Below are 143,660 nucleotides of genomic sequence, written 5' to 3'. Positions count from 1 at the left end.
TCCGGTGCTGAAAACCAAATCCTAGAACAGCTTTTCTTGACTGTACTGACAATTACACAAGTTAAGTGGTTGTGCCTTTTGGGACAGCGTGTTCACGTCCTTGTGGCAGGTCTATATTTGTTTTATTTAGGTGCTATGTCAAGCCAGGGCTTATGTGATAACCACTCAGGCAGACAAATTAGCTGTTTCTGTTCTAATTAATCTCAAGTAACTTTTATTGGACGTCTTCAGGAATATTACTAATGAACATATTCAAGATAGATTACTTATAAACAAATACTTATGTCTTTATCCCTAAACCATCATTTAAGTCTGAAAATATTGTCACACGATTTCAGAAAGTTGTGCTCTATCCAGTGTAAATGTAATGATTACATTACCATCACATTCACAAGCTGTCAGCTGTCAGATTTTACTGGTAAATATATTGAAGTAAATAGAGAAGCAGCATTGCAATTTCTTATGTTAATCGGGTTCTGTAGCTATTAAAACAGTCTAAATACATAATAAATAAATAAAACTCAACTTTGTGTGAAATGCTGACATGAGGCATGGTCTGTTTGCCTCTCCAGCAGTTTGTGGCTCTTATGGAAGCATTAGCTTGGGACACCCCACCAGTGGGTCTGAGATTGATCCTCCCCTCGTGTGTTAACACTGGCAGGGCCTCTGCCAGCTCAGGGGAGTCTGCTGGCTCTCAGAACTTCAGAATATTTTGGGTGCAATTTGCCTTTGCTGACCTCTTGGAGGGGGTGGGTTTCTCTCTTGCCGAGTTCCTTGGGGTGGATGGAAAAGCTTGCATTGCAGAAATAAGCAGGAGAAAAGGCAGTTTTGTGTTTTTCTGGTGCAGTGGAGGGGAACGTGGGGCTGGCAAGGTGCTGGGATGAGCATAACTCTGGGTTCTCTTTCTCAGCTTGTAAGGAAAATGACCCATCCTTCCCTCCAGGTGGCTCTTTCCTTGCTGCAGGGCTGGGAATAACACTGAAGTGAACAGTAAAATATAAAGTGCCCCATCTTACAGTGTGTCATATCATTTTTCCCTGACATCTCATAACTTACCCTTTTCTACATCTTTTTGTTCTGAGCCAAATGTCACAACTTAACGCATGAATAAATGAGGATGGCTCTCACCACTTTCATGATATGTTGCAAAATATACACAGGTGGTGCTTTAAAAGCTGCCATTTGCCTCAATAACTAAATGCCATTTGCATTTTACTGGCTTCTCTGTGTGTCAGATCCCACACCTGTTCCAGACTGAGTTCAGCAGGCATTATACCAGAGCCTATATTTTACTTCTCTCCAGTGGTAAATAAGTCAGTATTTCAAGACAGAAATCTATTAGAGGGAAAGTAAGTGTTCTGTCTGAGAGGAAATATGGCCTGTATGAAGTTAAATTAAAAATAAATTGGGTAATAATCAGTCAAAAATTATAGAAGTGCTGGAGAAATCAGTCCAAACAGGAGAAGTAAAAAAAAAAAAAAAATGCAAAGAAACCCCAACCTCGAACTCTCATGTATCAAATTCCTTTTTCCATAAAACCTGTAAGTATGTGCTTAACTCAGATATATGACTTGCCCAGCTGTAATCAAAACACATATGCTTGAAGTTATAGGTGTTGTTATGTACCTTGCTGATCTGTAGCTGAAGGGGTCAAGCTTAGTAAGTATCTCTGGAAAACATAGCTCTGATTACATGCAAAAAATTCCACTTATGTTCATAATATTTGTTCCAGTGAATATCCCTTAAAATACAGTGAGTTTGACCATGATTAGAGGCATTGTGACAGTGGATGTTGTGAGTGTAAATGAACAATAGCAACAATTGTTTAAGGGTTGTTCTGAATGCATACGTGATGCAAAGGATAGTGGCTTTGGGGAGAGGTGATTTTTAATATTCCTGTCAGCACCAGGGGCTGCTCTAAGAAAAACTCTCTCCTTTCAAGGCATTATAACCTGTCTGGAGGGATTGCTGGTGCTTTTCAGCTTGCTGCACTCCAGTAAGGTGCTAGGAGTGGTTCCAGTGCAATGTGAGCATTGCCTGCCTGAAGCCATCCATCAGCATTCCCAGGCATTTCATCTTGTGCCTCTTGTGCCCAGCTAAGGGCTCAGAATCAGCCTGAATGAGAGTGTTCATGATGTTTACAGTTTACATTAAGCAGCTTTTAGGAAGGAAGAAAAGCTTTTACTTCACAAATTAATCGCTCTGTATATATTATTAGGATGTACTAATAGGGGCTAGTGTACACAAGAAAGCAGAATAAAAACACATCAGCTCTCTTTGTCAGGCAAATCAGAGTTTTTAAGAGTTGCATATACACAAATTAAGTTAAGAAATTTATAATGCTATTAGGTGGCCTTTACAGGCTTTAAATTTATAGAGCAGGGTTTAGGCTTTCCCATATCCAGTTGTCAGTGGTATGTGTGCACACTGAGGGCTGTAATGAAGAGAATTAGAGACCAAGAGCAGAATCCAGCACACAACTAGAAAAATGAACTACCAGCAAAACCCTGGGGTAGAGTCAGGTGCTTTGTACAAACTGTGCTGTCCTGAGGCAGCTTGTACAGTATTTGCTAAGGAAATCTTATTGTGGCATGCCTGTATGTTGTGATGTTGAGAGGGTTTCTAGGATGAGGTGAGAGATGAGAATTTGACTTTAAATTTTTAGAAGGCTGATTTATTATTTTATGATATGATATATGAGAGATATGAGAGAGATTATATGAGAGATATATATTATATGAAATTATATACTAAAACTATACTAAAGAAAAAGAAAGGATGCATCAGAAGGTTAGACAATAATGAATAATAAAAACCTGTGACTGACCAGAGCCCTGACACAGCTGGACTGGGACTGGTTATTAAGTTAAAACAATTTACCTGGAACCAATCAAAGATGCACCTGTTGGTAGGGAAATTTTAGCTCACATTCTAAGCAATCAGATAATTATTGTTTACATTTCTTTTCTGAGGCTTCTCAGGAGAAAAATCCTGGTGAAGGGATTTTTCAAAAAATATCATGGTGACACCTGTACTCCTGCCACAAGGTGCAGGTTTCCCCAGAACAAGCTCTTGGAGTGGATGTTTGTATCACCAGAGACCCTTTAAATCAGTGTCAGAATAGAACAGAAAGGGATTGGTGACATGGTGACCACAGAAAAATACTGAAAACCTTGGAACAGAGCTGGAGTGCTGTGAACCAGTCCTTCAGCACCACCAAGAGATTTATAACAGATGTCCAGAAGGATCCTTGGGAACATCAGAGCCACAGCACTCCATCCTTCATAGCTTTCCTCAAGGCATAGTAAACCAGTATATTTGTTCATGAAAAAGTAGAAACAATGTGACTTTCACTCAGATGTCTGTTTGTTCTTCAGCACTAAAAAAAGTATGTTTCAGAAATGTGCAGCATTTTCTGCAGGAAGTTGAGTGTCAATTAAAATAACAGTATTTTTAAAGAAAAGGTAATGAGAGTGCTCTCACAGTATAACATTTTGACTTTCCTTCCTCAGCCATTATGAGGAATCCAAATATTCATCTGGGACCATTGAAAAATACCATTTATAGAAATAAAATTACTCCATCTCAGTTGGCTGAACCAACACCTTAAGTGCTGAAGTACATTTATGCCTACTACACGAGGAAGGGTGTTTTATAGCCTAAAAAAACACCTTCAAAATTACCACTGTAGAGTTAAACTAAATTTTCCCCCATTTTGCTGTAGTAGGAGGCAGCACACAACTGTGCTGCCTCAATGCAGACCTGAGAGGTGCCTGGTGCTGGAGGGAAATGTGAAAATTGTGGCCATTTTCATCACCCAGGGGCAGTGGTGTTTTCACAGGTGGGCTCCTGCTGCTGGTTGCTACTGGATGCTGTTGATGGCAGGTGGAGTTTCCCTGTGCTCTGTCAGCCCCCTTGGATTCCCTGTGAGTGACCCTTTGCTGCTGAGCTGTGCAGAAAGGTCCCAGCCCTCCCTTTCTTGCTGGCACTGGTGCCTCTGGCCACAGCACAGCCCTCACCATCACCTCCTTGGCACGATAAATCAAGGAAGGAAAGCAGCTACACAAATAAAATCTCTGTGGTGCTGAGCTGTTATTCCTGAATGAATCATGTGCCAGCCCCAGCCCAATCTGGGCACAGGTCTGAGGGTGCTGAGCTTTGCAGTGGGGCTGGGAAAGCTGTGCAGCTCCCCTGGCTGCTGGGGGAAGCTGCAGCGGGGCTGTGCCAGTCCCTGCTCCAAAGAGCTCCCTCAGAACCATCACAGAGCGAGGCACAAAGCACACAGAGCTCACATCAATCCAGCTGCACCCTGCCTGGCTGCCTGCTGCTCCTCTCACAGCTGCACTGTCTCTCAGAAGGGTTCTGCTCTTACCTGTGGAGGAGAGTTCCAGCCTGTCTCACACACCATGTGCATCTCTCTTGGCACTGAGGCTTCCTGAGGAGACATGGAGAGAGATTTTTGAGAGTGGAAAGGAATTCTCTGCTTTCCCAGAGTGCTTTGGGTTGGGGAAAGTGCTTCTCTGTGCACAGAGAAATTCCAGGTAACCTCACTGTGCATGGGCCATGCTGCTGTGCAAGGTGCATTGCCAATTCTGCCATTGAGAACCCACCCTGCCATGCTGCTCCTGGCTCTGTGATGTCTCTGGAAGAGACCTCTTGGCAAAGGCAGGATGTGCTGTGCTCTGATTCAGCCAATTTGCCTCCCTGCATGCGCCCCTCAGGCCATCCCTGGGGAGCCAGTGTGTGCAAGTCACTGCTCCAGCAGGAGCATTTCCTAATCCATATTTAACAGGCTTTTTGGCAAGTAGGCTCACCTGTGACTTCTGTTGGCTTTGAAGGGATGAATTCATGATGTTCCTTAAAGTTGGATGAGTCTTTGATTCTTTTGGCCAGCATTTTAAGCTCAATATTTTAAAACATTTCTCATGTCGTATCATGACCATATTGTAGGAAAACTATGGGGTGAAAGCTGAATCATGGACTTCCAGCCATGTATTGCTTTATTCAGGAATGTTCCTTAGCCTGTGCATAACTGTCCAGCCTTCCAAAAGAGCAAATTTTGTAAGTATGCTTAAAAAAAGAAGCTAAAACTAATGTGTGTTTTCCTTTGCAAGTTTGGATTTTAGTGACCTCCATTTTCCAGATGAAGTCCTTTCTGAACCTTCCACCTGCAGATTATGGTGTACATTTTCCATGAGTGTAACATTTGTTTGGGGTGCTGCTTGTGTGTAGTGATCATTTGTTGTTGGTGTCATCACATGTGCCAAACATCAGTATCTTCAGATTCTTATCACCTGTTCTCACAAATGCTCTCAGAATCTGGAGGTGCCAAAATCCTTTTGAGTGTTTACCTGTTCTTACATTTATGAGGCTTTCCAAGAAACACCCAACATTCCTGATGTGTTTGTTTGCTTTGAACAGGTACCTATTTTCTAAACACTGGCTGTTACACCATGAAGGATTGGCATGGTTCTCATAGCAATTAAATCATGTTTTTTCCAGCTGAGATTAATTGTCTGCATTTCTGCATCAGAGTGGAAAGCTATATAAAGATAAGCCCTTTTAGAGTGGCTGTTGCAGAGTCAGAATAGTGGAATGTGGAGGGTGTTCAGCCCTGGAGCTGAGATTTCTGCAGAACCCCAGTGGCACTCAGAGCCTGCCCAGCTCTGTGGTCTCTGCTCTAATGTGCTCCCCTGCCCCAGCCAAGGATTTGGCCTTGGGATTTGTGTTTGTTTGAGTTGTGTGCTAAGGGAACGTGCAGGGATGTGGGCATTGTTCTGTTGGCATGGAAGTTACCCAGACTTATGTATATTTACTTTACTGAACCAATGGGATGAAGCACTTGAAACTGTTAATTTATAATGAGACATAAATTAGCTAACATGGTAAAGGACTTACTGCAGAATGATGGACAACTTGTATTAGAATTCCCCTACTAATGCAGTGCAACACTCATTTATTATTATTATATGTCCAAAAGTGCTTTTGGCACAGCTTTGACACACTTTGCTAACAGACATCCAGTCCAAATTTATTGCCAAAGATAGATCCCCAAAGGAATGGCAAACTATCCACACTGTTCCTGTACTGTCAGATACCAGGCTCTGCCAGCTATCCAAACAACTGCAGGCAGGGGGCCAGGGAAAACATATTATAACATATTATAAAACTCTATTTTGACTTGCACCTTTGTTAAAAAAACAGAAGGCTGGATTTTAAAGTAATAATAATAGAAGAAATGCTTTTGAATTGGAGACCTAGTAATCTGAAGGTAATTCAGTGACCCATCAGACTAATCACATATAAAATTCTGCAGTCAGTGCAAGGATGTGAAATGCAAACTCCTACATCTCACCATTAATTTATCCTTTCCTTTATGATTTAATATTGAGCAATGATGAAATATGTCATCCATAACGGGAGAATTGGATGAAGTGATTTTCCAGTAATTAAAAAAATGTATGGAATCTGGGTCAGTTTTCCAACAAAATAGCCAACATAAATTGATTCAGAGAGAGCCTAATCCATGAAACATATGATTTCAGTTCATTATCTGATTTCTGCAAAGCTGTAGTACCTGAGGATCTTGTTTTCATTATCTAGGCAGGTGGAAAGTGATCCAGATTTATTTTAAAAGGAGAGGGGTGCGTTGCAGTCTCCCCGTGATGGAAACCATGCTGGGCATGATTGAAGAGAGCGTCAAAACTTCAGGAAGTCCAGTGTGCAGGGAGGGGAGAAGCATGTTAAATCTCTTCTTCTGGCCCTTCCCTGGAAGGAATTTTCTGAGTTGCTGTGGTGCTCCCTGCCCCTCTCTAGCAGTGATAGGCCGAGTTCTGGCCATGCACTTGCTTTGCTTGAAGCCAACAGAAATATTTTTCTAAGTAACAAGAGTGGTCTCTAGCTGCACTAATTGCACTCTTTTTTTTTTTTTTTCTCTATTCATCCAAAAGGCTGCCCTCTGATTTCAGTGAGCATTAGATGTAGATTTTACAGCTTATTTCTTTTTTTACTATAGTAAATTCCTCCTGGTTTCTGAGATGCTTTTCTGGCAGAAAGTCTGCAAGATCATCCAGACTGCAAGTAACTCCCTGGTAGGATATTTAAAATTTGGTGTTTGTTTGTTTTGGGTTTTGAGGTGTTTGGGTTTTTTGTTTTTTTTCTTCTTTGTGGTAACAAGAGCTATAATCTTATTTGAAGCCAGACAGTTCCCCTGTCAGCAATTTCAGCAAAGTAGATTGTGAGATTTTGTTTTTTAAAATTAGGATCTCTTTATTCCTATTTCATTAGAAGAATTACAGATTTGTAATAAAGGATTTGAAATCACCCTAATTTAATGGAAGCTCTTTCTAATATGAATGATAGAACCAGTACATGACTAATCAAATATATTAGTGCACAGAAGGGAGATTGCACAGGCTCATTTGTCTTTTTGTCCATGTTTTATACTGGCTATATTACACTATTTTTTCCCATTTTCCCTTTACCTTTTTACTGAGCTTCAACTGAACAAATTCACTTTGGGTTCATTATAAGATGGTCCAGGAGTAGATTACACAGTGCTTAATGGATTGTATTTCTGCAAGACCATTTAAAATGCATTTATTAGGGAGGTTAAGTTTGTAGAAAATTAATACAAATATCAAAAGATTTGTAGCATTACATATGATTCTGGGGTCTATAATTTTAACAGTTTTGTGTGGAGGTCCACCATCTTTGCAGAGCATGCAAGTGATATGTAAGTGAAACAATTGCTGCTTTCTATAGAGCTTTCATGTTGTACTGTTTGCTCAAGATATTTTAAAAATCAAGAAGTTTTATAAAAGTTAATTAGGTCTTTAAAAAAGTGAAGTGTAATCAAAGAGTTTTCATGGCTGGATTTCAGTGCTAGACTACTGCATGATTAAGAGTCACTCCTCTAATTTAGCTATTAGACAATCATTAGCCTGACTACCACGTATTGACTGCTGCACTTAGCTCTGCCATCATACTACAGGAGGGGAAAAAAAATATAACAGCAGCAAGGAATAATTTACTGATGACAGCTCTGCTTAACAGTTCTCAGAGCTGTTTTGGTTTTTAAATCATTTTCCCTTTCACGGTAAAGGCTCACCTTGGCATTTGGGGATGTAAAGGCCTGTGGGTTGTTAGAGCAGACTGTGTGACTGGGGCTGGGTTTCATGCTCTGGATGAGGCCAAATGCTCCCTTTGTATCTCAGGCTCTGAAGTCACTCCAAAGCCAGGCTGTATTTTTATAGAAGAAGGTAGAGTTTTATTCTGCTTCTGAGACCCAGAAAGCTTGAAAGCCATACTTCAGAAACATTTCCCAGCTCCTATTGAAACCCCTGTATGTAACAGCTTCCTACCTGGAAAGCAGGGCTGATGTTAATGGGGTCTGTCTGGTCCTGCAAGGCTGCAAACCCTGGCAGAGGCTGTCTGCAACCTCAGGGTTGGGCAGTGCCTGGCATGGGGGGACCTGATTCCAGCTGGAGCCTCTGAGGACAGCAGCAGTAATATAAAGTAAAAGGTAATATGAAGGCAAATATGCAGGCAAAAAGGAATTTTTGACTTTTTCAAAGGCAAGGGGAAAATCTGTGACCTTCAGGTTTGCTTTCAGCAGCAGTGTGGTGGCACAGCCAGCCTGCTCTCCCGAGCTATGGATGCAGGGAGCAGTTTCCCTCCTGCCCTCCCTTCTCAGGGACCCTCATCTGTCTGAGCTTTCCAAACATCTCCTCCCATCCCATGCACCCCCCTGCACTGGGCAGGAGTGTGCTGACAGAGAGGAGGCAGAAATCCTTCATCTCCCTCTCTCCCAAGGCTGCTCTGAGCCCATCAAAGCCCCCCTTGCCTGGACACCAAGGCACAGGCATGGGCTGGCAGGGGAAGCCTGGGCTCCTCCTGGAGCCAGGGCAGTCCTGGGCAGAGCTCTGCTGCCTTTGCATCTCTTGTAACATTTGTGCAAATGAACTGGGCCAGTGATGGACAGCCCAAACCCTGCCTCTTGTCAGTGCAAGAAATGGGTTCCAGTGAAATCTAATCAATGCCTTAATTGAATTTGGGGCAAATTTCTCCCTTCTGAGTTTGTTTTGTCCTGATCAGGCTGTTGGAAGATGAAGTCCTGGGAACAACGAGTGCTCTGTATCACCTGTGTCAGGGCTGATAGCTGCTGCTAACAGCCAACACTTCCATTCTTCCTCAGCCTGGCCCCGTGACCACTCTTTGTGTCAGGCTGTTTGTGCTGAAATGGAGCTCATCATACCTAGCATGAGCACTGAAAGCTTTATCATCCACTGCTTCTCTGAGGCTTGTTCTGTGGCTGCACTCAGCAGCACAGTGAATATCATCCATAGTAAGTAGCTAATTTAGCATCTCCTTTCTGAAAATGTGGTAGTGATGAATAATCAGCAAAGATTTAAATGATCAGGAACTTAGATACTTTTTTGAAAGGCTGAAAGATGAAACTGAGATCTTCTATTACAATATTCTGTATATACTATATAATGCTAAGTGCCTATACAGTAACTTATGTTAAAAGATTACATGAACATTGCTGCAACTTAACCCCATATAATGCATTTTTATTCTCTCTGCAACTAATCTTGAATTATTTTCCTTGTCAGTATGATTGACTGATCCTGATTGAAGAATCTTTTATCATTAGAGAATACCTTTTTGTTTTATAATTTCCTAATTAGCTCTAAATCCTGCTACTCCTCTCTGTAAAGAACTGATGTCTGCCAGACCTAACTGCCCACATAAATGCAGACCCCTCTGAATATTGCCTCACAAAACTTTCTTTTCCATATCAAGAGACATATGTGCCACACAATAAAGCTAAATGGCTTCAGCTAGGAAAATTATAAGCATAGAAACACTTGTCTCAGATAAAATACCAACCTGCCCAAGCCTCCCTGGCATACTCATGCCAGCCTGGGCTGCTGCTGTTGAATGTGTTCTGCTGGGTTTTGGGGATGATTTACAGCTGTAGGGATCCTTGTGAGCAGCATCCCCCCTCCGTGGTTTTCAGTCCTGAGCCTCAGGCTGTGGGTGAGAGCTGCTGGCTGCTACTGGTGCCTATTTTACATCTCAATCCCAAAGTATCTCAGTTCTCTCCTACTTCTACTTCCCTTCAGGTTCCTTCCTCGCTCCAGGGGCTTTTCCCCTTTGGTGGGCAGTTTGCAGCTCAGGACGGCTGCAGAAAGCAGAAATGGTCACTGTTTAGAGGCCATGCCATGGGCAGAGGGGCTGGTGCCCCAGAGCCCTGATGGGGATGGGGGCAGCTGAGCCCCCCTCTCCCCCAGCACAGCTCGGGGCTCCTCTGGCCATGCCACCAATTGGGGCTGCTCCTGGAACGGGGACCTGACCTGCATGAGACTGGAAAATAGCACCAGTCGTGGTTTTCTGAGGCTTTCAGATCCATAAAGGGTTTAGATCAGCTTTGGACAAGTTTCTGAGCTGAAGCTTTTGTGGGGCATGAATCTTTTTTCTGCTCACGTCAATGGGTTTTGGATCAGGCCCCTGGTTGGGATAGGCTGACGCCTTTGATATATTAGCCTGTTGCTGATTAAATGTATATTTCACTTTTTAATTTTCACTTTTTGGGGTAGCCGTCACTCTAATGGAGACCCATTTAGTCATTGCTATAGATCAAACACCAAGCTTGCTCTGTGCTGCTATGGATTTTCCATGGAGCTACCCATAAGAGCCTTGTAGTTATTAAATCCTTTGTTTTGCTGTCAATTAAAGATGGGTAAACATCAGTCAAGGAAGGGTGGGTTGTGGTTTTTTTGGCTTGTTAATTAATCAGCGAGCCCCTTATCTCTTTCCTCTATGCTTTCCCTCTCCTTTCTGTGCTTTATTTTATATCTGTCCTGGATTCTTTCTAACAGTAGCAGGCAGCTGTACATTGTGGACTTCAGTGCTTTAGCAGCAGCACTGTGTGCCTGATCAGTCACAGCCTCAGCAATTATAACAGCCCCTGTATGCATGTCCAAGCAGGAAAGAGAACAGCCCCTATTTAATTTTATTTTATTTTGCAGTACTGCTTTGCACACAGCACACACAATGTCCTTTCACATTAAGAAATGAGTTATGTTTCCTTGATGACTCACCTTCTTATTAGGTTACATTTGGTATAACTGTTTAGGGCTACTTCTAATTATTCATATAATATTGTCTTATGTATGAGGATGGCCCATTTCCCACTAATTTCTCAACCCTGTTTTTCTTTCTCTAATGGCATATGACCAGCTCCTAACGTAAAAAAGAAAGAAAGGAGGGTGAATAAAAGGATAGGGAAAGAAAAAGAACTCTGCTGTACAACTGAAACGGGTAATTATGCTCCTCTAAGCACATCACTAGAGCCCAGCTGGCACAATTAAAGAAATAGCTGATCAGTTCCAGTTATTGATTCTGCTAACATGTTTGTTCACGGCTGCTTCTTGTCTAATTAGTTTTTTCTGCTTTCTTAGTCTGAAAGCATACCTTTTCAGTCAAATCTGTTTTCAGGCATCAGATAGCAATGCTTTATTTAGACCACTTGCTAGCCATTTATTTTAATGCAACAGTACTTCTGTTCACTTTTTCTTTAACCCTCTGTGGGGCTGGTTCTTTGGGACGGTGTTGAATTTCCTGGAGCATTTTGAGATAGTCTAAAATTTAAGATCAGGCTTCATAATGGTGCAATGAACAGATCTGAAAGCAGGGGTTAGGGGATCTCTTGGCAGCACCTAAAAACATTTAGATACCTCTTGCAGGTTGTCAGAAGTTAGTGGCTGTACTTGGCAATTAGGGAAGAATGAATGCTAAGGCCCCGTGCTCACATTCTAACTGCATGGATTGGCAATTTTAACTGCCCAGAGACTCTTCTGTTTACCTGAATTCGTCGTTTTTTTCTCTCTTTTGAAAAAACAGATCCTATGTAGAAAACAGTACTTTGGCAAAACGGCCCTTCTTCACAAAATGGGGACTGGACAAAGCAAAGGCAGCAGGAACTTGGTGAGAACCAGGTTTTGCCATTTCTGAAGTGCAAATATATAGCTATAAAATGCTTTTTATTTAAAATATGAGTTTTACATAAAAGTGAAGAGAATTGATATAGCAAACAAATAATAATTTCCCTCCTGTAAACCTGGATGAAGTGAAAACATTTAGAAATACAGCTTTTTGCCCTTACTCAAACAGCAACAACAAAAAAGAAGAAATCTTGGGCTGTTTTGGAGGACATCAAACCTATTTTCTAACCAGCTCTAGTTCTGGTGTTCCATTGTGCTGCTGAGCAGCTCTCACGCTGCACCTCAATCACAAACGCATTTCAGTGCTGGATAAAGCTTTATATATTTCAATGAACAGTAAATAGATCATTGCAGTCTGAATAATTTTTATTTTTAAAAACACCAAACAGAGAAGAATATCCTGCAGTCTCCATGACACAATGTGTGTGTCTGCACACATGAATGAACACAATAGTCTAAAATGGATAGTGGTAGTCTGACAGATTTAAAGGTGCAGAACATAGGAAAGATGTCATAATTCTCTAACTTAAAAGTGTTCAGGCAGGGATTCCTTCATAAGAGAGAATTGCTTACTGCTTTAATTTGAAGAATTGCAAAAATCTGAATTGAGAGAAAAAAAATCCTTTTATGTCTGTTTGAATCATGCTGTTCTTAAGATTTCTTTTTGTGTTATTGCGACTGTATAAATACAGGTTGATTTTAACTGCTTTCAGCACCCAGAGATATATACATATTTTAGATATTGCAGTAGTCCTTGTCTCTGTGATTGACATTATTCATTCCTGATTTCCCATTTCCCACTAAGTGGGGAAGCCAAAAAGTATTTAAGCAGTCAGGAGATGAAACCTGCACCCTACCAATCTGTTTCTCATTCCAGGAGCACACACCACAAATATCCAAAAGTTTTTGACACCTCTTGGCTCTATCACTTCTTTCCTGGCTGAAATATTCTGTGCAGCTTAATCCAGCTCTTGTGCCAGCCTCGCTCCCTCTGCTCCCTGGGATGCTGTGCCTTTCCTGATACCTGAGGGCACCTTGCAGGTCCCTTCCTGCAGCATCATGGCCATCCAAATGTAGAGGGGAAGGGAAGGGAGGGAGGGAAGAGGTGTTGAATGTATCTGGGCTAGGTGCTGGAAGGGCCTGGGGATGTGCTGCTGAGGGACCTGGGGGATGTGGGATCTGCAGAGGGTGGCTGAGCTGGGGACAGGGTGTGGGACAGCTTTATCTACCCCTGGGGACTTGTGATGTCTGGTCTGCCCAGGGTGCAGGTGACTCACTTTGCCACAGAGACGGGTTTGCTCAATAATAGCTGCTCATGAGTAGCTCACTTGGGTTTCAGGATGGCAAACTTAAATTCATTTTGCTTGGTTTTTCTTGCTAGACCATGATGCAAAAGGTACAAGGGCCAATCTTTGCTGTTTATAGCTTAGTTTTCATCTTTCCCTTACGGTACGTAGTCTCTGTCACGCCAATGGTGTCTTTTCTATCGCCTATACTGGGACTAGTAAATGCTTTAGTTGGGTGTGGGGAGTAGCTTTGTTATTCCAGGTCATGTTGATTGGGAAGGGCCAGCAGAGAGACCAGGAACAGCCCCCCAGTTAAAGAAGGGATTTGGGAAGCTGAGGTTCAGCTCCAGCCCTGTCACAGGGGACCTCGAGCAGGTAACCTGATTTCACTGTGCCTTGGTTTGCTGTCTGTAACATACAGAAAATAGAGCAAATGTGCTTTGCACTGCCTGGGGATGTTGTGGGGATGGGAGCTTTGGGGTGCAGGGATGAGAGGGGCAGGATGGCCTGGGGAGCCAGGGAAGAGGGGCTGCCTTTGGCAGGGGGCTCTGGTAGGGCTGGGCTGTGGCTGTGCACGGTGCTCAGCCAGACGTGGGGCTGTCTGACCTGCCTTTATTGAGCCTGCAGCTCATTGTGGTGAAGCTTTCTCTTCTGCCTACCATAAAAAAGAGATGTAAATTGGAAGGGTACAGCACTTCTCATAAAAACTCTGTGCATTTATATTTAAACGCTGAAGTCACACCACTCCCTATTGAAAAGCCCTCGGCTCCATTGTTGCACATGACTAGCCCAGAAAGAGGCCATTATACTCAGCAAAAATGTATTTTCCTTGCTCATTTTCCTGGAAACAAAACCCTCCTGAGCTCTGGTGGCACAAGCCTCACCAAATGGTATTGATAGAGGGAGAGATTGCACATGGCACCGAGTCACCGGCTCCGTCTGAGAGGGAAGGAGAAAAGCTCTGAAATATGGCAGCAGATGCCTGGGAGATTGCCTTTGTGGCAGAGCAGAGCAGTTTACCAATAAAGCTCTCTCTGGCTGTTATAGTTGTGTTCAATAGCAATGACAGCTGTCAAGGAGCTCAGGGACTTGCTGGGATGCCTTCAACATTTTAATCACTCCAGCAAAGGCACGGAAAAACTGTTTGTGTTTGGAGCACTGCTATTGTCATATGATGCTTAAAAAGAATTGGTAATTATTATTTACCTGAAAACGAGAAGGAGCTTTTAATTGTTGCAATACAGCTCTTGTTTCTGTAAACAGAAAGGACAGGTCCTCTCTCATTTTAATTCTGAGCAGTTAATTGGTTAAATACGTAGCCCCTTTTACTATCACACTCTGTATCTTCAGATGATGAACTATTTTTCCCTGTGAAGCTCAACTGACAGATTTTAATATTCCATTAACTTTACAGTTTTACTATAACATCGCATCTTGAGACACTGGGGCACTTTGATTCAAACTGCAGGAAATTAATTTTCTCTCTTTTATTATACCACCAGTAACTACCTTAAAAAAAGAAACTTTAAAACTCCTGGTGACATGAGTATAATACGTAAAAATGACAGGAAGAATTATGAATTTTATTTCCATAAGAGAAGGAAAAGGGGGGGGGGTGTAATTATAGTGCTGAACCATTGTATTCAATCTGAAATTAAGATACTTTTCTAAGACATGAAATTCACATAGTCAAGAAATGATCATGATGGAAATCTTTGTAGTTGAAAGGTATTAACAGTTGTTAACCCCTTTCCTTGCAGCCAAAATGTTTTGACTGAATATCTCTGCAAAAGAGGGGAACAAAAAAATCACAAAATTTGGTATTGGGAGGACTGAACCTTTAGGTCTTATCTAAAATGACCACAATTCTTCCTGGGAAGGAAAAAAAAATATATCTGCTTGACTTGAATTTTAACTCCCATCTGATTGAGAGTTCAGTTTCTTGGTGATATTCTATTGTGGCAAAAGTTTGAAAATATGTTGAAACATTGGTAGTTCTGGCTGGGTCTTAGCTTTTATTTTATAGGCAAATATAGAATATATTTATGAATATAAAATATTGCTTCATCTATATTAAGCAGGAATATATATTTTAATGAAAGAGTATTTATATATTCCCTGAACACAGGCAAAAAATGGTTAAAATTAAAATACTTTCAACTGGAATAGCGCATTGTTCTTCACATATCAAAAAAAAAGTAACAAAAAGAATTAAAATTAAAATGTGCTTTATGCAATTTCCCCAGGCAGCAGAAATGCTGTGAAGTCAAGAGGCTGCCTGGCAGCTTTCCACACTGCTGGCCTCACTTATCTCTGCTGCCACACTCCAATCTCTGTCCCCTGCCAAGCCACCCCCCTCCCCTGTCCCATGCTGGGAATTCCAATGGCAATGCCCAGGCACGGCTGCAGTGGGTGCTGCCCCCACAGCTGGACACACAATTTATTTCTAACAATTCAGTGATTAAAATGGCACAAGATGTTTGGGTTTAGGGAAACCAGTCTGGCCCTAAGCAATGGATGAGAAAAGGAAAGTTTCTGAAATGCAGTAGTGTAACCCATATTGCTGGGATCATGGAAAAACATGAATGGGAGGATTCAAAATGCCTTGGTTCTGTTTGCTTTTTAATTTCAGCTCAAATGGGGATTTCCAGGCTCCCATGCCACAGAATTATTTTTCAAATGGGATTACGCACGTGAAGGTTTCATTCGATTTACCTTAAATTTACACAGAAAGGACTTTCCCATGGAGTGTTGGGTTGGGTTGCACAAGGCTGGGATGTCTGCACATCATCAAACGCAGCAAGTGCCATAATTGCTGCACAATTTGTGGCTCAGGTTGAGAAGGCATTTCAATTGCAGGGGGAGGGCTCCTGCCAGCAGAGAGGTTTTGGTTGCAGAGTGTTCACTGGTTCTGCTTTAAAATGAGAGTAGCTTGGGGAAGCTTTATTATTCCACAATAAGGAAGTGAGATTTCTGCTATGTTTTTAGAAGGCAGGAGAAAATATGAGCATAGCTTCTGAGGAGATTCCAAATAAACACTGTCTCTGTCTTGTTGGAATTAAGGCAAATGGAGACTAAATAATTTGAAGGTTCTCTCTTCTCTTTCTCAAAATAGTAATATCCTAATAATATTGTGTCCTTTTAGCTCTATCCTAATGAAAAGATTGCTCACCATCTTAATTGTTTAATTAATGTTTACACATAGTTTAAAAAACTGAAGAACATATTTTGCTCATACTTTTTGTGACACCTAATCCATTGCATTAGGGATGACCTGGGAGTTGTAGCTCCTGTCTGCTATTTTCACACAGCTTTTAGCAACCAATCCCTGCACCTTTATATCCATGGGTGAAGGATTAGTCATGTAGAGAGGAACCTGTGCAAAGTAAGCAATGTGACACTAATATTCCCTGCTGAGATAACAGCTCCACTTTCACAACAGGATGAGTGGAGAGGTAATTGAGATCTCAGAGAAATTAGTTCCATGCACATTGCAGGCAGTGACTCTGGCTCTGGTAGCTCTATGTTACCATAACATGAGAGCTTTAGCATAACTTCTATGTGTTTCATAGGAAGGAAAACAGGGATTTACTGCAGTGCTACAACATGGCAGGATCATACTGGCTGCTTGAGAATTCCACTGAGGTCTGACAGATAAGCATTAGCATTTAGAAACAGCTTGCCCAATGAAGTCTCCTGCCCCTAATCTACATGCTTCCCATAGCTTGAGAAATTCTAGTTTGAAAGTGTTGATTAATCTATATAAAGTCTCAGATAAAAACTGTCATTCACCTTTAACCAGTCCAGTAGCCTCTGTGATGGCTCTGTATTTATTACTGGTCTGAAATGTTGTCTGTGAGGAGATAAGGGAGAGGAGCAGAGAATTCTTCCATGGCTGTGCCACAACACAGATCTGCTGTCAGGTCTCTGCTGTTCCAGCCAAGCCAGCACAGTGGAAGTGAATTATAAATGCAACTGTTCCACAGTAAAGAGTTGGTTGTAAATTTGGGCTGAATTTGGGGGTTGAGACAGTTTTTTTAAGTAGCTCTGACCTATCCATGCATTTTCTTTCATAGTTGGAGATTGAGCTACTCTTTCAGCTTAATCCCCATGAAATGCTGCAGTAAATTCAGGTCATCTTACTATGGTAATTCAGAGCCCTGGAAATGTTACTCCTCTGCTCTGCTTTGATAACTAGTGAAGAACCATCTTTAGCTCTTCACTAGTTATCAAAGTAAATAGTTTTAGTGCTTCAAAGTTATCATGCATTTTACACATGCCTGTGTGCCCAGCGATGAGTTCCTTGCTCAGCACCAGAGCCACCACTGTGCAGGATGCTGACAGGACAGATATTTCACTATTTTAGTATTAACAGTAGAAGCACTGGAAAAGATACACAAGTATTTATTGCTTCCTTTGATATATTTGTAAGTGCCTGTTGTGAGTCCAGTCTGCTGCAGAGGTGCTTTGGGGCACCACAGCTGCAGAGCCTGGCCAGGGCAGTGGGGCTGTGGGACAGCATGTCCCTGCTCCTCCTGGGGCTCCTGCCAGCCTGTCCCCTGCCACGCTGTCCCCTGTCACTTGCCTGTTGCCATGGAGAGCAGATTTGGTCCTGCACACTCATGACTCCCGTGTGGCTCCTCTCTGCCAGGGTAATCTGCTGTCACTGTGGTCATCACAATAACTAGCTTTGCTTTTTTTTAAATATACTTTTCTCTGTACCACAGCTTGTTTTTCAGCTGCCTAGATACACTCTTGGTGTCAGCAGCATGATGTGATGCTGCTCATTTAAACTGGGAGACAAAACCCTGATGTGATGCTGCTCACAACATTGCTCAGTGCTCCCGTATATTCTGCAAGGTTACTTAGGATACACACAGCACTGCTTCACCTTTTGTCTTTAAAGTGATGTAGGATGAATATCTTTCAAATGGAAAGACAGGCAACTGGAAAAAAAGGGGGGAAAAACAAGTAACAAGATCAAAGACATAAATAGAACAAAATATGCACAAGAGATCTCATCTGAGATCAAAGATGTGAACGTAATTACCATGAATAAGACGTGCAGAGCTCACCAGAACAGAATGGTTTGTGCCTGGAGAATTCTGCAGAAATAAACCATTCTGTGGGAAATTGAGTGCTCCACAGAGTGACAAAAGGACATTTATTCTGCACTGGAGGGGGAATAGCAGAAACCCACCAGTACAGCAGGGTTGCTCATTGCTGCCTGACCCTGTGTGGGGCTGCAGCCATCGAAGTAGCTCAAAAGAAATCTCTGAACCTTTTATGTTAAAAGATTCTGATCTGGGGCAAAAAAAACCCCAAATTCCAGCTCTTTAACCCTGGGAGGTGTGTTGTTCTTGGGCAGACATTTTCAAGGGCAAATGAAGAGATTGTGTTACAAGTGCAGTTGGAAGAAAAACAATTGCTTCAGTTAAGCTTAACACATAGAGCGATTTTGCAGAGCATAAATCATTTCTTTTCACTAACCCTGTTTGGTCAGGGATTGTGATTGTATTTTTGATTTTTATGGCTGTTATGTACACGTGTCCACAGGCCCTAACAGAAAATCCTTAGAAATGCAATAAATAAATAAGAGAAGTCGAGAAGAGGGTGTAAGGAAAGTTACAGTGACTGAGCTGAAATTGCAAACTGCTGATTCTTCTTTATGAGCTATATGCTGGTCATAGATACAAGAACATAGTTCGATTTTTAGTGGAGTTACTAAATAAATGCCACTAAAAATAGAAAAGAAAAAAATAAATCTTTATTTTTCTTTTTCTGATAATGCAGATCTGGACACTGATCAGTCCTTCCTGTGTTTCCAGATAAGATGTGCTTTTGCCATGAATATCTGAAACCTGATGAGAACATTAAAAGTCAGAAAGTTTTAGGAGTGAATTTTGGTTTGGTTTTATTTTACCTCTCTCTTTCTGTTGACTTGAAACAGAAATTCAGACACAGGTCTACATATCAGGCTTATTTTCACTGGGGAGAGAGGTCAAAAAGGAAATCCTGGATGCTGAGCCTACTGTCAAGGCTTATTTTCACAGAAACTTTGTTAGAACTGTGTTTAGCATATAGATGATTTCGTCAGCAGCCTAGTCCATCTTTGCACAGAAATATCTCCTGTAGGGAACCTGGAAAGCATGTGCAGCCACTAGAAATGAGCATTTCTGGCTGCTTTGTTTCTGGGAAGAGCCCACTGCTGCCCATGTGTTCTGCTGCCTGTGACTGAGTCAAACAGTGGGAGTAGAACCATTGTCTGTATCAGATCTCACGTGGATCTGTGAGCTGCACAGCCTGGGATGGAGATCCTGCTTTTCCATGGAAATGGAATTCCTGTCTCCATTGCAAAATCCTCATCAGCAGCCATGGTGTGGTGCTGTGCCAGCTGATGCCTTCAAAGGGTCATTTCTGCACAAGGCACATTTCCTCTTCCCATGACAAAAACGATAAATGTAAAATTGTATAGTTTTCATCAGGCAAAAAAATCAGTTTTCTTAGTAAAGAATGTCCAGCTTCTCCTATTTTTTTTGGAAGAAGAGGCCAAATTCTGCCTTCAGTTGTATCCCCAAGTTCTTTGTGAAACAGAGGTATCGATATTGAATTGAGAGAATGCTGTGTCCTTTTGCAGGGGATGTTACTTCACAAAAACTGCTCTTTCTGTCTTTAGGCCAAAATGATGTATGATGTATTATCTTAAGATCATCAGTTACTGTCAGATTGGAGACTGAGGAGAGTTTATTTTGTGATGTTCATAACTGTTTCTGTTCTCCTGCAAGTCTTTGCTTTGACTTCAGTTCTCTCAGGAATCTGTAAACTTACTCATAATGTGAAATCTATTTTTTTTTTTTTTTTTTGCTTGGAGGTGTTTCTAGCATTCACATACTTTCAAAATAACAAGTATGGCCATGGTTGTGGGAAGCCTGTGGTAGGTGACCCTCCTTGAGAAAGGGGATGGATAAAATTCTCTCCACAAGTCCCTGCCGGTCTCAGTCAGGCTGTGGCTCTCTGTTTGTGACTCCTCAGTCTCTTCATTGGGATTCAGGTGATAGAGCAATAGAAACCTCTGTCCTGTTTTATTCTATAAATGTTATCCATTCTACAAAATGGACTTCCCACAGCAATGGCACTCACAAAATTTGTAAGTGTTTTAGTCCAGTATATACAGTTTTTTCTTTAGTTAATACTATGGATTTTGGCTCAACTTAGTGCTTAAATGCCAAAGGCAGGCACACAAATAATCTTGAGGAAGTCAAGAGAGGTGCTTTTATACTCAATACTTAAGCTTAAGTGCTTCGCTGCATAAAAGCCATCCTGATTTTCACTGAAACAGTACTGAGAAAAGCACATAGTTTGTGCAGCAGAGAGATGGGTGCATGTCATCTCTACCCTTTACACAGCCTTTGAAAGCCTGATGCTTAACTGATTGATGCACAGCTATCTCTCAAAACACAATTTACTGCTTAACAATGAAGTAAACTGGATTTTGGACAAACACCATCTTGCCCAATGACCAAATAGTTATTTCAGTTTTTCAGTTTTCTTTTCTTTTTTCTTTTTTTTTTTTTTGACTGAGCTGTCTAACCTATTTTCTGGGCCAATATAGACAGAAGACAAGCTCTCCTCCCCATCACCTTACCCTGCTCTGCAAGTATTCTGTCAGTTCAAATAATTTATTCTTACCTGAGAGCTGCTGTAGCTCATGGACTGTGGGCAGCCATCAGGGGATCACAAAGCAGCTTAAAGCAGTATGGCAAAAGAAAGCCATAGATACCCTCTCAAATCTCTAAATGTGTATACCTTTTTATTTATTTTTTTTACTCATTACATCCAGGTTGCATTGAATATATCTAAATTGTAAGATTAAGATTACCCCAAAGCAGTAAAAAGTAAAAGTTATGGGACAGTGTGAGCTCGTCCCACCCTTACAAAGGAAACCAGGACAGGGATCACTCACCATTGTCAGGGCACGTGGGCTCATCTGCCCTCTTTCAAAAATATTAACTGTGTTTTCTTGCATCTAAAAAGTTCTACACATCCACAGCATTTGGGTAAATGAAACCAATGAGAGCTGGGTTCCAGGACAGGATCAATACAGGTCAGGCCCTTGTGGGTGTCTCTGCTGCACGGGGCCTCCTGTCTGAAATGGCACTGTCACAATATTCTGATCTGCCCTCTCCCAAAAATCAAACCCTTCCTTGCAGTTTCAGCACTGACAACAGTTTTACAGTGGGTGTTAAGATGATGCAAACCTGAGTTTAAATGAGACTCAGACCTGGAGTGAGTGTATTGAAGACTATTTGAATTACATTCAGCACTGTTCATGGGTTCTCAGGAGCTGCAGAGCCTGTTGGAAATGAAATGAAGCTTATGGAAAGGGGCTTATGTTTTCTACTGTGCTGAAAAAGAAATGAACAGGAAAACATATTTGTGCCTGTTCAAAGGCTGCCCAAGGACAGCTTTCATTCTTTGTGACCCAGTTACATTAAATGCTTTCACAGGAACTCCTCAGATACTTATTTAAAAAAAAAAAAAAAAGAAAGAAAAAAGGAAAACACAGATCAGTGCTTCTGATCTTCACTCTGAGGACACATCCAGGCTTGGAGCCATTGACAGCTATCTTGCATCCCTTGTTACCTGTGCAAAAATTAAACAAAGCAAGAGATGAGCAGCACTGGAGGAGAAATTAACCGTGCCCATGGAACTATTAAAGCCATAATTTAAGATTGTTTTGTTTTTAAGAAAAAGTGCAATCAGTCATGACTTTGGCCAGAACAAGATTATTTATTGCTCTTACCCTCATTCTCTGGTATTCTCCCCCCTTTTTGGCACAATGTGAATCCTTTGAGAATTTTGTCTGGTATGACCAGAGCTCCCCAGTCCAGCTGAAAGTTTTCACTGGCTTTTGACAGAAGGTAGGAAATTCTGCATTGTATATACAGTGACAGTCAGCCAGGAGCCCAATTCCTTCTGAAACTGATGGGCCTCAGTGTACCCTGTGGCTTGACTCCTGACCAGGTGTATACAGGAACTGATCCCTCTACAGATATTGTTGATAAATGAAGTGTGTTATAGGCTGTGTTACATCCTACCTAAACCCCAAATTAGCCTGTGCTTTGAGGGACAAAAAGCAAAGCTCTTTCTGCTACTTCTTGGTATTGCATCTGCTTAATGGTGTTTGCTGCTATTTGAGGAACTTTAAGCTGGAAGGATTTTTTGGGAGTTGTGGTATATCCCTTTCTATGTGCCAGGGCTTCCAGAAGTGAGAGTACACAGAGCTCCAGAGAGCACTGGGCAGGAGTACTGCAGGTACACAAGTGACAGAAAAAGCCTTCTGTGGACTTGGAGTTCCTTTGGCTACCTTCTTGTCAGTGACTGAAGTAGTTGCAAATATTTTCTATTTAGTGGTGTTGTTTTCTAATGAAGGAGAAAATACAAATTAATTAAGTCTATTGTAATTGCTTGCTGTGATTTGAAGAAGTTGAGATATTTACCATCCACTATACTATTTCCCCTGACACTGTGCCCTATTAGATTTGCCAAAATCAAAAAAAAATTTAAAAATTCAATGTTTTCTCAAAACACTGGATTCTTGTGTTTTTCTGTCATATGAATATTGAGTCATTGATATTTTGTGTGTCACACAGAATGGTTGAGATATCAGAGAAAACTAATGATTTGCATAAGCATCCCAGAGGCATTTTTGGCTTCCCGGCATGCAGAAGCTTTAGCCTGTTGTCTTTACACAGACTCCGCTGTAATGCTGCACGCCAGGGATGATAATTCACTTTGTGAAACATGATCAGAAGAACCTTTATGGAGGTGTGACAGATGCAGCTGTAGCCATCACTTGAAGCTCTTTTCCATAACCTTAAAAATGCGTCTCCTTCTGATTTTCATTCTTGATGACTTTTTTAGGTATTGTTGAGTTTCAGCTGTCATGGGAAATGAAATTCCTAAGAGAGCAAGGAAATAAAAAGGTTAAAGTGCTCCCAGTCACAGTTTCAGGACTTAATTGGACACTAGCAACTCGGTTATGAGCATTCCCCCAAAGAATGGCGGAGTTCTTGCAGGCTTTAAACAATGGAGATGCGTGGGTTGATGCCATCTGCAGCCTAGGGCTGGTGGAACAAAAAGATGTTTGAAGAAGAGGGAAATTCTCAGAGATATGGTAGAATGGGACTGATGTGAAAGTAATCAATCATTAGGGTGACATAAATCACAACGCACAAGAGCCCAGAGCCAGGAGATGTCAAGCACCGCCCGCGGCGCATCAGTCTCTCTGGCATCATCACTTTTGTGCTGTGCCACTGGTCTTTTGTGGCCCATCCATTTTGTGGGGCGCTGACACCCAGGAATGCCGGGCTGCCCCTGGCTGGCTAACACAGCTTTATGCTTGCGCACCCTGACGTGCACCCGGGGCGCGCTCGCGCCCTGACCCGAGCCAGCGATCGATTGTGAGCCGGGTGCCAAAGCCGCCAGATGTGGCTTGATCTCATAATTACGTTAGCTCTGTCGCTCCAGTGCAGCAGCATCAAAACAATACCAGCCAATCTGGGGCACAAAGAGAGGCTGCAGCTCTCATGTGGTCATCCGGGCCACGCTTGACATTTTTTGCCTAAAGTCCTCAGATGTTAAACTTAATTTCTCTTCCTTGATTATAAGCAAAATGATCTGTGCGCATATACTAAAAAAACATTTATCAGCTGGAAAACAGTAAAAGGCATGGCATAAACTCATATAAATGTTAATGAAAGGCAGACAAAATTGAGCAATAGTATTGTATTCTTTAGGCTTTTATACACTTAAGAGAATCTGGGGGAGGAGGTCAGGACAGGATTGAAGGATAAGCACAGAAAATATTGGTTTGAAATGTACACCAACTCTTCTTATTGTTTAAAACCCTGGTCTGGAAGTCCTGTTAAATGGGACAAGTATAATCCTCGTTTAACTTATTCTGATATTGATCATCAGATCAATGTAAATCATAAATCCCTTTATTTCAATAGAAAGGCTCCATCTTTCTACTGTTGCCCATAAAAAAACCCATGAATTTTTGGCTGCCTAGCTCCTTTTAAGAAACTGTCCAAAGTGGTAAAACAAAGACTGTGGCGGTTGTCTAATTAGGTCTATTCCTCTGAGTTAGGGTGATGCTATTTGGATGGTCTACAGGGCAGCTTGAGCACTGGCCTCCAGGTCCCAGTACAAAAATACTTGAGTGCATAGGACTCAAATTATCCTTCCCTTTGTCACATTGATCTTTAATTTGCTAATGTAGAGCTGAAATACAGCAAGGGTGTTTTCATCCCATTTTTGTCAGCCCTCAGCCCCCCAATTGCTCACCAATTGCTCCTTTCCTTCCCCTGCTTTCCAGCCCACAGAGCTCCAAGACCTGTGCTTGAGTTGTTCAGCAGTGCTGCTGTACGTGGGGGCAGTAGGACTCTGCACAGTCCATTGTAATTTTCTGCTTTTTCAAATAAATGTAGTGAGTTCTCATCAGCAGCAACTCTTAAATTAAAGCATTTTCCTTCCTCTCAACTCTGAGCTGCAACACACATCTCACACTAGGCACAAGGAAAATTGTAGTACAGGACAGGGACTATCACCTAAAAAGATATTCTAAACAATGCAAGTTGGCCTCAGAGTGCCCCACTAATATTCTCCATCTTGCAGTATTTTCATTTCAACTAAGAATACGAAATCATGCCACATATAAGAGAAATTTTATTTCCTGTACTACTGCAGTTTTTAGCATAATGGCCCATGTAGATCACTGGGCAAATATTACATCCTAAAGTTTCAAATAATTGCCATCTTTATGTTTCATATCTGATCTTTAATAAACATTATTTTACACAGTGCAATTAGACTTCAGGATGTAAAACGCAGAGTAATCCAGAACCTTGTCACAGAGCTGGGTATTTTCAGGGTGCACTGACATCTAGATTCTGATCTAACTAATGGCACAAATCTGAAGCAATTTCCTAGAAATCAGTGCAATTACATCAGCACAATCCCCATAAAACTAGGATGGGAGTCAGACCTTTATTTCTTTTCCAGCCTGCTCCAGAGATACAGTATTTTCCATTTAGTCAACTGAAGAGAACTGTAAAGGTATAGAAAGAAATGATAGAACTAAGTTTTACTATTTAACATATGGGAAAGTTGGTTATTATTTTACCATAAGCTTATGTAGGAAAAAGACTGTGCTGCAGTAAAATGGAAAAAATCCACCTCAGGTGCTGTATCATGAAATCCAAGGAAGTGACATCAAAGATTAAACCTGTCCCATTTACTTTTAATCTGTTTTGTTTAAGTATCAGATTTTATGTCTGGAGATTTTCTCTACTCTGTGAATTTTATTCCTTTTTGTAAGCATAAAACTGAATGAGGACCAAAAAGAATTTATTTTGTCGTCTCAATGCCAACATCAGACCCTTGTGTTGGCCCCTGAAATTCTTCAGACAGTTTTGGGTGTTGGGTACAGAGCAGCTGCACCCTGGGGTCAGTGTGCACAGCAATTTTGGTGTGGGGTGGTTTTAGCCAAGCAGGAGACATTTCTGTATCCATGGGGAGCCCTGGCTCTCCTACTGCCAGAGTGTCACCATCATATCTTCTGAAAAATTCTCTTTGCCCGGGATTTCTCTCCTGGGAAGCCGAGAAACCTCAGAGAAAAAGGAAAACAATAATATCTCATTTGCTTCTCCTGTGTTTTGCTCCTTTGGAATGTGGTTGGAGATTCTTTATCCAACATGTGAATTATTTTTGCTTATTGGCCAATTACGGCCAAGTTGTGTCGGACTCTGAAGAGAGAGTCACGAGTTTTTGAGTATTATCTTTTAGCCTTCTGTCTGTATCTTTTCTCTATTCTTTAGTGTAGTTTAGTATAGTATTCTTTAATATCATATCATATCATATCATAAAACAATAAATTAGCCTTCTAAGAATATGGAGTCATCTCCATATTCTCCAGATTCATCTTTCCTTCCTGCCACGGGGGACCCAGAAAATACCACACCAGAGCAGCTTCTTTGTTCCAAGGACAATTGTCTGCACTACCTGGTCACACAGAGACAGTGTACGATAATTCTGTGTGGGATAACGTTGTCTCCTGGTCATTGCTCTGTCTGGAGAGAAGTGGGAGTGCCGGGGCTGTCTGGGCAGGCAGAGGTGCCGTCCTGTCTCCTCACACCGCATGGAGCCACAGCCTGTTCCCAGCTCTGCTGCCTTCCTGGGCTCAGAATGGTTTCCTTTAATTCATTTCACTGGCTCAGAAGAGTGACAGAAGATGCTCGGGAAACTACAGGAAAACTTCCAGACTCGTATGGGAGAAAGATCTAAAGGGACACAAAAGGCTTTGTTTTGGATAATGGGAGCCAATGGGGAGAGCACATCAGGGATGGGTGATGTGGGGACAGTGGGAGAGCTGGCTCTGGGCCGACCCATTGCCTGCAGGCAGGAGGGTACATGGAGGTCTCTCTGCCATGGGCCAGCCCTCACCCTGTCCTGGTGCTCTCTGGAGCATTTACCTGGACTTTCAGGAGCTGGAGAACTTCAGAGCAGTGTGGCAAGTTTGGTACAAATAAGATGTATCTGTCATATGAAATTTTGTTCCCAGTCCAAAACTGAAAACTTTTTTTTTGTAGGAAGAAGTTAACTGGAACTGATGAAGTTTCTTTTCATGGATTATTTAAGCGGTACAAGATGTTGTTAATTCTGAGTTTCTTCCATGTTATTTGGGAAAGTATGTCTGATTATGTAAATTAAAAGTTACTGCTTAAAAATATTTTGCTTGAGAGATTGCAAAGGCAACACAGTAAATGAATTAAGATCAGAGTCTTGCTCAAGTGAGAAGATTGCATAAGTAACCACATGTGGTATTGAAAAATACATACTGTTTACAATGTATTCTTGCAAGATCCTTAAATATTTCACTTTGAGGTTTGCTTGATATAAAATATTGCATTTGTTCAAGCTGTCTCACAGGCTGGGACCTAAGCCGATTTGCAGCTACATGCAGATTAAAACCACTCTGCTGTCCCACTGCAATTTTGGATTTAATTTGGTTAGTTTCCGTCTTTTTAAGAGAAACAAGAGAGTTTTCAAACCAACAGGCATTGACTGCTTACCTAATTAAAAATGTATCCATCTGCTGGTGGCTGACTTGTTATTCAAAGCATGCAGATCTAAGTAGGTTGATTTATTTATGAAGACCTTATGACACTGAGAGATATGCACTCAAAAACATGCAAAAATAAATGTGGTTGCAGATGGGTAGACACACACAGATCTTTACGGAGTTCTAAATAACAGATAGAGAGAATTTGGAAAATGTGCTCTAAAGGGAAGATCCTTTTATGTTGCTTTCACGTGTTTAACATTTAGAGCTCAAATAACAGAGCAGCCAGAGAACATGTTGTGAGATAACTCTAGTCTAAATATCCTATAGTGCCTTTTAAGTTGCGACAATTTTTTTTCTGAAAGCTTAGTGTGAGTGATAGACTCTGAAGCAGATGCATTTTAGGCAATGTTTTATTTAGAGAACACTTTAAAGGGAATTTTAATTAAAGGAGAAAAAAAAATCATTAGCACTTACAAACACCATGCATTGAAATCAGGCTAAATGCTGTCTTATATTTGATTTCATTGGTGCATTGGTAAACGTCTCCCAAATTAGGTTTCTATGCCCAAGCTTTGGAAACTTTAAGTTCCAATGTATTAATTCTCAATGCTATAAATATTGTTGCCATCCTCAGGTAAATTTTATTCATCAGTTTATGAGCTCCAGGAGCTTCCCAGTGTGACGAAGCCATCAGGTATTTCCAGGTGGGGTGTGGAGCTGCTGCCGTCACACTTCACGTCACCCCTGGTGCAATTCCACTGCCCTGGGACTTGTGATCTGACACAGAGGGAGTGGTGCCCCAGCTTGCTCAGAGCTCTCTCCATGAGGCTCTACATGTAGGTTTGCATTTGCCACCTGAGAAGTTTGAGGAGAATGGAGAATGCCATGTCTGGGACAGCTCTGGAGTGGCTTTATGGCCTCTGGTTCTGTTCACAGCACTGTTTCTACTGGGCCCTTTTGGTTTTTCATTCCATCCACATGCTTGGCAGTGTGTTTATTCAGGTTTTGCACATTTGCATGCCTGTTTGTGTTCATTGGTAAAAAAATGTATCAAAAATAGACTGAAAATATTTCTTTACAGACTGCCTTATCATGCTGCTGTACCCTTAAATTGAAACTGTTTTCCACTAGATGATAAAGTTGCTTTCAGAAGAAATGTGTTTCTTACCAAACCATGCATTGACAATTGTGCTCAGCTTCTCAAAAAGATAATTCTCTAATCCCAAGGTCAGTTTAAGCTGATTCCCCTATATATACATTTTCAGATTCCCTTTGAATTGCTTTTATTTCCATGTCAAGACAAGCATGTGGTTTTTCTAGTGCCAACAAATATAGAGACATGCTTTGTATGTAGATTAGCTAAGGAGGATATTAGACTGAGTTGCCTTTTGGTAGGAAGCCATCCTGGCATTTCTTTGAAAAACTCTAGAGATGTTTAAATAATCCTTATACTAACAGATGTCACCACTGGGAATCTGTTTTACTTTTACAGTTCTTTGTTTGAGTATCTTGCTGGCATTTTTTGATATTTTGGAATGGGGTGTGGGTGTGTGTGAAACACAAACAAATCTATATTTTCTTTTACTTGATTTCTCCAAATATATATTTTGATTAAAGTTTCAGATTGTAAGCAAGGGAAGAAAACCCATAAATTTTGCTCTGGGTGTTCCTTTTGTGCAGAAGGGAGAGGACAAAAAAATGACCAAGAATCCTTTCCTTTAGTTTTCAACACACTGCAAATGACTGCTGCTTTCCTGGTCCTGTGCAAGCCCTGGAAATGGGGGACAAGGGATCACAATGGGTCAAGGCAAATAGTTAGTCACACTCTCTCTTAGAATTGAACCCATTGTTCAAGCAAGGCAAGCAAGTTTTCCACTACTAATTTTGCATTGGAAACTGTGGCCAGTGTGGTTGTGTGAATAAGGATTAGTAATGGTGGGTGAGCACGGGAGGTAGCTGAAGGGGTGGCATTTTTGTGCCTGTAAAAGCTGTAGTGGTTGCACATTTCTCCCCAAACCTAATATTTTTGCTATTTACCTCAGAATACTGCAAGGTGACTTCATTGGGAAAAAAATATCACTGGAAATATCAATTGCATACATGACAGGAAAGTCTTACAATTGACTGTCTCAGTAAAACACCAATGAGTAATTTCTAATGGAAACCTGGCCTTAAGGTAGAATTCAGGGAGATGTGTCCCTTCTCTTTATTGTTGTTACTGATCTGTTTACAAGAAAATATGCTCAGGGTTTGGGTCTGACTTTCATTAAGGGAATGAGATAGTTACTGCTGAAGGGAAACTCTGAGGGAAATGGGACACACAAAGAGTGTTTGCAGCTGGAGAAAAATTGTTTGTGGTGCCTTTGGTGCAGGAAATAGTAGGAACTGATTTACATGTCAGAAATGTAAAAATACTTAAAATGAGGTTGATGTCTATGAAAGGTGTAATGCAGTTATAAGACCTGTGAACACGTTTTGTTCTAAAGTAGCAGTGATGTTCAGCTCCTTGAGAGTGGATTTGAGGTCTGGTTGTGCTAAAAGCTGTACAAGAATATCTCAGTGCAGGACAAGGCCCAGCAGATGGGCATAAATAAAAAGAGAACAAGGAAATACTCTGGCAGCATTGCCCAGCACAACAAACTACTTTATTCTCTGAACTCCTCCAGTATCAGTGACAGCACTGAGAAAAATAATGGCTGCCACTTTTCTAATATAAAAGCAAGGGATGGTTTTGTTTTGTTTTTTTTTTCAATTGTCCTTGCAGTTTTTCATCTCTGTGCCTACTATTTTGCTTTCATGAAGTTAATCCAGAATTTGCAGTATTCTCCTACAAAATCAGTGCAAACAGTGAACTAGAGCACACGCATGTACATATACTCACTTCTTCCAGCTAGTGGCTCCCTAAAATAGGACAAGTAGTTCCTTAGCTAATAAACAACCATTCTTCTCTACCTATACATAATCTGAAAACAGGACAGCGAAACACAGGAATGCTTCAGATCCTCAATGAGCTCACCATTACTTAAAAGCTGGCCAACCTCTAGACCACAAGTTCCACACTTCCTTACAGATGTTACCACAAGGAATTCCACATCTCCAATTTTTGGCAATGATGGCACAACAGGCTCTGGATCCCTACAGATCTCTCTGACTTTATGTTAATTTAGCATCACAGTTTTAATGGGGCAATCACATACATTCAGCTTCAAAAGTGGCTATTTCAGGAGGTCTGTACAGAACTTGGAGTAGAGTGCTTCTCCCAGAGGTAAATTCACAAAATTCATCTTTCTCCTGTCCGGTGAATGTATCAGTCATGCCTGCATGCATAGAAAAAAGTTTCCACTTTGTGGAACAAAAAGCAATGATTTTTTTATTTAATTGTAAAGAAGGACAAAGAGTCTGTCCTCCTATTAAAAACAGCACACATTAAAAAAGAAGGAGGAGTTGATATTTTTTCTTACTTTACAGAGTTTTTTCCTATATGGTTGCCAATATTTTATTCATAATAATGGGTGGACCATCTCAGATAGGATGGTTTAATCTGAGTTAATTAGAATTTACACTCTATTAGAAGTGCCAGAAAGCTTCAGTGCTCTGTAGGGAACCTGTCTCTGATGCAGTTTGATTGGTACCATCATTGCATAAATAATCTCTGAAAAGATTGCTGTCTCTGAACACAGAATAAAAATGAATTAGTGCTCTGACACTCTATTCTTTTGACAGTTTTACATAAAAGACAATTCAAAGATTTTTGCACAAAAATTATCTTTGTTTATACTGAACTTTTACTGGTGCAATTAAAGTAATGCTTTATTTTTTTTTAATAATACCTGTAGTAAATTATGGCAGGAAACCTAAAACTCCAGTATGAAAAAAATCTGGGAAACACTTTGTTTTAATTTATATTAATTTTAGATTTATTCTGTTTTCACATGAAAGGCCCAATTCTACCTATATATTAAAGCATAGTAGCTAAGCTGCTGGTAAAATTCAACTTCAGAACAGGCTGGTGCAGAATCTTAAACTGCGACCCTATTCTTGACAGACAAAACCCAAGCCTGCCTGACTGATTGTTTTTCCCGGTGCAGAAAAATGTGTGGGTGCTTTTAAGGCAGTCTGGATGCAGTTTGCAGTTTCAGCTTTACCTTTCCAAGCAGCCAGGGCTCCTGTGGAGCTGCTGCGGGCGATTCCCGGCGCGCTCTGGCACGGGCTCTCGGGCTGGCCTTTGTTGCGTTATTAATGGCACACGGAGCCCTTGGGAGGAGGCTGTCCCTGCCTGTCCCCTCTGGGTGGTGGCCCTGGCCCTGCCAGAGCTCTCCTGCCTCTGGCACCGCTCCTGTGCCAGGCTGACATCACCATCCCGCCAATTTTTCATTTCTGGAAGCGGAGCCACTCCCAAACGCTCCTGAGTAAGGAGCGCAGCTGCTGAGGACAGGCAGCACAGAAAGGGAGATATTCGAAAGCAGTTTGTAATAATTAAGGTGTCTGTTAACCTCCACAGCTTTAAATAACCTTTCAGGGAAACGTGGGCAGGCACATTCCTCTGCAGGTTGCCAAGCATCTGTGCACTGCAAACAGCCTTACACAGTTATTTGCTCTGGTTTATTGGTCACACTTTCACAGGGAAAACCTGCAGGTCTCTGCTTGCCCCCGGCCTTGCTGAGGGTGAGAGCTGTGGTGAGCTAAGCCGACACCTCTGCTGCAGAGTGGGAGCTTGCACTGCTTACATTTGATCTGCCCATTCAGTGAAAAGCAGTAATACCTGTTCTGACATTTTGCTGCATTTATTTGTCTGCTTCATCCATACTGATTTTATCTTTTGCCAGTACCCTTTTGGGTTTATTTATTTTAGGAAACATAATCTGCATTGTAAACACTCCTGGATTTGTAAATAGCTTTGCTGATAGGATTTCTTTTCACCGACCTGGTAATGGCATATTATAAATTTTAGACTAACTATGAGATTTGAGTTGTTTTGCCAGGACCAATGTAATAAAAGATACTCCTTCAATTGTCATTAAAATCCTGTTACATTTCACTTACGCTTCTCTAGTTTCCCTTAGCACTGCTGCTTAGAAAAGGCAAAAAATCTATGCATCTGTCTGTCTGTATATTGTCAAGTCACGCCGTGTGCCTCCTCTGAATAAAGACACTGTCACAGGTCCTGTAATCAGCATCAAGGCAGTAATGAATAGGAAAATCTTGTGATGATGATCACGATTAACAAAAGGAAATGTAAATAATCTACAGTGCCTAAAGCTCACTTTTTTTTGCAGAGTGGATTTGCAAGTGAGCTATAAACCTGATCCTTTTCTTATTGAGGTCAGCAGCAAAACTCCTGCTAATCCCAGCTGAAACAAAATCATTCTGCCAGCTTGATGTTTATAGAAATGCATATTACCTTCATGGAGATGTTCTCCCGCTACAGCTTTTTGTATTACAGCCTGCAACTTCATCTAAAGCAAACATGACCTGAGGAATGAAATCTTACACATATCAAATAAAAAGCTGTTATTCTGAAATAGCTAGCAATAAATTTTGTCAAGTAATCTACTGGAAATGTTTAATACTCACAGATCCAAAAGAATCAGTGAATCCAGGGAGGGGAAGGCTGGGCACCTCTGAGCACTTGTACTGGGAAGGAGCCGGCGGTGACTGGCTGGTGCCAAGCCTGATAAAGGTGCACCTTTGGGGCATTATTTCCTTTGACAATGAGACTCTGTGTGTGACTCTTACACTTCCTGGGGTTATTTTACCCTCTTTTGCAAATACCCAAGTAGTGTGGAAGTCGTGTGGGAGTGGAGTAAATAGGATTGAATTTTTGTAGGAAAAGGCTTTTCAGAGGTGAATTTTTCCTTCAGGCTGTGGAATTGCATACTAAAGGAAGAGCTGCTTCCTTCCCCCTCCCCGCTTTCTTATTTTTCCTTTTTTTTTTCCTTTCCCCCTTCTAAATGTAGTGCTGGGCCTCAGGAGGCCCATGAACACACAGAGCTTCCTACTGAGGTTGTCACTTGACTGACAGCAAAAAGCTTCTGGGGAGATGGACGAGCATGAGTAGGTGGACATAGAAAAATGGAGAATGAAAAGATAAAATAAAAATAGAACCAAATGTTCATCCAAAATCACAGCCCTTTCAGGGGCTTAATGTAACTTACAAATGTTATGTTTGTGATTGGAAAAAGCATAAAACAACTCTGTATGTATAAGCATACATGTGTGTGAGACATTTGATATCCATTCAGTGTTCTGCTAGAAATTATATTAACTACAGGGATACATCCAAGACAACGCCCTTGTGTCAGTGCCCAATTATTTATACACTAATATATTCCCTCAGTGCTTTAAAATATGAGGAGAACAAATTGTGAGTGAGTAGGAAATGCAGCAATATTTCAGTCCTTACATTTCAAGATGATTTACAGTTTCTCAGAGGGTCTGTGTTTGTGTGTCCAGGCCTGTTTGTCTGTACCACTCGAGTCCTGATCTCTGAATAATTCAGCTGAGCTTGAGCTCTCTGAAGCAGACAGGATCAAACATTTAACACACTGTCATAATTATTGCAATGTCTGCTGCAAGTGAATACAATCTCACCGTGGAACTGAGACAAATACAAGCTCTGAGACAAATACCAGAGATGCTGGCTGTGCTTTATTGAGCTGCATTAAATTGACCATTTAAATGGTGTAAACTTGATGATGGTGCAAACATGATTAGTTCCCATCAAAGCCAAATCACTCCTGATAGTGAGTTACAATAACATAAGTTGTCAGGTTGGCAGCAGAGCAGGCTGCTCAGGTAATAGGCGTTTAAGAGAAATGTAACAGCTCCAACAGCTGTAACAAAATTTTAAGGAATAAATTTTGATGTCAGATACTTTGTTGAAGGGTGGAGTTATTGGCTGAAACTGAGAACAGGATTTAGTCCAAGTATCAATGACATCTGTTAAAACCAAGCTGGGCTTTTAGGATTCGTTGAAATGACACAAAGAAAGGAAATTGTGATTATTTTGGCAAGACTTCTTAAAAAAAGCCCCACATACTGGAGGCAAAATATAGTAGTTTTGGTAGGATTGCAAACATTTTATTTGATGACATTTGCAGGCCTTTTTTACATCGTCTGTGTTTATTTTATGTGACTTTTTTAACAAATTAAAGTTGCATTAAATTACAGAAAAATTTTTAAGATTTCAAAGCATTTTATATATATTTAATGACGACTGACTTTTCTGGCATTGCCACAAAAATAACTTTAATTAAAAAAAGAAGACGTTTTGATGCTTTACCATTCCCATAAAGTTTATCCTGACTAGTAGTAGATCTGTCAGAGGCATCAAAGATGTGAAAAGAACATTCAGATAGTTTTAATTGAGGACTGCCTATATTTCTGTGTAAATAATAAAAAAGGCACTAAACCTTTTCTTCCTCTCATTAGGCCAAGAATTCTTGCAGATAATTAAAGTCAGGAAGTACAAGTTTTAACAGTTGCATTCACTGTGCTACACTGTTTTCTAACTTCCATTATCCAAGCAGCCGCCTTAAAGATTTATTTTCTACGGAAAGAGAAAAACACACCAGCTATCTTTGCAGGGTTATCTTGAAAGTTCTGCCAGTGGGAGCTCCAAAAGAAATGTTCAAGGCTAAGGAAAACAATCTGAGCCTCAGAAATAGGAACCTCATTGTAAATACTGTGTTATCAAACCTTCTTAACAGCAGTTTTAAGAGCCAAAAAAAAGTGTCCTCCCAAGATCTTCGCCTGAAATTAAACCAGGTGAAAGATACTCTATGTTTTAAGCAAAAAGTGTCAGTAAGGGCGTGTTTGTAAGTATTATGTTTCAGAGATACTTGGATTTGGGGAAAAGTAGAGCGATTTAAAGAGAAAACAGCGGATTCTGAGCAGGCGTGTTTCCCGATGCACAGAATTGTTAGTCAGACTTTAAGCCGCATTCAAAATATTTTTCTAGCTAATCGGGCCTGTAAAGGGCTTCTGTGCGGAAGCTACAGCTAACTCTGGCAAGGATTCGTTTGAGCCCAGACGGAGGAAAAACTCCTCGGAGCGCCTGGGTGCGATTCCCCGAGTGCGGGGCGCTGGGACGGAGCCGGGGAAGGAGCCGGGTCCCGCAGGAGCGAGGGCAGCGCCGGGCGGGCCGAGAGGGCGCCGCAGGACAAGGGGGCTGCTGCTACCGCCTCCGAGCCTCGGGAAACTGAGGCAGTGCCGCGGGACAAGGGGCTGCCCCACGGGATAAGGGGAGCTGCTGCTACCGCCTCCGAGCCTCGGGAAACTGAGGCAGCGCCGCGGGACAAGGGGGTTGCCCCACGGGATAAGGGGAGCTGCTGCTACCGCCTCCGAGCCACGGGAAACTGAGGCAGCGCCGCCGCCGGGAGCCGCGGGCGGGAGCCTTTTCCCTTTCGAAGAGGGACGCGCTGTGGGAACCGCCGGCTGTGGAGCATCCCGAGGCTCAGGCAGCGGTACCGATAGCGGCGGAGGGACGGAGCATCACAGGGAGGACAGCAGGGGAGCTGCTCGGTTTACCCCGGTCCCGCAGCGCTGTCTCGGCAGGCGGCTGGGGCGGCCGGGCAGACAGACAGACAGGTCCGGGGGCTGCTCTGTGAGTGCGGACTGTTCAAGGAGGTGCTCAGGACACTGACGCTGCCTGACCCACCCAAGGCTTAGCGGGCTTCTAAACTACGCTCTTATTGTCAAGGCGCGTTTAGAGAGCATTATTGAAGAAGTCAGGTGTTCGGAACGTCCAAAGCAAAGCGCGGCTGTGGCTGCTCAGCGCAGGAGCCCGGGGACAGCCTGAGGGCACCAGCCAGCGCCAGTGTCCCCGGCACGGCTCGGGGGACGCGTCCCGTGTACGAGAGGGATGTGCACACCGCGAGCTTGTGCGTCCCGATGGATCTTGGCGTTCACAAGGAACCGCTCCGAGCCCGGCTTTCCCTCCAGCCCGCCTCGCCCAGCCGCTGCCCCGGTGCACAAAAGCGTGAACTATTGGCACCTTCGCGGTGAGCGCCGGGCCCGGCCTCTGCCGCTCACAAGGGAAGCGCTGCTGACGGTGGCCGCCGGCACTGCCTGCCCCCGCACATCTCTGTCCACCCCGGTCCGTCCCTGCCCGGCCACGGGGAGCCGCTGCCGCAGGAGCCGCTGCTCCCGCCAGGTGGCGCTGTTGCTCAACGGTGGCGCCGGGCCGGGCCGGGCGGGGCGGCGGCAGCTCCTGGGACGCTCCCGGGACGCTCCCGGGACGCGGGGCCGAGGCGGGCTCGGCGCGGGGCAGGTCCGTCTGCGCGCCGCGGCCGCGGCTCCCCCGCTGCTCTGCCTCTCCTAACTTTGTCTTTCCGCCTTTTCTATCATCTTTCGGAGTTTGGGGACTGTTGAGGTCGCAGAGCCCCGCGGAGGGCTCACCGGCCGCGGCCGCTCGCTGCCGCCGCCCGTCCGGGGCAGCGCTCCCCTCACGGCCGGCCCCGCCGGAGCGCCCCGCAGCGCCCGGCCCGGCTCCCCGCGGGACGGGGCGGGGCGCGCGGCGCGGAGCGGGCGGCGATTGGCGGCGGCGCCTGACGGACGGGCCGGCCCCGCCCCCTTGGCAATGTCTAGCGCGCGCCGCGCGCCCCATGTAGGCAGTTATTCCGCTGGGATAGCGCGGCCGGAGTGCGGCGGCGGCGGCATGGCCGGGGTCCCGATCTGCGCCCTCCTCCCGCTCCTCGTCGGCGTCTGCGGCGCCGTCACCGGCTCTCGGGTCTATCCCGCCAACGAAGGTGAGCCTTGCCGGCGGCCGGGCTGCGCGTTCTCCCGGCGCGGCGCCGGGGGCGAAGTTCGGTGTCCCCGGGCGGGCAGCGGTGCTGTCCCGTCCCCCTCCCCGCCGCTCCGCTCGCCGTCCGGACGGCGCTGGCCCCGCGCTGCCCTGGCCGCTCGCTGCCCGTCCGGCGGGCGCGGACCCGTCCGAGCGGCGCTGCCGGGGCTGCCCGCGGTGCCGGCACAGGTGTCGCGGAGCGGAGCGGCCGCCGCCTGCCCCGCGCGTCCCCCGCGCCGCCGCTGCCCCGGCCCGGCCGCCCGGGCTGAGCGCTCCCGCCAGCCGCGCCGGGGCGGCCCCGGATCGGAGGGCGGCTCATGGAACCGGTTCTCCCGGGAGCGCTCGGTGGCTCCGCGCCGTTCCCCGGGGCCCCGGTTCAGCCCGTTCTGCGGGACGCTCCGGCGGCGGCTCCGCGGGAGAAGCCCGCGGCCGTCCCGCGCTGTGGGCGTGCGGCGCCGGTCCCTCGGGAGCCCCTGCCCGGTGTCTCGGTGCCCCGCCGTGCTCCCGGGGTGTCTCGGGATGTACCCGCTGTGAGCCCATCGCTGCTGCGGGCGCTGTCCTGGCGGCGGGAGGCGCGGTGCCCGGCGGCGGGGAGCGCTCCGAGCGGCGCTCCGGTGTCTCCCGCAGGTGTGCTGGGACTCCACCGCTCCCCTCCGCGCCCCTGAGCGGCTCCAGTTCGCCGGGAAACCAACACGCGGTTCCTCAGTGAGAGTTTCGGAGTGTTTTTGATATTGACGCGTTCGGAAATAACATTTCGTTTCAAGTGGAGGGTGGATGCGATGTGCTCCGCACATATGGAAACGTTCAGGTAAACCATTTATTTTAGTATTGCCTTTTGGCAGCTGGAATTTAATCTCTTTTATTTGTACCTTTCTGCAGTTACCTTGCTGGATTCCAGATCGGTTCAGGGCGAACTGGGGTGGATAGCAAGTCCCCTGGAAGGAGGGGTAAGTTTTAAACCGCTATCTGATCAAAAGGGTAAAGGGGGTGATTAGTAACTTTCAGAGAGTCCTAATGGCTCGATTATTGTTGATTGTGGTGAGGAGGTCAGATTTCTTCCCTGGCTTACCAAGTGAATTACTCTTTGTTGGAGAAACTCTATACTCCCTTTGGATAGCTCTGTCATGGAATAAGTGGAAACCAAAAGGGCAGAAAAGAGGTTTCAGAATTAAGAGATTGGTTGAGGCATGGGCTTAGATGCCTATTTAAAACTGAAATGCCAACAAGAAATGTGATCTGCGGACTGAATTGGCATTCTTGACTGCTATTATTTTATCTGTGGACTGTCTTGGCTGGGAGATGTTCAGGGCAATTGCTATTCTATTTCTGGATGAAGGAGTAGGGATCAATATACACGATGGACCTTTTGTTGTGATGGGACAGTTGTCCTGTTCCAGGGTGTAAACATCGTGTGTTTTGGTTTCTGAGCAGATAAACTGAAGCACCCAGTGCTTGACTGTGATTCCTTGGAGTTTCTTTTTATGTTCTTTTACCATTATCTTATTGAACAGAAGGCTGCTCGAATGCACTGCCCAGTGCTGATGTGATGACGTTAAGAGGTTCATTGCTGGGCTTAGAGTCCCTTTGCTAAGAGAGCTTTAATTTTTGGTGTAGCTTTATATTATTGGATGCTCCTTGCTGTTCCCTCATTTGTGCCCTGACTTACATGGTGCCCAGTGCCTCTCTGGGAAACTCCTTGGAATGTTGGACTCTGGAATTGCTGGGATCTTGGGATCTGGAGGAGACTGTACTTCATGGGACTTGCTTTTAATAAGCAATTAGAAAGCCTTTTTCTTTCTTCATGTGAACAATTTAAGCAAAAATGCCAGCAATGCGCACTAAACACTAATGTAAAAAAAAAAAAATCCCAAATCCTTTTAATATTAAAGGAGTAAAAGCAGCTTGGAATCCTTAAGCAGAAGTAACTAAGTCAAAGTGTTTGAAAAAAGGAAAATGCTGAAAGATCAGGACCTGTGCACAACAAAGCACTGGATTCTTCAGGAACCTACAAATTTACTTTTTTTGTGTGAGTGCGTTCCCGCTCGTAATTAAAAGAAGCAGAGCTAAGGAAACAGCAGTGAGCGGAAGGAATCCGAGGCTGCGTTGGCTGCTGATGCATTATGCATAAGCTCTGAATAACCATAACACGGGAGAATGGGGGATTGTTTTGCTCCCCCATTGTCGTTCTGGGTGAACTTGACTACAGTCCTGGCTTGTGCTGCGCCTGAGCGCGCTGTGCTGTCCCTGAAACTCGCTTTTTCAGAGAGTGGGGATGTGATTGGCAGGCCCCTGGCAGCGCCCACGGCGCACATTCAGCGCTGATTGCAGGCAATTGCCCTCGTCTTTTGACAGCGTGGAAAGGTACAGCTCTATCTCGGGCAGGGTCGGGCTTCCCTGCTCATCCCACAGCCTGGAACGAGACGGGGTCTTTCGGACGCCTCTCCAAGGGATATCTACGCTGTGTATTCAAACAGAACCTAAAATACAAGTTTTAATAAGTCAGCAGTGGAATCAATGATCAGAGGACAGCTGTGTATTATTAATGGCTGTTGGATTCCCCCCTTTCTCCACATGCTTTTTCTGAAAGCGCCGTGCAAGCTTGAGAAGGAGAAATGCGTGCTCTTATTGTGGACGTGACTCGTTTCACTAAACCTACATATGTGTGTTCTATTTTTAAGCCTGTAGTGAAAAATTTAAGAGTACATGGTCTGTTTCTGAGATACAGTGCTTGGAAAGCATTTACTTTACTTCATATGCTGCAGATTTATTTCAAGCAGCAGAAACAAACTCCTTTTTCTTCCTGGGAAGAATTTGTCCTTCAGTGTTTTTCTTGAACTGTGTATACTTTATTGTCTATTAAAAAAAGCCGTTTTTCTAGATCTGAACCACACTGTTCTTGGGGTGTGAGGGTTGTGTAGACAAGAAGGGCTGGAGATAAAGATTTAGACATTTAGCAGTGACTAGCTATATAGTAGCCCCAGGGGAATTAATGAATTGCATTATAAATGTAATTAATGATTTACCCTTGCAATTCACAGTTGAAAAGCAGGTTTTGTGCCCAGAATGTTTTAATCTGCATCATTAAACTGTGGGAAGAGCTGAATTATAAAATTTAATTTCATCTTGAAAGCAAAAAGTTACAGCTTTGACCACATATTTGGAGTCACAAGTCATTTACATTTTGGGCTGGACATTTTGGGCTGTCGTTATTTTCAGCTCTGTCAGGAAGATGCACTTGGGTTTGTTTCGTATTTGTGTAAATGGAATAAGAAGCCCAGCTCTGCATTTGTGTGTTGGTCAGCAGATGGGTGTGTTGAGAACAGGATCCAAAACTTGCTGAATTCAGTTGCCGTGTCTGTGACCTCAGCGGGCTCGCTATTGAATCCTCCAGCAGCATCCTCCATTGTGTAAATGCACTAAAGGAAATCCCATCAACAAGTATTATTTCCCTCTGCTTCTTCCTTTCTCTTGTACCACACACAATATTGGTAGCATAGGCAATCTGAAGATAAGCAGAATGGAAAGTGATGGATCATAAAGACAACATTGTTACAGTGCACTAGCTCTGTGGTGCTCTAAATTAAACAAGTCTGTCTTCTTACTAACAACATGTTACACTTTACATTGATAGATGGCTTTTTTAAGATTTATTTCTTCCCTTTCTCTGGAAAGGAGTGACATGCTGAGTATTGATTTCCCCCCTCCTTCATTTTAATTTGCAGTTATCTCTAGGCAGCAAATAAAATATTATTCTTTCTGCTCCTAGTGACTCATGGTGCTAACTGCTGTCATTCTATAAACGGATTCAGCTAAGCTGGAAGCTTTTTAAGTAAAAATCACTTGCATAAGAGCAATCCTTGTGAGAAGAATGCAGGATATTATACAAGAAGCCCCTTCATCTTAAGAAGGCTTCTGTTTATCAAAGCTATGGCTTCAGTAGTTTTGAAAAGCACTTCTGAGAAGTCTCTTTAAAGTTATTACTGTTTTCTAAGGATAATTTTATATGCTTCATTGTATTGCTTGCAAACCTAGTCAGCATATCATTATCTAATATTGTTATAGGGAAGGATAAATTGAATGATATGAATTGAAGTGCTATGGTTCTGCTGGTTTTATTTCCTGGAGAGATTTCTTTTCCTAGTGCCCCTACTTTCCCTTCTCTCCCTGCCAGTAGAGCACTCTGATAAAGTTTCTTCTGTCCATGATAATACTTTGACCAATTTTTTTCAGAGCTGTTGAGTATGTGCTTTCCTTTTCTGAATTCATTATGCTGAACTCCTGCATCTCCTCCTTCCATACCCACCTTGGATTACACATGTTGTTGTTGTTTCATAATCATGTTGCCTGGTTGGCACTTCTGAAGATGCCTGAACTTGATCTGAGGGGTGTAACAATTCTGAGGAATGCTGCTATCCTGATCTTTCAGCACTTTCCCTCTCTGCTAACCCTTTTGGGATTTTGATAGCATGAACTTAGATGTTCCTCCAGAAAAAATTTCCTCCAGAAAATACGTAGTATTTCCTATTTTTTTACCTTCCCGCTAGTAAGAAACTCTGTTTGGATAACAAAGTTATGGTGATGTTGCTGGTGGACTGATGATATTGTCTTTTTACGTGTTTTTCCTTTCTAAGAGCTACCCAAGTTCTTTGTAGACAGCTATTTCTGCCCAGCTCCAAAGCAGAACTTACTGAGTCTCTCTGGGACATTGGTAGCCCAGGAAAGCAGTTGGCAGCTTAGAGAAGTAATAAGAGATGGCTTGAGAGTTTTGAAAATAAGTGGTAGTGATGCCTGAAATGTGGATTCACCCTCTCTGTGTGGCTAAGTTGCACTGTGTCACCTGCTGGCTATTCCCAGGTGTGAGGCAGGGTCCATGAGATATCTGCTGCAGAGAAAACACTGCAGGGCAGTGCTGCTCTGTGGGTCTGTGAAGTTCTGTGTGTAGCCCTGCTCCAGGCAGTGGTCTGTAGACTGAACTGTACTGAAATAAACCCAGTCAGTCGAGGTAGTGTTCTTGGATTCGTTCAGAGGGCCCTTAAAGCACATGCTTGCTCCTCAAGGCATGAGGGATTTGGAATTTTTTTCTCCTGAACAGATGCTCCCCGTAATGTCCAAGTAGTTGAAGTCCTGGCTATGGCTTGGTCTGCTGGGTTGTTTTTTGGTCTGTTTGTTTGTTTCCCCGTAATGGAACAAGTGCATGTTTGTTGTGAAGCTCTGTTGTTCCTTTTAGCACTGATGTGTTTTTCTGTCCCTTTTCCTCCCTGCAGTGGGAGGAGGTGAGCATCATGGATGAGAAGAACACTCCTATCCGCACCTACCAAGTCTGCAACGTGATGGAGCCCAGTCAGAATAACTGGTTACGAACTGATTGGATTCCCCGAGAGGGGGCTCAGAGGGTTTATATTGAAATCAAGTTCACGCTCAGAGACTGCAACAGCCTGCCAGGTGTCATGGGAACTTGCAAGGAGACTTTCAACCTTTATTACTACGAATCAAACAACGATAAAGAGCGCTTTATTCGCGAGAGCCAGTTTGCCAAGATCGACACCATTGCTGCCGATGAGAGCTTCACCCAGGTGGACATTGGTGACAGGATCATGAAGCTGAACACGGAGATCAGGGATGTGGGACCGCTCAGCAAGAAGGGGTTTTATTTGGCTTTCCAGGACGTCGGTGCCTGCATTGCTTTGGTCTCTGTCCGCGTGTTCTACAAGAAGTGCCCGCTGACGGTTCGGAACCTGGCGCAGTTTCCAGACACCATTACTGGGGCTGACACCTCCTCTCTGGTGGAGGTTCGTGGCTCCTGTGTCAACAACTCGGAAGAGAAGGATGTGCCAAAAATGTACTGTGGGGCAGATGGCGAATGGCTGGTGCCCATTGGCAACTGCTTGTGCAATGCTGGCTATGAGGAGCGCAACGGAGAATGCCAAGGTAGGATGAGCCATATTGTACTGTTCATTAGGGCTCAGTGGAATGCATAATTGAATCAGAGATGAGAGTAAATGGACTAAAGCCAGGGATTAGCAGCCCTCTGGGATGTGGTGGGACAGAGGGGTTTAATGAAGAAGTCCAACAGCTCCAGGTGGCAAGGCTAAGAATTATATAATGCAAAACAAATGATACTGCTGTAATAGGCAGAAGGTGAAACACATTTTCTAGCAGACGCCTAAATTTGATTTGGCTCGAGATAGTCACCAAAATGTGGATGACTGCAAAGCAGTGCAGTTGAGCTACCATTGTTTGAAGAGAGAAATCTTTCAAGGGAACTCTGTTAAACACGGGAAATTCTGGCAAAGTTGACATTGGATAATGCAGTAGGTTAAGAACCAGTCTGGGAGGCAGGACAGGAGTTTTAGCTGGATTACTTTCCCACTTTGGGAAGTGGAAATCTTTGGTGTTTTACTTGTCGCAAATTTTTAGCATTAAATACCCTTTGATATTTGACACTGCTGCCTTTGTTAAATATTTTCATTTCTCAGAGAGTCTCTATTGTCAGTTAAATAATAGAGGTGCTAGGATAGTCTTAGAAATGCTAAAAGTCTCCACCCCACCCTCCCACACACACACACACTATCCTGTGTGCTGCAGAATTAGGGATTAAAGTTTGTATAAAAGAGAGATTCGCCTAAAAGAAAAACCTTCAATAGCGATATTCTCTTCGCCTTCCTTTTCTGGATAAAGAAGCTGTAGAAGGTTAGGGAAGGAGAGAAGATAGTTTATAAATAAAATATCTTTAGCCTCTGCTTTGAAAGTCTTGCTCATGTAAGCATAAATTAAGATCAAACTTAAATGGTTTTTTGCACAGGTCAGTGAGCTTAATTTTGCTGGGTGCTGAATTGAAGGTGCTTAGCTCCTTCAGGGATTTGGAGTCATGTTTTTAGAGAATGTTCTTTGGAGTCAGTTGCCACATCTTCTTGTTGTTTTTTACTAGAGCATTTTTATCATCTTGAGACTGAGAACGAGTTAGCAAAGCAAGTAACTGGCTGGTTTTGTGATGGATTCTTGAGAGAATGGTGTCTTTTGAATGTCCTACTTGATTTATTTTAAGTAGTAATTTACAGTCGATATCAAGTTCATTATTATGCATTGAAATTATATTTTAGTAGGAAAGAACTGCTATGTGTGAACTTCAGCCTTTATTTCCTGAGTTTTTGCTCTATGACAGAAGCCTAATGTGGCATAGTGGCAGCAAAACTGCCATGGGCTGAATTTACAGAGGACTGAAAGATGAGCTGCACAATGACAGGCCATCCTGTCTGGGGTAAAATGCTGTTTTTTCTTGTTGGTTTTTCCATCCTGTGAGATGGAAACTCAAAAGCCTGTTTGTCACCCAGTGTGTGAACCTGTGGCTGTGGCACTGCCTGGGTGCTGGTGGGGGAGCCATTGGTGGCTGGGGAGATGCTGTTAATCTCTCACAGCTCAATAACCTCTGATCAAAGCTTCCTGACACCTTACCAGCCTGGGCTGTGAGGGGAGGAAGTGAAGTGGGGAAGCATTTATTGGTTTATTGCACGGAGATGATTCCACCTTTTCCCAAAGCCTATTAGGTCAGTACTGGGTTGTTCTGACTGACACAGATCATCCATTTCTCAGTGTCAGTGGCCCAGATGTGGTGAGCTAATTGTCCAACGAATCTTGTGTTGTTTGGGGAAATCTCTTGAGGTTTTGCTGATGGCCAGTGGTTATACTGGCATGCTTTTTAAGTTCATTTTTGCACTGTTGGACCAGAACTTGGGGATGACTGCCAGCTTACCTAAAGGCTCTCAGCTGCATCTGGGGATGTTTGGGCTCAGGAAACCCAATTCTCCATTTCCCAATTAAAAGGGAGATCAGGTGATGCCATATTGACAAAGGTGTTAGAAATGTTCTGTCTCTTGGGCTCTCCAGAGTGAAGTTGGCCGGTGCTCGTCATTTTGAGAGCGTTCCAGCCAGCACATAATTGAAAGTGCTAAACTCATTTCATCAGCCGTTACTTGTGGTTTCCTTTTCTCACACTTGCCATTCTCCAGCCAGAACAGTTAACTGGGAAGCTCCTCCTGATGAATTCATGCTCACCAGAACTGTGCAGCTTCTCTCCAGTTTCCAGTGAAGCTGTTAAAGCAGTTTGGCCTTTGACACTACTGAATGAGGTTTCCCCTTTTCTTTCCACTCTTAAGTTAATCGTTGAGCTAATGTTCTGCTCTGACAGGTTTTTGGAGGGGAGGAGGAGGATGAAGTGAGTAGGATTCCTGTGGTTTTGATGCAGAGGTCTGGGGGCAGGGGAAGAGACTTTGAGTTTGGGAAAGGCTGTGAAAGGGCGCTGGTCTGGGACAGGAGCTGTGAGCAGGTTCCACCCCAATTGTTTTTCAATAGGTTGACTGTGGCAGGACAAATACAAGGAAAGGTCAGAGGTTGTCCGTTTCCTCATCCATCTTCCCCTGTGATCCTAGGGTCAGAGTGAGGATTGATTAAGATCTTAAATGTTTAACAAAAGCTCAGTGGGCAGGAATAGTTTGGGCCAGTGGGCTGGGGCTTTGCACTTGTTGGGAGATGCCCAGTCTGTGCTGGAGCTCCTGGTCCTCCCCTGGGACCTGCTCCCTGCCCACAGGGCTGGGACAGACCAGCTGGCCCTTGGGTTGCCCTGCAAGCTCCTTCAAGTTCACTCGCCCTCCCAATTTTTAAAATAATCCATTTTCCTTGAGATTCTTTTGCCTAATTTCTGATGTGTGTGTGGGAAGCATAAAGGAAAGCCTTTTCACATCTAAAGTTCTTGTAGTGGGAGTTAATGACTTTCTGACCTCAAATGGGATTTTTTAAAAATTGTGTTGGTGGTATGGAGGTGTTTGATTTTGATGACAAAAAGCTGTCCTTTCTCTGACTGCTTTTTTATCCCAGTTAATTTTATTGATGATGATATTCTTATTGAACATCCATAAGTGTGTGTTTATATATGCAAAAACCTGGAACAGGAAGGAAAAGGAGCTAAGTATTAAATCCATATTTATTTGGGAAGCTTCACAGGTGTGTCATGGCAGTAGTTCTGCAAAATTGGTCCTGATGTGTAAAAGTTGTAGGTGAGTTCTGATTCTTTGCTTGCAAATGAACTTGTAGCTGGGAATTAGATGCCAAAACAAATTCCAATTTGCTGTTTCTACTACTGTTTATTCTCCCTCAAATGTTCTGTGTTAGGGGCTGTCCATTTAGGAGAATATGAATGTGGAATATTGTTGATGGAAGATGACTATCCCAAATAGTGGAATAGACATCTCAAGACTAAAGCAATTAGTGCTTTAGGGCAAAGCTGAGACATAATTTTAAACTTCACTTGTAGACATCATTGTTATGTAAATTGTTTTGTTACACATTAATAAAATGTGGTTTGGATTTAGTTACGATTTCCTTATGATAAAACACATATCTTTCTAACTCAGAGGAGGGGGGAAAACAAGCAGGAAGAGAGAAAAGACAGATTAAAGAAGCAATAGACTGTAGCCATCTGTGATGATTTTGATGCTGTGAAATTACAAATCTCAATTTTAGACCTGCCATTTAGTATAAATATGTGAGACAGTTGAGATTTTTACTGTGATATTGTAAAGGTTATGAGAGCCAACAGCTTTGTCTTCATCTACACTTGCTTTTTCTGAGTTGTAAATTGGCCAATTGGCAGAAAATCCAGTGTCATTTAAAATATGGCTCAGTCCTGGTTTCATATCACTGCTGTTTTTAGAATTTTCCTTCGAACTTTGATAAGAGCATCCCTAAGAAGTAATAATTTGAATGATAAGATTCTTTTAATCTTGGAGGCTTTGAAGAGTGTCTGTGATCATTGAAAGCAGCAGTTCAGTTTGCATCAGAAGTGTACAGTCTAATTATATGTTTTTCTGTGATAAGATTCTTGGATGGTGGGTTTTTTATGGGTGGGGAAGCAATGTAATTTGTGTGTGCTTTCCCATTTTAGTCATAGATAACTCTTTTTGTCAAAATAGCACTGATGTACAGTCTGTCTGCACAAAAGGGTGATCAGAAGGGTGACTAAGAAAGACTGCACATTTGAGATTTCAGGAGGATTTCTTTTTCAGGTTGATTATTTTTGGCAGGGGAGAAAATGCACAGACTCAACATGTTAGGTTTTAAAAGGAGCCGAGAAGACGGAAGCTCCAGGCGGGGCCTGGGAGCGATACTGAAACACAGTCTGTCTGAACCAAATTTAGTTGGTTCTCTGCTCTGCTGATTTGGTTATGGTATGTTCTCATGTAGCTCAATAGATCTTCCAAGGGTTACTCCCTCTGTGAGTTTCTTGTACCACCTGGTGCATTTCAAAATCAGCATTTAAATGTTACTGCAGGAGCTGTGCTGCTTTTCTCCTGCCTGGCCTCCTCCGAAGTCAAGTTACAGTTGTCAAACAATTGTCCCTTCATGTATTGCTTGGAAAAAAGGAAGCAATCACAGCCTTTGAATTTCTGACAAGATTTCTTCTAGTATTGCACAGGGGAGCAATATCTGGTCCTTATTCTGTGTGTTACTGGTGAAAAGCTCAATCCTCACAACCAAAGCCAGATGGGCTTTGTGGTGGTAATGAATTTCATGGTAGGTCTGGGTAGTCTTTTGTGGGACTTCCAGCCCATCTTCTGGTTTGTGTGTTCTTTTAGGATAAAAAAAAAAGGCAACCCAAAACTTTCCAGACAACTCATCCAGTGTGTGTGATGAGTTCAGTATTTAGATCTTGGCTGGGTGAGGGTTATTATCTGTCTAATAATATGCTCCACTGAGCTTGGTCTTTATTGTGCCTGTGAGTAGTGATTAAAGAAATGCTCAGCAGTACTCTAAGGTCTTTTGAGACTGCATCAAAAAGCCCCCCAAACTTGTGAGATAAATATCTTATCTGGTTTCCTCCCATTATGTGACATCCTTTTCATATGTTGCAGGGAGCAGGTGAGGTCACAGAGTTTTGTGAATCAGAGACAATTAACACTCCCATGACTAAACGGCCATTTTATGAATATTCAGAGCCTGCTTCACCTCCCTGGGAAGCAAACATGTTGGTTCCCTTCTCCTTCCTCCTGCTGGAGACTAGGGAAGCTCTCCCTGTGAATGGGGATTGGCAGCTGTCGGCCCCTTTGCCTTTTGCATGCAGCAAATTCCTCATTTCCATCATTTGTATACACCCTCATGCAAAGCAGCACACCCACTTCCCCATTTCACAAAGGAGATAAGAGCTTCCTTTGGAAACGCCAGCCAGAATCTTCTTCTGTTTATGCAGAGCTCAAAAGATTTGGATTTTATGCAAATGAATTCTGGTTTGATTTTTTTTTTTTTAATCTCTTTGTTTAAGAGACAGTGTGGTATTTGCTCAGTGTGCTCCTCATGTCTTGCCCATGGCTGGCTGTCCCTCTCACCCCTGTGCAGCTCCCTTGCAGCTGGTGTGTGTGACAGTGCACCCTGGCCACCTCCAAAGCCATGGCTGGGTGTGCAAGAGCCTCTCCCCATGCCTGGAGGGGCTGCAGGCCCTTGGGTGTCCTCTCTGTGCTCCAGATGTTCACCAGTGGTCACCAAGCCCTCCTGGAGCTGCAGCCTCAGCTGGGGGGTGATGAGGTTCAGGAGGTGGGATCCCCTCTGGGCTGCAAGTGAGCACTTAGGGCATGAAAAAGCAATATTATATTTGACATTTCCTATGCTTTGGGCCAAGTACCTGCTCAGGCCTGGGCTAGTGCTCTTCCCTTTGCTGGGCTGGCCTTGGCCCATGGTTATACCGTGGTGAAAAGGAGCTCCCAGCACAAGGGTAAGTAAACATGCACAAATGCTCTGCTGTCTTTATTTATTGAATGAAAATAATCTGTGAGAAAAGTTCTGCTTTCTTAAGCCTCATGATTATACGAGAACCCATATTTTATTTTATTTTTGGTTTTAGTGGCTTTCTTTTCTTTTTAACTTTTCTTTATTTCAACTTTACTTAAAATTGCCTTTGGCTTGAAATAAAGCTGAGGCTCATTAAATGCTCCCAAAACACAGGCTTGTTCAGAATGGATTTGTTGAAAGGTTTATTGATATAAGTTAGAACACATGCTGCATGAATGTACAGTACTTCTTTAAAGGACTGGTTTTCATTTTGTGTCTTTATAAATCAGTGGTATGAAATTGGGACCCCGATCGTGTTGGAGCTACATCCTATAAGAAACCAGAAGGAAAAACATGGTTGTGGGGGGCTTTCATTTTTGTTGGATGTCCAATTAGTGTTTAACTTGAAGGTAATTTCACAGGGGTAGTAAACTGCTCAGTGTGAAACCTGGTGGCATAATTAAATGGAGGAAAGGCTCTTTAAAACAACAAAGGAACGTGCAAAAACTTTACTTTTGTCCTAACAGTCACCCAGAAGGGGAGGTCATGCTGTTCAAAGTACAATATAGATGGGCTATTAAGGTTTGGAGGGGGAAAAAAAGCAAAAAAAGCGCTGTACTATACAGTTGGTATTTGCTTTGGCTCATTTAATCATGGATGCCTAGAAAAAAACCCATTTGCTGGTCTGCTTTTTATACTTCCCTTAGATGGGTGTGTGTAAACCTCACTAAGATTGAGTTGATCTGTAGCCAGTGAAAGAGGTGTGCTGGAAGCAGGCTTTGTATTCACTGGGGGCCAGCTCAGGCTGGGACAGGCAGCAGTTTGAGCAGCCTGGGCAAAGGCAGGTCCTGGGCAGGAGCAGGAGGAGGAGGATGAAGGATGCTCCCATGCTGCAGCAGCCAGAGGATGGAGGGATGAAGCCTGGGTAACTTTCCCAGAGGCACACAGGATGTCTGTGACTGAGATAAGACCCCAGTGAAGGCTGAATGTAGATGAATGTGCAGATAGCTTCTGCCCCTCCTCACTTGTCAGAAGTTTTTGCTCACCTTTTCCTAATGAGGGACCCATCTTACACATCCTTAAAACATCATTTGAGCTAAGGCAATCAATACCTATTGCTTTGCTTGTATATGTGAAAGCTTTGTACAGCCACACTACAAAGCTGCAGTACAGTGTCTTAATTACCCAGATAATCCTGTTTGCTTGTATTTTTAAACTATGGAGCGCTGGGTAATTATTCAATTCTTAATAGAAGGCAAATGGCAATGTAAACAATAATTAGGATGTTAGACTAATGTGCTTCAAAGCAAATTGGATTTTTTTTTTTCATACTGTTCAGCATGAAGTCCCATAAAGCTGACAATTTAGTGGCAAGGAAGCAAGTTCCATTTTGCTTGTATTTTCTGGTGTTATCTCCTCGTGCCTTGTTTCTGTGAATGAGTGTGCTGTGATGCTGCTGCCTGCTCCAGAGCAAAGGCCAGGCTGATAGTCAGTTCTCCCCATTTGCCTGTTCTCTCTGCAGCTTTTTGTCTCCTGCAGCCGGGGGTTAGGGGTCAGCAGCATCCCAAATTCCCTCCTTTGCCAGGGCGTGTGAGGGTGGAGGGGCACAGCTGGTGCTGCTGGTGTAGCTGGCACTGGGCTCAGTGTGTTGGGACTGTCCTGGGCAGGGTCCAGAGGAGAGGGAGCACGCTGAGCTCGGTGACTGAAGCTCTTCCTGCATTTGGAAATTAAGATGTATTTCAAGGGAAAATCAAGTTTTTGGCTCTTAAATCTTTGCAAACAGAGTAATATACTGTGTGTCAGAACTACAGCTCGTTATCTCCCTTAGCTTGGAGAGCACTCCTGGTTTTCATAGCTCATATCAGGTTTTCCTAGGAGCATGATGCAAGCCACAAACACTTTGCAGATGCAAAGCACTGAATTGATTTCTGTTCTGCCTGCAAAACTTGTGCAATGTAACATATTTCAGTACTTGCCCAGATCTTTAATTAAACCCTGCTATTTTATCCATTCCTCACTTTGTATTTAGCCTGTGATTGAAAGGCCAGTGTTGGTAGCAAAGGCGTCAGTCAATAACGCTGCTGCTTCCCGAAATACTTCAATAATGGCTCTGGCACACCGAGGGTTTTGTCTGGCCTTCCCTGTGTGTTCTCAGCGGCCTGAAGGTTTGAACAATTGCCTTTATTCTCCCCATTATCAATGCTAAGAAAGGCCAAAATGTTCTCCAGTGTTGATGCTGAATTACAGAAATTGAATTACAGAAATTTAATTTTAAATACATTTTATTCTTCTCCTAAGAAGTGCATGTGTGGGGGAATCAATGGAACACTTCCAGAGGTTATGGCTGAATATTTTTGATACAAATACAGGCTATCTTTATATAAAAGTGCACTTAGAGGGTGTGGATTTTCTTATTTTAAATCCCAGAGGGTTTTTGCCAGGCCACATTTTAATAACCCTAATTAACAAGTCTGTCTTTCAGTACATGAAACATCTCTGTCTGGGAAGCTGAAGAATACCTGCAAGTTCTTATGCGAATTTGGGGCTTGAATTAATTTGTTTCCAGTTTAAGTTTTTCTGCTGCTGAAAAAGACATCGCAGCTTTGAAAACAGTTTCCTTTTGAAGCGTCCAGCCTGGCAATGACTGAGCAGCCACTGGGCAAATTAGCATGTTAAAAGGAGCGGATCAATACTTTCTCTTCTCCTGATCTCTGCTGGGGCTGGGTCTTGGCAGCCCCTGCTCGGGGTCTGGCCAGCTGCACCCCAGCATTTCAGGGGAGCCGTCAATAGCAGGGTGGGTTGTGTCAAGCTGAGACTGCTTGATCTGGTGCCCAGGCTCTTGCAAGGATGGTGATTTGAAAATGGATTTGAGGGAATTGATAGCTTTGGGAAGATCAGATGGCTTGTGTAATTATAAACAGGATTAGAAGGAAAGTGGAGGGAGAAATAGGAGATCAATCGTAGGGCACAAGTTGGCTGAACTCCTCCTCTGATGCTTGAGTTTTGTTGTACTTAGCTGCTGTGTGTGGAAGATTTCTTTGGGCTTTTTGAAGAGACAAGTAAACACCAATTAAAGTGTGTGGGCAGTCCCTCCTGTTTCACATCGATGCTTGGAGGCAGCGGCTGCTGGAGAAGTGTAGCAGGAGATGCTCAGGTGCAGCTGTGTTTGCCAACAAGCTGCAGAAGGTGGTTCTGGCTTCTTGTGTGCAGCCCTCACACCTGCAGGGCACCCTCTGGAGCTGGTGTGGGCTGCTCTATCCAGTCCTTGGCTCTCTCTGCCAGACTCTGCTCACCGCCCTCCCTGGGCCTTGGCAGAGCCCAGGTCTGCTCCCTGAGGAGACACAGCCCCTGCCTTGGGAATGGGGCAGCACTGGGGGCTCCTCCTCTGTCCACCACTGTTAAAAAAAAAGATGATTGCAGTAATCCAAATGGCTCTGGAGCTGTTCTGAAATGGAGACTGTTTCTTGAGAAGCATCCTGCAGTCTCACTCACCAGAGATACCAGAAGATAGCAGAGTTCTCTTGCCGTTTCTTTTTTGTGGCTTCAGTATTTGCATCTTGCCCATCTGCCAGCCTTCCCTTAATCTCTGAAGTACCCTAACACAGTTATTAGGTTGACACATTTTGTCCACTCGTAATTAGTTCTTGGATGTCCTCATTTATTTTTGTGGTGATCAGTAGTGTGCAGGGTAGAGCTAATAAGACAGCTGAAATCAGGACCAGGTCCCTGTGTGCACTCCACCTGCTCATTAATCAAGGACTCTGCAGTTAATGAGTGTAATTTCCAGGTAATATTTAATCTTAGGGTAGCAATAGTTACACTTAATGTGAAAGAACTTTTTTTGTGGTTTGTTGCTGCAGTCATTCCCATGGCACGTTCCCATTCCTTCTGCTGCTCCCAGGTGCTGCTCTGTCAGGCTGGCCCATATTTGGACTACTTCCAAAAATCCATACAAGGTGAAAATACTGGATCCAAGTATTTAGGCTGGACATGACGTTTCAGTGGGTGCTAGTGCAGCACACATGCCTACAGACGTGGCTGATAATGTAGAGTTTTGTCATGCTTTGAGGTTCAAAGGCCTCTCTATGTGGGGAAGAAAGTTGAAAGCAATCAGCTAAAGGGGTGAAGTCAGCGTATATAACTGAAGGTGCATCACTAATTACCTGCAAGACTGTTTCCATCCTTTTCATCTGAATCTACCCCAGTGCAGATCCTTTATCCATTTAGTTGATTCACCTTAAAGTTCTCAGTGGCTCTTTGAAGACGTGCTCTTGGTGCCCAGTTTTAATGTGCCCAGAATTAATGCACTGGGTAACCTTGAATTCAACACACCCAATAGCTTGGGAAAGTGAGCTCAAAGGGTTGTGGGCACTGTGAAAGCAGCCATTTGTAGCTTTAGGATTCTTTAATTTGGGAGAGAAGAGAGAACAAAATCCACCTCCAGTTGCAGCAGCAGAAGGGGCAGGAGCACTGCCACAGCTCTGCCAAGGACAGTGGCTCCAGAGAGGGGCAGGAGCCCTTGTCCACATGCAGGAGCAGCCCTGGCTGGGACAGAGGCTGGTGGAGGTGCACTCTGGGCTGGTCCAGCACTGCAGGGACCTGCCCTTGTCTTAACAGGAAAGGAGCAGTCCCAAGAGCAGTATGTGGCCTTATTATCTCATCTCCTTCCCATTAGGCTGCGCTGAGGCGGTGACTGTGCAGTGTTTTTATTCAAGATGATCTGTAATTGGGGTATGAGAGCGTGCAAAAGGAGATCCCCACCCTCTTTCCTGTTTGGTTGGGCATTGGTTTGTCTGTGCAACCAGAGGACCCTGCTGCTCTAACTTGTGCTGAGCTTTTAGCAGCTCCCAGCTCCCTGTGGGGATATGGGGGAAAGAGTTCTGCCTACTATATTCCTCTGCTTCTTTAAAGGTTGCCACTAACTCCTCTTTCTTGTGGCTGTGTGTTTAGCTAGCCTTTTGCAGTAATGCTAATTTGACCTCTCTATACACCTGTATTAAAGTTTGAGTCAAAAATGTAGTGTAGCAAAGGAGAGACATTTTTCCGTGGGATTGTTGAGCTCTTTGAGAATGCCGAATGACAAAGTTAACTCTTGTGCAAACATTGCCTTTTATTTGACTTTGTAGTTTGCCCTTTGAAATACAAACATATTTGTGTCAATCAGCAAGTCTCCTTTCCGGAGTTCTGGTTGACCCTGTGGAAAGAAATGTGACTGTGCAATTATTAAAGGTGAGGCCTTCCCTTTAACAAATGCTGAGTAATTGCTATTCACTCCTTTCTGTGCCTGTGCCGTAAATGACAGTGAACTGCCCTTCAGCCTGGCTAAATAACAAGGAAGATACTTGTTTGCAAGGAATAATGCTTCAGAAATTTGCAATGTGTCAGAAGTGTTGTGTCACAGGGACTTGTGGGGAGGAAAAAAGTTGTCTGTCTCAGCTTAGAGTGCAAGAACCTTAGTTGGGCTTTAAAATGCAATTAGGTCAAATAGTTTATCTATGTCACTCAGAGCTAGTAGGGGTTGTCAGAGTATAGAAGAGGGCAGACTTGGCCCATTATAAAAAAATATGAAGTGTATATGGAGGTGTGATGCTCTGACAATTTACCTATAACTCTTTATGATTAAAAGGATGAAAGCTCCTCCTCTCCCCTGCCAGAGTGTTGGCAGGAATTGGAAAAAGGCTCCTAATGTTTCCAAGGAGTATTTCCACAGTCTGGGAACTTGGTCCTGTTTGGTGCCGCTGCTCTGATTGATGTTGTCCAGGGAAGTTGTCAGCCAGATAGTGAGGCTATGGATGAGTTGTGCCAATGAAATAGAAAGTTAGACCTCATTACTATTTTTGGGAAATAGCCCCTGTCCTCTGCCAGGTATTTTCTTCTTGTTTTTTATGTAAAAACCTTCAGAAGAGCCACAAGTATGGCATAAATTCAAGTTTATTAATCATTATTGATGCTTTATAGAGGTCCTATTGATGTGGCCCAGTGTTGATTTGACATGTACCTTCTTTCTGTATTAGGTTCTGACTTCTCTATCTTCAGTCAGTCTGTGATTTCTCAAAATTAATTGTTTATTGCTCTGAGTTTAGCATCATGAGGCTTGGCTTTCAATAACAAATAAGTCCTCCTGGTAAGGTAAGGGGAGATAAATTTTTGAGAGCACTTCTCAAAGAGATTTTTCAGAAAGTAATAGATTCTGTTTTACCTATTCACATCAACAAGCTTATTTTGGCCTTACTCCGGAAGGAAATAATTGAAACACTACGCATCGGCTTTCTAAGTAGTCCAGAGCTTGATTGATGGATTTGTAGCCCTTAAGCAGGCTTAAGAGACTAAGGCATCCCTTCTGCCTATGGTAGGGCTTACTGTCCAGTTCACTTTTAGTAGTTCAAAGGTTGGAGTTGCTTAAAATTGAAGATATCTTGAAATGTCTCTCACCTTTATTCTTTAACCAGAGGTGCACAGAATTTGGTTGTAAAGAGCTGATAAACAGGGCAAGAAAAAATAGCAAAACCAAAAGATTAGGCTAGACCCAAGGGGGAAGAAAAATTAAATGACTGAGATCTGTAGTGCCAGTGCAGATTGCCCAGGAATGTGGGGGAATCTGTGTCAGAGGATTTTCAGAGTAAGTTAGACATCCAGTAGCATGGTGTAACTACATCTTATCCTTTGTGGGACTGGGAATAGGCTGACTGGGATCACCTCTACCTGTGTCTCTTGTGGAAAGGGCTCTTGTACAGTTGTTGTGGGATCACCATTGCCTTACAGGTGAAAAGCAGCTCTTGAGGTCTGACCTAGAGAGATTTGATCATACTGTCTCCTGGCTCCTTTCCCTCAAGAGAAACCTTTTCAGTCTGAAGAGGTCTCTTGGCTACTAGAGCTCTTGCTGTGCTGTTCAGCTTTCCAGTGTAACCAGCTCCTTCCAGCTAAACAGAACCTTCTTGAGGTGTCTTGGATAACCCTCTGTGTGTGTTCAGGTCCTTCATGGAGCCAGAGGGATGCTGGACAGGCCCTGGCTTTTCCAGTGAATCATGGCCCTACATAAGAGATTCACAGCTTCATTTTCCTGGCCTTACTATCCCCTCTGAGCATCTGAGCTGTGGTCATGATGGAGAAATGTCAGGGATGCTTTAGAGTGGCCATGAAGAGCTCTGCTTGGCTCACCTGGAAAGAGGAGCAGAAGTGCTGCTGCTGCTGCCTGGCTCCTTGCTCTGCTCTCCTCACTCTGGAGCCTCCTGGGCACTCAGAGCAGCCCAGAGTAGGTGTGTGCACCAGAAATGCTGCTGTGCTCCTTGCTTTGTGGCTCTGTGCTGGATTTTGGCTGGATTTTGCATTCCCTCTTGTGGGATGCTTGGCAGATGTATCTCGGCCTGTTGAAGGATGCTCCCCTTCTGGCAAAGGAAGCCTTCTCTTTGCATCCAGGTTGGTTTTAATGTGGAGTAGTACATGTGCTCACTTACAAGTTGAATAAACAAGTAACTGCTGAGGAGATATTGTCTGCTCAGGTGCAGCCCTATATCTGTGAGGATGTGGGGAAGGGATATTAAAATTGTTTACGAGGTCAGAGCTATAGTGAGCCTTGCAGAACCTTTGAGTTATGATATCATTACCTGAGCTGCAGGAACCAAGAAATAAAACCTTTTACAGTGAAATGTGAGGAGTGCGTATGATTTTGAAGTATAGAGAGGCAGAAAAATGTGCATTATGTCCTAGTACTTTTCTTTGTTTGGGTTTTTTGGTGGTTGTTTTGGTGTTGCTGGTTTTGTTTTGGTTTTGTTTGTTTTGTTTTATTTGTAGGGGTTTGTTTTTGCTTACTGGTGACAAACATAGAATAGATACAGCATTTGCTAATGTTTGTGGTAGAGAAATGCTCTTTTCACTAGTTAATTTCTTTTTTGGGTCAAGCTAGGAAAAATATTTCTTCCTAAAAGGAATAAATCATTCAAGTTTATGTAAATAAACATGCTATTATTTATCTACCTGGTACCCGCACTGTTGCAAGTCCAATCACTTGTGTTCATTTTCAACACTGTTTCCTGTCCTTTCTGTGAACAGGTTTTTTCTGCCCTGGAGTAGGAGCACTACGACATTCATGCCATATGAAAAGTTGCACCTAAAACATTGATGGAATAGAGCAGAGGTTGCTGAAGCAACATTGATTAAGCTGATTATCCCCAAAGAGATGAGAGCAGCTAGCAGCTTACCTCTGTTATGAGACCCACTAGCTGTTTTTCAAGGACTGAAAGCAGTTGATGCTCTACAGGTAGTGATCTATCAAAACATGTTTTGACAGTTTTTGTATTGTCCTGCCTAGATACTTTTCTCATAAGTCACTTTTGTGGAATTAAACAACACTGTTATGAAGTTATGTATCTACAGAGCAAGAAAGAAAGAAAAAGCTGTGAACAAGAGAGAAGAAAATGTAGGCGTAAAAGCTGAATGAATGTGGGCTATCAAACAAAGATGTGCTGGGGACAGCAGGAGAGGCAGCAGAGATTGTCCTGGGAGAAACTGAGGGACAGCTGCCACACACTAAACCAGTATTTAGCAAAGTTAGCTTTCGGTTTCTCTAGAAAGTGGATTTTGTGGTCCTGCTGGTCTGCTGTTATGTCAGTGACTTGCATCAAAACTTCCTCAAGTCAGAACATCTGTTGCGGCCAATGGAAAGATTCCTCTTGACTTTTATGTGCTTTGGATCAGGCCCAAAATGCAAATAGTTTTTCTCTCATCCTTTGAAGTCTTTAACATTTCATGGGCTCCCTTATGTTATTGGTAATTTGCACCAGAGGTATTTTGCATGCAAATGAAATTTTGGCAGTAACAATGACTGCATTGGTGAATATGCATGTAGGTGTATCAGTAAAGCAGATTTTACTTTTCCATGTATCAAACTAAAAATTTCCTTGTAACACTGAGTTGTTCACAGTATCTACAGCTGCAATCAAATGTATTGACAAATGCATGTGAAAGACTGTATAAAACTATCAAAGTACATTTTGATGCATCTGTATAGAGCCAATTGATTTTTCCTTTTTTTGTGGCTTGTGCACATTAATACATGTTTTCTATATGAAATTGCATTTGTCACTAACTTCACAAAGCACTGTGGATGTCATAAATTTGAATACTGTAATTGAACCTGAATTTGCTATGGATTTATTTAGCAGATCAAAGAGTAGCTTCAACCTACAACACTAATTTTGTTTGCTAGTATAAACTCCTGAGTTTAGGGAAGTGCCAGAGAAGGCCTGTTCCTTTGAATTATGTGAATGTGAGCAAATCACCGGGTTTCTAGTTTTTAATAAAATTGGAAGTGCATTTTTTAGCTGAGGGCTCATGCTGATTTTAGTGTAAACATTCTGAAGTTTCTTAGAGTCATAAAGACCATTGTAGCGTTCTCATGGGTGAGTGCAATACCAGTGCAATAAAATATGACAAGTTTACAGTGCCACTGTTTACCTTCTATTAGGAGCTCGCTTTCTCATGTGAGGTGGGTGTTTTGCTGTCCAGTGAGCCTTGTCTGAAAAACACTGAGCCCTAATGAGGGCAGCATCTTCTCACCGTGGCTTGTCACCCACCCTGGCCACTGGGATGCTCTTCCCCATTTCAAAGTCATCCTGTCTTGCTTGGTTTGATCTGGTCCTGAGCCAGCCTTTGTGCCTGAGCCCTGCCTTGCAGAGAAGTGCTGCTAAGCCCAGCAGGCTGAGCTGAGCTCAGGCCCTGGGGCTCAGCCCCTCCTGCTCCCTGCAGCAGCAGCTGGCCCTACCTGTCCTGGCTGCTCTTCAAGGGCACCGCCAGCCAGGGCCTGCCAGGAGAAAGGGCAAAAACAATTTGTGTTTCTAATTGCTCTAAGATATGATTACCAGCATCTTTCCACAGAAAAAAAAATGTGTCTGCTAAATGGGGTATTGCAGGAAGGGCTTGTCAGTGCTGTTGCTGTTGGGAGATTACTGTGTGTGACTGGAAATGTGGAGAGTTAGTCACTCTCCTTGTACCCCAGGCTGTTATTTAAAGCTCTTGCTGGGAATGCCATTGCAACAGGGCGGGAGTAGCAGGAAATTAAGGGCTGGGGTCAGCAGTGATGTTTGCCTAGCAGAGAGAGAGGATGTGTCAGCTGAGCAGGGGTGGCAGTGCCCAGAGCCCTCACCTGAGCTGCAGGGATGGTGCTCACAGCAGGGCTTGGCTGTGGGGGCTTCTCCCTGTTTCAGCGCATCTTTTTGTGTAAGAAAGAAGCACATAAATAATCAGAACCTGAACGGGGTCTTGTAAAATTGTAGGTGATTACCCAGCTCATAAAAAACACCAGTTGCCAAAAATACTTCTCAGTGGAAAGTCTTTAAAGGAAAGAAGGGTCTTTCTGGTCCTCTGTGTTTAATTTTGTGTGGATTTAGCCAAGTTTTGTTTTGAGAAAGAGGAAAGGCCACGTAAGGGTGCCCTAAGGAAGCATAAAGGGAGGCAGCATTGCAAGTCTGAGTATGTCACTGGTGGCTTTGCTGGGACAAAGTAACTGGGGCAAACTGATGTACTCAAACTGCTGAGGACAGCAAGTGTTTGACTAACTCTGGTTGTGATGCCGTAATGCTGATGGGAAGGGAAGGAGTGGGGCTATGGACAGGCTTTGCTAAAGAGTGGATCTGGAGGAGCTTTAAGCCAAGCCTTTCCCATGGGCTGCTCTCAGCCTGGAGCGCCCAAGCCTTGCTGAGTCAGCCCCTGCAGGGCAGGCACAGAGGGCTCAGCAGCCCTGTGGCCCTGGGGAGCCAGGACCAGCCTGCACACTGCAGAGGCAGCCTGGGGCTGCCCCATTCCATCCTGGAGCTCCTTGAGCAATCCCCGCTTCAGAGGGCACGGCTCTGATGCCTCCCGCTCCCTGTGCTGCAGGGTGGTGCCCCAGCCAGGCTCCACTTTCCCTCCTCAGCCTTCCTCAGGGCACAGCCTTGGGAATGGCTGCAGGAGAGCAGGAGGGGTGCAGTGACACCCATGCAAATCCTCACTGCTTTGAGCTCCTCTGCTCCAACCCAGGCTGGGGAGGTTCGTGCTTCATGGCCCGTTCCATTTGGTTAAACATGCTGCTTGTGTTTTCTGCAGGCAGGTGATGCCCTAAATTATTATGTAGTATGGATTCTTTAATATCATTAATTTGAGGGTTAACTTTGATATGAGCTGCATAAGCAGGGACTAAGAGTTGCTTCACTCCTGGCAGAGCCTTGGTGATAGCCCCTGCCAGTATCTATGTAGTTAATTTTTGAACTCTCTTACTCCATCCAAAGTTAAAAGCTGATCCCAAACTGCTGATGACATCTACCATCTAAAACTGGGTGGTTAAATCTCAACCCATCAGCTTTGGTGGTTCAGGGGCCCTGCTCAAGCCATGCTGTGATGGCCAAGCATGCTTGAAATTCACCTCACAAATGTGCTGTTGTGTTCCTGATTCATTGCCACCCCTCCAAAGAGTCAGCAAATGACAGTGGGTGCAGTGAGAGCTGGGTTCTGTCCGAATTAGCATTCCAAAATAAGTGTGAGGAATTGCCCAATTAATGTACTCTGCATAACCTAAGACCATGAACAGCCTCTTTTGTGAGGACCAAAGTTGTCTTTATAAAGAAATAATACAAAGATGTGTTTAAATATGCATGGAATGTGTATTGGTTATTTGAAACACTAAAAAAGCCTTGTTATGTGGGGGACCAAGGACAGTTGTTTTATTGTATTGAGTCTTACAACATCTCTGAAACTTTTCAGCTGGGTGCTAGTCTAGAATGAGAATGTTCTCTTGAGGCTGAATCACATTGAGTTGTAAGCAGTATTCTATTGTCAGTGCAGAGGGCAGGATGCAAAGAGGAACGTTGTCCACCCAGTAATGAAACAGGTTTAAAATGCAGAAATTAGGGGTTTACATGGTGTTTGCTCCCTTCTGCAGTTTGGGGTGGGGATGATTTGGTTAGTTTAATTTTTTTTTGTTTTGTTTTAAGCCCACTGGAGAATCATTCCAGGCTTTTTCTCACTGCCAGGAGGGATGTGCTTTGCCTCTAGGATGTGAGTGACAGTGCTCACTTAATTGTCTGTGGAGGGTGGGATTGATAAAGCAACACACAGCGTGCAGGGAGTGCAGTGCTGATAGCTGGCCTCTGGCAAGCCAAACCCAGGCATCCTGAGGTGCACAGATCTGCTTTCTTATGAGGCTTCTCAGTGCATGGCCCTTGGCCCTGCTTCTCCTGCCTTACAGCTGTTCCATCTGTGAAACCCCACTGACAGAGGATGAGAATTTCAATTTGCTGTTTAATTTTATGGTGATATCAGGGTGAGGAGGCTCAGGCCATGCATTATGAGGGTGGTTTTATGAGAGCAGTGATCAGGCTTTGAGTCATTACATCTACTTTACACTTTGGATTTTAATTGCTTTATGGAGCTTGTTAATTTTTGTTTAGTTTGCTTGTAGCTTATGAGAGGTAGTTGTCTTTATCAAAAACTTCCACCAGCTCTTTCATCACTAATTCTCCATGGTACCACAGTTCTTAGAAACATGCAGGCAGGATTTTATCCCACGTGGCTATTACATTGTGGCTTCAAAAATACCATTGTGTTTTGTTTTGGCTTGTTTTCCTCTCTCAGTTGCTAGGAACAGATATAACACTCAGAACAGTGTGAGTAATAATCAGAACTTCTTAAATATCAACTAATGTGGGAGATAAAACTACCCAGGTGACATATTTCTAAGTGCAAGCAGTAGTAAAGCCATATGAGAAGTCATTACCTTCACATTCTTTAAATCATTTGTTGAGATGTATGTGGCTGTTTATTTAAAATACCCTTAGTACAAAGCTCCTGGGAGTACCAGTGAGAATGTGGTTTGCAAGTCTCTCTGTGCAGGGGTTTCCATGGGCAGCTGTTCTTTGACCTTTCCCTGCATGAGGAGTTTCAGGCTTTCATTTCTGGATTACCGACCATCCTCTCTCAGTATCACACATTCACCTTAGCTTTCTCAAAATGCAATGGCAAATCAGATTGCATTAATGGAAAATGCCTGGCCTAGAAAACAGCTTTTACTGCTCACGTAATGGGCTGATGAAATCTGGGCTGGTAAGGTATGCTATTTTTGACTGTGAAAAGTAGCATTTTCTGAAGGTTTGCTGAATGCAGTAATGTGATTTCATGTTCCTCTTTGTTAGTTATCTCTAGCTGCTGGTGATGGTAATGGATGTTAATGTTCAACATTTAATCAGCTAAGGTATGTGTCTGTCTGCTTTTCTTTCTCGAAATTTGCAAGGATTGTTATCAGCTCCGTGTGTTTTCTAAGAATCAGAAGCAGCTTAGAGAAGATGAACAGAGGTCTGCTAAATCTTTTTTAGAAGCCCATAAGTACAAATGAATGATTACGTGAAAAAAATTCATTCTTCCCTCTGACTAAAGAGGTGCTTGCAGTAACTGTTGGCTGGCACTCTCTTCCTCCAACATTTCCATGACCATTTAGTGAGGTCTGATTCAGACTAATTCCCACAATCTCTAGGTTTTATTCCCTGCTGAGGCTGGAATATTTGGATGTCTGTTCAGACACAGAGTTTACTTTCTAATTAGCACATCAAGTGCTTTTTTTTCCCTCGTTTTTTTTCCTTTTCCTTTTTTGAAGGCCACAACCTCTTGTCCCAATGCGAGCAGGTGAAATTTCACGGGCACTTCATCATGGCTCATACCTCAAGCATCCGGACACGCCTTTGTGATTGTCATTCATATCCGCCTGCTATTGCCTCTGGCATTTGCTGAGTTCACGTTTCCATGTGATTTACTGCAGAACAGTTTGTTTAACGAGTCTCTAACACACACTGACAGGGAAGTCCCCCTCAAGAAGCTGAACTAATGATAGCCTTCATCTTTGCTTTCTTCAGGTAGAAGCTAAAAAATCAATCTGTTGGTACCCGTGATTTAGACTTTGCACTTAGGGTGAATTCCTGAAACTTGGAAACTTTGCCCTTGAATCTGTGAGTGCTCTGAATTGCAAATGCTCTTTGTCATGGGCTCTGTGTGCGTAACAAGGCGGGGGAGCTCTGAGGCAGCCCTGTGCTCCCCAGTTGCAGAATTTCCTGTGCAATTGGGTTATGAGTCAGCAGCAGCTCTCTGTGAGTGTTCAGGTAACCACTGAGGTGTCTGGATGCTGAGGCTGCTCCTTGACAGCATTTCTGGGAAACCTTTTAATGTCCCAGAGCAGCTGCCATGTCTTTTGGCCTTGGCTTCTTTGGTGCATGCCTGAATAAAGTCACTAAGTGTTTGCAATACCAAGATCCACTTAATGCTGGAAAAAGTGATTCATATGGGTCTTACAAAAGATTGCTTATCTCCCGTGATGGGTTGGGTACAACTGCAAAAATAGCCCTATGTGTCTCATTCACAAAACCTAAGCAAATGCATTGGAATAAAATATAGCAAAAATCCTCTCTTCCCCCAGTTGGTTGCTGATCTCATGTATTTGGGGCTCTGCCTGGCACAGTGCAGATTTACTGATCCATTAGTGGCTGCTGTTTGGCTGCACCTCCACATAGGAAAATTATGTCTAGAAAATAAACTTGGCACATCAGACACGCCATAACTAAATCATTGCAGCCAGCACATTTCCTCCTGTTCTGCTTAACTGCCTCGAGTTTTGATTATGTACAAATTTAATGGTTTGGTTCTGCTAGAAAATCTGGGGTTTGTTTATTTAAATTTATATTTCTTAATGAATGCATGCAAGAGAAAGCGCTAAGTAATTACAAGTGAGGAACATGGAAAACTGCTATGTTGAGCTGAGCATTAGTTTCTGAAAGTACAGGCTCTCCTTTTTAATAGTCTAATAAAAATTTTGGTAAACGAGTGACAAAGTGCTTGCAAATTCAAGCTGATGGTGGTCCCTGGAGGACTCCTTGCTGGAACAACCTAACAAATCTTCTGGGAACTAGGTTTTGGTGGTTAAAAGCAGAGTACAAGTAACCCTTCTGTGGGATGGGCACAGGGGAAAAGCTCTGGTGGCCATAGGTGGATGCTGGGGCTACTCTAGAGGATTATCCATCTGTAGTTCTAAGGTACCTCTCTGTATGAAACTCGACAGAGGAACACCAGGAAGACAATGAAATTTCTTGAATACCTTCAATGAAAAGGTATTTCTATTTTGGGAAGACCCTACTGGTAGTTGGCAGAGGCAGAGTGAAAAAGGGGGAAAAATCCATTTCTGCTTCAGGTCTTCTGTCTTGGCTGAAGGTGGGAGTGGAGGTTACTCTGTGTGACTTTGGGATCTCTTGAAAAGTGAGAAATATATGCTGGAAACAGATGGTCCTGCATATCCAATCAAATTTGTTTAACTTCTGTAAGATCATCATGTCAAGAGCATTTTAAAACCTCGCTCTCCTAAGCTATCTTATATAAAATTCGGATGTTGGTGATAGCATTTTGTTAATTGTTGAGGCAAAATTAAGCCTTGATATGGTTTAGTGAGAGCAGATAAGGTGGTGCTCATAAGAGCTGATAGCTTATCATAGCAGGAAGAGCACAGGGTGATCAGGGCGGGCGTGAGCCACACGCCAGCGCCAGCATTGCCACCACTTCTCCTGGCTGCAATAAATTCTTGTGGCCTGGACTCAAGTCAGTGGTGCTTTTGGCCATTTCTAAATAGCTCCATGGTTACCATAATTAATTTCTTTATTATCTTGCATTAATTTAAGTATTGTGTAGATATTTGAATATATGACTATCGTGTCAACCATGGGGGCCTCCAAGCCGAAATGGAATGTTATTGTTGAGTTTATTTGCCAGTAGTTTTGTTGGAGACAGATGCTTTTCCAGATTAAGAAGTAGAACTGTGTTTGTTTTGTCACTTTCTCCTAATTAGCAGCTGTATGACATCCAGCAGGAATTCAAAGGGAAACTTTCCTTCTTGTGTGTCACCATTGCTGGAGTGAAAGCTCTGTGGGCTGGGCTGTGTCCTGACCTGGATCCCAGCCTGGGGACTGTGTGTGCCCTCAGGGTACCTGCTCTGGTGACCAGAGCTGCAGGAGGCTTGGGGCTACCTGACAAAGCCCCACTAGGAATGGGGTTGGCATCCTGGGATCTGTATGGAGAGAGGGAAGAAAACCCCTCAGGAGCACTAGCTGACATTAGCCAGTCACCTGAGAAGTCTTCATTTGCTTTAGCAGTTGGCTCAGCTGTGGGCTCATTCCTCATGCTGGAGCTGGTCTCAAAACTGTGTTATCCTGCCATGGTTTGTGCCTCCTGCAGTGCCCAGAGTGTGAGCTCCATTCCCACAGGAGCAACAGGCTCCTCCACCGTGCAGGCTTTCAGCCACGGTGGCTTTGCTCTGGTACAGGTGGATTCACACTCCAGATGCTTCCCCTGGAGCAAGTCAGAGGGCCCTGCCATCCTCTTGTAATTCATCATTTCTGCTGCTCACTGGTGTGTCTGCTGAGGGCCTCCCTGGAGCTGCCTGGCAATTGCTAAGCTGGGACAGGAGAGACCTATCACAGCTATTTTTGGTTATGCCTGGCATTGGCTTTGTTCCCTCAGGACTTTATTTAATTTACCTTCTCATCAAAAGGGAGACTTTCTGCAGGACCCTTGAAGAGTTCTTAAAGCATTCATTAAATGTCTGCCTCCATAAAAACCCCTACTTTAAAGTTTTACCAGGTGATATGTCCATTGCAAAACTGGGCCAAATCCCGTACTCCTGGAGCAGCAGCTGCGCTGTAAATCTCTGGGTTGCCTGGACCTGGAAGATGGATGGGCAGAACTCTTATTTAAAGATGCCATACATCTTGTGAATTCAGGATAGTAGGGGATTTAAAAACTGAGTCCAGCTCAAATTCTGAGTCTTCTTGTCCAGAACCCCCAGCAGCCACTCATAAAACTGGTCTCTCTTTGGCTGTTCTTTTTCTGAACCTTGCTGGGGCTGTGACAGCAGGTCCTCCAAACCAGCCTCAGTACATCAAGTGCCTTCCCCTCAGTCTGCAGGGATGTGTGAGGATGAAAAGACGCACTCTGTGCAGCCGTGGGGGAGACATCTGCTCTGTGCTGGTGAACCAGAGTGGTGGAAAGCATTCTGAATGCACCTGAATGGGGTCAGCAGTGAGAGCTGCTCTCCTTCTCTTTCTGGGTTGGTGCAGTGCTGCTCCTGGGCATGTCCTTCAGAATGTCATTATACACAACTTCACAGGGGTTCTCCTGTGCTGGTGTTTCTGTTGGTGACCTAACAGACTCTGCTTCAGAGCTATTTTCTCCTGAGGTAATTCCCTGTCTTGCTTTTATTTATTGGTGATAAAAGACTATCACAGATAAATAGGCATGTTCTCACTTGACTCGATAACTTACACGGCATTGCTGAAGGTGATTTACAGTTTATACATGGAAAGGATTTGCTGATCTCATTAATAACTTTCCAAACATCTAGATAAACACGCTATTGCTCTGAATCAAATGAGCATGAAACAGCCAAGGTATTCACCTGCAAGGGCTTCTGGCATTCTGCTCTTTCCCAGACAACAGAAGTTTGACAAAAGAATGTGGGAACTGCCAAAACGCGTTTCTCCTCACAGCCACCCAATCACCCTAAGGTGGGAGATTTCAGCTATTCTTGCTAAATTATTCTTCTCTGTTGGAAGGCTTGTTGACAGGAGAAGATTCCCAGCTCTTTGATTTTTAAATCAGGGCTGTATTTCACATCTCTGAGACTGCGGCCCGTGCAGTCATTTTGCTGCATCCTCTTGAATGTCCCACCAAAGCCTGAGATGCAAAAGAGCAGCTGAACAATCTCTACAAGCATCCTCCATCAGGGCTGTAAAAGGAGAGCTGAGACAGCCCTGGGTATTCCCTGCTGAGTAAGGCTGTTGCCATGATTTGTTTCATCAGAAATAATCACCTCCTCTTGTTTTATGGGCATCTTGTTATCTGCAGATCTCCAAGTGCTCTGTTGCTTAATTAAACCTCGCAACAGCTTTTAGGTGTATGTATTGTGAATCTTATTGCCATTGCCTGAGTGGATAAACTGAGGCAGGGATATTGAAGCATACAATTTGGGTGTCTGTGTAGTTACCTTTTTCAATTTAGGGGGCCCAAAGGAGCAGCCCTGCTTCCTCTGCTCCCTGCTTCTTTCATGCCATCAACTCCTGTGGGAGGGTTATCCATAAAAAAGCAATCTCCCATGATCTGTAGGAAGTCGAGCTGGAAATTAGTGAGCAGAAGGTGAGGCCAGGCCCACTGGGAGGAAAACGAATGGTTTTTCCTCTCTAAGACAGTGATACACAGTGTTGTGTCCATGAATGCCAGAGGCAGGCCAGGCAAGCTGTTCTCAGCCGCTGGCAGAGCCAGGAATTACAGCTGTCTTGGACTCCATGTAGCTGTGAGATTGCCCCTCATTGAGAAGCTTCAGGCTGTGAGGGAGAAGTGTGGGTGAATAGCTTCCAGATGGCTCCTGGCATGTTTGGGGGTTTGTAGGTTTGCCCAGTGAGGGGCAAATCTCCTGTCCTGGAGATACTCAGGAGTGGTCTGGACACAATCCTGAGTAATGTGCTCTGCAGAGCCCTGCTTGAGCAGAGAGGTTGGAGTGGAGAACATCCAGTGGTCCCTTCCAACCTTACCCATTCTGTGAAACTTCAGCTTGATTTTCACATCTAGGAGAGAGTTGGGGTGAAAAAAGGCATCTAGGGAAATCCTGGGTGGTTTGAGTCTTCTTCCTCTTTCAGAACCTCTTTGGTAGCGAGTGCCACATTTAAGCGAGGGTGCAGCTTCATGTGCCTCAAGTCCAACCCTTCTGAAAAGGTGGGATCTGTGTAGAACAGAGAAACATGCAGCTTGAGCAGATTTAGGGAGAAAAGGACAAACAATAGGGCTGCTGTTTTCCTCTTGCTGAAGTTGAGCTTTGTGCTACATTTTGCATTGGTAATGAACTAAAGGTTCTCATGTGCTCCAAACAGCAAAGGGCAAAGAAGAGAGAAGCAACTCATCAATGTATGACCCTCTCTAAAGTGTCGTGGGTAATCAAGTGTGAAGTACTTAATGGATCATGATTTGCATGCCACTATTTTGATTGATGTACTACTTAGTAGAGGTTTGATAGTTTTTTACAGTGGTGTTGATGGGAGTCTCTCAGAAGCAAAGGTATTTAAAAGATGTGTAGATGTGGCACCTAGGGACATGGCTTGGTGGTGGACTTGGCAGTGCGGAGTTAGCAGTTGGACTCGGTTCTTTCCCTAACTAAATGACTCTGTAAGCACCTTGTCTATTTTCTTTAGTGCTGGGGAGAGCTAAAGCAGTGTTTTTTTGAAGTCATTGTGTTCCCAGCATCTTTGTTAAACAGTCAGAAATAGTGCAGAGTTGTTATCTTGCATAGACCCTGATCTCACCAGAACTGTCTATATTTAGCCATCTTCCAAAATCTTTGTGTCAAGCAATTCTCTGGGGAGACCAAAATAGCTTTTTTTTTTTTTTGTTTATATATAATGCTGTACAGCCATCTAGAGAGGATGTGATGATTAAACCATATTAAGACATCTTGCTATAGCTCTGGAGATAGGAAGTTTAATTGTGTTCCAGGCTGCTCACAGTTAAAGCCAGAATAAAAAAAGCCCAGAAAAACACTGTAGTTTTTAGTTTGCTGCCATCACACTCATGATACAAGTTCAAACAGTAGCAGAAAACATTGCAGCTATGCTGAATTCTGCTGCAGAGTGAAATTCCACTTGCACAGAAGAAACAGCATTTAGGGATTGAAGGCCAGCATCAATCCTCAAATTCTTTACAATAGACAATTTGTCAAGGGGTATTAATGTAATTATTATTTCAGCCAATTTGCAATGTCTCAATAGCCTGCATAAAATACAAGCACCTTTAAAATAACGGGGAATAACGTCTTAGGTGCTCTATAATACATTACAAGTACAATCTTTGCAAAGTCCAGGACCCTGAGCTGATGCTTGTGTTAGGAGCAAACACATATTTTAAACAGGAATGTCAGAGCTCTGTGGTGGGCCTTTCTGTCTTCAAGTGCTCAAGCTGATGCTGTGCTCTATCACAGGCTTATCTAACTTTGGAGGTTTAATTGCCTTTCTACAGAGCTGTTAAGATTTAGGAGATGAGAGATAATCCCAGGCTGGCTGGACAGTGCTTTTGAGATACAGATCTCTGTTCTCATCAGTGCTTTTACACCACTGGGGAGAGAAGCTTGTAAGCAGGTCTCCTGACAAGAGGATTAGGGCTTGTTAATGTAGAGATTCAGGCCAATTAATCAGCTTTCACTGGAGTATATCATAAAACTTCAGTAGGGATTTTTTTCCTCCCTGTAAAATGTAGTTGCTAAAGAACATAAATCGCGTTTTTCTGTTTTGGGTTTTTTATAAAAAAAGCCCCACCTTATTATCTTAGGTTTGCTTGAAAATCTGTCAGTTTTGTGATTCTCCTCGTGCTGCTTCTGTTCAAGGGAATCCATCAACTTGTTTTTCTAATTGAGTAATTATTTGAAACTGATTAGTTGACTCATCCCTTAAATCTTACAGCTTGTAGAAAGGTGATTATACTTCCAAAGTTAGATGAAGTCTGTGATAGAGCAGAGTGACAGCCTGAGCTCTCTGAGGAGCAGAACATCGAACCCTTGGCTCAGAGCAGTGTTTTAGAGATGCCCTTAGCGCTTGGGTCAGTGCTGGTGCTCTCTGCTCCCAAAAAGGACACGGCTGCTCCTGAGCAGAGGCGCTCTGTCCTACCAGGGCATCTGTTCAGTGTTCAAACACTTTTTACAAGTAAACATGCAAACAGTGCCCTGCCAAGTCCCCAGTTCAGCAGCACGTTCCTCTTCCTTAAAGCACTGAAATGTGGAGCTGTGTGTGCTTTCAGTGCTCTGCTGCCTGCAAGGAGGGGACAGGTCCCAGTGCCACTGTGCAGGCACAGCGTGTCCCCAGTGCTTCCTGCTGGTGGCCGTCGGCCGCTTCGCTTGCGCTGCCAGTGCTGGCAAATATCTTCCTGTAGAGAGCAGAGCAGGTTGGGATTTTCACTTCTCCTGCAAAGTGCTGACTCCTCACTGGGAAAGGCTTTTTATTTTTTTTTTTGATTCAGTTATTTTCAGTCACAATTTTTTTCACCTAGTCCTTGAATTTTTAGATTTCTATTTTTATTTCAGACAAAAGCCCAATGCAGCAAGTGTTCTGTCCAGGGGCTGATTTTCCTTGGTGAGCTTTTCCAGCTGTTCCCCCCTCTGGAGCAGGGCTGGGAGCTTTGTGTGCTGGTGGGGTTGACAGAGCTGATGTGAGATCAGGGTGCTGTCAAAGACCAGGAGTGAGCATGATGTGAGAAATGTCAAGCTTATCCCCATCTACTCCCCCAGCTACCACAGCTGTAGCAGAGAAAAGGGTTGCATAGATAAGCTATTATTATTAATACATAGAAACGTGAGATTTTCAAATTCCTATATTTTTAAGAAGAGGTTTTTTTAGCAGTTATGACCTATCAGCTACGTAGCAAAGTTCAGAATAATTCTTAATTTTTAAGAATTAAAGCTAATTTTTCATTTTTAACTTTTCTGTGTACGTACCTGTTAAACTTAATATATGAATTGCATATGTATTTAATTTTTTGGTTTATGATTTTGACTATCTAGTTTCTTTAGAAAAGGGGGACCGATGAAAGATTTAAGTGATCTGACTGATGGACAAATTTAAGCTTTTCAATTGATTGCATTATCAGCATAATTATATTTCTTTTGCATGAGGTGCAAGTTGATTTGCAATATTTCTGTAGAAGACAAGCAGTATGTTTCTCTGTGTGAAACACAGGAGAAGTGATGCTGCTTAGGAGTGGCACTCCAAACCCACAAACCCTGTCCCTGCAGAGAGGATTGTGCAGTGCCCAAGTGCATGGCAAAAACATCTGGCAATTGGCTCTGAAAACTGTGCAAAGAAAATGATACCCAGGTGAACAGGACCTCCTTGGCCGGGATTAATAGGCCATTCTGGTTCTTGTGTCATACACCTGGGAGTTTTGTTAGTGCCTGTAGCTCTCTCTCTTGAACAGATTGCTGTGTCAGATGCCCAGTCCTGTTGTGCTTGTGCCCTTTCCTCAGCTGGAGACTTCATTTTTTGTGGTTTGTTTCCCTGGATTTCATGTATATTAAAAAAAATAAATTAAAGCTCTGCAATTCAGGTCAGAAGATTTTGGCTTGTTCAGGAATTTTATCAGGAGGGCAGTGAAGAAGCCCACATGGGTGGTGGGTTTTAAAGGACAAGCTGCTGCGAGCACAGGCACAGCAGCTGCAGAAGGCCGAGGTGGATGGGCAGGGAGCCCTTGGCACAGCTCAGACACACAGGAGAAGCACCCAGGAGGATTCTGGAGTCCAGCCATTGCCTGAGGATGCAGAGGAGGTGTTGGGAAAGCCAAAGCCAGGCTGGAGTTTGTCTGGTGTGGGATATGAAGGATGCCCAGAACACCTGCTCCTGTGGGCACAATAAGGAAGGCTGAGGAAAACACGGTCCCAGGCCTCAGTGGGGAGGAGATCTAGTGACCAAGGACATGGCAGAGGTATTGAATGCCTTTTTGCCTTGGCTTTCACTGGCAGTGTTGGCCCTGCAGGTCCACCAGAGGCTGTCAAAGTGAAGTGTTACAGGAGAGGACTGAGCACAGGGGAATTTAAGTGAAGTGGAGCTAGTGGGATGTGCCTGATGGTGCAGCAGGGTTTGGCTGAGGGCAGTGCACTGCCATTCCCTGCTGTCTTTGACAGGCTGTGGCAATGGAATGGGCACCTTCAGTAAGAGACCTTGGATGGTGATGGTGGCTTGTTTCCACACCAAAGATCACTCCAGCTCCTCACTTCTTAAACTGAAGTAGGCAACTGACTTTCTAATCTCCCATGAGCCAAATAAAAATCTGGCCACCTGTCAGTGAGGTCTCTCCATGGGTGCACAATCAGGCAAGGCACTCTTAGATCTGCCAAAAGTGTTTGAGTCCTGCTGTGACTGGCATCATGGGATCAGTACCCTGCCTTAAATCAGCAAACCACAGCACTAGCAACAGACCTGTTGCTAAGGAAAAAATAACCAAAGAGATTTATTTATTTGTTAATGATTGTTCAGATTGGGTGTGTGAAAAGCTCCTCCACTTGGTTTATGCTGCAGCTTTGCAAATGAGGTGTGAATGCTTAACCTGCTAGGGTATCTGCATGTACAGGTCCAGTGGCTTGGACACTCAGATTTTGGATTTCAAATCATACTACATTAATGTTCCAAGGTCCCTTTATTTCTGTTTTGAACTTCCTGAGTTTTTTACCCAATCATGGAGTAAAAGTGCTCTGCAGTCAAACAGTCTAGACTCTTCCCCAGTGGGATTTTTGTGTTTCCTTGTGCCACTCATGCATTGAAAATACATACTTAGTGTGTAGAAATACTGGTTTTCTCATCAGAGATACCAGCTAAAGATGGGGAGCTCCTTTTTATGTGTAGCAATAGTACAGTCATTATTAACAGGAGGCAAAGATCTTACAGCGTGAACATCAAAGGAATCTGACGTTATTTGGAAAGAGCATTTGGTATATCACATCACATTCTACAACTTGACTTTTAAGAAATGCTCAAGAGAAAGCTTTTTTTTTTTTTTTCCCTCCTGCTTGGCTTCTAAGGATCTTTATTTATCACCCTCAGGGGCATTACAGTGAGTAATTAGATTGGACCAGGAGAATGACTTAATTTTATAAGAAACTCATTAATTCATCCTATTTTAAATCTTCTCATTTCACCCCAAACCCAATTATGCTTGTAGTGGCAATGATCTGGAAAAGCATTGTCTCGTAGGTATCAGGGGTCCACTGGGACCACTGGGGTATTCATGTCAGGGAGACAAGGGTGACTCCCTTTCTTTGACTTTTAGGTCAAAAGACCTGGTTGCTGGGACAGCTTGACAATTAGAAAACCCTGATGAGCATTTGGAAGAAAAACAGCTGTACAATAACAGAGGGGTTCATGGTGCGGGGCAGAAAGCTCATCAAAAGAGACTATCCAAACAATTGAGTTCTATAATTAACACACAAAAATCTGTTCAGAAATGGTAATAACAGTAAAAGTAGGCTTAGAAGATGCTGCCTTCTTATGTGGCAGATGTAGTTTTGTTACGATGAGAGAGAGAAAATCCATCCTCTTAAAGCCTAAGAACAACATTCAAGGGGAAAAGTAAAAGTAACTTTTTGTTCCTGAGGGTGCAGTTAAAACGTGAGCTCAAAATATTTCCAGGGAGAAGAGCTGTAGGAAAAGTAACCAGTGATGAAACACATCAAATGTGCTATCAAAGTATTTTTTCAAGTCTTTAAACACAAATTTCTTTTCTCACTGAAATGTATAAACGTGACATTGAAATATGTTTTATTAAATTATATGCCTTGTCCTTCATTTCACCAAGAGTACTATTTTGGAACCTTTCTTTAAAGTTGGCTACAATCATTGACTTAAAAGTAGTTTTCTCTCCTCTGTTGTGTGCAGAGAGAGATTTGATTCAAAATTGCTTCTCAAGGAATTTTGAAGTTTTCTTGGGTATGTAGCTAACATATTTTTCTGCGTCAAGAAAGGGAACTGGAATGCATAGCTTCTGACAACTGAGCTGACTGCACAGGTTTTAGCAGCATTGTTTGCCTGCCTGTGATAATAAATGTTCTTGGGCGTACAGAGGGCTCCTTTTGGGCAGGAGGGTGCAGCAGGAGCACGGTTTGGTTGTGGACCTTCCCTTGTGTGGAGGGAAGGGGCACAGGGGCTTCATGGCCATGGCTCTGCAGCCAGCGCTGCTGGCCTGTGCAGGACTGCGTCCCGCAGGATGAGCACTTCACAACATCTCTGTCACATTTGCTTCTAATATCAGTTTATTGACTTAACTAGATTTGCTTGAATAAAGCCACGTTTCTGTGCTTGTTTTTCCCTCTAGTCACTTTATTAGGTCCTAATCAGAAATCAGTATTTTCTTGGTTGCAATCCTCTTCAGCAGAGGCGGAGGCTTCAAGCAGGATTTCTGATTTCTGCTCCCTTGGTCCCTGGTGTCCAGGGCTGTGCCAGAGCTCCTGCCCAGCAGCTTTCAGCTCGGGGCTGGCCCCCTTGGGCATTCCCCATCCCGTCACTGCTCAGATGCCAGCCAGGCTCAGGGGTGTCTCCCGTCCCTGCCTCCAGCACTGCCAGAGCCTCTGCCTGGAGCTCCCTGAGATGCTTTTAGGATGTGCACTGCATTTTTAATGGTTTAGGAATTTGTCAGCAAAGAGGTTGGGATTATTTCTTTATCCAAACCTTTATGAACATTACACCATTTTAATTTTTTTTTTAAAGGACTGTTAGGTGTGCCAAGCCTTTTCCCAGCTCGGAAGGAATTACTGCCATTTCCACAAGGATAAAGGAACAATTTAAGAGCAAGTACTGTGGAATATTTTTTTTAAACAACTCTAAATTTGAAAGAATAATTTTCTTCAATATTTCCCCTGCCCCCAATAAAAAAACCCCAACAATATAGCTTATTTAAAAATAGTTAAAACCAATTTAATGCAAGTATTTTGTTGTAGCAGTGTTTAAAAAGAATGTGATTAGAGCCCCATCCACTATGAGATGAGATTTTAAATTCTGAAATTGTTGCCTGAAATTTTCTAGTCAAAAATTGAGCATTTGGAGAAACCAAGCAAGCAGACTTTGCAGCCCACACACGTATTCTTTCTCTTTTTTTGAGGAATCTTTAAGTCTGAAAGTCAGGTTTTAATGTGAAAACAGAGTTGGAAAAACAACTTGAGAAAATTTACAGCTAGATTTGACTGAAGTTCCATAATTCTTCAGAGCAATTTTTGAAGTTTTGACATGCATCACTCTGATATATTTGGAAAAAAGAAGGAAAAAGGCATGTAATAATGACCAGCAATGTTTGCCAGATCTTGTCTTGTTTTAAGAGAAATAGAAATCAAATAGATGTTAGTATTATAACTCAAAGACATCAGTGTGATTATTTCAAGCTGATGTCCATTTAAATTAATGTGATTTGTTCTGAGGAAAAACTGTGAAGTGAAAATATTTTTGTTTGAGAATTTCCCTTGAATGTGCTGCAGCTGATTGTAACCGTGTTACACTTGGGGGCGACCTGAATGTGAGAAAAATTTTTTTTCTCCTTCAAAATACAAAAAGAAACCTCACAGAAAGAACTAATTAAGGCAAAGCTAAGAAATTGAACTCAAAGTTTGCATTGCACATGTGAACTAATCTTTTTACAAAGGCATCTTTCGAAAACTGTGTAAGAACCCCATTCATGCTGGGTCTCACCCAGCAAATCCTTCCTAGAAAAGCAGCTGCATGAAGATTTGTCATGAGCAAGCAATAAAGACTTCCAGGGAATGAGTTCTGTACAGGCTTCTTGTTTGCCTACTAAATCATTACCCTTCAAAAAAAAGTCCATCTGTAGTTGTAAGAGGTGTGTCAGCAGCACTTCATGCTAAGAACAGCTTTTACAGGATTAGGCTGGAGTTTTTAAGTGGCGCTGCCATGGAGCTCTTGGGGGCAAAGAACTCCTGGTTTAATGCAGCACATGTTCTAATGCCCTTTTATGTCTGTTGTGAAATGTGGTGAATCTCTGAGCACACTAAAATGAAGAAAACTGTCTTCAGGAGTAGTTGATTTTTTGAAGCAAATGGCTGTGTGTGCTTTAGGAGCAGCCAGTGTGTTTGGAGAGCTTTCTTCAGGTCTTGAAATATTAATGATCTTGGCTTAATATAGTAGAAAACAAAATACAGTGCATGAAACGAGGGGGAAAAAATCCTTGAGTTACAGAGTGTTGACCTTGCAGTACCCAGTGAATACATCTATTCCCTTTTGGACCATGGAGTATGAAAAGATAGGGAGGAATGGTCACAAAAATCTTTACCTGTGATATTTTCTTGTCTTTCTAGAAGCATGTTATAGCCCAAATAGGATTTTCAGCCTTGAACTAAATTGTTGAAGTTGAATTGTTGAAGTATTTTAATACCCCAAATATGCTAAAGATAGCTCACTGTTTAATTATTTCTGTGGTTTGTGATGTTCATATTAAGAATAATATTAGTTTACATGTTTAGTGTTAAAACTGTGAATGATAGAAAGAATTTTGTGGATAAAGGCTGTCAACTTGGTTTCCTCTTGTATTCTGTTTTTCAATGCCTTGTCTTTATATGTGGCAGCAAGATCCTTCCTGTGGGTGTCTCTCCTGGTCATACACAGACTTAGGAATATTTCTCATCTGAGCTGTGACAGTGAAAACTAGGAGTAATATCTAAGGCCAGAATCTGCCACTTGATTGCTGCTGTGGTTAAGCCCAGAACACATAGTGATATAACAACTTGCTCACCAGATAGTGCAAATCATATGTTAAAAAAAAAGAAGGGTTATTTTGTTTGTTTGTTTGTTTTGCTGGACAATTCCCATCCCAGGCAGAATAAACTGTTTTCCAGGAGTTGCCTTTGCATTCTGATGGTGCCTGGCAGACGTGGTGGGTTTGAATTTGTGTTCAGGGACCAAAACCGTTCCTGACATGGGGCAGGCTGGGTTTAACCCCTGCAGTGCTCCCTGCCAGAGCTGTAGCTGCTGCTTTTAATGCAAACCCCAAGGCTGTTTGAAGCATGGCCAAAACACACCTTGCAAGTCGAACCTTATCTAATGCCACGATGCATGAGAGCTCTGTAAATCCCAGTCACTTGGGCAATGTGTTTCCCAGGCTCCTCTGGTCCTGTGGCAGCCCCAGCGAGTGTCACCAGGGTGATCCCCCAGCGCTCTCACACACGGCATGTGGCACATCGTAAAGTCAGGACTTGTTAAGGACATTTCATAAATGGCTTTGGCTAATAAGAATGAAGTAACTTGCTCTTTTAGAAACGTGTTACTAATATCCCTCTATATTTCCCACTGGAGGGCTTCATAAGAGAAGCAGGGAAAGAGTGAGGGGGACTAAGGAAAGGTTGAAACAGCAAGAGTGAGCCCTGGCTGTGAGCGGGCTTATGCCCTCCCAACAGGAGCCTGTGTGTAGCAGGGGAACTCTAAAGGTAGTGTAGGTGATAAATGACAAGATGTGGGAGTGAGTCACACAGTAAATACTGGGAACAGCCTTTCCTTTTTACTGGTTTGGGTGCCTGGGAATTTTCTCTCTTCTCTGCAGTGCTAAAAGCCAGTGGTGGTGATGGTGGGCTTTTTTCTCTAGCCAAGGGAGACATTTCTAGGATGACATACCTGTTAGCCACCATGAAAATGTGTTATTAATGATGCTCATGAGTTTTTTCCAAGTGATGTAAAAGTAGCTTTTATGAAGCTGAAGTCACCCAAAGCTTGCCAGCTGCACGTGGGCCCGGGTGGCAGTGGTGCAGCTACTGTTGTGCCCCAGCTTTGAGCAGGGGAGAGCATTGCTGCTCTCTTCCCTTGGGGAGAAAGAGCCAAATGAATTCTGCCTTGCCAGGAGGGAGATGTGCCATTTCCGGGCATGTTGGGTTCCTGTCCCACTCCCTCTTAAAAATTGGCAGTGTCTGACTGTCAGCTGCCATTCCTTAAGTGGTCATAGAATAAACCAATTGCACCCCTTTTGTCACGCTCTGTGTGTGTGGGGTGAAGGTGGACATGGGTTAAGCCACATGCAACTCCACAGTAAGCACATAGAGGCAGCTGATTTTCTGGCAGTGTCAACAGAAGAGTACAATTTTTTATTTTTTTTTTTTTGCCATCTCTAAGCCAGCTTTTAAAATGGCTCCTTGTTGGAATTAGAAATCAGTATCCCCTGACGTAGGACTACTCATTAAGAGTGTGATGATTGTTAATTCTTCACCTGGGGCTAAGAGGACATCATTAGATCTCTTTGAAATGTCTCCTGCCTTGATTTTGAATGAGTAAGCTAGCAATTTATGATCACAGCCCGGGCCAGTAACACTCTCCCTTCCTGTTCCTCCATCCAGCTTGCAAAATCGGATACTACAAGGCTCTCTCGACAGACGCTGCCTGTGCCAAGTGCCCTCCCCACAGCTACTCCATCTGGGAAGGCTCCACGTCCTGCACCTGCGATCGCGGCTTCTTCCGAGCCGAAAGCGATGCTGCCTCCATGCCCTGCACCCGTGAGTTGGTCTTTGAGCAATCTCCAGCCCCTTTTATCACCTCTTCTCTGTGCCTCTAAAACGTGCTCTGCTTCTGACAGCAGCATTCAGTAGCTCTCATGACCCTTTGCTGATGCACTTTGCATTTTGGATCACACTTATGAGTGACAGTGTTAGTCCTCAGCCTCAGTTCCTAATGGTGGCATGGCTGTGCTGACCCTTGCATAAATAAATCAGAAGACACAGTTAGAAAAGAGGGACTTGCACACCTTAGTAACACAGGTAGAAATAAAATACAGGCCTCAGTTCCAGTCTGAGCACCTGGCCAGTAACGCGCATCACCTTTCATATCTTTAACTATGAATATTTGTAAAAATTGTGAAAGCTTTCCTTGTAATTGTATGACCTCAGGTAAACAGGTAATATTTATAATCTCATTATATTTCTAATTTGCTTGAAATATAGCTGGTGACCCTTAGGAACCCAAGTGTTCATCTGAAAGGGTGGTAATAATAAATCTTAAACTTTAATGAAACTCCCAATGCATGGTTTATTTTTTCCTGTGTAGGTAAATAAATCATGTGCAGCAAATGGAATTTGCTTTAGTTCCACCAAAATACCTTCATCAGGGAAAAGGAGAGAAGCATTGAGCACAGTCAGGGTTGCTAGATAAACTCCTTGTCCTATGTGTTGGTTAATCGCTCGTGCTGTTGAAGACCTGGGATTCCAGGCATGCTCTGGTGTTAAATTGTGATCCTCTTGTTCCTTGGTTTTCACTTTCTTAGGAGCAGAGCATTTTGAAACAATAAGTGAAAGGGCTGTATTTTACCAGGGGGATAGCCATGTGTGGCATTCTCTGAAAACTATTGGAAGTGTTTCCAGATTTTTGGAGTTCAGCTGTATATTTATGTAGAGAGAGAGTGTGTATGTGTGTGAGTGAGGAAAGGCCAAGATATTTCTTTTGTAACATTTTAATATATTGAAAATTAATTTTGTGAGAGATGACTCACATTTATTTAAACCTTAATTTCTCCCTTACAAGGCAGAAACAGAGTATGTCCATAACTAAGTTAGCACTCATCCCTTCCCCACACTCCCTTGATTCCAGCTGTTCTCCAGTGATTTCCTTCTTTTCAGCAGTGAATTCTGCTGGGTGGTGGTTGAGGAGGCCAGGCCATAGCCAAGAGCAGCTGCTTTTGCTTAGTAGGAAGCAGAGTGGTGCATGTATCCCTTGCCAAGTATTGACTGGGAATGGAGTCTAACTGTATTGTGAAACCTTGTCTAAATGGGCAAGAACATGCTTTCTATAATATAATTTACACTACTAGATCTAAAACGTGACCAGTTTGATAGAGAAAATGTCTTTCTGCAACAACAAAACTATTGTGTGAACTGTACACTCTGAATAACATTATACCAACAAAAGTTTTTCAAAGCCCTGGTCCCTGTGAATGATATCTTGACCAAATTGAAATCAAATTAGTAATCAACTGGTTGAATTTAAATAGGCATGTGAAGTTAGGGAAGTATGAGGAGAGAGCAAAACATTTCCAGATGGGGAAATTGTAAGCAAATGATCTGTATGTTTGCTGGCGTTATTGCAAAATGTACCCCTGCAAGCTCAGCCCTTTTTTGTCAAGTCTTGGGCCTGCTGCAGCCACTCCTCCCCATTCCTGTCTTGGCAGGTCAGACAAAGCTGAAGTTCCTGATCTTGGTGTTTTACCCCAAAAATACAGAGAGGAAAGGAGAAAAGGCAAAGGCTGTGGTGGTGCTGGCCCCAGTCTTCATCTCTGCAGCAGCCTGGGAGGGCTCTGCAGGCGGAGGCAAGCCAACACCACAATCCTATGGACAGCTGCTCTTGGAAAACAGGCCTGTCTCCAGAGGTCCTGGTTCATAGCTTTGCATTCTCCTGTAGCTGAAGAGCTTGTTTTTCTGTGATCCAAGGTGAAGGATGCCCCATGAGCTGTTTCTGAGCTGGCCTGGGGGCAGCTGTGCCCCCCAGCCCTGCTGTGCCCCTCTCTGAGCCCTGCCTTAGCTGTGCTGGGAGGGACCTGCTGTGCAGGGCTCTGGAGGCTCTTCCCTTGCCATGCTGCCCCTCTGAGTGGCTTCTGCCCATGTATCCCAGTCATGGGACAGCATTCAGAGCTGCCAAAGGAAGACCCTTCAGAAGAAGGTCCCCATTTGTCTGACTTTCCTGACAAGACGTGTAGACAGAAGGGAGCATAAACATCAAAGGCGCTTTCAGGTGGATTCAGACTGTAATCAGTTCTTACCAGTTGGTTAAACAAGGTGACAAACCCAATTCCCTTGTGCTGACAGCCATAACAATCAGGCACCTTCTTTGTTCATTATGCTCTCTTTAACTCTGGTATTCTCATTCAGGCCTGCATTTAGTAATCGCTCAGTGTGACGGCACACTAATGAAGAAATAAAACAGTATCTGAGATCCATTCTTCTAGCAAAAAGATAGACTCTGCTCCACTGGCTTGTAAAATCAGGTTTCTGTTCACTTGGAGAACTATTAGACCAGGTGAATAAAAGTAACATTGGATAATTTGGAAAGAACACCTGGAATGGACTGTGGATTGATCCCTTCTTTATTATTCCTAAACACTTTTTAAGATGAAGAACTTCAGACTTCTTAAGATGTGTTTTTGTAAAGCTTTGACCCTTGGCTATTGATTTCCTTTAGTAGTAAACTGGCTGGCCTTGTCATTTATCTTGCCTTCTAGGTTGGGGGAGGAAGGCTGTTAGGACTTTCCATTAGCCTGATTGTGCTAGTGGATGAAAGGGAATTAGAGAATTTCCCTTCCTTTTCCTTTCTTGCAATTCCCATGATAAGTAACAAAAGCAGTAGCTACTTCCTGGTGTGCTGGCCGGGAGAGGTGCTCCAGAGTTTTACCCTTCCATCGCTCTGCTCTCTGACATTGCTGTCCCTTGCTGAGCTGTAAAAACTGTCTAACCTCAGGTAAGACAGGCATCAGGCTCCTAAACAAGTTACTCAAACTCTGGTTTTAGTATTCTGCTCTATTTCAGCTCTGCTAGAGTGAGTAACAATGTCTGGTGTAAAGTTTGTGCAAGTAAGGGCAGAATGTAGCAGTGAGGGTGTTGGGAGAGCAGAGTGGGCTGTGTCAAAGGCAGGCAGAGACCCTGACACACACGTGTTTACTGGTGCATCTTTCCCTTCAAACTTGCTCCTGGGGGTAATCAGCAATGTGTCTGTCAGGGCCGAGGGGCAGAGCCAGCCTGGATCTGCTGCTTTGGCCAAACTTGGCAATTCAGACTCTGAGCTCTGAAGCACTATTGGCTTGTCAGCTGTGTGCTTTGGGCATGGAGATGGGATGATGGACTTGTAGTACACCTGAGCTCAAACCATTGGAAGCACCTTTCCCTTTTGGAAGCAAAAGTAATGTCCAGGCAACTCTACAGGCCTTCATTATATTCCAGTACTTGCAGAGAGGAAGGGTCTTTCATGAGGTTAGTAATGTAATGGAGAATAAATTGCCTCACCCACATATGAATCCATGAGGCAGGAAAACAAATCAGTCTCAGTCATGGCCCTTGTCCCTGAATTCCCTGCTCTGTAAGGGAATTGCAGCCTGGTGCAGGCAGGTGCAGTTCCCACCCAAATTAATGGGCGTTGCTCCTGCCTCCCCACCATTAATGAGTTGGGTTCTCTAACTCCTAACAAACAATGCTCACATTATGAGCCAGAATGGGATGGTTTTGTATTGTTTGTGTTGTCTGTTCAATTCAAATTATTAATGATTTTTAATTGGGAGCCCTTTACAAAAGAGAGATTACCATCATGGACTGTCCAGCTTGAAATCTGCCTCAGTAAATGACCCTGAATAATTAAGTCAGTTGTGTCACCCAAACAGGGACTGATGGATTGATTGATATTTTTCATGGCCTGAAATATTTCGAAAACGGTTGCATTTAAGACAGTTTGTAGTGGAGAAGCTTGGAGATTGTAAGAGCAGATGTAGTGAGATGCAAGAGAAGAGTGCCTGCTTTACAAGGACCTTCTCCAGTCTAGGTTATCAAGAAACTGAATAGCCTGACTTCAAACAGCAAACATCACTTACTTGTCTTTACATTCCCCTCTTCTAATTGAATTTAGTTCTCTGCTGTATTTCCTTCAGAAAGTATATTGTTTTTAAATTACCATTTCAGTGCTATTACTCAAGGCTCCTGCTTCTAATGCTTTCTGACAGTTATCAGCATAATGAACCATAATGAAATGATGAGCAATCTACAGTGGAAACTCAATGTGAATTCCACTAGAGCTGTGTGACTGTGTTGTTAAAATTTGAATGCACATTAAAATAACACTGTCCTTATTTGTTTCCAAGGTCAAGGCTTTAAAAAAGGTTTCAAAGGTCTAAACACTTCAATTTTGTTAATGTTGCAGTGTAATATATACCCTTAACTCAATCTTGTGTTACATTTAACATATCTCAGAGATAAATATTTGACTTGCATTTTCAAAAAAGAGTGAATTTACCTACCTAATAACTGTGGCTGCAAATGAGTAATTACGTAGGAGCTGATTATTTGAGCACATGTTTATAATGATTGCTTAAACTATAAACAATATAAATAAGCAAATGTGCTCTTTTTCCTTCAACTGAACTTGTTAATTTTTTAAGTTTCCAGTCCGATATGGATTATCACCACTGTGGCTGGATACACCACACAGTTGTGCTGGCTACTGCATTTTAGGTGGCTTTGCACTGGCTTTGCCACATTTCCATATTTGTGCTGGCACTACTGCAGTCCTCTGCTGTTGGAGCCTGTTCTCTGTAGTATGAGGTATATGCCAGCAGAGCCTCTGATCTTCAGAATTTAAATTTATGACATAATAACTCTTCCACATCTTTATATATATGTCTGCACCTTCAGTAAATGATTTTGTTCTTAAAACGTCCTGTGATATTGTTCATTATGTAAATAGTACATCAGAATACCTTTTAAGCTGTAGCACAGCAGTTACAAGAGCAGAGGGAACAGTGGGTAGGCTGTAAGGAGAGAATGATTTTTCTTCTCCACGTAGGCTGGGAAAACGGACCATCCATCCCTGCATTGCTGCCAGACTGAAAGAAAGGGATTGTGAGTGATGGGAATCTCAAAGGAGAAAGCTGTCTCCCCTTGTGTGTGGTGATGGGCTGAAGGAATTGAATAAGAAGGGGAGTGGTTATGGCTTGAGAAGAGATGGGAGTAATTTGACAGTGTGTGTTTATAATCAGTAGACTTGGAATCATCACTCCTTTAAATACAGCAACTGTTTATTAGCTGTCTTCTGATTTTCTGGCCAGAGCCTTAAATTAACAGAGACATTTACTCAATTAAATGGGGGCTTTGATTTGGTTAGTCAGGACCTAGTTCTGTAGAGTTGTTGAAGTAAATTAGAGGGCAAACAGCATAAGAAATTCAGCAGTTGGGCCAATTACAGAACAGCTTATTTTTCTAGTTGGATTTCTTTCCTGTCAGACTGTCAGATAACTTTCTGGTTTCCACAGTGGAATTCTTTTTATCTTGAAAGAGTGAGTGAACACAGGTGGCATTGTCTGCAGCACAGTGCATTAGAGTAGATGTGATAACATGGCTTAGCATACGTGACAATGCAAAATGTTCTTATATGGCAGCTCTTGGAAGGGAAGCCTAGAGCCCAAAGGAGTGGTACCTGCGAGCATCAGTTTCCCCACACCTCTGCCAGTGGTAACTGGACCTCTTTGCTTAACTTCTTTAGCCTTTTTAGGAGAGGAGCCATTAATTGGATTGTTCTCTGGGTGAAAGGAACAAAGTCTATTGTGAAGCTGGTAACTGGGTTACTTCTGGCGAGTAAATAGGAAATCGTACATTCCAGTGAAATGGGCATTTTGTCACTGGCGCTGCTCCAGCATCCCTGGCTTGGCAGGACTCCCACTGAAGTCAAAGGAATCTTGCCCAAGTAAATAAATGAAGAATTGTTTACCAAATAATTTGCCTTATTATAACCCAGTTGTAAAGCTGACTGTGCAGAGAGGAGAGAGGGTGGAAATGGAGCAGATTACTGGTATTTTAAGTGATGCTGCATCTTGCGGTCTGTTGGCTTTGGTCTCACCAGTTGTAAAACACATAATCTGTGATGATAAATGGTCAGGAATAGCCAGGCAGGCAAGAAGTGAGGGCTGTCCGAGCTGCCTTTGCTTGTGTGAATTAGCCCACAACAACAGGGGACCTGTCCACAACTGCTGAAAGAAGCAATTAGTGGCAGTAACATACACAACTGTCTGAGTAAAGTGTGGGCTTTGTTTGCAAGCTTAAATGTACAGGACCCAGGTATTTACTCTGTGTTAGAACTTTTCTTTCAGATGGTTAGAGATCAACAACAAAGGCATATCTGAAGGGCATCACAGCTTGCATGCTGAAACATCATTGACAGCCCCACTGCTGTACAGGTTCAATAAAGCCTTATGAGATGGAAAGAGAAGGCCAAAGTGCTTCCTCTTGAACACTGTGCTTGGCACGGCTTTGCCAGACGTTTTAGTCAGTGAACTTTAAGGTGTTTAAAGACATTGATTATTTAATAATTACTTTCTTTGCATCCTCTCTGCACATAGTAGCGAAATACTCTCTCTTTAATGCTCTCTGAAATACTCTCTATTTCACGCTCATCCCTGTCCCCAGTGAGATGATTCTAGGATCATGATGAAATTAAAGAGCATTGATTAGAGTTGTTAAAGGCCATCCATACAGTACCAGTGGGGTGAGGCCTTGCTGAGAGAGCAGCAGTGTGACCCCATGGGTGAGGCTGGCAACACAACCAGCAGCCTTAGTGAACCCTAGTACTGCCTCTCTGTGCCTGAGCCAGCCCTTTCAAAGGCACCTGATGTGCTTATGTCCAGATATGCTCCAAACATCTGTGGAAGCGTCCATTGTGTGGACCCTTTTTTTTTTTTTGTGCACCTCTTTATTTGGTCTCTTTATTCTTGCTGTGTTAGACACAAAAGCTGCCTCTCAGATCTTGTACAGCAGATGTGCTAAACTTTTCCCTGCTTCTGACAGAGCATTTCTAGTCAGGTTTTCTTGCCATTAGGCAGTCGGATGCTTGCTCCCAGGTGCCTGCTGCTCCTTTAACTTATCAAAGACTTTGCTGCTCCTCTGTAGTGCAGCCAAGGCCAAGCTGCCGATTCAAAACAGGCCAGTTCATCCTGGGCTCCTTTTAAACCACGGTGTGTCATAGCAACCTTCCCTGTTGTATGAATCTTGTTTATTATGTAGCAAATTAGCTCAAGATTTCTGAATGCCCCGAGTTGCCTTTGAAATCAGGGCAGATGAAGAGGGTCAGCGTCCCTGGAGCAGGCTCATAAGGAGGATCCTTTTGTCAGTCCTGGGCCAAAGCCCATTGAGGCCTGCTGGTCTGCCTGATTGACTTTGATTAGCAAACATCCATGGCTGGCACACAGCTGCATTGAACAGTGGTTTTGCACGGCTTTCACAGTTTTAGGGTGAAGCTAGAAAGCTTCAAACTGTAGCAGAATATTGGTTTAATTTTAATACAGTATTTTAATTTTTTTTTTGTTTGTTAAAATAATTTTGAAGCTGTATCAAGCTAAAGTCTGCTTTTTCTGCCTCAAAAAAGAAGTGATATTTTCTTCAAGGAGAGTGAGGGAACAGTTAAAGAAGATTAAAGTCTTTTCTACATGCTTGAGGTTTTCTGATGTCTGGTGGGAATTGCCAATGAAGCTTCCTTCTGATTTCACACTGTCAGGCGAACGCAGGCTGAATGCAGTGTGACAACCCACTTGAAAATAATTATCCACTGCCCTGGCTGCAGAGACATCCGTTACCTGCTGCAGAAATGTGCTTTTACACACGTGCCCAAGCAGATGGAGTAAAGTATTTTTTTAATAATTTTCTCCTTCTGAGGCTCAAAAGTTTCATCATGCTAGTTACTTAGTCACACACATACCTTTAGAAAGCATTTCTGTTTTAAAGGAGGTACATTTTAAATGCACTGATCTGGTGACTGACAGGATGCTCCTAACAAAGGCTTGCCTTCTTGAGGGTATATGTTTGAAATATCTCCATTAGCACTTCCATGGAGAGTGTGGGTTTCAGTTTGCATTTTTAATAGATCTCCTCCCACAGCCATATCTTTCAAGGTAATAAATCTTAACTATAACAGAGGCTAGTAGTAAATAGATGTGGTTACAGTCCTAATACTGATAATATCAGTTCAGTCCTTAATGGGTAATGCTGCTGCCAGAATAATTCACTACCACTGTTGATGGCTGAAGACTAAGCTGGCATACAAAAAGGAGCTCCTGAAGGAGCCCTCTGCCAGGCTGTGACAGAAACGTGCAGACAGGCAGCTATTTGTGGCCAAGAGAGCTTTATTTTGGGTGTCACCAGAGTGGGTTTCTTAGAAGTGCCAAATTCACTTTAAAGGAATTAATTGTCAGAAAGAACCCCGTGCTGAAGTGCCTTTTGGTTTGTTTTGTGGTGTTTTTGTTTCTCAACACAATAAAATAGTATATTAGGGCTACTTGTGTCTGATACAATTGGCCAAACCAAAGCCCTCAACTTTATCTTCAGTCCTGTGACCATGGGACCTCTGAGAAAAGCAAAGAGGAATTTTTTTACTCGTGTCTACCTTTGGTGAATGAAAGTTGTTTGCCCAAAATTTGGAGCTGCTAGTTGTCTAGAGTGGGATTCTGGAGTCCTGTCACCCTGGGCCAGCAGAGAACCAAGCTGCAAGGTCTTTGTTATTTCTTCTCATTTTATGGGGCAACAAGGTCACTCAGGAGCTGTTTTGCTGGGAATCATTTCTTTCTCATCTCCGTTCTCTGTGCTTTAATCCACACCTCCTAACCGTACACTGTTGCTGAACTAAATTAACTGGTTTAGTGAAGACAGTATTCTTGATGTCAAACAAGTCTGTCTGGTCTCCTTGTAGAAAACTGTAATTGAATTTACCGCATACACCCACAGAGACTTTTAGAGAAACACCTTGCTGGGCAGATCAGTAATAAAAAAGGAAGATGTAAAAACCAGGGATATTAAAACCTCTGTCATAACCATTTAAATACAGTTCCCCAGCACAGTGCCCTTACAAGTCTACCTTCAGATCCCAGGGTTAGTTTTCAGGGATATTTTTTGGTTGCGTGGATCTGTCGGGTTTGCAGCTGTAGGGAGGCAGGGAGGACAGACTTGGTTGGAGTCTCCCAGCACAACCAACCAACCAACCAACCAACCAACCAACCATGCCTGCCTGTGTCCCTGGAGCCCCTCCAGCTTCAGGAGCCCAGCTACAGCATGTCCTTTGCCATGGCTTTGGGTGGGTTTGTGCTGTATGGCATTTGTCAGGGGAGGGGCTCTCTCCTCCCCACTTGTGCCTCTGTGGTGGTGCTGCACTTGCAGTCCTGGCCTGCCCTGGTTAGACCCTGTCCTTGGGCACAGGGCAGTCCTGGGGTCTGTGCTTTCCCTGTATTGTACATGAAGGGCTGGGCGCACTGATCCCTCAAGGCAGCAGGAATATTCACTCAGTTGTAGCTAATCCCCTTTGTGCTATCTTTCTTTGAAACCATTCATTCCATTGGGGTAGACATTCTTTCTCCTTGGCAGAATGGCTTTGCCAAATTTGTGGGGCTGAGCCTCCTACATTTGTGCTGCTGTCCTTTGGGGACAGGACTTTGGGCTTTGGGATAATGTTCTCACTGGATGGCATCCAAACAACAGTCAAACAACCTGGTGATGTTTGACTCAGCTATCTCTGATTCCCCTTAGTCTTTAGGGCAGCTGATTTAAATGGAAAATACTGTACTGCTTGCAAATGAACAGCTTACTGAGGTGCTATTATGCCCAGTGTTAGTCTGCAGCCTGGTTTGCTTGCCAGCTGTGTCCCCTTGCCATCTGCACCCCACAGGTGCTGCTGCAGTCCTGGAGAGCGAGTTCATTACTGGATCTTCACTGTGGAAGCTCTCTGTGAGTCACTGCAGAGCTTGGACCAGGCTTGATCCATTCTGTGCATCATCAAAGCTCCTTAAGTGTGCCCACAGAGACCTGTAATCCACAGACAGCTGGCACCCAGGGATCCCCTGTGGTCTGGAAGGAAGGAAGGAGACAGTCAGGTGTTGGTATGTGCCCCTGTCATGGTTTTCACCAGGTCCTTGTCACTTGTACAGGCGTGTGTGGGAGGCTTCTGGCTGGAGAGAGACTTGAGTGTAGGAAAGGAGGGAGAGAAATGTTAATAAATGAAAAGTTAAAATACTGCCTGAAGTTGTAGAAAGAGTGCTAAAATACATCAGTCCTTTTAATACAAGTAGTGCTTATGCTATTAATGCCTTAAAAACTCTTGTTTTGCTGAATGTTTTTTTGACATAGGGTGTGTTGTCCTTAAGACAGACATCTCTCTATCTGTGGATGAAAGACAGATAGCTGGAATGGCTATAGCCTATTGCAGCAAGAGAAAGCCAAACAATCTGCATTGCCCAATATATTTAAGGAAATCGAATAGGAGGGTTGAGGAAGATGGCAAGATTAGCTTGATGAGGATTATTTGTTGCTAAACAGACTCTGCAGTGTTTCCCTCAGCCCTGACACACACAATGAACTGCTCCACCCAGGGCCTTCCCATTTGCTTCATGGCTCACTTGATTTTGATGGTTTTATTGTGAAGCAAGATTTATGGAGCCCCAGGAAGGAATAAAATTGAAAACTTCCGTTCCCTGTGTTCCCACAGAGGAGCCCCCGTGTCCATTCAGGGTCCTGGTTAAAGGGGCTGGAGAAGGATCCGGCTTTCAGCCCCACGATCAAACTGTGTCCCCTTTGCAGTCACTGGTGTGAGAAGACTGAGTGGCTCTGCAGATCCACCCTCAGATGCTGTTGTCCTGTGCAGGGAAAACAACAGCACCTGCCTTCCTAACATCATAAAATTAATTTTAAAATTAATCATTTTTCAGAATTAAAATGTTTAGATTTAATTTTGATTTCCTGTAGGAACTGTCGCATTTTCAAACTGTTCCAGGCAGTGTGGCAGTATTAACTCCACTCTTCCACAGTTCCAAATAGCCCATGCAATAGCAAGCTTCCATTGGCAGGAGATTGATGAAAAATGCTGCAGATCGTGGGACTTGTGACAAAATTACAGATGGTGGTGGTGATTCAGAAGCACAGGTCCTTGTCTCCTCTCTCATCTGCCCTGTAGATGTAGACTTTTCTGCCAGAGGACACAGGTTTGTGTGAGGGTGATGGTCTGGCTGTCAGGATGCTGCTCCCTGTGGGATTCTGCTAGCTGGTTTCATCCAGGTACTATCCTGCCCTTGCAGCCTGCCCTGGCCCTGAAAGGGTTTGTCTCATCTATAGGCAGAGGCTCTGTTGTCAGAAACAAAGCAAATCCTGATCACCATTGAAGGAGCAGACCCGCCCTGTGTTTCAACATCTGAAACCAGGCCCATCAATCTGAAGCTATCCCCGCTCCCTGTGCCAACAGCTCCATTGATGACTATACTCCAGGAAGAAAAGAAATTGCTTTTCTCCTCACTGTAATGTCAGCCCACCATTTGGAGACTCCCCCACATCTTCCTTTTCATGCTGGAGGTGGTGCACTCATCTCTGTGACCTCCAAGCATCTGCTTCCCTGGTTTTCCACTTCGCTGCATCTCTGTTTAGACACTGCAGTGCCCTGTCCCACATACTAATTACTGACTTTTTGCTTCTGAGGATCTTGATTCATTCTGGCACATTTTCCCATGTGAAACTGGACTTAGAGCCTTGGAAAATATCTTAATGGACACCAGACTAAGTCTGAGTTTAACCCCAAACTGGCTGCTGTATCTGAGCTAAGAGGCACATCTTTCAGTTGGCAGCTGTGGTAGTGTGAACCCTCCCCCCATGGGGGTCTTTGCTTTAGGAATACCCTCATGAAATGAGGATGTTCTTGGCCCTGGCAGAGCTGGTGCTGCCTGGGGAAGGAGGTGTTTGCACTGGCAGCACCTCATCTCAGCCCCCTGGCTGTGCTCTGAGTGGATGCTCTCCTGTGTGTGGCTGCAGTGAGTGAATGCTCTGTTAGAAAAGCCTTTTGCTGTTCCTCGCTATCAGGCTCTTGTTGTTTCCCACAGGAGCAGTTTCTGCTCAGGGCTTGCTGCTGCCAGGTCCTGAGCAGTCTGTGGGAGGACACACAGCCTCAGCTCCCAGAGCCTCTGGCTGCTGCTCCGTGCAGGGCAGACCTTCACTGTACAGTGTGCACCTGGGCCTGCAGCGTGCTGAGGCTGCTGTTCCCCCCAGAGGCTCGTGTTGGTGTTCCCGTTCCCGTGACAGTGCAGAGGCACAGGTGTTGTTACCTTGTGCACCTGCCTGCCCTCAAGAGAGCCCAGGTGTGAGGAAGTTTGGGGAAGTCCAGGATAGAGAGTTTGGTACAATCCCTGCTCAGCAGCTCCTGTGCTGCCGCTTGAGTTCACGATTTCAGGAGTGTCTTCCACCTCACTGCACTCAGAGTTTATTTCTGAAAAGCAAGCTCGAGTATTTGCAGGCTAAGCAGAGACCACTTTCTCATACCCAGGGGAGCTGGCAAAGCCAGCTTTCGAGAGAATGAGAGCTGATTATGGGACAGAGGCATTGGGCTGGGACGTGGGACAGTTTTGACCAGTGCCCAGATGTGCAAAGCATGTCCTGTGTGCCCTTGTCTCACCACATGTCTCTCTGCCTCCATTTCCACATGATGAATAGAGATTAAAACCAGTTTCTTTCCTTTTTCTTTCTCATCTGGTTTTTGGATCAGTAAACGTCTCTTACTGTGTTCAGTAACTGATCTTTGGGCAAAAGGGTTTTGTCCTTAGGAGTCCAAAATGCTGCCAGTGCATAAATAAGAGCCATGAATGGCAGCCTGGTGGTGCAGCAGGCAGGAGGGCTCCCTGGCTCAGGGGCTGGACTCTGCTCTCTCTTCTTGCAGCAATTCTACCTGTCAACCCCGATTAACTCAGAGACTGTTTCAAAGGTTTGGCAAGAAGGGAGGATTTCCCTCCTTTCAAAATAAATATATTAATTTTGTATTTTTGAAGTAAACACAGACAAACAATCCCTGTTTAGCCATGCCCGCAACAGAGACCTTTCATTTGGGTACCAAAGACCCATTTGAGCTCTATGTCATGTAAGACTCTTAAGCTAGCTACCTCTCTCAAAATTAAAGTCCTATCTCCTGTTGAGCATGTGTTATATCAGGTGGCTTCAAATACAGACCTGAGGAGGTGATGCAGCCCTCAAAGCCTTGTCCTGTGCAGCCTGTTCAGGCCTCAGGCTTCCTTTGAGATGAACCTGATAAATTGACGAGGGAGCCACAATTAATCTTCCCCATAGTCATCCCTTAACAGTTTAACCTTTTTGCTGTTACACTTGATGAGTCACTTTGTAATTTCAGTAGAATTTCACATTTTCAATGTGTTTGGTTCCTGTCTTACCACGATTACTGTTTTTGTACCTTTGGCATATGAGAAATTATGACTTATTTATTTATACACTTAATGGAAACTGTTGGTGCTGGCTGATTCTTTTTTGCCAGGTTCATAGTTTCATAATGTTTGACAAATTTGCCAGAACTTTCCTTTCTCCTTTCCTTTCTCCTTTCCTTTCTCCTTTCCTTTCTCCTTTCCTTTCTCCTTTCCTTTCTCCTTTCCTTTCTCCTTTCCTTTCTCCTTTCCTTTCTCCTTTCCTTTCTCCTTTCCTTTCTCCTTTCCTTTCTCCTTTCCTTCTTCTCCTGCAAGGAGATCTAGTTGAACTTCCTTTGAATTGCAAACCATCAAATGCATTTTGATGAAATCTAAGAAGCTTTCATAAGCTTTCCTGTGTCTTGAATTTGTGACTTTACAAAATTATTTCCAGTATTTTTCTGCTAATAATATTTGTACGTAAAGCTCTGACTATCAGTAGTTAGTAAGCAGAGCTATTTTTACTGTGTTCTGGTTAGGATTGATACATTTTGCAATCTTCATTCTCATTCTGTCTCATTTCTGTTTGCTGCAGTGCTTACCTGTCCCAAAGCCCTGTGTGTGTCAGAGTCCCTGTGTGCTCTCTGCCCCAGAGCAGGCTGCCTGGTGATGGTCAGGGAAGCTTTTTGGGATGGATGAAATACCCGTCTCTTTCATGGCTTCACTCTGAATCATCCACCTTAAATTTAAGGGTACAAAAAGTGTGTCTCAACTGTATTGAAATTAGATTAAGAGTTGCAGGATTAGCTCTTGTGCATTTTCAATTTGCCTGTGGGTTTGAGGCCCGTGGGGATTTAAGCACATCAATGGGATTTGCGCCCGTGTGTTGGCGCAGGGCAGAGCAGGGCAGGGAGAGGTGCTGCAGGTGCAGGAGGGTTTCTGCCGCTGGGCTCTGCCCAGCCTGCCTTGGGCTCTGCTCTGATCCCATAGTCCCTGTGTTGGAGCCAGTTGGGAGCTCTCTGGCAGCGTGTTTATGAAGTCTCCCATCCCTGTGGTGGAAAAGCTGACCTTGTGTCTCAAATCCAGCCTCATTGCCAAGCTTGCTGTCTGGTCTCTTGTTTCTGGCCAGGTTTCTTTTGTCAGCCCTTCCTTCAGATGCTGGCCATATTTTCCTCTTCAATTCTTTCACTTTCTCCAGCACTGCCCTGTTGTAAACTTTATTTTCCATCCTTCAAAGCCTTAGTTCTGTGTCTGGCTTCCTACTCAAATCTCCATCCTGCATGCTGAAGTGTCATGTTCAGGTCCCTGCTTGATGGGCTATGGTGTTCACTGAATGTGATTTGACATCAACTTGTCTGGAAAATATTGCACTTATATTTATCAGAAAAAGAAACCCGGAGATATTTCTATAATAATTTCAATAAGAGTCTGCCTGTAGGTAATGGGGGACTTTGAAAATCTCAAGTGAAGCAGAAGTTTGTGCATTTGATGTTTTGCTTAGGAGACCACAGAAAAAAATGAGTGTAAGATATATAAATTTAACATTTTTCATAACAAGTATAAACAGTGAAAGGGAAAAAAGTCCCACTCCTGTTTAATTGCAATACTGAGCTTTCAGGCTCATTTAGAGCTGGAAAATACTGTTAGTTCATCAGATAAAGAGATCAGAGTTTGACTTACCAGCTATTTTTTTTGCCTTCATTATGAACATAGAGAAGTAAAATTCTGCTTGGTCTCTACTGTCCTTAACTTGAATGGGAGTTGCACAGCATCTGGGATGTGCAACTCTGGTGTCACTATGTAGGCTTTGTTGATTTTTTTTTTCCCCTTAACTAAAAATATGTGGACTTTGTCTTTTTAGGCCCTCCGTCTGCTCCCCAGCACCTGATTTCCAATGTCAACGAGACCTCAGTGAACCTGGAGTGGAGCCCCCCGCAGAACAAGGGTGGCCGGGAGGACATCTCCTACAACGTGGTGTGCAAGCGCTGCGGGGCGGGCGAGCCGAGCCGCTGCCGCTCCTGTGGCAGTGGGGTGCACTTCAGCCCCCAGCAGAACGGCCTGAAAACCACCAAAGTCTCCATCACCGACCTCCTGGCACACACCAACTACACCTTTGAAGTCTGGGCAGTGAATGGAGTGTCCAAGCAAAACCCCAGCCAGGACCAGGCTGTGTCGGTCACTGTGACAACTAACCAAGCAGGTAGGAACATAAACAGCAATGCCCTTCCTGTCTCTGCTGCCTGTTTTTTAGGAAAGCTGTGATTTCCATTACATTTAGCACTAGCAAATGAATGAGAGGAGCCCTAAGATGTGTAACTGGGTCAAACCCTTATTTTCTGGTGATTTATATGGATACTTTAAATGCTTCAGAGGCAGGGAGAGGAGGGTTTGGGTGCTGTGTCTGCTGCAGCACACGGGCAGGACGCTGGGAGGCATTCTGCAGAAGCACAACAGCAAAGCTGCCCTGATCCCCCCTGGCCCCCCAGCAGCTCTGCTGTCACACCCTGTACAGGGACACAAGGATGTCCTTGGTATCTGCAGAGGGCAAAATACATGCCTGGGGAGCACAGGGTTGTTCTCCTGCCCCCCTTGAAAAAGGGCTGTGTAAGATTCAGGGAGCGGAACGAGTGGGCGCCCGCTCGCCTGCCTGCTCGCTCTCCTCTCCTGGAAAGTCAATTAAATTCTGTCCCCTTGTTAAATAAATACCTCCTTAACCTGCTGCTGACAATGTTTCGATTGATCAGAGCTGGCATTGCTGTAGAAATCCTATATGAGCTTTCAACTTCATGCTGACTGATTTTTGCCTTTCATTCATCTGGGAGAGCAAAATACTATTTCTGTGTTTACGAGATTATTTCAGATACCCTGGGCAGCTCTGCTTTTTTAGTACCCCATGCTTGACCTAGTAAGGGCAAAGGCTGCAGCAGCAGATTGCTGTTTTGTTTTGATGCTAATTTGTTTGATCTTTTTCTTTAATTCCGTGAAAACATTTCTTAGTTTGCAGCCAGCTTGGTTTTAACACACAGGGTTCCACTTGAATTTTTAATTTAATGCACAAAATTATATACATTTGAATATGACACTCTTCTAAATGCAAATGAGATCTCCAGACTGTCAGACTGGTTACAAGACCGTCAAACCTGTTATCTGATGGCTCAGAGTGCTGATTGCCTTCAGGTCCCACAGATGTTGCAGGCGTTCAGCACCTCGGAGCGTAGCTCACAGGGTATCATTTATTACGGGGCTTACGGTGTATGGGACAGTATTGATATTGCATATTTTGATAGGACCAGACCACATAAATATTTTGAATTCTGTTTCCTAGTAGGTGTGTGTGAAAAATAGGTAGGCATAGTCTGAATGTGCAGATTTTAGCTTTAGTAGGCATGTCAGTATCACCAGTGAGAGATACATTCAATTTTGCAGTGACAGTTACAAGCGAAATTGTCAAGTCCGCGCTGAAGCGCCTTTGAAAATCCGGTCCAGTGTTTTTTGTTCTTCATATACAGTTGACAGCATCCCTTTTAAATTATGATTCAAAAATTCAAACCACCACTTTGCCTAGTGAAAAGAAGACTAATAGAGAGCAGGGGCTATTAGGGAGTCTTGGGAGAAAGCCGTGGGAGAGTGCTGTCATACGCTCTACGGAAAGAGAAGGTTGAGAACAGCAGCAGGGACAGTGTTTTTGTGCTGTGAATGCCTAGCAAAGAGAGTATTTCTGACTGATTTTGGCATGTGTAAGGATTAGTGGATGCATATATGCATGAATAAGTGAGCAGGATCCATCTACCGTGTGAAAATTCTACCATCTTATGCTTTTATATGCAAACCAAAATCTGATTGAATATGCAAATAAGAATTGATTTTGTTTATTATCCATGAGTAGTATTCTTCCCATCAGAAAATTTGTATTTTTGCCAATGTTTCCAATTTTGAAACATGCCCAGTTTATCAAATGCGTCAGAGGGACAGAGAAAATTATACTGGTATAAATGAAAAATTAACTCCAAGGTGTGCTGTTCTCCGTTCTTCATACAACTTTGTGGTTTCTGCTGCATAGAAGATCTAAATAGAAATGTGTGGCCTAAACCTACAGATCCCAGCTGAGATAAATAGCCTTACATATGCAAATTGTCCCATTGATTTTGGTGAAACTGCTTGCTTGAGTAAAGGTTTGTAAAGTTAGACCCTTGGGTTTTACAAGTACTCATCTGTTTAATCATTGTAAATGTGTGTCTGGGGTGCATTAAAATCTTTGTGCCACTAATTTTCTTTCACTATATTTCATTATAAAGAAATCATGTCATGATGGTGCGCTGCCACAGGCTTGGTTTTCATCTTGCACCTTTCTTACACTAATGTAAAGCTGCCTTGGTTTCTTTAAGGCAACTCTAAATTCAGATTAGAGCCAAGCTCCTCCCTTAATAACATTTCTAATAAAATGCTGTTGTACTAATAAAAATGAAGCCACCACCAACAAAAATTTTTAAATTTCTTCATTGATTGTGCTCTCTATGCTTGTGCTTGATAGGAAAAAATAATGTTGTCAGTATGGGGAGTTTTTTAATAATTCTTTACATATGAGCAGTGCTTTTGAGTTGTCTTCTGGAGAATTTGCTAGAAGTTTTTGCAGGAGGTGCATCTCTGAGTTAAATTCAGTAAAAATGATGAGTATGCAAGAGACCAGGGAATTCTTCCTTATAGCAACTTCACCTTTCAAATTTTCTTCAGTATAATGTGAAGAAAATAGGCAGGAATTTTCCAAGCAGTTTTTGATCAGTGAGGATCAGGAATCTGGGTGTCTGTGTGTTTGCTTGCCCTGGTTCCAGCTCCTGTGGAAGGTGTGCATTTGGAGACAGGCAGCAAACAATGAGAAATCACTTGTGGTATATTCAGCACAAAATTGATGGAATGCATTGCCGTGACATAAAAGGTGCAGTTGAAAAGCACAGGTGGGTTTTTGTTTGCTTTTGTCGTTTTACTCCTGAGGTAATGAAATGAGGCAGTTTGCTTTCCACTCTTCATTTAGAAACTCTCTTTTCAGTTTCCAATACTATAGAAAAGTGTTTAAATGAGAATAAAATTTGCCATTCACAGTAGGATCAAAAATAGTTTGAAAAAGTATTTTTCTGCTTCTTTGGAAAAGGTATTGGTTATTATAGCTTGCTTATTTTTCAAAAAAAAAGCTAAATTTCAGGCTTTGAAGCAAGTAAAAATTTCTATCTCCTCTGAAGTGAAATACTTCAGTGTTGTGACTTTTTAAGAATTTTGAATTAATTCAGCTCATTGTTCTGCATGTTTAGTATAATTTTTTTTTCTTTTGAGTTGGGAACCATTGCTCTTTTCCCCTGTGAGATTAAAAAAATAGAAAAAGCAAGGATGGAACACTGAGTGGCTGAAACTTGAAGCCAGTGTCCTCAGCACAATGAGTACTGCAAATGCTGGTATTGGGGGTCTCACCACTGACAGTGGTGGCTTTTGGCCTTTCAGTTTTCAATGAAATGAAATCAGCACTCTGCCCATCTTTAAAAATTTGTGAAATTATTTGTGGAAGAGATGCAGGCCAGCAATTCTCATGTGATGCTGCCAGGAGAAGCTAATTTCAATGAGGAACTCTCAGGCTGTTGACTGAGTAGCTCAGAAATCTCTGGGCTTCTTGGTTTTTGGTTTCTTTTCTGCTAAGGTTAATGCTGCGAAGCTGTTCAAAATTAAAAGAAAAGCTCTCAATAAAGAGATCTTGTTCACAGCATGCAGGAAGCTTGTGTGGTTTTCTTTTGAAGATGCCTTAACAGTTTATATTTTTATTAAGGATTACAGAGCTGAGCTGTTTGTGTCTCCAGCCTGAGAGGCAGGTTCCCTGCTCAGTCCCCCTCTGGGGGCAGTGCCACAGGGACAAGGTTTTTGCATGGATGCTGAAGGCATTCACAAGGCAGGGGAGTGGTGGGGGGGGCAGAGCCTACACAGGCTTAAATGAGATTTAAAATCCAAACTTATTTTCCTGCTTGCTTGGCTCCCTTTGTTTTGTTTGCATTTTGTGAGGGATGGGTGTCCTGCTCTCTCCTTTGCTTGTAGGAGTTGAAGCAGTTGATATTTCTGAATAAACAAAGTGCCTGGTGATTTGTTACCTTGTTAGGTTACCTTGGGCTCTGTGTTTCCTTAAGTGGATCAGCAGAGCTGGATGGATGCAGGATGTGCCAATTAGGATGAAAGTACAGTGTATATAAATAAACCCACTTCTTCTCCCCTTGCATCACCCTGGATGTTTTCAAGCTGCCTGTGCTCAGGATCAAGAAATGATCTTTTTGGGGAATATCTTGGGCTCTCTGTCCTGGTTTTCTTGCCGCTGTTGTCAGTGCTCTGCCCAGCCCCTGTGTGTGTGCAGTCCTTTCCAGGCAGGAGGTAAAATGGGTCACAGTGCCACCAGGATTTCAGCACCCCCAAAAAGATCCATGGGAATTGAGTATTCTTTTGGGACAGGCTGCACTTGTGGTGAGCCCAAAATACTGACTTCCAGTGCAGGGAAGGGAAATGTCAGCTGTTACTCAGTTTTATTTAGCCTTTAGGTTTGTTTGTTGTTTATGTTCTTAATTCCTTTTAAGGGAAAAAAAAAAGGAAAAAATTAGAAGGAAAAAAACCCCCAAACCTGAAAGATCCCATTCCTTTGAGGAGGATGGTATTTTAAGTCAGAAATGGCAGGGGCAGGGGGGAAAGAAATGGGAGTTATGACTCATAAGTCCTACTGGACTTTTTGGTTGGAAAATATATATTCCCATTTTACATTTTGGTGGGTCTTCTTTGAAAGCCCACGTTTCCTTTCAAATGCTGATTAGCATTCCTCACGTGTTGTACAGAGCAGCACAGAAAATGCATATAAGGTCTTACATTATGCCAGTGTGGTTTAGCCTGTGCTGAGCTACATTTGCAGTCAGTAAAAATTCATGGACATACATTGCCCTTGGTCAGTGTGCACTCCTCATGTCAAAAAAATAATAGTTGCTCAGGCAGATCAAAAGCAATGCATGCCAAGGCCAGGAAAGCTAAGGATTTTAGTATTTTCTTTTCAATGCACTATTTTCCTGGGTATTTATAACTTACCTATAAAGAATTGCTCTGTAGTGAAACATCAAAAGACATTGTTAAGTAGATTTCAGTCACAGAGCTTTCTTTAGGTGACTGCACGAACACCCTTAAACTACTGCTGGAAAATAAAATTAACTGTTACTCTGAAGGCTGATCAATCCACCTGATTCTCTAAGCTCCCTTGTGTTCTTTGAGTATAATCCTGGTTTCAATACAAGTGATAGTAAATAATTTTTGTTTGCTGAGAGTGAACATAACATTTTTTGATTTTATGTGTGGTGATATTTATGTGCATATTAAGAATCTTATCGATAGGGAGGTGCTGAAGTAAGTTAATTTTGATTTTAAAAATTGCAAGGTCTGTAGTCATTCAGACTGCTAGTTTTATGCTCAGCTCTTGCAAAAAAATGTTCCTTTTTTACTGCAGTCCTGGTGAAGAGCTGTTTATTGTTGTGTTGAAACATAATTTTTGAAGGGCTGTATAACCCCAAGGAAGACTTCATCTCCAAACAGCCGGCAAAGGAGCTCTGAGAATGTGAAGACAGAATTCATCATGCACTCGTGTCACAGTTTCACAGACCCTATGAAATAGTGTAAGCTGGCAAAATCAGTCATTTTCTGTGCCGGCATCCCCCTTCCCTGGTGCCTGTGAGGCTGTGGGGATGTTCATGTGCATATCAGCTCTCCAGCCCGGCCCTGCTGAGTTCCTGGGGGCAATGTGGGGATGGGGCTGTGCTGTGGGGGTTTGTGGAGGGCAGGATTGAGGTGCTGGGCCAGGCTGTTCCTCAGGAGTCTCTGCACCTCTGGAGGGTGTTGAGGGGACATCCAGCTCGATGGCCCACCTGGGAGAGGTGCAGGAGGGTGAGTGAGTTCGTGTCACTGCCCAACAGAGGAGCGAGGGGCGCTCCAGATGTGGGCACAGCTGGTCTGCCTGTAGCCTTCACAGGCATCCAAGAGTCAATTTAGTTCTTTATTTTTATTCTAAGTACTTGCTACCAGCACAGTCCCACCCTTTCCAGTTACTTGTTCCCTGCAGCCAAAGGATACAAATAGCCTGTTCCAGTGGTCCTTTTTCAGGCACACAAACCCGTGAGGAAACTCATGCACGTAGCTGGGTGTGTATAAACAGTCACAGCACCCTGGCCACCCAGTTCCCAACAAACCTGATTTAAAATAATCTCTTGGCAAACATCTGGATGTGTGCCAGCTGTCCAGAGCATGGGAAGTGTGTGTGATACTACTGGCTGCGTTCTTTTTTCTGTACAAAGTCAGGGTAATGGGAAAAGGGAGCTGCAAAGGGGTGTTCTTACTTTGCTTTAAGGTGTTTGTACTAAGGACGATAGACCAGCAAATTATTCCCCAAATGGAGCTGTGTCAAGCCTGAATTCAGTAGGAAAGAAAATCAAAAGTAAGCGTGGACTTGGAAAAGGGGTGATCCATGAGCATGACAATCTGAGTGATTTCTTACAGCATCTTGCAGAATTCCAGGGTAATTATATGCAACTTTCTCATTTCAAATCTAGATCAGTGGGGTTTCTAAGGCTTCATGTTTTTCTGCTAGACATGAGCAGTGATCCCCCCTGCACATTGTTCAAGCAGGAGGGCTGGGACAAGCTGCCTGCTCTTGTTGGGTTTTATGTGCCCTGGTCAGTGAGGTGACCTGCCAGCACGTGCAGGACAGCCTTTGCTTCACCTGCCTGTTCTTCCCCTGCTTTGGCTTTCAAAGGGATTTGTGTTTTGGCTTTGGGCATCTGAAGATTTGCATTGAATGAGTTACTGCAAAGACTCCTGCAGCAAACCCAATGGTGTATTTTGGAAAACCACAGATCTTTCAAATATTAATGCAGTGGGAGATCCAGAAAGAAAAGTGATCCTAGTGCTAGAAATTTGGGAATTCAGCATTGAGCATGAGATTTCTCAGGGACTTGAAGATGTGATGTGTTGACTGCTTCAGGTTTCTTGTGCTGCACATTTAATTACGTGTGTAAGTTTAAGTGTCTGAGTAAGGAGCTTCTCCAAGCTGGCAGATGCAAGTGGGAGTTTCTTCTTAACAACTCTGTGTTCTTGCAGAGGCTTTAACTGATGGTCTGTAATAAATATGTAGTTGTAGGCATACGTGCTCCCGTCTTAAAAACAAAACTGGGAAAACTATTGTTGAGAAGGATTAAATTATTATTTTAAGGTAACTGCAGCATTCCACAAAGAAATAATAATTAAAATAACAACTGCCTGCTTTCTGGCAAAGCTGTCTGCACCACCCATTTCCATGAATTTGTATTCAAGGTGGGGGATACAAGTCTTGGTCGGAAGGAAAAAAAAAGTGCTTTCTAAAGATCCTTAGTAAATAACCAACTGCAGGGTTCAGTGAACAGCTTAGACAAGCTGCATGTCAGATAGAGCCAAGATGTAATTGCAGCATTTAAATAAAACTTTAGTCACATTTTTTAAAAGATCTCGTGGTTTGCTATGGAAAATGGAAGTTAGTTACACACCCTCCTAGGGAAAGAGATGCTTAATTTCAGCATTGGGTAGTGTTGATCATATTTAAGTCATAGAAATTTACTTCAAAGAGGAATAAAATTCTGGTCTCAGTGATGTTGGTACAGATGAATAGTTACCAAACTGACAGAGATGGAGATGTGGTCCTGCAGCTTTTATTTGCCCTGGACTATTTAACTGTGTGCTCACTTTCCCTGGCAGCAAACTGACATTTCCCATTCATGGAGCTTGACGATCGATGTGAGCGCTTCCCTTTAATAACTGGCACAGAAATATTTTTATATGGAAGCAGAATTTGCCCAAGAATATTTGTGGCTGCTAAATGTTTAGATGGGCTTCTAAATTCTCTAGTTGTTTTTGCAGCTGACTAAATAAATTGGAAAGCAGCCAGAGAGACAGCAGAGTCCAGTCGGTAGTTCAGCAACAATAAAAGGCCTCGGAGAACTTTATCAAAGCTTCCATTAACCCCCTGCTGATGTCCTCAAACAGGATTTTTTTGAGAGAGTAGAAACACAAAAGCTAGGCTGCACAACTGCCCCTGTGTGTCCATTCACAGTTTTTAAATCCACAGTTACTAATTAAAATGCCATGCAGAGTAGCACAAATAAACATCACTAGTCCCTGAAGCCCAAAAGTTTCTGCATTGGCTCATCGTTTGGAGGGCAGGATGCTGAACTGACCCCAAAGGGTGGGTGAAGCAGCCCATTCTGGTTCAGATATTCTGTCCTTGTGAAATGTGTGTCAAGTCCATCCATATGCATGAAATCCCACTCCCAGAATGCCATCCCAAAACAGCCCGTTATATTTTATTTATGTGTAGCATAGCGCTGTGCTAAACCGTGAGGGCTAAATAGAGCTGTGGCATGCCTGCTGGCTCCCTATAATCATGTTTGCCAGCTTCTGGTGGACATCAAAATGCTGAGCACACGAGTGAATACTGCTTCTTTCATTGAGAAATGTCACTTCAGATTTAGCCCCACGTGTGAACTGGTGTGCAGGCAGCGCTTTATTATCGTGGCAGGGCTCCAGTGGGCTTCCCCTCCCCAACAAAGTGGGAGCCTCTCTCTGCATCCACTTGAAGGATTTCATGGCATCTCCTTAGATTAAGGTAATCTGTCTTCATTACTAAATTCAAGAACCAGAGCCCCAGAACTTGGAGTGCACTCTGAGAATGGATTCAGGGTCCCTGAAAATTGTGGTTTGGGAACTGCTGATAACAAAAGTTGACTGTGGTTTTGTATTTACTATTTTAAATGCAGTCAAAAGAGGTGTAGGAAGCTCAAGCATTTGTATTTTATTCCTGTGGTCATTTGTATTTCAAACCATCCCTTATGGAAAAATCCTACTGTTAATTTGAAAGGAAATGATAGCTTTTGTCTCAGCCTTCTGAACTGTTCCTGCAGAGTTTATTAGGACTTTTATCCCTGCTATCGAATTCTATCACCTAGTCTTAAAAAGACAATTGACTGATGCTGATTTTTTTATTAAATTCTTCTACTGCTCCATAAAATATCTTTGGTTTTGTCTGTATTAAAATCCATTGAAAGTATCCATGGATTATTACAGTCAGAAAAACCCTTAAAGTGTAATGTGCTTTGGATATAAATGCCTTCCAATTCCACAGATTACCAAAGGCTAAAAGGAAAGCACTGAAATTTTTAATTAGCTTTTTATTATTTTTAATTTTCTGTGTTGCCTTTAAGTGGTCTTATCGAGAGATAATAGAACAAGACAGTTTTGACTGAGCAAAATAGGAAAGTATAGTGGGCTGGAAGAGGTGTCTGGTATATGAATTGAGTTTTGTATGCTGTCCCATTTATTTTAGCAAACAAATCAAGGCATGATCTGGAGACAACCCGCTACAAGGGCTCCCTGGGAAGATTGTGCTTGTCTCGGTAACAGACTGCGTTCTTTAAATCTGTCCTCTGAATCAGCCCCAATTTATCTTCCCAGCATAAAAGGGAATGCAGATGGAGTAGCCACAGCCTCCCTTATAGTTTATCAGGATATTGTGCATGCACATAAATAAGGCAGAAAGTGACCGGAATGTGTAAGTGGCTGGGTGTTAAATCCTGTGTTTTCCAAGCTCGCTGGGCACTCGGGGATGGAGCAGCCAAGGGAGCCCTGGAGGAGCTGCAGGGGTTTGTGGCTCTCCAGATGGGGGGTGCAGGCCCAGTGGTGCCTTGGCAGGAGGTCAGTCAGTGTCATCCTGTCTGCTGGAATATGGGACTGGAAATGAAGGTCCAAACTCAGGATACAGACCAGTCCGACTGCTGCACAAGTTATTGTTTTCGTGGGCTTTTATTTGCCCAGACTGTAGCTCAGTATTCTTCCAGGACATAAATCTGGCTGGTCTTTGTACAGGTCAACATCCTCATAACCTCACAAGGTTAATATTTTTTTTTCAAATCTTTATTTATTTATTTTTTAGTATTGAAATTTTTCAGACTTTGTAATTGCACTCACATTGCACAGGAAACCAATTATTCTTTGGAGTGTTTTACACTGAGGCAATCACCTTTAATATTTAATTGCTGATTCCACTTGGGGTTTTTCCAATTGACACAATTTTAAAACAAATAATGCACTGGTTTTCAGTATCCAGCATAAAACCAAAATAATGAAACCACTTTATAAGTTTAATTATGTGCCACCTATGATGTAATTGGCTACTGACATCATGAACTAAGATTTTAATTTTAAGGTTTATGTGTTTCAGGAAGCTTAGGACTCTTCCCCAGTTTGTGCCTCATCACTTTTTTTTTTTTTTTAATGAATGGCAAACATAGGTAATTTTGCTTCTTGTAGCAACACTGTGTGCATAGTTTTTTCTCTCTCATTGGGTCTATTAATGATTTTTAATTTCCTGAACAAATCTGCCCGTTGTGGGTGAAGGAAAGGGGGTTTAATTCAGTTCCAGTGAAAGGACTTGGTGGGAGAACTCCAAGTGTGAGTTAAGTGTGCTGTAGTCTGATTCTCTGTGGTACTTTCCAACAGCACAGAGTATCTTTGTTCCCCGGAAAAGAGACACTTTGGTGGGGGAGTATATCAGAGTGTTTTGGAGCATCCTGCAAGAAGGAGGATCTCAAGTGCTGTCAGAGCAGTGTTCTTCACAAAGTGCTGCTAACCTGAGCCCAGAAAACCCAAACCTTGATTCAATCACAAGCATTTCTCAACAGCACAGAGATGGTATCATGTCAAATCCATCTAACCTTTGTACAGAAGGTACTTCACTGAAGTTCCAGCTGAATGCTCTGAATATCAGCTATAATTAAAATGTATAGCTTGTTCAGCTGAAATGTAAATACATAAATGCAAACCTTCTGCACCAGCCTCTTCTGTGTGATGGAGCTGAAACTAAATATGGCTGATGTTCCTTACCTTTGGTGGCTTTGAAACAATTTATGCACTCAAGTTATAAGATTTGAGTTGTGATTCTTGTTGAGTGAATCCTGGTTTTGGGTTCTGTTGGGTGCTGCAGGCTCAGGAGGGCATGGCTCAGGCCCAGCCTGCAGTGGCCCTTGGAGCTGTGGATCACAGTGGGAGTAAAATGTTTATAATTTTATTACTTTTTCTTCCCTCAAGAATCTTGCCATTTCTGACTTTGGATGATTGATCCAAGAAACCCAAATGGCAAAGTCTAAATCTCTGCTATTAAGGCAGCACTTCAGAAACCAGCATGAGGCAATGTGGCCAAATCTATTTATTAAAATAGCGAATGCTGCTTTAGCAGAATGAGTCATGCCATTTATTTATTTATTTATTTTGTTTAGAAGATACTTCAGTATTTCCAAAGCATCTAAGTGGCAAATAGGGCAGAGGCTTCTGTTTGTCTGGATTTTAAAAAGGCTTTTAAGCAGCACTTTTTACAAAATCTAATATTCTTAATGCTGAAGGTAAGTGACAAAGGACATTACTTAGCACATGTATATACATCATCTAGACATCCTTGTTTCAAGTAAATAAGAAGTAACTGTGTGAGAACCAGGGAGAGCAGTGTCGGGAGATGCCTTGGGTGCCAAATCACACATTTTCCCCATAATAGATTAAGCTTTATGCCATAACTGTTGGGTAACCACATGCTCAGGTGAGTTGGTGGTAAGTATAAGAAAGGACCAGGGAGCAGAAATGAGGTTTTCTGTTAACAGATACAGACAAGGGGCATCAGGTGAGAGCTGTCCTATGCCCTGTGAGACAAAGGGCTGCCCCTTTGGGCTATTACAACAGCAGGGTCAGTATATTTATGTTGTTTTATGGAATATTGAAACACTGTTGTAAGAGGCTTGAAAGCTGTGCACAACAAGTGGTTTGCAGGGCACAGATACAGTCAGTTATTTCATTGGTTCTGTGCAATTTGGGAACAGCTCTTCCCCTCTTGGGTGCTGACTCATGATGTGAGTGCAAACATATCTTAACTGTGGGCAGGAGGATGGCACAGTGAAGGAGGAGCAGCTGGATGGTTGTTTGACTTGAGGAAGGGCTTAGAGAATGGGATAGGGGTCTCATTTCAGGGTAGCTGGTGTTTCTGTAAGTGTAGCTTTGATTTCCTGGTGGAAGGGGCTGGGGGGGAGTGGAGTTTGTTTAGAAAAGGCAGCTCAGCAGATCCTCCTCCTGTGCAAGGGTGAAAGACAGGCTGTTTCTGGACAGGAATTAACTCTGGTGGCTACTTCTGGCTTCCTGGGAGGAACAGCAGGGCATGTGGGTGAGGCAGAGCTGCCCTGAGGGAAAGATGCTAAGTGGAGCATTTTGCTCCAGACTACTTATTTTGAGCTGTTGGGGAATGCTCAATTTCCAACTTTATTAGCTGCTTTAATAGCTAGGGGATATGGTCTCTAATCCCTCCTTTCAGCTCCCCCAGAGCCACTGTCCTCAGGGGGGCTGTACATTGTGTCATAGCATCAGGGGTTTCTGGTGGTCTGTGCTTGCTTGGACCAGAATCTGAGAAGTAAGAGGATGATTCCAGCACGTCCTTCCACAAGTGTCCCACCCAAATTCAGGTCCTGGAGTCCCTAAGTGTCACATCTAAGTGTGACAGCTCTGGCCCACAGCAGTCTCTTTTTCTGGACTGCCTGGTCTATTTTTCCTGCTTCTCTCAAGCCAATATAATGCAGTGGAGCGTCAGTGTTGGCTTCTTTAGGCTACAAAATTTATTGCTGTTTATAATGGGTCAGATTCCAAGCTCAACCAGAGGGAAGAGTAAGTGCAGCGTGACTTGCTTTGTGACCAGCGGCTCCAAACCTGCTCGGGTCAGACAGCTGCTGACTAATTATCCATCTTAACAAATTACTTATAGCTCTAGAGTTTCTAGAGCAACTCACAGCTCAAAGTATGTTCACCCTTCCATGTTAATCATTCTAGCATTTAGAAATGTTTTGGTGCTGGGGTTTTTAAGTGGTTGTGATGTTCAGATAGATTTTTATAAATTGCCTTCCAACTGAAAGGCTTGTTTTCCTGTTTGTTTTAAACTGGCAGTGGTACATACAGGAAATACACGGTATTCTGCCATGTTTCTGTTGGCAACTATTAAGTTATCCTTGTCAGAACATGCCAACAAGATTTCTTAGCAAGCGAGCAGAAAGAAAACAAGCAGTTTTCAGATGAAACAGACCCCATGCTTGAGTTGTAATACAAATCTTTTGCTAAATGCTATGTAGATTCTATAATCTTTTGGTTTAAGGCAATCTTTGAGATTGTAGGTTGCAGATTCAGATCTTTGGAGTAATTCCAGACCTGCATTGCATAAGCTGACATCATTATTTGGCCTTCAAAATTGGAGGAGCCAGTACCTGAAAATAATGTATTGCTGTCAAGAGCTGTGGCACTCTTTGATTCCCAGAATGAGCCATCTCCTGGGCTTGCAAAAATCTTCTTCACCCTCCCTTCATTTCTGATGTAAACCACAGGGAACTCTGGTCACATCTCAATTCCTGTAATAGTTTTCAGCTAAATTAGAGGAGTTCTGGTATGTTGAAGTGGTCTGTGCTAAAAGTGACACAGAACTGGATGTGCAGCCCAGAAAATCCACAGGCTCTTTGTGGATGCTCAGCAGCCACTGCTAGTCGCCAAGAAATGAGGCTGGACTTAGGTAGTAAAAGTACAGCACTCTAATAATCCTCAACTACTACTATTTGTTGCTGCTGAGAGCCTGGGTTTTCCTTCAAGCTTTTGATTTGATGCAAGTCAGAGCCAGCTTTTGTGGTTTGGCAAGATTTGCAGCACAGGTTCTTTAGGGAGAGGCAAGAAATGAAAACTTTAAAACAGAGGAAATGTTTAAAACATAATAATACTGTGTTAACAGTCTTTAAAATCTCATTTTCTAGCCCCTTTCTTTACGAACACATCATTACAAACAACTGATGTGAGCTTGTCCCTAGGTTTGAGGGCCTGTCAATTGTTTTCCTCAGAGGGCTGTGACTGGGTTGCAGAGCCTGGAAAGCAAGGGAAGATCCCTTGTGCCTGTTATTTTGGGATGAAAGTGTCCTGTGAGAATGTCCTGTGGCCAAGCTGGTGCTTTCCCTCAGCAGTAAATGAAGGAGGGAAAGTTCAGCTCAGCAGCATTAGGGCTGGCTAAAGGGATTGGGAGAAGCAGGCCAAGCTCAGCTGTCACACTGCTTCTCCCTTCGCTGGCTGGGATTTTGGTGTGTGGGTGGATAACCTGGGGCACTTTACTCCACAGGAGGAGATTTAAAGCCTTTGCTTTAAACACTAAAAGCGTGAAAGTGCTGCCCTGAATGTTGGCTGTCTCACTCCCCAGGCTGGGAGGTGTTCCTCGCCCGTCGTCATTCCTGGGGGAAGGAGAGGCAGACGGTGGGAAGACAGAGGACTCGGGAATGTCTTGGGAAGCTTCCAGTGGCTTGCTTGAGCAATCAGGCCTCTAGATCCTTGTCCAAGTCCTAACCTGGCCCAATCATCGCTAGCACAAATGTTTGCTCCACTTTTACAGAGGGAATAATGAAAAAAGCCCCAAATATGCATGTGGTTAGTTTGTAAAGCGCAGAGGCAGCCCACAGACTCTGGCAGGTCCCTGGGAGAAGGCGTAGCTGTCATGCTGACAGTGAGGAATGGGAATGCCAGACTCCAGCTTGGCTCCTCAGACGTGCACAGACATCTAATCTGGGAGTGCACATCGCCTCGCACATGTGCAGGAGCCTTTGCTCTGTTATCCTGATGAGCATACATGCCTTGTGCATATGCTTTGCATATGTTTGGAACTGTGGTCATGCTAAAATGCTTTCTGGTCCCAGTGAGGCCACATCTGGAGTGCTGTGTCCAGTTCTGGGATCCTCAGTACAAAAATGAAAAGGAGTGACTGGAGAGAGTGCAGTGGATGCCACAAAGATGGTGAGGGGTCTGGAGCATCTCTCTTATGAGCAGAGACTGTGGAGTCTGGGCCTGGTTAGTCTGGAGGAGACTGAGGAGATCTCATTAATGCAATAATGAGATCTCAAAGGGATGCCAAGAGCATGGTGCCAGGCTCTTTTCAGTGGTGCCCAGTGATGGGACAAGGAGCAAAGGCCAGAAACTGAAACATAAGCAGTTCCTCAGCATGAGGAAGAACAGCACTGGAACAGCCACCCAGGGAGGTCATGGAGTCTCCCCTTCTGGAGACATTCCAAACCCATTTGGATTAATTTCTGTGTAACCTGCCCAGGTGACCCTGCCTTGGCAGGGGATTGGACTGGATGATCTCCAGAGGTCCCTTCCAACCCTAACAATGCTGTGATTCTGTGGAAGAAAGCTGCCTTCTTTTTAATTTATTCTGATAAATATGTTTTAGTTTTATGTAAAACTATGTAAATAATTTTATGTAACTAAAGAAGGTTGGACATTTCTCTCTTCCCTGGATTTGAAGTCAGTGTGACAGCTAGTCAACTAAAATCCCCTCTTACATGAATAAAATTATCAGAATCTGTTTTAATAATTTCTAAAGGCCCAGAGCTTGGGCCTTTAGAAATTATTAGAACTGCATTTGGTTCTTTGTGCTGTATATAATTTTCTTGCTGTGAGATTATTTACTAATATAATTTACAAAATCTCATGTAAACGCCCGCAGTGTTACAAGGTAAATAGTCAAAGAGAAAACCTGAAATGTGCCAGGTTCCCTTAAATATGTTGTGTCCTAATCAAGAGAAGATTTTTTTAATGGAAAACCTTTTATTTTCGTGCTTTGATTTCTAAGAGGACTTTTCTTCAGCGCTAGATTCTCAGAAATATGTTCTTTTTTTCTCTCTCTTTTTTTTAAGTAATTAATAATGGATCAGGCTTTTAGTATCTACCCTGGAAGGTAAAAACCCTTAATCACAGTAACATCATTAGTGCTTTCAAGCATTTAATTTTGCTGCTTGACAAAGCGCATAGCCATTGATAAGAACAAATAAGTGTTGTGTGCAATTGAGGGAATAAAGAAAAGCATGAAAACCCCTAAGCTTCAAGTAATTAAATTTAAATATGTTATTTGAATTTAGCTGAGATAATGTACAAACTGTGGGTATATTTTTCAGTCAGTGAAAGACCCCTTGAGTAAACATGATCCATTTAAATTCAAATCATGGGGAGTGGAAAGTAAACCCCGCTGTGGGTAAGAAGGCATCTTCAATAAAACACTGGGCATTGTGTATCTTTGATATCTGAGTACTCATGTGCTGTAGTTTTATAAAGGGCTGTTTTCACTCATGGATGCCTACATGCCAGAGACTTTATTGCATCTATTTATTTCCTGTTTTTTTCCTCTTTCCATTCCCCCCCACCCCTCCTAATTTGAACCAGTAATGAAAAACTGACACTCTGCCTCTGCCATCCTTTAAAGTGCCTCGAAAGTGCTACAATTCAGCATTGGCTAGCCTTGGGACATGGCTTTATGGCATTTGGGTGAAGTTTTTGTAGTACATCTGTGCTCTTTCTCTCTCTGTAGGCCGCAAGCTCAGAGCTGAGGTAATAAAACTACTAGTAGGTGTTTAATGGCAGGTTATTGAGGAAGTAGATGAAAGAAAATTGCAACATTCACATCAGTAGGGAGCAGGGTTTTTAAGGGAGAGGAACTGCTGAGCTTTGAACTCAGGAAAGTTACACTTGGTGCTTTTGTTTGAGGGGAGACCCCTTTTTAGACACCAAAATACCTCATTTTGTGAAATGGGCTGTTCTGGTGAATTGGTGCTTGGTATGTGCAGTCTGTGCACGTGTGGCAGAAAGCTGGCTGTTGTAAGCAGTGATGATTGAGAAACAAGTCATTGCTTACTGCTCCTTTCCAAACATAAAGGAGCAGGGTGGAGGAAAGTGCAAAAGGTGAAGGAAAAAGTGATCTCCCACTCCCTTCCATAAGTCATCATGGGATCTTACTGTGAACACCTTAATTGTGAACATTATTCTTTTTGGTCAAGCTGTCCTCAATGTGTTTTATGTAGGAATGTATGCATCTAATGAACAGTTAGCCCACGCACATAGGAGAGGGTATTCTGTCTTTTATTCTGCTTGTGATCAAAGCATCATTTTACAACCTGTTACATGTTTATCTTCACATCATCCCCAAGAGGCAATTTAAAGGCAAAAGGCAGAAGAACAAAGAATGTAAATATTTTGCACAAACTCACTCAGAAGGCTGTGTCTGCTGCCTGGAGTGCCATGTTGAGTTGGCAGTGCTGTCGTTCTCTTTGTCCTGGACAATATTGACCAGACTCTTGTGCCCTTTGGTAATACATGTGCAAGGAGAAACTGATGTTCTTCCAGGAGTCCAGTCTTTCAGGTCAGATGATGGATCCTGAAAAAGCAAGGGAAAAAAATAACACTGATTTGTAAGGCTATTTGCAGAAATAAAGGGGAATTGGTAACTGAGGATTGTATGCAGTGGCACAACTGTAGTACCCTCTGGATACTGGGTGCAGCTCCTCAAGGTCCTCAGAGTTTCAGCTCACCATCCTATTGCACAGGCCACTGTAGGTCTGTGCTGCAGGGATGGATGTCACTCCTGAAGAGCTTCTTGCAGTTCTGTAGTTGGACTTTGGCATTCTTAGGACTTCTGTATAGCTATGGAGAGGCAGGATGTGCAGGCAATACAAAGTTATGAACAAATGGCTCATCTGCAGAATCCAGGACAAAAGAAGATACTGAAAGTTAAGGAGGATGAATTTGCATATAAAGGGCAGGAAGAAAAAAAATATGGCCATTCTTAAAAGTGTAAGGAGTAATGAAGGAATTGATGTACAGGTCCTTTTTGTGTCCTGGAAGGCAGGAACATGTTGCTTATTCCAGTATGGTGTAGTGCCTAAGATCAGCTGTCCATTTTTTGTGAGAAGTGAGAAAGCACTTGTTAAGCTATATAAAGCTGAGAATCTTTCACTGGAAGGCTTAGTTAATATAAATTCTTCTGCTGCAAGTAGCCATTTTACAGACAAGAAATGTGTTTTCATACAGCACTTACCAGCCCAATATTGAAGGACTCGCTAAATTCCAATATTGCTTGCTGAAATGAAATGGCAAACCAAGGAGGTTAAAGAGAGGATAAAGGAAAGAAAGGGAACTTTCTCTCTACAGTTCTTGAGGTCAGAGCAGCATAAGTGATGGATTCTCAGTAAAAAGAATTGCTTGTCTGCCCTGCATGAGGCAGTGATTAACTAAGCAGATTTCTCTCCACTTGGTTTATCAGTAATGGCGTGTGTGTGTGTGTTTTAGGGTAACAAATCTGATTTCTAATTTATTAGCTGAGCAGTATTCTTATTGCAGAGGGGAATTAAAGAAAGGTTGATTCTCTCTTGAGGAAGTGTGAGGTTATTAAGCAGGTTTGCAGTCGTGCCACAGATATAATTTGATGGAGCACACCTGGATCCTCCCTGTTGGCTGTGTGTTTATAGTCTCCTCTGTCATTCAGTATTTGCCTTTGCCTGTGAGAGACAGACAAGGAAAAAAGAGATAAAGGTTTTGGAGGCATTTCTAACAGAGATGCCAAACTGTCAAATAGTAAATTGGGAAGCAGCTCCCTGATGGTTTCACATCAAGAGGAGACACCCTTTTGTGACTGCAGCATCTACTGGTTATTTTCACTTCCATCAGAACTGTCTGATATGGTCAAGTAGGTTTGAGGCTTTCAACATTCAATTTTCCTTTCATTTATAGTGACTGTTTTATTTATTTGCCTTTCTTGGTAGTTTTCAAGGATATCTCTTTCAAGGATACTTTTAAGTTTATAACATTTTCGTGGATCGTCATTCCAAAGTTAAAGGTAGAAAAGAAACAAAAAGAAAGGGAAGTGGGGGAAAAAGAGCAGCTACAGCATCAGGGGACAAAAGAAGAAATATATTCAATTTAGGAAGACCTCTAATCTCTGGTTATACAGGACAGCTTTGTTAGATAAGATTAAAAATTTCATGAATGTCCCTTTTTATCCCTGGAGACTCCACCATTTATACCAGCTATTGTCAGCATCAAAAGAGCTTGATAACAGCTGGCTAGAGATGTGACCACACAGCAACACAACAGCAAGGAAGGGGCAGCCGGGTTCATAAATCTTCAGAAAGCCCGTTCCCCAGCACAGCCATGAATCTGCTGCTATCACGGGCAAAGGGAGAAGGCATTGTCCTCCAGCCAGTCAGAAACCTGAACTTCAGCATTAGCAGGGGCTCTTTGGGCAGTGCACGATGCACAAAGAGATGTTTTCCATTATCTTCTTCATTGCAGCCTTTATTACTGACACAGATACAGTTTAAAGGGTCTTGGAGTTTAGCTTGTTGCTAGGTAGAGTATTTCCAAAAATGCTGCAGCCCTTACCCGTGGTGGTGCAATCCTGCTCTTTCTGTTCATGGCATCAGTGCAGCACCACGTGGGACAGGGTCAGGAGATGCCATTTTGGCACACACTGGACCAGGCTCTGGTATCTTTTGGCTGGGAAGGAGCTACCAAAGCCAGATTCTGGTCCTTGGCCATTTTCCAGGGACTGCTCACAGATTTGTTTGTAAGCAGGGCAAGTTATTAGGCACGAATTGGCTCAGATTGTTGAAATACAAGTTTCCTGGTTTTAATGGGAGGGCCCAAATTCATATGTATTCAGCTTCACTCTGGCCTTACTAAATTCTGTGGCAATATTTTCTCAGCTTTAGAGAAAACAAGATTGGAACCTCAGGAACTTAATAGTTTCTTTGAAGTAAATAGCTAATGGAATAACATCAGTTAATTTTAGGAGATGGAAGAAGAGAGTGACTGTGGACCAAAATGACACAGGACAAAAATAAGAGATCCTTTTAGTACCACAATCTCTTATGAAAGTTTTACTGGGCAGCATGAACATTGCAGTGCTTAGACAACTGTGTTGTTACTTCAAAACCCACCTATCTAGTACTGTCCAGCATCCAAACCCAATCTTTCTTAGAGATGATTAAATGTCATTTTGGTAGAGAAAACAGGAAAAATCTTTAATGTTTCTAATTTCCCCTCACCCTCACCCCCAAGAAAAACACGGTTTCTGAAAGTGCTCATGTTGTGAAAGTTCCAACTAAAAATACATGTTCCTCATTAAAACTAAGTGATTGCTTATAATGTTTCTTTGTTTTTTGTTTTTTCCTCCTGGCAGCTCCGTCCCCGATTGCATTGATCCAGGCTAAGGAGATAACAAGGCACAGTGTTGCCTTGGCTTGGCTGGAACCTGACAGGCCAAATGGAGTCATCCTGGAGTATGAGGTCAAATACTATGAAAAGGTACTGCTCAGAAATGGACAAGCCAGGAGTTCCCTTTTGGCTTGGGCACAGCTTTTTTATTTCATTCCACTTGGTTTATTTCCAGATAGGATTCCATCATTTGAAACGAAATAGATTCAGTTTAATAAAATCCAATTAAGGATTTCATGCACTTGAATGGTTGCTTGAAAGACTAAGATTCACAGGCTGCTCCTGCTGTACAGTATGAATTTATTTTGTTATTTCTTTCCTACCTAGAAACTGAGCTTTTATAGCAATCACATTTATAACGAGAGTCAATAGTATTGGGCAGAAGTGAGACATTAGCTTTCCTTCATAGACAGAAGTATAATAATGAAGTATATAACAGAGTCATAATAATAAGATCTGTTTGCCGACAGCTTCTGCTTAGAGTGATAGCGTGGACTGGCTGGCTTTTAATACAGAATAAGGAGAGAAAATTAGATTCTTCATACTTTCCAAGTTGAGGGAGATGTTATTCCTTCAAATAACTTCTCAAGTAGGGAATTATGAAAAGAGCTATTTTCTTTGAAGGGTCTCTGCAAAAATGAACAATTACCTGCTCTTGCTTGTGCGTGCTGTCTCTCACATGCACACGAATACTTCTAATTTTTTAATTTAAAAAATTCTCTTACTTGCTTTCCATATACATTAAAAGGCACTTGCTTTGCAAGGAAGCTAGATTATTACATTTTCTGATAGATTTTCCAGCCAAAAATAGAATGATTTTTAATAATGGACTTTCTGGAAGATATTTTCTAAGTCTTTTCTTTTTTAAAATATTTTTATCCTTTTTTTGTATGGCTTCTGGCTGGTAGGAAGAAAAGGAAAGTGCCAGCATGTGTGAGTAAAACGTGCTTGTTCATCAAGAGGATCCTATTTGAATGCTTGGCCGTTTTCCAAGGGTTTTCACTGTGTGACTTCTTAAATAATCAGTGATATATGAGCATCATGCGTACTGCCTCATCCTCCTTTTTTGGCTTGCTCAGAGCCCCGTGCAGCACACGGTGCATAGGGGGATTGAGCAAGGCCAGCAGCAGGAGCCCTCAGGGTGTATTTTGAGAATTCCATTGCTGTTACTCATCTTTGATCAGACAGTTTTGGCAAGGCGGCGGGGTTCCAGGTTCACAGCTTCACTCCATCACGCCGTGCTCTGCCTTGGCAGGACCAGAACGAGCGCAGCTATCGCATCGTGAAAACGGCCTCCAGGAACACCGACATCAAAGGGCTCAACCCCCTGACCTCCTACGTGTTCCACGTCAGGGCCAGGACAGCAGCAGGCTATGGAGACTTCAGTGGGCCCTTCGAGTTCACCACCAACACAGGTAAAGGCCTCCCCACCCCGTCCCTCTGCTGCTGCTCCTGCAGAGAGTGCTGATACAATGGGCTGTGTGCGGGGAGTTTCACGTTGGATGCTCGTGTGATAGATGAGTAATGCCATGATTGACTCTCACAATTAATAGACAAATATCATGTACATAGGTTAAGACAAGTTTTATAGATTTATAGCTGTGTTATACCCCTGGCATGGTTATCAAGGGACAGCTGGAGTTGGGACATCTGGCTTGTCACTATGGAACATCCAATCAGGATTTGAGGAAGATGTCTCCACCACTGGGCAGCCAAGATGGGGTTGATGGACAGAACTTTTGGAGACGTTAAAGGGTTAAAAAGGGAAACCTCCATTGTGAGGGAGCTGAGCACATGGCGGAGAAATCTTTTGCTCCCAGCGCTGTAACCTTTTTTCTTTATTCACTCTTCTGTTGGATTTTTGATAAGGTTTAATAAACCTTCCTAAACTATGAAAAGTGAGTAGCTATTTCTCACACTTGGACTGTGGTGTGTGTGCTCTGAGAAAATGTTCCTGCATGGCCACATGGCTGTTGGTGATGGCATGGTGCTGGCCCAAGACATCTGTTTGGATATGCTACATTATTGTATTTGCAGGGACCCCCATGGCAGGGAGGAATGATGAATCTAACTCCATGTTCTCAGAGGGCTAATTTGTTATTTTATGATACTATATTATATTAAAGAGTGCTAAACTAAACTATACTAAAGAATACAGAAAGGATACTTACAGAGTGCTGAAAAGATAATAATGAAAACTCATTACTCTCTCCAGAGTCCTGACACAGTTTGGCCCTGATTGGCCAATGAGTGAAAACAACTCACAGCAGAATCCAATGAAACAATCTTCAAACACATTCCACATGTGAGCAAAACACAGGAGAAGCAAATGAGATAATAGTTTTCCTTTTCTCTGAGGCTTCTCAGCATCCTAGGAGAAAAATCCTGGGCAAAGGGATTTTTCCAGAGAATGTGAATGCCACACTGTATTGTAGATTCTAGCAGTGACAGTGCTTCACTGTGATATAGGGAAACAGGCACCCCATAAACACTTGGAAGCCATTGATGCTTGAGAGATTTTGTTTTCTGAAAAGCAGACATTTGCACGTTTCTGGAATATCTTATTTCAAGGAGAATAGAGCCCTGTTACTCCCCTTTACAAGCTATTGACACAGATCAGTCAGGTGTCCTACATCAGCTCCCATACTTGCACTTTTCTTTAGACAGTTATATAAAGACAAGAATGTTCGAACTATGTTGTCAGTAAGGCTTTTCACTTTGCTCAAGGAAACATGCAGATTTAGCCCCCAAAATGTTTGCTTTTCAGTGGCAGAAAGGCACTGTGACCAAACCTATTTTATTTCGGACGTAGAGGTCTCCTTAAATCAAGTTAAGGTCATGCCAGTTAGTGGCAGTATCATTCAGGATGTTAACAACTGAAAACAATCCATCAGGAAGAGAGTAGCCGTTTTAAAATTACTCTCCTACTCTGGAGTGATCATCTGGCCCCTCTGAAAGAAAAAGGAGGAGGAAAGAAGTGTGGAAAGTAATTAGAAAGGCAAAAAATTAGTCATTATACCCTGTGAGCAGCACTGGAGGGGAGAAGGAGAGGGAGTCCTTGTGCCTGGTGAACTGAAGTTCCCCAAATAATTATCAAACATCATGTCTTCAGCTCATTAGCAGTTGGAAAAATTGTGTCAAATGACTGTATAATAAAGACCTGAAAGTAGATGTGAGTGCTACTCTAAACCGCCTTCATAAGCCAGAAAGTTCATTGAGCTCATTGAGTGCTACCTAGGTTGATTTTTTGAGGTTGTCTGACACAAATGCTCCCTTTTCTGTTTTCAGTTCCTTCCCCCATCATTGGCGATGGTACCAATCCCACAGTGCTTCTTGTTTCAGTGGCTGGCAGTGTTGTTCTTGTGGTCATTCTCATTGCAGCCTTTGTCATCAGCAGGAGGTAAGAACTTAAGCTTCTCTCTCCCTCTCTCTCTTTCATCAGGCAGCTTTTTGTCTCCTCCAAACAAAGCTAAATTCTTTGATTAGCATCATAAACAGTACATTTGCATTACAAGCCTTCTCCCGTGTAGCTTTGATCTTCTCGAGTTAGTACCAAGCAGCATGTGATGTAATGGCAATAGTTCCAGCTCTATTTGCCCTTCAAATGCAAAGCTGCTTCCAGTAACTGGCATTGAGAAGCAAGCCGGCTAAAGATTTGTGGTTAGTGTAATTTGAAGTTAAGTTTAATGGGTATGGGTACAGTAGATTTTCTTGGACTGACTCCTGACAGACAGGGAATAAACAACGGCAGTTTTGTTAACTAAGCCATCAGACGGCTATGCTGGTGATTTTTGTGCTAGTCTGTGATTCTGTACTAGTCCTTCCTCTGTGAGGAGGGGTATTACTGTAAAATGGAAGCCACAGTCATTCAGCATCAGATGCAGTAACACAGCAGAACTGGATCGATGGGTATTTCATCAATGCAGCACCATAATCTTCACCAAGTGCTTATTCATTCTCCCAAATTCAACCCAGTCATCAGGAAAAATCCTGTGAGTGGGAGGACAGTGTAGCAGAAACACAGTGTGAGTGTTTCTGTCTTCATCTTTTTGTTCAATCTCATTTAAAAAGATCAGCATGATCTTGCTTCAGTGTAATTTTGAGATAAAACTGCTTGTATCATTACTGCATCTGAAGCCTGGGATCTCAATGATGCACATGTTGTCAATCTCTGTTGGTCAGTTTAATGGCATCAGCTGTAAATGCACTCAAACTCCTCTTCATTTGCTCTCTTTAAATTGTCCTGGGGAGCAGTTAAGTGACTGTGATTGTAATATCTGGAAAGTAGACATGCATTGTGATCACTTTCTGTGGGTGTTCAACTCAAAGCCTCCGTGCTGGCAAGAGGAAAGAAGAACAGAACATATGAAAATGTGGTGTGGAGAGACAGGTTTATTAAAAGCCATTGCAACAGAAAATAGCACCACTGAGCTTGATGACTTAATCTCCTCTTGCTTTTATTGATCACTTTATTATTTAAGGTAGGATTGATAGCAGGATACATTGGATTTCTAATTATGAGTCTCCACCTTGGAGAATTAAGCCTGTCAAGCTGCTTTGAGATGACTCCTTCCCCTTCTCCCCCCATAAAAAAAATGTCTCTTCCCAAGGCTGATAAACACTGCTTGGTGATTGGCCCTCAATGGATCACTCTTTAGAAAATGAACTGTCAACCCCTTGCCCTCGTATTGATTCTCGTTCGGATCGGCCATAAAGCTGTCAGAGGAGAGGCTGCCTGGAGCCAGGTGCTGACAGACCTGCTGGGCTCAGACAGCTCTGCCCAGGGCTGTCTGCTCACTTATCTCTGCCCAGGCTGTGCAGGCACACAAAGGCACCTCAGAGCAGGTGGCAGCAGGGACAACAGCCACTCCAGGCACTGGTGGCAGTGGGGATAAAACATCCTGGTGGCCATGGGCTCGGGGATGTCCCCTGGCTCTGCTTGGTCCAGGCACTGGTGGCAGTGGGGATAAAACATCCTGGTGGCCCTGGGCTCAGGGATGTCCCCTGGCTCTGCCCTGGCCTCTTTCAGAGGGGCCATGGGAGGGGAAAGACAGAGCAGGATGAATGAAATACTAGGACAGTGAAACTACTCTGTGCATACTAATGGTGCCTTGCTAATTAATAGCCCTTAATACACAGCTCTCCAGTAGCTGGAAGTAGCTCTCAATAAACAGAATCTACTTTAACATTCACTGTTGCTCTAATGATTTTAACCACCATCACAATGTCATTTAGAGGTGTGGACTTTGGGGATATTTCACGATGTTCCTACGCCAGCAGAAGTTAATAGCAAAATAATTATACTTTGTTACAAAATTACTTCAGATGAGAATAAGCTTTTCTGTCCAGAGAGTCCCCATGAGAAGGTTTTGTAATCTAACCATGACCTGAAAGTCATATTTGCACAATCAAGCCTGTGCTTTGGCCTGCAGACATGGCCTCTGTGCATCCACGAGCCAGTGTGGGCACAGGGCATATGCTGTGGGTGCCCACTTTTGAGCACTGGGTTATTACTGATAATTTAGCCTCATGCTTTTTTCAAGACATTGTTCAAATCCCAAAATTCATCTTTGCAGCAGAATTAGTGCAAGGACTTTGCCTTGAGGCAGCTCAGGCTGTTTGGCTCTGTCCTGCTATGCGAGAAGCCATCTGCCTAATGTTCCTGCAAACTTTCCGAGGTTTGGATGGGGACAGCCATGGAGCACCGGCAGGACAGGGCGTGAGTGCTCCTAAACCTCACTCTGAAGGAATGCTGAGCGAAATTGCAGCATCTCAAAACGAGTTGTAAAGGATTTGGGGAAGTGTAAAACAGGGAGAGACACCTTCTAAAAGGGTTTGTGTGTAGTAAGATGGTCTGACCAAATCCTCTGGTCACCTGAAAGTTTCTGTCTGAAATTCTCCCAGCTGATAGATGGATTTATCTTTGCTGACACTTTTGCCCACCTTTTCCCCGTGGTGTTGGGGCAGGGGCTCTGCCAGCCTGGTGCCTGAGCCCCCATCCCCTCTTTGTGTGGGAGCAGGGTCATGGCAGCCAGGTCCTGCTGTTTCACCTCAGTGCCTGCTAATTCCCCCGCTGTTAACTCCTCTTCATCACCAGCCCCACCTGTAGCTCTGCCTGTCTCTGGCCCCTGCAGCTCCTGAAAGCTCCTGTGTTCTTTTCCTGAATGCCCGTCCTTAATCAGCACTGCCCAAATCCCCGTAATTAGGGGGCTCGCATCCGTGACAAAGGCTCCCTTCTGCCACTCAGGTGAGCTGCCCCAGAGGCTGGGGCTGCCGGGCTGCTCTCCAGGACAATGGCACACAGCAGTGTCCTGCCCAAAGCCAGGCAGGAGAGGTCAGCAGGTGACACGGCGAGAGGTGGAAGTAGGTAGTTAGTTTAGAAGGTATTATTTAAACTTAATAAGCTACAATTACATTGCTTGAACAGTAATCCCTTTGTTTCCCTTTGCTTTTTGCTGCCTTTGAGTTTTAGTGGCGGAAGGTTATTTTTTAATCTGTTGTGAGGGTGCTTGTGCTTTTTAAAAATAAGATAAAGAGAATTTTTTTCATACTTAAAATGCTTTCATGCAAAGTCTGTTTGCATTTTGTATTTCCCATCTGTGCCAGAACATTAATAAAATTAATTTGAAGGATCCTGATTAAAATGCAGAATCTTCTTTTTCCCTTTATTTTCCTTTCTTCTGAGATGGTTTCAGTTGTACAATACCTGAAACCATCTCTGCAGTCCCCTTAGCTGGCCTAGTCTTTTGTGGCTTTGGGTGAGATTTGTGCTGCCCCTTCCTTGTTACTCAGTTCAGTAGCTGGGAGCAGAACATCATCTCATTATTTCACTCAGCTCTTTTATACCAGTGCTGTAAGTTCTGGGGTAAATAAACTGTTTAAGTAGATGTTTGGATCCAATGTGGGTTTCAATAATTCTCTTTTTCTGATTGGAGCCATTTGTGTGTCAAGAGAAGAAGCTCCCACTGGTTTGTGGTTGGATGTGTACCTGCTTCTTCTGTCTGAACACAAGTCCTGCCAATGTTGGGAGCTGTGACCCTTGGTTCAAAGATCAGGCTGTTGTCAGATGTCAAACAGGGCTTTTTTCCTTCTGTTTGATGGTTAATTTGCATTTTTTTATTCTCGGCATAGTGTGCTGTATGACCCAGCGCCAGGGCTGCAAGGGGAAGGGCTGGGGGCGGGCTGGCAGCAGTGGGAAGCTGCCATTCCCCACAGGGCAGCTGCAGAGTGGGATGTGAGATGCTTCTTGCTGAGGGGCAGAGGGGTTTTACTGACAGGAGAGGTATGGTGGGACTCAGGGAGATTTGCTGAAAGTGAGGTTCTCAGTTGTGTCTTTTCTTCTGGTTACCTGTGAGGTTTTTGACCCCTTTCAGCTCACATCTTACAGGTTTTTGTTGTACCTGCTCTCATTTTCCTCTTCTCATTCACCATTTTCAGCCTGTTAGTTAACCCTCTGTCACCCTGGTGTCCCTGGCAGGCCTGGCTGTCCCCTGCCCCACTCGAGGCAGCAGCTGGACATTGCTGGCAGTGCCACTCTCCCCTCCTGGTCTCCAGGCTTGGTTTCTCCTTCTGCCTTCCCTCTTCTCTCCACCCCAGCCTCTTGCCAGTCAGCTCTCCTGGGTCTGACTGGGAAATGTGGATTTCCTGGGAACAGGCAAGCTGAGAGTAAGCAACAGTAAACCCTTCTCTCCATCAGTGTCTGCTCTGTGCTTGGTTCTGAGCACTCAAGGATGGGTGGGTAAAAGCCCAAGTGATTTCTCTGCATCTACATACCACTGGATGCTGGGCAACTTCAAATTCCTACACATTTGGCTGAGCAGAGTCCTCAATATCCTCCCTAATGGACTAACTTGTATCAGCTTTTTGTAGTGCTCCTTGTCCATTGGAGCTGAAAGCTGAACTAATTAAATGCATAACTAGATTACAGTATCACAGGTGTAGGTGTAGAAGTAGTAATCTATAGAATTAAAGTACTCTGCTATGCTATTGCCTCCAGCTCAGAGAGTCAGTAGAGGAGCTCTGCCACCAGGAGTTCTTCAGCCCCTTCAATTAAGCAGTGATTAAAAGAATAAGCAAAATCCTTGGGATCTTAATTTTTGATGGTCAGGGTTGGTGGTTCTTCCTTTTTTTTTATGCTGAGATCCTGATTTCTGTGTTAAGAGACTTGTTTCCAGTTTTAAATTTGCAGTTAAATAAGTGTATTGATGTTGGCATTTGCCTAATGATGTTTGAAAGTCAATCTACCAAAACACCTCTGTTGTAGCATTTCAATCCCTGTGTGGTAGGGATAAAAAGCAATTTGGGCCCTCAATTGCAAAAGTAAGTTTGAAAAAAAAAGTGGCTGAAGCACAAACTTTTTTTTCCCTTTCTTTAAAAGCTGAGATACAAATAGATTTGTGCATCCTTTGATGCTCTGTTGATGCCGGTAACACTCAGGGGAGTGTGAGGATCCCGCTGCCCTGGTTGTGTTTGTGTCATGGCTGTGGCAGGTGCCAGCAGCTCGAGTCTCTGCAGGTCAGGACAGCTGGGCTTGTTCAGAGTGAGATCCTCCTTTGCACTCACTTGCTGTGCTTTGTCCTGACAGGCGCAGCAAGTACAGCAAGGCCAAGCAGGAGGCAGATGAGGAGAAGCACCTGAACCAAGGTAAAAGGCGCTGGCGCTTGGGGGCTTTGGTTTGGGTTGTGAGACACGGCTCATGCTCTGGTGCTCAGGAAATAAGGGACTGTATTTCTCTAGAGGAGAACAGGTTTCTGTTTTCACCTCCTGCTTCAAAATTTATTTACTCTAGTAACAGGGAAAATAGAAGTGTCTGGGTAAAATGTTTGGAGGGTACAGAGAGGAGAAGGGTTTATCAAGTTTTTCCATTGTTCCTTGCCATTTAAAGATACCTGTTCTTAGCCACTTGATTTCTAGGCAAGGTTTTTCCCCACAACACTCTGCTAAAGTAGTTTCTGAATGGGCCAGAGGCAATGCTGCAGGAGAGGGAGTGTGAACTTTGCTGCCTTTATTCCAGCACTGAATCCTATTGTTACTTCCATGTATCAAACCCAGGACCTGAGCTCAGAATTTCCTGGCTCCCATAGGAAAAAGGGATTTAGTGTTTTAGTCTCACAGGTCCCTGACAGGTTATGCTAGTGATGGCAGTGATTTGTGAAGCTCATTAATTGGCAAAAGCCTCATTCCTTACATCAATAATGGGAAATATTAAGTGTTTACACTTTAAAATATTGTACTGGGGGGAAAAATACTTAAGTCCTTCCTTCCTTATCAGTCATTCCTGGCTTACAGTACATTTTTATTGTACACTCTCTTTGCTGTTGTATATCATTAAGGCTTCAGTCTCATATGTTCTGTGTTCAGCAGCATGTAGATCAGTGACTTCAAATAAAACATTTCTGCCTTGCAGGTGTTAGAACATATGTGGATCCTTTTACATATGAGGATCCAAACCAAGCTGTGAGGGAATTTGCCAAAGAAATTGATGCCTCCTGCATAAAGATTGAAAAAGTTATTGGTGTGGGTAAGTGCCAGAACTTTTGCATTTTTTTCCTGTAAATACATTTTTAAATTTGCTTTTAGGGAATGTGTGATCCTATGATTTTTGTACGACAGTTCTCCCAAATGTACTGACATAACAGTTTGACAACACAAGTGCATGCTTCAGGCTCCTGACCATGGATTCTTGTGCCTTTTTCTTCAAGGGGAGTTTGGTGAAGTGTGCAGTGGACGTCTCAAAGTGCCAGGAAAAAGAGAGATCTGTGTTGCTATCAAGACTCTAAAGGCTGGTTACACTGATAAGCAAAGGAGAGACTTTCTGAGTGAGGCCAGTATCATGGGACAATTTGACCACCCCAATATCATCCACTTGGAAGGTGTAGTCACTAAATGTAAGTAGGTCATTTTCATGACAAGTCCAATTTAGAAGTCACTGAGAAATTAAGTCTGTATGGTGTGTGCTGGCTTTTTTTTTTTTTCCTTCTTACCCTCTTTCCTGTAAAATGACAGATGGAACAGATCCACTGATAGCTAATAGGAGGAAATCAGTGCAGGACAAGTCATTAATCTTGTTGTCAGCTATAAATGGGTTTACGGTTTCAACTGATATTCTATCTGTAGGCAGCTTGTACAAGATTTTGTAGAGGGAATTAATACTGCAGGGGTTGGCTTTTTTTTATCCCTTCTTGCTATGCCAAGCAGGCATCTTTCACATCTTTGCTAGACTGAGATGATTGTTACAGGATAGGCAAAAGCAGATGGTGAGCAAAGAATTCAAAATGATGGGGGAAAAATACCAAAACAAAACTACACAGTCATATGTTTGAAGTACAAAGCACAGATGTAAGGAGCAGCAAGCCTTTGAAACGAAGCAAGTTTTTTTAGTGTGAAACTTGCTTATTTGTTTTCTCTGATTTACAGGTGTGCTAATTTCACTCTGCAGAATTTACCTGGATGATCTTTTTGTTTGCTTTGTTTGGGGTTTTTTAAGCGTGACAGTGCTGGCTGGGTGCTGTCTGTAGGCTAGAGCTGAAAATGCAGCTGTGAGACACCAGTGCCTGGGTGTGAGCTGACAAGGTGCCACTGCCATGGTGCAGGCATTGTCTGTGCCCAGACGCCCTGGGGACCATGGTGGCAAAGCCTGGCTCTCATTGTTAATCCTAAAAGACTCTTTGGGTGTTGGGGCTCATGCTCAGGGTGAGCATAGAAAGCAGGCAGTGATCTTGTGAGCTGCTGTCATAGTGGACTTTGTGAAGCTCACCTTCTGCAGCATGAGGAACATGAATGCAGGGTATTAACAGTGGGAGCAATTAAAATTTGAGATGGATGAAAAGTTAAAAAGTAAAATATCACTAGAAGAACAAAGTACCTCTCATAAAAGGTTATCAAAACCATCAGTTCCACTGTAAAACTCTGTCCCTCTTGAATGTCAGTGAGAGCTGATACTTATTCTGCCACTTTTGTTTCTGGAAATCTTACCCCTGCTCATTTGTGTTGCTGTCTCCTGGTCTGCCTTCTCTCAACAGTTGAAAATGGCTCATACAGTGTGTGGCAGTTTGCTTTTAAAGGCAAAGAGCAGTTTGGACTAATTTTGGCCATCCTTTACTGAGAGCCTCGCTCAAAACTAAAATTAACATACCCTCCTCTGTTTAAATTTGGAAGGTCTGAATGTCTCTCTCTGTGATTGTTATAACAAAGGGAATGTGATCAGGCCACAGTGTTTGCCTCAGACAGTGATTCTTTTAGCACCTCAGTAAAAGAAAGACAACAGGGGAATCTTTGTGTTGCAATCCCACTGGAAGCCCCTGAGCTGCTACAGCTCCAGCACTTATAAATGGCCGTAGGCATTTGCATAATGCAGTTGTCAGTGAATTAAAATGATTGGGAATTTTCACCCAGGGGGGAGGTGGCAGGGTGACCTGGCAGTGCCCCGTTCCTGGCTCCCAGTAAGTGATGCTCCAGCAGCAACACGGCTCCGTTACTGCCAGCTGCACTCCTGGGAAACAGGGCCACTTAAGAGCACATTTATCTCCATTTCTCCATAGGTTTGCTGAATGCTGTGATAAATGGATGCATTTAATAAACTGAAAATTAAAATGTGAGATAAATAGTGGTATAGATGGGGGTTGAGAGAGGCAGCAAAAAACCATGAATAAATTATTGGCTGCTAGTCAAGTACTTTAATAATTGACTCGCTGATGGTAACTTCTCCCTCGTCTCTCTATCCCCCCTCCCCTGCTAAAGAAGTGTCTGAGTAATGAAATTACATGTTAATGCACTGAAAGAGTCTTCCTTTTTTCCCTTCTACGTTGACATAGTATCTTTTGATTGAAGAAGGTTAATTAATACTCATTTAGCTGTATTTGTTCAGTGGAAGGGTGGCCGTCGCAGTTGCAAAGCATAAATGAAACAGTGCCATATGCAGATTTGGTTGAAGTTTTTCCTCTTTCTACCTAAGAATGCTTTCAAAGGTGAATTAGAGGGAGGATGATGTTTAATCACATCCTTTTACTTAAGGATGTGCTCAGCCAAGGTCACTCAGCCCTTCATCCAGAGCAGTTTGCTTTATGCAATACCATTGCTTCTCTGCAGCATTCAGTAATGGCATTTCCCAGGTGTGCTGGCTTGCTTGGGACCAAACCAGTAATAATTTGGATACCAGCAGGGAAGGGAAGTAAAAGCAGGAGTAGTAAAAGGCCTGTAAAGGGTAGGTTGGGACCGGAAAGGTGAAATAAGTAATGATGAGTGAAATAAGTTACGTATCACACATGGATGTTGGCCTAAGTGAAATGTGGTAAAATGTTCCTACAGTCAGTCCCTATAGCATATGGTTTTCTAATTAAAAAAAGGTTACTTCAGAACCAGAAATCCCTGACAAATGATGAGAAAAGAATCTTGGTGAAAGATGCACTGAGGTAGAAACTATTAGGGGGATGTTAAATGCTGCAACATTTCACGGTAGGGTAATTTTTAGAGATGGCTGTTCTGGAGCAGATCCTTGCTGGTGACAGAAGCAAGGAAAAGTTAAATAGTTCTGATACCTCCCATGCCAAGATGCAGTTGAGCTATCTACAGTCTGGGTGACCTGGCCTTTGAAGCCTTCTCTTTCCCTATGGTGTTTCCTTCTTCAGACCTGCTCCAAGAAGTAAAAGCTGAGTTTCTCTGGGACACCATCTTTTATTTAGGAAGAAAGCCATAGTTCCTGTAGGTAAAGCACAAGAGAGAGGAAGGTTTGCTGTGCCAGACAGCACTGATTGTCAGGTGCTCACCTTGAAAGTGCTCATCTTGGGACTGGGCTTTTGCCATTCAACCTTTGATGAGTTACTTCTGTACTTCTGCCATTGCTCTTTTGAGATCTTATCAGACCTATTTCTACAAATACCTGTATGTCAAATATCAGTAGGATTTAACTCCATGAAATAATTAGTGTTCCTTGCATGCACCTAAGTGTTCTCAGTTTCACCACTGTGTGATCTTTATAAAACTCTTATCAACATCAAGCATTATTAGTGTATTTGCTGTTGTTTTAGGCAGGAGAGTGCCTAGAAAGCATCCCCCTGTCAGTAACATTGCATTTCTCCTCAGGTTGCCCAGCTTGGCCCCTGTTGCGGCAGGAGGAGCCGGCTGCTGCTGAGCTCTGTGCCCCCTGTGTGACACAGGGCTCTGAATCATTTTGCCCCTGGCTGACTTCAGGAGGCAAATGGCTTTGGCTCATTTATAAATAATGAGAGAAACACAGAATTCAAGTTCAGGACAGTGAAGGTTGAAAGGAACAGCCTGCATTTTTCATTCTTGAATCCAGTTGTCTTGGAATACTTTGTAGCTTCTGGCAGCTTCCAACTTGCCTAAAGCATTGATCTTTCAAAAAAGACAGACCAAAGCATTCACGAATTCCATTTTCTGCTCTGCAAACAATATGTAATACTGAAGATTTTTGTCAGGTTTGGACAGATCTTTGTTTCTTAGTTCTCAATTATCAATTCACATATTCCTTAGGGAACAGGAGCCACTTTAGTTAAAGACCTTGTCAATGAATCAACCAAAGGGTTAACCTTCCAAATGGGCCCATTAAATGTTTCTGTCCTGTAATATTTCATCTCTTGCTTCCCACAGCTGAGGCATAAGCTTGGTGCGTTTCAAATTAAATTAGATTGTGTAAGCCAGGTGTCTTGGCAGTAAAATCATGTGCAAGCCATTTTTATCCCATTAACATTGGTGTTCATCAAGGAATTGTGTTTTTCTTTCTGCACACTCTAGGTAAGCCAGTAATGATCATAACTGAGTACATGGAGAATGGTTCCTTGGATGCCTTCCTCAGGGTAGGTGATTTCTTCAAAAGCTAAAGAGATTTTATACTGGGAAACATCTTTTTCTTTCTCTTTCTCTTTTTCTTACTGAAATTTGCACAGTTTTAAAGAAATTGTTTGTACTTGGGAAATTCTGTTTTCTGGTGTTACTTTTATTGAAAACCAGAATTAATATAAAGTGGAAGAATATAAAATAAATGAATTTTTAAAATAGCAGGATTTTAAATAATCCATGTTTAATGTGAACAGTTCTGACTTGCTCCATTTTTGAAAGCATTGCAGTGCTGTAGACTCATTAAAATCATATTCATTGCAAACAGGATACTGCATCACTGAAAGCTGTGACAGAACCTCTGGGTTTTTGCTTTACTGGTGAATTATAGACCCTGGTGAGGGGAGTGAGGAAATAACATTGCATTTTATTGGAGAGAAGATGGGAATCCGCAGCTCTGCTCTTTGCCAATTTCAGCAGTGGCGATAATGTAGCTTTTAGCTTAATGCTCTGTGATTTTGCTGCTTTCCCCATATGCAGAAGAACGATGGCAGGTTCACAGTCATCCAGCTGGTGGGGATGCTGCGTGGCATTGGCTCGGGGATGAAGTACCTGTCTGACATGAGCTACGTGCACCGCGACCTCGCCGCTCGCAACATCCTGGTCAACAGCAACCTGGTCTGCAAAGTCTCTGACTTCGGCATGTCCCGCGTGCTGGAGGATGACCCTGAGGCAGCTTACACCACACGGGTAAGGAGGGAAGGAAAATGGCCATGTTGTCGTGCCTGCATGTTGGTTTTGTCTGACTGTGTGGGAGGTGTCAGTGGTTTGTTTTAAAATAGTCTCAGTCACAAGTGAAAACCTAAATTACAGCCTAAAAGTAAACATTGGCCCAGGCTCCACAGCTCCTATAAATTGATGTGCTGTTGCTGCTACAGCAGTGGCCACAGCAGTATTTCTTTTCTGAGGATGAGACCCATGTATTCCTCTTGTTCCTTCATCATGATGCAGCATGTGACAGGAATCTGGTGCCACAAATTAGGGCCTAGACTTCTGCTCCTTCTGATATCTACAAACAGAGTTTCTACGTGGCTGTTCATAATCATGTTTGATACAGAAGGTGTAGACACCCCACAGAAAAATTAAAAAGATGCACCCACTTTTGCCCATTACAAAGCCAGTCATAAATTTGACCTAATTATTTGGACTGGGAAAACTCTTAGGCCTGCATTCCCATTTTTTGTTTCTTTCCCATTTTATCTATATTTCAGCAACCCACTGCTGGGTAATTTTGCTAAAGCCATTTTAATATGCTGCACAAGGAATAAGGCTAATGCAAGTATTCTGGCCACAAAACAACATCCCAGCCATTACCAGCCTTTGTACCAATACCTCTGATATCAACATGCACCTAAAGAGAAAAATTTGGTTTATAAAGTCTCCTTTTTTAATTGCTTCTTTTCTTCGTTTTTAAGTATCTGCCATTCTCCATCTGTTCTCCCTAGTGCTGAGTTTGTTTGCAGCACTCAGATCTTGCTGTTTAATCCCAACACTCATCCTTTAATGGATTCACAGCTCATTACAGGGAAGGATAGACTCCTGTAGTATTAAATGCTGGCCAGCCTTGATTTCTCTCACTCATAAGGGTGGCAAGTGGAAGAAGCAGAAGCAGAGGTTTGAAAATCTGTATTCAGGGAAATCAGAGTTTGGACAAGCACACAAGAGCAAGACAGAAATAACTGAAAAGCTTCTCTTTGAATTTAGCCTGTGAAGATATGGTATTGTTGGCTCTCAGGAGTAAACTACAGAGAGTCAATGACATTTGCTTTGCAGTCATTGTCTTCATTTGGTATCAGTAATGAAGGATCAGGGATATTTGGATTAACTCCACTGTGCTCAAGCAGCTAAATATAAAGAGCTTATTGACAATTTTTAGAGTGACAACCATGTATAAACAATGTCAGTGCATCTGTGTCTGAAAGGAGGAATAAAGCTTTTGCATAACCAGAGAGGCTGTGATTGAATGCAATTTTTAAAGCAACATTTTTAAAGAAAATGATGTGTTCTGCTCCTGTTAGTAACTCATTAAAGCGAGAGCATCTTGTAGTCACCAAGGCACATATTGCCACAACCTGACTCACAAAGGGCCTGATGCAAGGGCTGAAGCAGCCAGGGGAAGGACCCCTTTTGATTTGCCTTGGCTTGGAACCAGTCCATATTAAACACTCGAGAGATATAGTAGAACAATATACTATTAAGTATGCACACACTGCACTCGCTTATGGATAAAAGCTATCTAGGAGATGGCTGGGAAAAAAACTACCAAAATAAACTTAATCAAAGAAGCATAAAAGCAAATGAAAAAAAAATACAAAAACCTTTGTTCAGCTTAAGTCATTCCCCAGATGGAACTGCAGGAAACCAAAAGCTCAATTAAAAACACCTTGCATATTAGCATAAACAAAAGGAGAAATCTGTGGCCTGGGATCACTCAGCTAAGGCAAAATCAGATAAACAGGATGGAGTGAGTTCCTTTTTAAACAGTGTAGGACCTCAGTGGCCCAAATCAAATGGCCAAGTGTTTTTATTTGTTTAAAAAAAAAGTATTGTAAGGAGAGGCAGATTTCTCCAACAGGTATTAAAAGCAGCCTTGTACCCTGGTTTGGTGTTGAACTCGTCCTCCAGGGTCTGGGAGAGCCCAGAGGCTTGCTTGCCTTCTCACATCTCTGGCAGGAGTTGGGATATTGCCCATGGGAAACACCACTGTATTCATAAATCTTCCCAGTTTACCCTCTCTTTATTTTACCTTTTTAAAAAGCAAAATGTTTATAATGCCATTTTTCTGAAACAGGTCAAACAGGTCAGACAGGCAAGCAAGGAAATAGTAATTAACAGCGTGCACTCATTTGTTTTGTCAACTAAATCTCTAATATATACTTTGTAAAACCCCTGGCTTGTTCTCAGGCTTCAGCATAGCCCTGAGCAGACATCTCTTGGAGGGCTGATAAAAATACATTTAACAATTTACTGGTTCTCCTCCTGGTGACTGAAGCAAGCAGATGGGCAGCATTGCCTCCTGGTTGGATCTGACAGCTTTATGGCGAGCAGGAGAGAAAGTGGCTGCGTTTTTCAGAAGGGTTCTGGAGCTGTACACAAAAAACCATGTGATTTTTGTACTTTGAATACACAGAACAGTGTCAGCCACACACAGCACTGCATTGGCTCACCAGCCTGTGGTTCTTTCCCTGGTGGCAGGGGGGCAAGATCCCCATCAGGTGGACAGCGCCCGAGGCCATCGCCTACCGCAAGTTCACCTCGGCCAGCGACGTCTGGAGCTACGGCATCGTCATGTGGGAGGTGATGTCCTACGGGGAGAGGCCCTACTGGGACATGTCCAACCAAGATGTGAGTGTCCTGCTGAGCTCCCCCTGCCTGTCCCCTCCCCGTGCCTTCATCTTGTCCTTAGATGTCTGCTGATGTGTTTCTGTGGCAGTTGCTATGTAGCTGTAAGATGGTTATTCCAGGCTTTTAAAACAATACCATGGCTGGTAGACTCTTGTTTTCTCAGGGAATCTCTCTGGAACTAAAGTTCCTTGAGTACTTCAAGCTTTGTCTCAGCTCATGGAATAGGGGATTCTCAAGTTAGGGTCTATACACAAGGGTTTATTTGGTTTGGCCTTTTAAATGTGAAAAAATAACAATTAGAGAAAAATGGAGGTAAGGGAAACAAATATATTTAAACCGTCAAATACTAATACTGTCAAGAGAAGAAAGATTTGAATGTTCATATTATATCTTGAGTTTACTTTGAGAGAAAAACAAATTTGATTTGGCTTCCTATTGGTATTTAATTCTTGAAGCTCCACTATGCTTATAAGTCTTCCAGGTGATTTTATTTCTTGTAGGATATCTAAATCAACACATAGAAAATCCAGTTCTATGGATTATTATTATTATCAGTCAGAGCATCTTTGTGACAATGGCATAGCTGCCCCCTGAGGCCATTAAAAGGCAGCTTTTGTAAATGACCATTCTTAAATTATGCATGTCCTGTTTAACCATACCATCTGGACTACTTCAGTGTGATCCAAGAGGGACTGTGCATAATGGCTGCCGTTCCAGAAGAGTATTTAATAATAATGCTAATAAGAGCTTTTGCTAATAGAATTTTTATTAAATAGGAAAAAAAATCCCACTGAAAATGAGGCCTAGATTATCCATAATTCTTTTCCCAGGGGATTTACAAGCAAGTAAAGGAAGAAGAAAATGGTAATCTGAATATACAGCCATGGGAGTGGTTAAGGCACTTTACAAGTCATCTGCTTTCTTCTGTAGAGCTGAACGTTTTCAAAGAGTGTCTAGATGTGGATGGCATTTAATCTAAATGGGAGATATAATTTTAATTTCCTTCTGATGTGAAATGTCTCTTCTGGCACCCAATCTTGCCTTCCTTTTGCTAACAGGAAGTCATCAAGACTTAGCAAGAAAATAAAACACCAGATGTGTCTCAGTTATATCAGGCATGTCTGCACAGCACAGTGGAGCTCCCTGCAACAAACAGCTGCTTTTATTAGAGCTGTTTATGTTAGGCTGGTGTTCACTGAGACTGTGCACTGCTAGACCACGTTGAAAAGCTGGCTTGAACAAGACAGGGAAAGCCAATATTACTGTCTGTGCACACTCTTTACAGAACATAGCATAGACGTGCCTTTTTTCTTAATGATGGCAAGGGCAGTTCCTCTCACAACAAAGCAGGAGGGGATTTCAAATTATACTCAGTGTCTGTTGAATCAAGAGAAATCAAAAGTATCTTCATACTTCCTGGAGGAGTGAGAGCCACTTTATTTGTGGTCACTGAATAGCTGCTAATAATGCAAGCATATCGCTCACCTTGTCCTCCCAGTGGATTTCAGCCACTAATTGGACAAGTCCAGAAGGAGAGAATTTAGTGCAACTCAGTCTCTGAGCACTCCTGGTCTCTAGTCTCATGGTGAGTCCTGCCAGCAGTGTCATATTGATTAATTCAGATCTGAAGGCTCCTGGGTCATGTCCCTGTCATGTCAGAATTGAGTTCTGGTTGTGTCCCATTCTCCTGAGACAGCTAAGAAGCCATTAGGGCCTCTGGAGTGCTTTTTAGAGGGTTTGAAGTGATTTCAGTCTGAGTTTCTCTGGGTTCTGTTAAATATGAAATACATACTTAAGCTGTGTTGGACTTCTGTAAAGCTGCATAAAAGGGTTCCTATCTCTGCATTTCTTGGCTCAGACCATACAGCAGTGGGGGAACAGGTTCTCTGCAAGGCCTCTCTTGTTGACAGAGATGAGCTAGCCCAGGAGGACAGGGGGAGGGAGTGATCTGCTGTACCTTAAAAATTATGGGGAAAATACAGTCTCAACATACTGCACCCGAAACTGACTGATAATAAAGACTTGCTGTAGAGCTGTTGCTTCTCCAGCCCTCTGTCCAACGAGGCTGGTTGCTTATTTCTAACCAGGGCTCTTCTGTCATCCCTGTATCCCATGTGCTTTTTTGTGACAAATTGCCCTGCTGTATCTGATGTCTGCTCTGGGTGCACTTTCAGTTTTGAGTTGCTGAGGAGAAATGACAGTTCTGAGACCACCAGCTGTCTGAGTCCGAGTGCAATTTTCCACGTTGTATCGCTTAACTGGGGATTTGTCACCATAGTCTGGACAGCTCTAGGATAAGCCTACTCTGCTGGTGGACTGAGCAGGGTGTGATGTTCTCCAATGTCTCCCTGATTGTGCCGTTTGCAGGTGATCAAGGCCATCGAGGAGGGGTACCGGCTGCCCCCGCCCATGGACTGCCCCATCGCGCTGCACCAGCTGATGCTGGACTGCTGGCAGAAGGAGCGCAGCGACCGGCCCAAGTTCGGCCAGATCGTCAACATGCTGGACAAGCTCATCCGCAACCCCAACAGCCTCAAGAGGACAGGCAGCGAGAGCTCCAGGTCAGCCCTGCTCTGGGACAGACCAGGGAGCCTGGGGAGGTGGCACACACAGAGTGCAGGTGGCACACACGGAGTGCAGGTGGCACACGGAGTGCAGGTGGCACACACGGAGTGCAGGTGGCACACGGAGTGCAGGTGGCACACACGGAGTGCAGGTGGCACAGGCAGAGTGCAGGTGACACATGGAGTGCAGGTGGCACACACGGAGTGCAGGTGGCACACACGGAGTGCAGGTGGCACAGGCAGAGTGCAGGTGGCACACACGGAGTGCAGGTGACACACGGAGTGCAGGTGGCACACACAGAGTGCAGGTGGCACACACAGAGTGCAGGTGGCACAGAATGCAGGTGGCACACGCGGCGTGCAGGTGGCACAGGCAGAGTGCAGGTGGCACACGCGGCGTGCAGGTGGCACAGGCAGAGTGCAGGTGGCACAGGCGAAGTGCAGGTGGCACACACAGAGTGCAGGTGACACACAGAGTGCAGGTGGCACAGGCGAAGTGCAGGTGGCACACACAGAGTGCAGGTGGCACAGGCGGAGTGCAGGTGGCACAGGCGGAGTGCAGGTGGCACACAGAGTGCAGGTGGCACACACAGAGTGCAGGTGGCACACACAGAGTGCAGGTGGCACAGGCGGAGTGCAGGTGGCACAGGCGGAGTGCAGGTGGCACACACGGATTGCAGGTGACACAGAGTGCAGGTGGCACCCAGCTCCCAGGGCCAGCCTGCACAGCAGCCGCTGCTCTGCGTGGGTGAGCACAGGGCTGTGCTGGCTCTGTGTGGCCCCCAGGGCACCCAGGCTCAGCCCTGCCAGCAGGAAAGGGGAGTGAGCAGAGCTGTGCTGGATCACACCAAGGCTGAGAGAGTTCCCAGCACAGCCTTAAGCACGTCCTGACGCAGGCAAGCTCTGCTGAAAAGCAAAGTTTGCTGCTTCTCTTTCCCCTTCTCCCCCCGGTGAAAGGGCTTGAGTGGGTAGGGTCACCTCAGTCAGTGCAGCTAACAGGAGTGATGTGGTTTTCTGCAGGAAAAGCACATCATCAAGTTTTATAAACCCTAAGATTTGTGTAGGATTTGCAAATGAGCGTTGCAGCATTACAGCCAACGCCTCGCGGGCATTGGGAAGGTGTGGATTAATTTTTATGTGAATTTGAATTTAATTTTGTGGAAAGCCAGTTTCATGTCTCCACCGATCCTGCGTTACATTTGTTTTGTTTGCTAAGCATGGTGTACCTGGTACGTGCAAGAGAAGCGCAGCAGGAAGGAAAACTCCCAGAGTTGTAGGGTGAAACCAAAATAGCTTTGTTGGGACAGATCAGCAGTTTGTGTAAGCTGGTGAAACACTGCTGAAGTAATAGGAGCTTTACTGATCTCTACCAGCTTTGGTCCATTTTTTCCAAATGTCTCTGCTTTGTCAGGTAGATTTGCTTACAGCAAATATGGGAAAAAAGTTTAAAAGAAACAAGGAAGATAAGAGGAAAATGTTTTTTAGTAGGAGGAAAGGTACAAAAATATGCATTAGACAATGCAAAATTAAGTTTCTTGAATCAGTGGGGGAGTAACAGAGATTCTGTCTTACCCTCCAACAGAACAAGATCCTTTTTTAAGCTTGTATGTCCCTTTGTGGGTCTTGCTTACAATGTATGTCACCAGAAGAAGGATCATTAACCCTTTGAGGCCACTATCACCACCTATTCCAGATTGCCCTAATCGCACTGGGAGCCTGGCAAAAATGTATCCTCCCTTGAGGTTTAAATAATTTACGTGGTGAGAATCACAGTATGATCTGCTGTGATAATTTGGTTGAAGAATCACAGTATGAATGCCTCAATTTTTGCTTTCTTTTCAATTTAAAGGTGGTCTTTGAAAATATATAGGTTTTCCAATAGTTAATAACCTGTTCAAGGTCATTGCCTGTGTATGTAAGCTAACAGCCTATTCAAGGTAATTTCACAGTCACAGCTGTTTATAAATATTTTTTTGTCTTCAGAATAGGAATTTCAAATATGCATATAACATTATTAATATATTACTTTATACATAAAGCATAATTATATAAATAGGTTATCATCATTGGTCTTGTGTTAGATAATGCAGTAAAAGAGTTGAACCAAGTATTGCCAGAGTGTACTCAATGCCTCAGGCAAGACCTAACCGTGCTTTTGCACACCTTGTCTTTGATGATGTGCATTTTCAAATAAATTGCTAAATGATAATTGTTTTGATTAGATAGATAACACAAATTTATAGTGCTTTAATGAAACTGTGACTTATGATATACATGAAATAGTAAATGCAATATTAATAAGAGAAGAAAATGTTGTAAAAATAATTATTGGCAAAAGTGTGCTAGGCAAAATGAGAAGCACATTCCAGAGTGCAAACAAAGATCAAAGCTGGTGTGATTCCTGCCACTCCTGGCAGGCACTCAGTCAGGAATGGATTGATTAAAGAGGGGATTAACTCCCTGCTGTCCTGAGTTTGATTGAATGCACTGAGCAGACCTGGCTAGAAACAGGAGTTATCTGAACCTGCCCAGAGTTTTGCCCTCCAAACCAGTCTGGCAGGGTGTGAGCTCCCAGTTCTTTGCACATCCTTCAGCAGTGTTTCTATAGCTGCTGAGCTGAAGTCTGACACATGCAGGGCTGGCAAGGTCTGGCATTGCTGCCCATGAGATACAGACCCAACAGGCCAAATGCCTTCCAGCATTGCCATCTTCTTTGTTCTGGGGAGTAAAAGCTTTTTCTGTGAACTTGGTTATATCTAGGATGGAAATCATAAGCTGTATTGTGGTTCAAATTAGATCTCAAACCAAAAATAGAAACCTCAGGTGAAATTCATTCTTAGCAAAAACTGGCCCATTCCTTTGCATCTTGTTCAGTTTAGATCTGAGTTGATGTGCAGAGTTTCTTTGGGCACAGCATCTTGCCCTTGCTTTCCCTCATCATTGAGGTTAATTGTAGCAGAGACCAAACTTGGGTTTGTGGTTTGTGATCCAGCTGACACCATTTCTCTGTCCTTTCACTGTTTGGCATCCAGACCTAGCACAGCCCTGCTGGATCCCAGCTCCCCCGAGTTCTCGGCGGTTGTTTCTGTCAGTGATTGGCTCCAAGCCATGAAAATGGAGCGATACAAGGATAACTTCACAGCTGCTGGCTATACCACCCTAGAGGCTGTGGTGCATATGAACCAGGAGTAAGTACTCGGAGATATAGCAAAAAAACTGGTAAATCTGGATTTAATCAGCCTCTCTTGCTTTGTGCTGCATATCATTACACTCATTAAAGGAATGGAATGCCTTTCATTTGGATGGAGGATAACTTTAAAATGCCTCCACAATGCCTCCACTTATTTAATTAAACATTTCTGTACATCTGCTTTTGCTAATGCTGCTGGTGGTTGACTCTTAATATTTTTCTCTGCATCTCAGCATCTGATCCACCACTCTGAGCCCCTTGTTGTTCTCCTGTCTTCCACAGGGACCTGGCCAGGATCGGGATCACGGCCCTGGCGCACCAGAACAAGATCCTGAGCAGCGTCCAAGCGATGCGCACCCAAATGCAACAGATGCACGGCAGGATGGTTCCCGTCTGAGCCAGCACTGAATAAACTCAAAACTCTTGAAATTAGTTTACCTCATCCATGCACTTTAATTGAAGAACTGCACTTTTTTTACTTCGTCTCCTCGCCCGTGGAAATCAAGATCTGCAGCGTTGCTTGATGTACAGATTGTGGAAGCAGAGCGTGTGTTGGGAGGGGGCCTCCAGAAATGACGAGCCGTCCTTTGAAACCAGACCTGGAACAAATGGTTTCTTGGAACATACTTCTCTGTTGATCAATGATATGTAAAATACATGTATCTATATAAATATAAAGTCACATTCAAGTTTTGATGCTATGTTTGCTGCCAGATACTGTGCTTAAAAAACAACAGCATTACTTTCCTTCTCCCTGTGACCTGTAGGATTACAACCATAGTGTTTTATTTGTGGGTGAAACCACCGTTGTGTCTTTCACTGGAATGAAGAATCTGCCCTAGGATATTCTTTGCAGACTTGATGCATCACTAACACCTTGCAAAAACCTCAGTGAGAATATCATGTGGCTGATCAGTGCCTGCCAATTAGTGATCTACCCGTTTATGGGCTTGAGACGTGAAGTGACCCACCTTGTGGATTACTGGGCAAAACTGGACTTCTGGGGAGGTTCTTGGCTGTTGTGCCATGCTGAAGCTTGCCATTGAAAGACTTTTGTGACCATCTTGCCATTAGTCAGCTGTGACAATCGTGGCTGTGGAGCTTTCAGACTTCTTCTCTCTTTCAAGAAACTTACTCCCTTTGCCTCACGGAAGGTCAGTGGAAGTACTGTGTCCAACATATTCATGGTGCTTTATTTTGTAAGCTGTGCTAGGATTTCACCACTGGTGGGGGAAAATAAAAACTGCTGTGGTATGTGTTGTTTGGGGTTCCTAACTGGTTTGTAAGAATCTCTGCTGGTTTCCCAGACTAATTGCTGAGCCTTTCCCATTGTTTGCTCTATTTGATGGCAGTGAAAATTGCTCTATCTCAAATTGCTCTCAAGCTGTTGCCTGGTAGGGTGTGCAGACAAGGTGTAGGAGTGTCTTGGGGCTCAGCTCAGTGCTGAAAGCTTGACCTCAATTCACACTGAGAGCCCTTATGCTGTGGTTGGAAAAGCTCAACATGAATGGATGCCACAGTGTAAAGTACAAATAGTCATAAAGGCACTAAGAAGAACCAAAGACTTTTCCTGCATTCTCATGAGCAGCAGTAAAAGCAGCATTTGGGTTTTAGAAAGATGCGTTTCAGTTGTGGTGTCAGTGGTTTTATGGGAAAGGGAGCAGATAAAAATGGGGTAGAGCATGCAGGCTTGCAGGTTTTGTGCAGTTTGGGTGTCAGGCAGGGTAACAGCTCGTGCACCATGATTCTGTTGGATCAGTTGTGGGAACCAAGATACACTTTGAAAGCCAGCCCTGTAGGATGGGTATCTGGGATTATCAGGGCAGCTGTGGGTGTGTGAGTGCCAGGTGCAGACTGCACAGCTGGGGCCTGACACCCCTCTGCAGGTATGGCCAGCAAGAGGGAGCATGGAAAAGCTGCCCTCTGCCTCCTCCAGGGAGCAGATGGGAGTTGGGTGACTGAAAGCATGCCCTGGCTTGCCAGGTGGAGGAGACTGCTATGGCAATGTGGTTGTCCTCAGCAGGTCACACAGGATAAAGCTTCATCCAGTAAAGCTCTGAACACACTGAGGCTTGAATTTATTTGTCATGAAGCTTTTATTACTCTTTTTGAACAGAGTATGTAAGTTAGATTCTTTAAAGTCCTTCTGAGGACCAAAGTGATGAGATGACCTTAGAAAAAAGACGGGCCACTTATTCTGTGCTGAGCAGGAGGAGGATTTTCATGACATGTCCTTTAGAACTGACATTGCATTTCAGCTGTGCCAGGCACAATGTCAGAAAGGTGAGATTTATCATTTAATGGCACTAAGACTGGTTCTTTAGTCTATAATATTTTGGTCCTATTCCACACCTGACAGCAAATTCAGAAATGATTTAGTGGCTTTATAGGTCAAACTTTTTTAATAATTGAGTTTATCCTAAATCCAAAACAGTTCACTCAGTTGGACAAATCACACAGACTGTATTGTCACTCACATCACTTTTTTTGTCACTCTTAACAATAACTTGCTGATTTTAACCACTAACTCTCCCTCACTCCCAACTCTCTCAGAGAACAACTTGTTCTGAATATGAGATGCTAAATTTGGATCCTGTCAAGTCATGACAGTTCAGTATAAACTGTTCTGCAGTATTACTTATAAAAGCTTTTCCATTTCAAGAAATTTAAGATTTCTTTTAAAAAATCTATTTAAACCAGCATGTTTTAATGTCACTTTGCCAGGCAACATAAGAAGTAGTTACTCATCTTAAAGACCTGACATTTGTACTTTCAGCAGGAAAAATTCTTCTGCCTCTCAAGTGCAGAGATACTTGAAGTTTCCTTGCTGTAAATCTGTTGCGTTCTGTTGAGATCATCTTTTTTATCTAAAACCAAAATACACCCAGTTTTCTGGCCAGTTTGTTAAATTGCTGTCTCGTAGTCTAGTAGTGGTAATTCAAAACAGTGCAATATTTTCCACACAAAATGGAAAACTGTGTCCCTATAGAATGAAAACTGTGAAGGCAGCTCAGATGCTGGGTTTTCAGCACTGCCACTGGTGGCTGTGTTTCCTGTGAGATAAAATATGGCCAAGGAGGGGCATCCACTGGAATGTGATTTTAGTTTGAAGAGAGCAGATGGAGGGGAAAAAAAGGTGGCCCATGTAAGTATAGGTAGAAAGATAGACTGGTTGATTACATATCTGCATGTAAGGTATGCCATGGAAGCAAGACTTTGGAATAGTGTGAGGGAAGGGAGAAGGACAGGGAAGGCAAAGGGTTCCCACCCTTTGAGCATTGCCATTTGGGCAGGTTTGGGCGTCTATCTTGGAGCATGTGGTTTAATACATTTAATTTGGGTTCTCTTTTCGTGCAGGGAAATGGATTTTGCTTTCACAGCCTCATAGCCCATCCTGTTGATCACATTGACCCTGGAGGAACACAGAGCAGACATGAAGCCTTCTGGACCCACAGTTGCGTCTTCCATAGCACTGATTCTGGAAAACACATGCTGAACAGTCATCAGTCCCTGAAGAGAGTGTGACTTTTACTTTCTCTTTTTTTTTTTTCCTGGGCCACCCACTCCGTTGTTTTTCTCCACTGAGCGATAACTGACTCGTTAAGACTCAGCACCCAGTTGTCACTTGAGGAATGTACTGTGTCAAAGCCCTGCAGACTTCTGGATTTTGTTTTTCCTCCTCTTCTGCTTTCTCTGCTTACCTTTGGTTTTATTTATATATTTTGTTGTTGTCTCTCCTCATTCCTCTGGCTGTCACCGCTGCATCCCGGACAAATGAAGGTGACAGAGCACTACACATCTTACCATGGACGCCAGGCCAGGTGCCACAGCAAAGAACTCAGTTCCTGTGAGCTGCCTGTGTACATTGCTGAAGTGACATTTTACACTAAAGGTGCCATTGCAGTGATATAAATATATTTTTTTCCTTGAATGGATAATGGATTATTATCTCCTCCGAAAGGTGCGTACGTGTGCTTGTGTGCGTGTGTCGGCGTGCAAGTCACCTCCTGTGTAGAACTGCCTGTGAACGTGCCCCAAACACCTCTGTCCTGTGAGACCAGGCTGACAGCTCATGTCTGAAATGATAACAAGAACACACACATTAAGAAAGTGTTTAAATTTCTGTATCTGTAAGTGTATTTTTTAGCTGCCACACTAACGTTGTTGAGTAGTTCAGCAGCCTGAAACAGGGGCAATTTCAAGTTAGTTTTGGAGTAATGGATGCAGGATCTAAAGGGCGCTAAAGGTTCTTGTTAAGTGTTGTTTATTTGTACTAGTGCCCTGCTCATGACCAAGAACAACCAGTTTCTCAGTGGCAAGGTGGTGGAGGCAACACCTGCATCTCCATCCACTGGCAATCCTGAACTGAATTCTTACGTAGCCTTTTTTATCTTCAAAAATAGGATTTTAAAGACTTGTTGAATGCTAGCAAATATATGCAGTTCTTCCATTCACAGAAGCACCTTGCTCTGTGTGCAACGTAATAATCAGAACACTTCCCTGGTTCCCAGCACAGATAAGGAACAAAAATGCAACAAGACCTGTAAAGTTAACAGTTAGCAGAGTTGTGCAGTGTGTCCTGTTCCTTGTGCAGTTGAAGGGCAGTTGAAGAGCAGCAGAAGACAGACACTCCATGGCCCAGGGAGCGTGCTGGCACTGCCTAGGAGAGCTTGCAGTGTTTGGGGAATTCACCCTGGTGTGCTGTGGGGCAGCTGGAGAGGAGCTGAGCGCCTGCACCCAGGGACACAGGGCCACCAGCAGCGGGCAGGGGACAGGTGGCCGTGCTGCCCACGTGGGCCAGGGGCTCTCGGGCACTTGTGGGGCAGCCTGGGCACTCAGCCCTGCCCAGAGCTGTGAGCTGGTGGCCTGAGGCTGCTCCTGTTCCCTCTTCCCCCCCTCGCTGACCCTCCGTGGTAATTCCTGCTCTGAAGGAGCAGCAGCAGGGCTGGCAGGGGAGTGAGGGCAGCTGGGCATGGTGGGCACCAGGATGTGCCAGCTGTGCCTGGCAGAGGTGGCCACCACAGAGAGGCTGGGCCACCACAGGCTGCTCCAGACACTGCTGCCCTCGGGGACAGGCCAGCTTGTCCCCCACGACGAGTGTGTTCAATTGTCCTGCTCACACACCAATGGTTGATGTTTGTCCGGGTTTCTTGCTGTGCTAATTTTGTGATGGATCTTATGTATTAAAAATATATATGTATAAAATACAAAAAAAAAAAAAAAGCTGGTAAGTAACCAGTAAACAGGACTTAAAAAGCAGTATTTTTCTTTTATGTGACATTTTCATAACCAGAAAAAAAAATCTGAAATACTAATCAGACAAATAAAAAGAGAGTGCATTTATTTTTTTGTATCACTGCAAGTATGTTGGAATATGCAAGGACTGTGTAAATTAGAATGTATGAGGCATATTATAATTTAGTTCATACTGAAAAAATCTAACAGCATTTCTTGGTTCGTGCATTTGAACGATCTCTGGGTTAGATATATAGATTTTTCTATTTTGTTTTAATTTGTAATTTTTTTCTCCCTCCGTGAATTTTAGGTACACATAACTTATGTCATTTATTTATGGTCTTTTATACCTAGTTTGTAAAATTGTAAAATAGCAAACAATGCAAACATTTGCATTTGAAAATAATAAAGTAGTTGCTGTACAAACCTGAAATGGACTATTTTCAATTATTGCATGTTGCTTTTAATTTAAAGTTTATGCACAACAGATACAGATGGAGAATTCAGAGTAACAATCCTGGTGTTTGCCCCAGAGGGGTTTATTCTCTTCAGCAGATTTCAGATTGCCTTGCTTCTGTCCCATGAGCCATGGTGTTTGTGATGTGGGAGGGGTGCTGCAGCCAGGCTGCTGAAATAATATCAGTGATCCTTTCTTGGAGACCAGGTGCTATCAATGGGAAAAACCTACAGGGCCATAATTTTTGCTATTTATGAGTGGAATTGGCTAGGGGTGGTGTCCCCCCCTGCTCCCCAGCTGGACCTTGCCTAAGGTCAGGTGTCCTTGGCAGAACTCCTGCAGTTATCCCCGTGTCCTTTGGGCCAGGCTGTCACCCCTCCTGTGCAGCCATGGCCTTGCTGCTGTTACTGCCCACACTGCTCTGCTCAGGGGCTGCCTTTGCCTGTGCCAGGGCACTTGTGTTGGACACTCAAAAATGCAGAGGAACAGTTTCCATGAGGAGGCTCCCAGCCAGGAACCGAGCATGGATGTTGTGCAAAGGATGTCTTTAACTACCCAAATTACACATGGACACCATTCATGGCAGGCAAAGAAACAATGGTGGCTCTTGTAGAATTTTCCTTAAGATTTTGAGCTATTTGAGGAAGACTTTGAACCAAACGAATTGGGAATTCGTTTGGTTTGTTAATGAATGGTTAACAAACCAAATGATTTGTTAATCAAATCCAGTGATATCAGCAGAGCAGCACTGTGCAGTGCTGGTGCCCAAAAGCCCTGCTGCTAGCACTGGGTGGGTGTGATTTAAAAGCAAGTTCACCTCAGTAGCTGGGTGAGGAGGGCAGCCAGCTGGGCACCTCAGAGGTGCCTCTGAGGATTCAGCAGTTGGGTACTGAGGGAGATGTTTCATGGCTGGAGAAACAGATTCCATTTCTCACACACAAAGATGTTTCATTGTGAAATGAAAGAAGAACCTTTAAATCTTTTTTAAGAAACTGCTGTTTCAAAATGTCCATTGAGGTTTGAGCACTTGGGTCCTTCCCCTCCTTTTGCTGATTCTCTGCTCTTTCCCCCTTTTAGCTCCCAAATCTAAGAAATCATCCTCTGGTAACTTTTTACCCCAGAGCTTTCATTTACTTCCAAGTATATGGATTTTACTGAAAGATTTCCTTGCCAAAAAGACATTTTTTTCTCTCCCTGCCACTCATTCTTTCCACATATTTATACAGTAGCACGAGGCAAGTGAATCTATTTCCACATAAAGCCTATATATTTGCATTTCATTCATGGTGAACATCCCTGTCCTTGAGCTGAGCATGGAGTAGTGCAAAAAACAGATGTGGGGGCCACTGTAGACATGTCAGGAAAAGCAAAATGTTTT

The 143,660-nt window shown here is 43.4% G+C and overlaps 1 protein-coding gene across 2 annotated transcripts; it reads left to right on the top strand.

Annotated features, from left to right (window-relative positions):
- Positions 1 to 37,058: 37,058 nt before the first annotated feature.
- On the top strand, positions 37,059 to 142,258 carry EPHA4 (EPH receptor A4). Of its 2 annotated transcripts, XM_058812430.1 has the most exons (18): positions 37,059 to 37,174; positions 38,089 to 38,156; positions 42,474 to 43,137; positions 77,924 to 78,079; positions 93,329 to 93,667; positions 113,603 to 113,727; positions 114,893 to 115,052; positions 116,926 to 117,037; positions 122,222 to 122,280; positions 123,044 to 123,157; positions 123,339 to 123,524; positions 127,390 to 127,451; positions 127,972 to 128,181; positions 130,687 to 130,836; positions 133,204 to 133,397; positions 136,433 to 136,588; positions 136,873 to 137,744; positions 139,948 to 142,258. In XM_058812430.1, the coding sequence occupies exons 1-17, from the start codon at positions 37,084 to 37,086 to the stop codon at positions 136,985 to 136,987; spliced, it is 2,961 nt and encodes a 986-aa protein (XP_058668413.1). In that variant the 5' UTR covers positions 37,059 to 37,083; the 3' UTR covers positions 136,988 to 137,744; positions 139,948 to 142,258. The 2 variants fall into 2 exon arrangements, with proteins under 2 accessions (XP_058668413.1, XP_058668414.1); XM_058812431.1 differs by lacking the exons at positions 77,924 to 78,079; positions 93,329 to 93,667; positions 113,603 to 113,727; ... (10 more) ...; positions 136,873 to 137,744; positions 139,948 to 142,258 and adding an exon at positions 57,073 to 58,335.
- The last annotated feature ends 1,402 nt before the right edge of the window (positions 142,259 to 143,660 follow it).

This window comes from Ammospiza caudacuta, chromosome 11, assembly GCF_027887145.1.
Source record: "Ammospiza caudacuta isolate bAmmCau1 chromosome 11, bAmmCau1.pri, whole genome shotgun sequence".
NCBI classification, from domain to species: Eukaryota; Metazoa; Chordata; class Aves; order Passeriformes; family Passerellidae; genus Ammospiza; species Ammospiza caudacuta.
Note: the sequence above shows the minus strand (reverse complement) of the source record. Positions and strands in the feature narration are given on the sequence as shown.

Bases quoted from the DNA above. Each gene is read 5' to 3' on its own strand.
- EPHA4 (XM_058812430.1), top strand. From the start codon at position 37,084: ATGGCCGGGGTCCCGATCTGCGCCCTCCTCCCGCTCCTCGTCGGCGTC. The intron at 78,080-93,328 runs GTGAGTTGGTCT...TTGTCTTTTTAG, and splicing joins TGCCTCCATGCCCTGCACCC to GCCCTCCGTCTGCTCCCCAG. The intron at 113,728-114,892 runs GTACTGCTCAGA...CTGCCTTGGCAG, and splicing joins AGGTCAAATACTATGAAAAG to GACCAGAACGAGCGCAGCTA.